Source organism: Giraffa tippelskirchi, chromosome 4 (genome assembly GCF_054371585.1).
Source record: "Giraffa tippelskirchi isolate mGirTip1 chromosome 4, T2T-mGirTip1v1.2.pri, whole genome shotgun sequence".
In the NCBI taxonomy this organism is placed as follows: domain Eukaryota; kingdom Metazoa; phylum Chordata; class Mammalia; order Artiodactyla; family Giraffidae; genus Giraffa; species Giraffa tippelskirchi.
This window is the reverse complement of record NC_137278.1, coordinates 50,843,753-50,987,931: the sequence shown is the minus strand read 5'-3', so window position 1 is coordinate 50,987,931 and position 144,179 is coordinate 50,843,753.

Genomic DNA, 144,179 nt, shown 5'->3' with positions numbered 1-144,179 from the left:
CCCAGCGTTTCTCATGATGTACTCTGAATAGAAGTTAAATAAGCAGGGTGACAATATGCAGCCTTGACGTACTCCATTCCCTATTTAGCACCAGCCTATTGTTCTATGTCTAGTTCTAACTGTTGTTTCCTGATTTGCATACAGGTTTCTCAAGAGGCAGGTCAGGTGGTCTGGTATTTGCATCTCTTTCAGAATTTTCCAGTTTGTTGTGATCCACACAGTCAAAGGCTTTGGCATAGTCAATAAGGCAGAAATAGACGTTTTTCTGGAACTCTCTTGCTTTTTCAATGATCCGTCAGATGTTGGCAATTTGATCTCTGGTTCCACTGCCTTTTCTAAAACCAGCTGGAACATCTGGAAGTTCACGGTTCATGTATTACTGAAGCCTGGCTTGGAATATTTTGAGCATTCCTTTACTAGCGTGTGAGATGAGTGCAATTGTGTGGTAGTTTGAGCATTCTTTGGCATTGCCTTTCTTTGGGATCAGGATGAAAACTGACCTTTTCCAGTCTTGTGGCCACTTCTGTGTTTTCCAAATTTGCTGGCATATTGAGTGCAACACTTTCATAGCATCATCTTTGAGGATTTGAAATAGCTCAACTGGAATTCCATCACCTCCACTAGCTTTGTTCATAGTGATGCTTTCTAAGGCCCACTCGACTTCACACTTCAGGATGTCTGGCTTTGAGTGAGTGATGACACCATCGTGACTATCTGGGTCATGAAGGTCTTTTTTTGTACAGTTTTTCTGTGTATTTTTGCTACCTCTTCTTAATATCTTCTGCTTCTGTTAAGTCCATACCATTCCTGTCCTTTATCGAGCCCATCTTTGCATGAAATGTTCCCTTGGTATCTCTAATATTCTTGAAGAGATCTCCAGTCTTTCCCAATCTGTTGTTTTCCTCTATTTCTTTGCATTGATCGCTGAGGAAGGCTTCCTTTTCTCTCCTTGCTATTCTTTGGAAGTCTGCACTCAAATGGAAATATCTTTCCTTTTCTCCTGTGCTTTTTGCTTCTTTTCACAGCTATTTGTAAGGCCTCCTCAGACAGCCATTTTGCTTTTTTGCATTTATTTCCCATGGGGATCACCTTGATCCCTGTCTCCTGTACAATGTCATGAATCTCCATCCATAGTTCATCAGGCACTCTGTCTATCAGATCTAGTCCCTTAAATCTATTTCCCACTTCTGCTGTATAATCATAAGGGATTTGATTTAGGTCATACCTGAATGGTCTAGTGGCTTTCCCTATTTTCATCCATTTAAGTCTGAATTTGGCAATAAGAGTTCATGATCTGAGCCACTGTCAACTCCCTGTCTTGATTTTCCTGACTGTATAGAGCTTCTCCATCTTTGGCTGCAAAGAATATAATCAATCTGATTTTGTTGTCGACCATCTGGTGATGTCCATGTGTAGAGTTTTCTCTTGTGTTATTGGAAGAGGGTGTTTGCTATGACCAGTGTGTTCTCTTGGCAGAACGCTATTAGCCTTTGCCCTGCTTCATTCTGTACTCCAAGGACAAATTTACCTGTTATGCCAGGTGTCTCTTGACTTTCTACTTTTGCATTCCAGTCCCCTATAATGAAAAGGACATCTTTTTTGAGTGTTAGTTCTAGAAGGTCTTGTGGGTCTTCATAGAACCGTTCAACTTCAGCTTCTTCAGTGTTAACTTGTTGGGGCATAGACTTTGATTACCGTGATATTGAATAGTTTGCCTTGGAAACAGACAGAGATCATTCTGTCACTTTTAGATTGCATCCAACTACTACATTTTGGACTCTTGTTGACCATGATGGCTACTCCATTTCTTCTAAGGGATTCCTGCCCATAATAGTAGATATAATGGTCATCTGAGTTAAATTCTCCCATTTCAGTCCATTTTAGTTCACTGATTGCTAGAATGTCGACATTCACGTTTGCCATCTCCTGTTTGACCACTTCCAGTTTGCCTTGATTCACGGACTTAACATTCCAATTTCCTATGGAATGTTGCTCTTTGCAGCATCGGACCTTGCTTCTATCACCAGTCACATCCACAACTGGGTATTGTTTTGCTTTGGCTCCATCCCTTCATTCTTTCTGTAGTTATTTCTCCACTGATCTTCAGTAGCATATTGGGCACCTACTGACCTGGGGAATTCCTCTTTCAGTATCCTATCATTTTGCCTTTCCACACTGTTCATGGGATTCTCAAGGCAAGAATAATGAAGTGGTTTGCCATGCCCTTCTCCAGTGGACCACATTCTGTCAGACCTCTCCACCATGACCCGTCCATCTTGTGTGGCTCCACATGGCATGGCTTAGTTTCATAGAGTTTGACAAGGCTCTGGTGTGTGTGATCAGATTGGCTAGCTTTCTGTGATTATGGTTTCAGTGTGCCTGCCCTCTGATGCCCTCTCTCAACACCTACCGTGTTGGGTTTCTCTTACCTTGGACATGGGGTATCTCTTCACGGCTGCTCCAGCAAAGCACAGCCATTGTTCCTTACCTTGGACAAGGGGTATCTCCTCACAGTTGCCTCTCCTGACCTTGAACGTGGAGTAGCTCCTCTCGGCCCTCCTGCACCTGCCCAGCCGCTGCTCCTCGGACGTGGGGTTGCTCCTCTCGGCTGCTGCCCCTGACTTCGGATGTGGTTCCATCACTTCATGGCAAATAGAAGGTGGAAAGTGAAAGCAGTGACAGATTTTATTTTCTTGGGCTGCAAAATCACTTCAGATGGTGACTGCAGCCATGAAATTAAAAGTCATTTGCTCCTCGGAAAGAAAGCTGTGACAAACCTAGACAACCTATTAAAAAGCAAAGACATCACTTTGCTGACAAAGTTTTGTATAGTCAAAGTTATAGTTTTCCAGTAGTCTAGTACATATGTGAGAGTTGGACCACAAAGGAGGGTGAGCACAGAATAATTGATGCTTTTGAATTGTGGTACTGGAGAAGACTCTTAAGAGTCCCTTGGACTGTAAGGATATCAAATCAGTAAATCCTAAAGGAAACCAACCCTGAATATTCATTGAAAGGACTGATACTGAAGTGAAGCTCCAATTCTTTGGCCACCTGATGCAGAGAACTGACTCATTGGAAAAGACCCTGATGCTGGAAAAGACTGAAGGAAAAGAAGTGGGAGGCAGAAAATGAGTTGGTTAAATACCATTATTGACTCAATGTACATGAATTTGAGCTAACTCCAGGAGATTGTGGAAGACAGAGGAACCTGGCATGCTAAAGTCCTTGCGAAGTCAGACATGACTTAGCATTTAACAATAACAAAAAGAAAATTATACAAATGGACTTATTTAAAGAACATAAACAGTCACACAGACTTAGAAAATGAATTTTTGGTTACCAGGGGGAAGGATGGGTGGGACAGATAGTTAGGAGTTTAGGATTCAGAAATACACTGCTGTATTTAAAACATATAACCAACAAGGACCTACTATGTAGTACAGGGAACCCTGCTTAATATTATCTAGTAACCTAAAATGGGAAAATAATTTGAAGAAGAATAGGTACATGTAATGTATAACTGAATCACTTTGCTGTACTCCTGAAACTGACACAACATTGTTAATCAGCTGTACTCTAGTATAAAATAAAATGTTAAAAATTACTCATCTCATCCCAAAACATCCTAAAGGGCCATTCAGAATAATGTTTGTCTGCATATGTGGGATCATGGCCCACCAAGTTGACACTTAAAATTTACCAGCACAGGAGTTAAAAGACCTCACTTATCATTCATGAGCATAATTATTTGACAATTTACTTACACTGTGGAGAGTATTTTGCCTCTAAAATGAGGAAAGCAATACCTTTTTGACAGTACTGTTCTAAAGAAAAATGATGATAATAACTGTAAATGTCTTATTACAATATCTAGTTGATGTTAGCACTCAATAAATACTAGACTTATCATTTGCTAATAACTTTGTATGTCTGCCCTCTGCCTGATCGCACTTTTCTTAGAATTTTTTCTTGGATTTAAGCCTAGATCTCAGCCTCTCATGAGTCTTTGAGCTGTAGTGCTGCTCCTTTGCCTTTGCTGCAGAATGAAATGAATCTCCTGAGTATAACTATCAGATCCCTGCTTCCAGCTTTCCATCCTTAAATTAGCATATTCTTGTCCCTTAATTTGATATAAAGAGTCATCAAACTAGTTAGATATTTCCATGTTTGACTATAGCCTGGCTGATTCTAAAGCTAAAATTTCTGATTAAAACAAATAAAACTCACGTGATTGAGAATACAATAAATGATGATATTTCAGTTCGTAACTATTATGTGCTATTGCATGCCAAAAAGCAATGAGATACTTCACTGTGCTGTAGGTATCAATCTATACAGACAATTCAACAAGAAAAAATAATGACAAAAAAAAGAGTTGTAATTTGTCTATACCAAAAAGTTTAGAGTGACAATTATAGAACTGCATACCTATTTGGAAGTGGTTAATATTAATAATATGTGTACCCAAACTCTGAAGGATTGCAACGTTTGCAAACCACTTCTACATATGATAAAATTTAATAAAGTGACAGGTTTACAGGTTTTTAAATCTGAAAGCTCTAAAAGCTAGGCTCCCCCCCACCAACTTCTTTTTTAGAGTCTTTCTTGTAATATTGCCAGTTTAGATATTCAATTGACCTTGTAAGCAAGTGAAGCCCACATTTATACTTAAAATTCCAACCTCTGCTTTGACAAACATCCTACTAGTCTGCAGTGTACAATGAAAATGGCCTTACTGCTGTGAAAGTACATTAAGGACAAAGTAAGACCAAGTAAAGAGCTTCTTGATGAAAGTGAAAGAGGAGAGTGGAAAAGTTGGCTTAAAACTCAACATTCAGAAAGCTAAGATCATGGCATCTGGTCACATCACTTCATGGCAAATAGAGGGGAAACAGTGGAAACAGTGGCTGGCTTTATTTTTGGAAGCTCTAAAATCACTGCAGATGGTGATTGCAGCCATGAAATTAAAAGACGCTTACTCCTTGGAAGGAAAGTTATGACCAACCTAGATAGCATATTAAAAAACAGAGACATTACTTTGTCAACAAATGTCTGTCTAGTCAAGGCTATGGTTTTTCCAGTGGCCATGTATGGATGTAAGAGTTGGACTAAAGAAAGTTGTGTGTCAAAGTGTTGGAGAAGACTCTTGAAAGTCCCTTGGACTGCAAAGAGATCCAACCAGTCCATCCTAATGGAGATCAGTCCTGCGTGTTCATTGGAAAGACTGATGTTGAAGCTGAAACTCCAATTCTTTGGCCACCTGATGTGAAGAGCTGACTCATTGGGAAAAACCTTGATGTTGGGAAATATTGAAGGCAGGAGGAGAAGGGGACAGCAGAGGATGAGATTGTTGGATGGCATCACCGACTCAATGGACATGAGTTTGGGTAAACTCTGGGAGTTAGTGATGAACAGGCAGGCCTGGTGTGCTGTGGTCTGTGGGGTCACAAAGAGTCGGACACGACGGAGCGACTGAACTGAACTGAAGACCAATTCACTTAATATCTTAACACAAATCAAAATCTCCTCCTGAAGTATTGTGTTCTCATTAACCTTGCTTAGACTTTGGATCATTTTTAAATCATCCTTATTTTTAGTTTCCCATTGCCCCATCCCCATATATATTTAATTGGCTAAGATCTCTGTATCTGTTCTGACTCTTTCCCCTAAATCTATTATCAATTGTCACTGTCTTTGTCAAGCACATTTTTATTAAACTTTTTACTTTGTATTGGAGTATGGCTGATTAACAATGTTGTGATAGTTTCCGGTGAACAGTGTATACATCCATACTCCCATTCTCCTCCTAACTTCCCTCCCATCCACGTTGTCATATAACACAGAGCAGAGTTTCCCATGCCATATAGTATGTTCTTGTAGGTTATTCATTTTAAATATAACAGTGTGTACCTTGCCATCCCAAACTCCCTAACGATCCCATCCCCTCAACCTTTCCCCTCTCTTCCAGCTATAAATTCATTCTCTAAGTGTGTGAGTCTGTTTCTGTTCTGTAAGTAAGTTTGTTTGCATGCAATAAGCATAATTTTTGATGTTCATAATCTGAACTCCTAAAGCAGTGTTATCCCTATTACTCTGTTAATAACAAGGGGCTTTTCAAACAGATTAAACCCCTGACCTTACTCTGTATTCTTTGTTAATTCACCTGTGAACTCAAAAGTTGGATTTGGCCTTGGTTTTAGCAGAGGACCTAATCTGCTTTCTTTTAGCTTCGTGTGGCTTTTTTTGAACAGAGATCTTTAAATTATAGATTCATTTAGAGTGCTGTGAGCACACAATATGCCCTCAAATTGCAAGTCTATTTGTGTGGGTCATCAAGTACATTTATTAGCATTTATGTATCAATTATTTTTAATTAGTTCTTAGAACTTCTCCTTCACCAATAGCAAAGCTATTACCTGCAATTTGCAAGCAAAAGTGATCACAGATTCCCATGCCCCACACAATAGTGCCTGTCATTATCTAACCCAGAAAACCACGCACTATTTCCCCTTATTTTGGTCCTCTTTTCTCTTTATCTGTTAGCCTAACAACCTGTGGAAACCTTAACAATGCAGCAAAATTCTCCTAATTGCTACTTTCCATCCCATACTGATATCAAGTGAATTCTGACCTCCTCTATTCTTTGTTCTAGTTTATTTTTGTGGAAGTCAAACAACAAAGCACATTTTTGAAGAAACACTAAAAAGCAAAACCAAAACACCCTGACTTTGGAACTCACAGCAGCTTGTTATTTTAGCCAGAGAGGATCCACCTTCCAGATCATACAGTCTTTTCATTCAAGGCAATTTTCTGCATGCTTAGTTTAAAAGTGATCAAATTTTGAATGCCATTTTAATATTTTAAATGCATTAACAAATCATAAATACATTTCTTTGACAGAGCAGTTGATTCATGCCTGAGGCAGAAGATAGTATCACGAATTTATACTAGGAATAAACTAAATACAAAAACAAATGATTAAGTTGCTCTGCATAAAAGGGACTCCAGTTAACCTGTGAACCAATAACCACATTAACAACTGACTTGCTGAGCATGTAATTAGAAATTAAAAATCAACACTTAAATAAATGAATTATGAATCGAGTTAATTTATAAAAACTTTTTTAAGCTCAGTTAAGAGTAGTTTAAGTGAAGCAGCACAATCTATAGTCTATTTAAATAAGCTAGAATATCCAAATGTCTCTGAAATGAAATTGACTTTGATTTCTTTTTTATTATGGTACAAATTTGTACATGGTATCAAATGTTATTTCAGTGACTTTCAATCCATGTTCCTTTGGAGCAAACTTTGGCAGTAACTACAGAAAGTCTAAGAACACACAGCTAATAGTAATAACCAGGACTATCCTGGTTACATGAAAATTAAAATGAAATTAATATGCAAAACATCAAATATTTTACATTTTATGTTCCTTATTATTTACATTTTAAAACACATTAGCATATATAATTCATTCAATTTACAATAATGTCAGGAGGCTTACATGGTGACCATTATTGTGTGCTGGATACACAATTCCTCAAATATTTATGTGATTTCATCATGGTAAACAGATAATTAGTAGACAAGATAGTATTACAACCAAATTCCACTGATTCCTGTGCCATTACAATCACAGTTATTACAATAATGTATCATTTCCAGCAGCTAGGATTCCATTGTTAATTCAATCAATACATATATCAAGTGACTTTTTTGTACATTGAATTTTAAATGAAGGCAAGAATACTGAGAAATATTTGTCAGTGATCACAGAGAAACTGGAGCAGATGCTCACTAACAGAAATGGCAACCATGATCAACGGTTTCAATTAGAATAAAATGGAGATAAAAAAACAAGAAAGGAGGATAAGGATAGGGAATAAGAATTTACATAACACTTCACTCTGTTACGTAAACATAGTCTGTGCTATGTATACCTTGATTTATCTCAGTTTCCACTAGACTGATATGGTAAACGTCCTTACCACTAAATTTATAAGTGAGAAATGGGCTGAGATCATTTAAAAGAAGTTACTCAGGATCACACAGAATGGGAAGAGCAATGCTAGACTTGTAATCAGCTCTGCTTTGCATCAAAGCCATGCTCCGTTGATGTTTAAGAATGTGATAACAAAGAAATGTGCTCACTGGAGCAATCATCTATTTAATATTTAATAACCACAGAACTTTCAGAAGCAGATGACAGGAAGAACAGAAATGTTTTGTTCTTTTTTTGTATATATATTTAGAAGGAATTTAATACACATTGCTGTTGATTCACAAACTGGTCCCCATACATGAAGGGTATAAAGAGAGACCCAAGAAAGAGATGGACTACACCACATTGGTAGAGGGCAGGTTTAATGAGCAAGGGAACTTAACATAGGAAGTTTGTCATGGGTAGTTATAAGAGTAGTAGATCTCTGAACCTGCCATAATCTTAAAGTTTATATAGAGGTTTTCACTGGGTATATATAAAGCCACGTGTACATCCAGATGATCTCAACAAAACACATCTCAGTGCTGCATCCTTAAAAACATGTCCAGATGTGACAACAGTGGGCAGAATGTGTGTTCTAAGGGAGAGGATGAGGACTGCCTCCATTTTCCTGGGTTCAATTCTTGGGTTAACTGGTGGCCAAGTCCTTCCTTTCTATGATTTTCTCCACAATTACTAAGAATAGATTCATAAATTCTAGAAACATTTTTTGAGGTTCACAGTCATTCATTTAATCTTTCCTTCATCCTTTCTTTATTTGTTCAAAAATTATGTAATTTTTCTTGTTAAACATCAGACAAAAAAATAACTAAATTTCACCATTGAGTCCCTCCATATATAAGGCAATGTAGCAGGTGATTTACACAATACATTAGGTTATTAACTTTCACTAGAGCACTGCAAGTTACAGCTTACTATCACTGAGCCTCAAAAAGTTATCAGGATAAAGGAAATATAAATCAAGTCAGAAAGATTCTTACTTTTCCATCATGGAAGAAAAATATCAGGTGATCATCTTCTCCCTTAGAGTTCTTTGGATCTCAGACAGTATGGTACTAAAATATATGAGACTCAATGTTAGTCACAGCTACCACAATGTTAAACACACCGAAGCCAATTTGTCTTCATCTAATTCAACTATCCTAAGGATTCTGGGGAAAGAGTATAAAAAATATCCACCAAGTTACTGATATAGTTTTCCACAGAGAGAGACTTTGATAAGAATTACCTGTGGGTCATGTATAGACTCTGGCTTCCCTGGTGGCTCAGCAGTAAAGCATCCTTCTGCTACCTGGCCACCTGGGAAGCCCACAGCATTGCCCCTAGGTCAGAGTTAATTCACAGTGTCTCTTATACTGGGCAGAATGAACATTTGGCACATTCTATTTCTCCACTGCCTATAAGTAAATAACACTTCTGAGTGAGACTCTGATGACATTGTTCAACCTGATGCTGATGCCAATACATTATGCAATGCAATCTCTAAACCAGGCTCATTTTGTTTTTCTACTTCAGTCACCTGGTAATAGAAAATTCCCTATGAGGCTATCAGCATTCCAAGTTTGAAGAATTTTTAAAAACATTTCCTTGGGAATCACAATGCTTGCATCTCCAGTTTATATAAGAAAACCTTACCTGCTTGAGTGAGCATGCACTCTGGTAGACACACAGTTTCAATTAAAACTGAGCTAAAATGTACACTCTTTCCTGCTTCAAAAAACACTCTAAAATTCATGTTACACAATACCAGATTTTAGTGAATTGTTTTCATTCTTTTCAGAATTACTTTTCTCTGTGGAATATATTCTACATTTGACAGTTTGGGACACATTAGGATGCAAGTCTAATTATTTGATATAGTGGCAAGAAATGAGGGGTGTATTTAAGTACCAACTACTACGGCACTCAGGTGAGGGAATTGCAGCATCTTCAACAGAAAATGAGCAGAGAAAAGACAGTCAACATTTTTTTATAGGAGAAGAGAGTGGCAAGAGAGGATTTTCAGGCATCAAGGATCCTCCAGATCCTCCTAGATAAAACTATTTCAACATTTCAGAGAGCATGTTTTCCTCTATATTTGTTCAATATCACTTTATAAAAAGACCAGAAAAAGCTGAGAAGACAGCTGACTATGCAGTTTAGCAACCTGAGAAACAATTTTAAGCTTGATTTTGGGCCACTTATTGCCAGTTTAAGAAAGTAGATATTATTTCAATATAGTCACACATGAAACTCCTTGAATTTCAATGGCTTGAGGAGAGAATTCAAGGATTTGAGGTGAGCTATTTGTTTGCTTTGAATTACCCCACCCATCTATTCATGGCTACCCCATCTGTGGCCTCCAAATTCCTGCTTATCACAATAAACTGTAGTACAATTGTGTAGTGGTCAAGAGCAACTTTTGCCACAGAATAACTTACTACTTGTCTCTCTTTATGTGTGCCATGAACTGTGAAGCCCCATGCCAGATTAGAATATAATTATTTATTCTCCTATGAAAAAAACTGAGCACCAAAAAAATTGATGTTTTTGAACTGTGGTGTTGGAGAAGTGGAGAGTGTTGGACTCTCTTGAGAGTCCCTTGGATTGCAAAGAGATCATACCTGTCAATCATAAAGAAAATCAGTCCTGAATATTCATTGGAAGGACTGAAGCTCCAATATTTTGGCCACTTGATACAAAGAAGTGACTCATTGGATAAGACCCTGGTACTGGGCTAGATTGAAGGCTGGAGGAGAAAGGGATGACAGAGGATGAGATGTTTGGATGGCATCACTGACTTAATGGACTTGAGTTTGAGCAAGCTCTGGGAGTTGGTGATGGGCAAGGAAGCCTGGCATGCTGCAGTCCATGGGGTCGCAAAGAGTTAGACATGACTGAGCAACTGAACTGACTGATCCTCCTAATAATTTATTTCTTTGATGCTTCATTGACTAGATCTGGTCCTCTAGTTTAGTGTTCTTTATCAGTTAGAACGGGCTTCCCTGGTGGCTCAGAAAGTAAAGAATCTGCCTGCAGTACAGCAGACCCATGTTCAATCCCTGGGTCAGAAATATCCCCTGGAGAAGGGAATGGCTACCTGCTCCAGTATTCTTGCCTAGAGAATTCAATGGACAGAGAAGCCTGGCAGGCTACAGTGCAACAGAGTTGGACACAATTGAGTGACTAAGATCGTCTGACTCTAGCTACATAAGCAGAGGGCAATTATTTGAAGGAAAAACTAGAAATCAGACTTGGGAATTGGTAGTTATTAGTGCAGTTCAGATGTGCTTGTATCTCATATATTTGTGATACAAGAACAGTATCATGAGAATTTAGCTGCAAGAACTGTGTGAACTTTAAATATTTAGATACCTTTATTCATTTCCCTATGATTCATTTCTCAGGAAAAGAAGATTCAATTGTCTCACATTTGCTCTTTGTCTAGGGCAGGAGAAAGCTTTGCTACATAGAATCCTGTGGGGGAAAAGTGAAAGTATCAAAAGAATATCAGGGTGATATTAAAAAGTGGAAATATATGCTGAATATGCGGGTTACGTTAAGTTTAAATACTTGTGTTCTGGAATTCCATTTTCCTGCTCACCATTTTATGGGTCTAAATATAGCCACAAAACCTAAATAAGGTTCAAATGGTTTCACTCATCTGACACAGGTAGAGCTTCCATACTCACCTCTCACTGTTGTAAGATGCTCATGAGGTACAGGTTTTATGATCTTCGTCATAAAGTTATACAGCCTCAGAGGACAGAATCCATATTGCATTCAAGTCTTTTATCTCCACAGTGCTTTACCTGTGGTAGCAGCCTTATAAATATATGTGTTGCATCTAAGTGCATAAATAATAGTTTAAGCAGGTGACTGCATATGGCTTCTTATTTGGCATCTTTTTCCACAATATAGGAAATGTAGTTGTTGGATTACCTAAAGTATGATATTCAGGTAACAATATAATAATTGATTTCACATTCAGGACTTAAAAAAAATTAGAAAAACAAGACATTATTTTGAAAAGTAAGGAACAAAGTTCCTTTCTGTGATGATCACTTGAACTTTCTCACTTATGTCATTATTTATGTTTTCCCTTATTTTTTATTAATTGCCTTATTCAATGAAGCCTCTGTTCCATGCAAACATATGTGCATGCTAACTCTGTCAGAGATTCCAATTGCTTTCTGAAATGTTGGTCATAACCATAGAGTATATATCTCTTATGAGGTAGCAATAGATTGGATTTCTGAAACACAGTACCCCCCTCTTCCTTGAATAGAGGAGAAACAAAACTTTTTTTGTTTCCCTAGGAAGAGACAAGCACAGAGAAAGTTGTGCTGATATTTTGACTATTTGTGTTAGTTATAACGGTGTTTGTATTTGTCAAGAGTTACAATTGAAATGTTTTGAAGTTTGCACCCTCACTGTAATTTGAAAATAAATTTCTATTTTTTTTTTGTTTGCCAAGAGATGAGCCTGATATTTTCAAAAGTACAAAATATCTAGGTTTAAGGATTCAGTGTGCGAGTGCGTATAGGAATTGAGACTTCTCATTGCCTGTGAACCCTACAAAGCCAAGCCCTATGCACAGACATTGACAGTATCTATTTTGCTAAGAATTTCCTTATAGAGCTTCCAAGAAACAAATATCCCCTCCACAGTAAGAAATATTCAGCTCTAGACTGGCCTGCAGTCAAATTGGTGTGTATATTCTTCTTTATTCTCCCACATTGCAAAGGATCTCCTGAGGTACATAAGAAGAAGATTCCGATGGTCTCAAATGTGGTCTCAATTACTTTTCTTTAGTTGTCACTCAAAAATATTTATTCATGCATGAGTGAACACAGAATGTATGACAGGTTGAGAAGAAACAACATTTGCAACTATTTTCTATGTATATGAAATTAAGAATCCATCTTCCAGTGCAAAGGACATGGGTTTGATCCCTTGTCTGGGAATTAAGATCCCACATGCCCCAGGGAAACTAAAACTGTTCTTAGTTGCTCAGTTGTGTCCCAGCTCTTTGTGACCCACTGGACTGTAGCCTGCCAGGCTCCTCTGTCTGTGGGATTTTTCAGGCAAAAATATACTTGGCCAAAATACATTTCAGAAAATACTGGCATGGTTGCCATTTCCTTTTCCAGGGGATCTCGCTGACCCAGGCATCAAGCTCACATCTCCTGTGTCTTCTGTGAAGCAGGGGGATTCTATACCTGCTGAGCCATTGGGGAAGCCCATATATATGATAAAGCATAAATTTATACCTTAGAGATAATTAATATATAATTCTAAGTCAACTCAGTATAGCAGTTTGTGTATCTGGCGGTTCAATTTAGAGTTGTTCAGTTGATAGATTGTAGTTAAAATTCAGAATCATTAAATATTGATGCAAATTTATCTTAAATATCAACCCAAGGCATGTAGTCTGTGCTGAGAAGCCCAAGAGGGAGGTGGTGGCTCCTTGATGCAGGTAGCAGCAATTTCATGCATTCTCTGAAGCCTGTTAAAACTGTTGGCAGGTGCTAGCTAAGAGACAAGACTTAGATACTTCAATATCAATGTTTGTTAATGTAGGATATTTAATTATTTACCTTAAAGTGCTATTTTTTACATGCAATGTCTGTGGAAAATTAGTGAAGGGAGTACAAATGGAAAAGCATATGGTTGTTTGCAGAAATTGTGAGTGCCTTCCTTACACTGACTGTGCTAAAGACTCCTGCATGGGGAAGGAGGTGTCTGGTAGAAAAGCAGACTAGGTACCCCTTAGGAAATCAGAGGTAGTTGTGGTAGTGGAGCTTCCCCCAACCTTGGAAAGAAACACTTCCTCTAAGATTTTGGGGTGAAAAAACAAGGATGTCAAAAACCCCATGAAATGCTCAAGTGAGGAACTGCAATGTGAAAGCAAAGCTTATGAAAGTAAAACCCACAAGAGCAATACTCAGCAATAGGTATGGATTAAGAGATATAATTAATAAAATATGACTCATACACACTACTCTACATAAAATGGGCTTCCCACGTGGCACTAGTGGTAAAGAATCTGCCTGCCAATGTAGGAGAAGCAGGAAATGAAGGTTTGATCCCTGGGTCAGGAAAATCTTCTGGAGGAGAGTGTGACAACCCACTCCAGTATCCTTGCCTGGAGAATCCCATGGACAGAGGACCCTGGCAGGCTACAGTCCACTGAGTCGCAGAGTAGGACATGACTGAGTGACTGAGCACAGCACAACACATATATAAAATAGATAATTATTAATAATAAGGATCTACTGTATAGCACAAATAATTCTACTCAATACTCTGTAAAGGCCTGTATGGGAGAAGAATCTAAAAAAGAGTGGATATATGTATATGTAAAACTGATTCACTTTGCTGTACACTTGAAACACACAACATTGTAAATCAACTCTATTCTAATAAAGATATTCTTAAAAGATGCTAAACTAAAAAAAAATAAATAAAATAAATAAAAAAGAAACAAAGGACCTGATATCAGTCACAAAGTGAGAGAATTTTAGGACAAATTAGTGGCTTGACAATTTCCCAACAGAAAAAACAAAATTTCAGCAATGGAGAAAAACAGTTTGCTAGTTTATAGGGAATCTATTCTGGAATAAGTGTGGAATATATTTTTCTGAAACTCCAAGGAATAGATATCTTTGCACCTTCATGTATGTGAATGCACTTGCAGAGAAGATTTCCTTACTAGGCAGTCAAGGAAACACTCAGTCAGGGGCAAGATAAACAGCCAGTCAAGAAAGTGGAAAACATGCATGGAAAAATCTCTGTCAATTTTGGATCTTCCAATGCAAATGAAATGAAAGACCAAGTAGAGATGTAGACATTTAAAAAAAAAATTAAATATAATGAATAAGAAGGGAAGGAAAGAGAATGGCTGAAGAATAGAAAAGAAAGAACAAAATTAGAAACTCACAAATAATATCAAAATAGCCTAAAAAACAAAGGTGCAGGAGATAGGGTTTAAGGATGCAGGTGATGAAAACCCAAGCCCAATGGCTTGAAAATGAAGAAAAACTAGAGAAGGAGTCAGAACAGGTGTGTCTTGGTTGGAGATGGGTGTCCGAAAGAACAAACCCTTGCAAAGAGAAAAAAAAATTAGTGAAGAAAAAGAAATGAGATTTGGAAGTTGATGTATAAGATGGTTGGATGACATCACTGACTAAATGGATATGATTTTGAGCAGGATCCTGGAGTAGGTGATGACGGGGAAGCCTGACATGTCCATGGGGTTGTAAAGAGTCGGACACGACTGAATGACTGAACTGAAAAGAACTGAAAAGAATTTGGAAGTTGAAGTATATTCCAGGAGGAAAAAGATGCAGTTCCCATTGTGAAGTTGGAGAAATGAAAGATCAAGACTATGCTGTGAAGCTGTATTCAACTGAAAGGAAACTGCAGAAGCAGTTCTGAGACAGGCCCAGATAATGAAATAGCAATTGAAAAACTAAGGAAAGAGTTTGACCAAGGAACATCATAGACTTCATATCATATTCAACAAGAAAACCAGCAAAAACTCCACTTCAAACTATGAAAGGACAAAGCAGGTTTTTGAAATGAGTATTTTTTCTATTTCAAAAATAAATCCATTCTATTATTGATGTCTTTCACTCTTGTTTATAAAACATGTAATGAATTAGAACAACAATTATTTGCTTTTCAGTGCTGTATCTTTAAAATAAGAGAAATATTTTTGGCAGCACTCATGAAAAAATATAAATATACTATTTTCCAAAGAAACATGCATGTGCAAAAAAAAGAATAAAACAAAACAAAATATTAACTGGCCTGTTTTCTAGATGTAGGGTCAAGGTTTTGGATTTGAATACCTGCCCACTAGTTTGAGATCTCCATCATCTTTCTTGTGTAAATCACATCCAGAAATGAATTCTAGAGACTTTCAGAGTCAAGTTCTTTAAAATGGGGAGAGATAATGTATGGCAAAAACTATTACAATATTGTAAAGTAATTAGCCCCCAACTAAAATAAATAAATTTATAAAAAAAAAAAAATCTATTTACAGAGTTGTCTTAGTGCAAAATGTTTCTGTTATGTTTTTGTACAACTCCATTCTTTTTCAGCTTTTGTGCACCCACTTAATAAGCAACTTTTTAGTGACTTACCTGGTTTGTATTTGAAAGTATGCAACTAATTTTTATGGAATTTCTGGCAATCATATTTGGACTGATGCAATATTTAATTAAATTATGCAAATATAATATCTGACATACCTTCAGATGGTGACTGCAGCCATGAAGTTAAAAGACGTATACTCCTTGGAAGGAAAGTTATGACCAACCTAGATAGCATATTAAAAAGGAGAGACATTACTTTGCCAATAAAGGTCCATCTAGTTAAGGCTATGGTTTTTCCAGTGGTCATGTATGTATGTGAGAGTTGGACTATAAAGAAAGCTGAGGGCCGAAGAATTGATGCTTTTGAACTGTGGTGCTGAAGAAGACTCTTGAGGGTCCCTTGGACTGCAAGGAGATCCAACCAGTCCATACTAAAAGAAATCAGTCCTGGGTGTTCATTGGAAGGACTGATGTTGAAGCTGAAACTCCAATACTTTGGCTACCTGATGCGAAGAGCTGACTCATTGGTAAAGACCCTGATGCTGGGAAAGATTGAGGGCAGGAGGAGAAGGGGGTGACAGAGGATGAGATGGCTGGATGGCATCATCGACTCTATGGACATGGGTTTGGGTGAACTCAGGGAGTTGGTGATGGACAGGGAGGTCTAGGGCGTGCTGCGGTTCATAGGGGCGCAAAGAGTTGGACACAATTGAGCGACTGAACTGACCTGAACTGAACCTGGAATGAATAGGCTTGGAAATGACAAAATCTATCTTAATGAACATAATATTTGTGGGAACAAATATTCATAGGTTTTTAGAGAGCAATCTACCAACTGCATGTGTTTATCAAACTTTAGGCTAAGTTGATAAATTCCATAGTTGAATAGTAGAATGTTGATTAATCCTGGAAAATTCTAAGTGGGCTTTATTTAAAACAAATTGCTCAGTCATAATGGTCAGTCACAGGTATCTGATGACTGTTAATTATGTTGTTCATAACTGTATGTAGCTCACGTTTGAAGTATCTTCCACTGCACTGGCCTCTGAAGAATAGCATAATACACTTTCCCAAAATATACCACTTCACAAAGTTCATATTGAGCTAAAAGCATTTGAAAAACATCAAATATAGGAAGCACCTTTGAATCTTCTTTTTTTTTTCTTTTTCCCAGAAGATTGCTGTTCAGTCGCTCAGTTATATCTGACTCTTTGTGACTCCATGGAGTGCAGCATGCCAGGCTTCCCTGTCCTTCACTATTTCCCAAGGTTTGCTCAAATTCATGTCCACTGACTCAGTGATGCCATCCAGCCATCTCATCATCTGTCGTCCCCTAATCTTTCCCAGCATCAGGGTCTTTGCCAGTGAATCGGCTCTTCACATAAGGTAGCCAAAATATTGGAGCTTCAGCCTCAGGATCAGTCCTTCCAATGCATAAGCATTGACTGGCTTGATCTCCATGCTGTCCAAGGTAATCTCGAGTTTTCTCTAGCACCACAGTTCGAAAGCATGAATTCTTCAGTGCTCAGCCTTCTTTATGGTCCAACTCCCACATCCAAACATGAATACTGGAAAAAATCATAGCTTTGTCTATACAGATCTTTTTCAGCAAAGTGATTTTTCTGCATTTTAATACGCAGTCTGTCATAGCTTTTATTCCTGAAGATAGGAAGTAAAAATTTCCCCTATCAAAGATGCCCTCCTTATATCAGAAAAAAGAAACATTCTTTAGTAGAAGTCATAGACAAGAAAATTCTGTACAGTTATTAGTCAAATCATTCTTATCTTCCTTTATCTTCCTCACATAGTTTCATTACTTTTTCACATTAACTTCCCTTTGTTAAACATATATAGAAATGTTTAGATTTTATTACTTCTTTTGATCTTCTTTTCCTTATGAGGATCCCTATATCACATAACACATATAAATTTGTCTGCTTTTCCCTGGTAGCTTTAATTATACTTTCAATCTTCTATAATACCTATAATCTATAATATCTTCTTTTATCAGAGTTATCTTTATTTCTGTATTTTTTGCATACCTATCAATCTTGGAAGGGCTTCCCTGGTGATTCAGATGGTAAAGGATGTGGGAGACTCAGGTTCAATCCCTAGTTAGGAAGATTCCCTGGAGAAGGAAATGGAAATCCATGCTAGTATTCCTGTATGGAGAATTCCATGGATAGAGGAGCCTGGTGTGCTAAAGTCCATGGGGTCACAAAGAGTCAGATATGACTGAAAGACCAACACACACAAGCTTGTAAAGATCTAAGATATATGCTTTTACTCCTCATATTCTTTCTATTTAAAGTGTCTTTCTATTAATTCTTGCCGAATTTCATTACCTTCTTTCACTCTGTCCATCAACAACATTTTAATACACTTTGGCTAATCCAACCTCTTTCCGTTTATTTGGCCAAGGCATGTTATTTCCTATCAATGTGTTGAGAAAACTCATCTTAAGTCATTTTCTGTTATAGATGTCATTGAAGTGGGTGATACAAAATCCACCCAACATATTCAATGGATGAGCAATTAAATATTTATTTTAAGAAAAATCAGAAGTTTAATAGAAGGCAAGCATGAGAGGTTATCTTTGAGATATTTAGAGCAATAGTGTAAGAGCAAAGGTGAAAGACACAGGGGTAAAGTTTTCAGACTGGGATGTATAGTTTTCAAGGCACTGCCAAAGGATTATCCAAAAGGCATTCTTTTGCAGGAAGCATTACATGAGCATTGCTGTTCAGGTTCTAACTACAAACACAATCCTCTGCTTAAGGTGTGCATTAGAGGCCCTGAGCACATCCCAAACCTGTAAAAACTGGCCTTATTGCTGCAGTAAAAGCATACCCAGAGACTAAAATAATTTTAAGTTCAGTAAATATAGTAGATATATAACAATGATTTTCTTCACTATAGAAATAGGAAGACTAAAGATGCTGTAATTCAAGTCTATAAAAATCATAAAAAGAACCAGAGTCATGGGAGCTGGACGTGTTTCCTCACACACCAGAGCATTCAGGCTAGAAGCATTTTCCCCTTAAAAACTTGAAAGAGATCATTTCAAGGTAAATAAAACAAGTTCCACTGTACTGGAAAGTAAATTTATGAAAATTATTATCCTGAAAAGTAATGAGTGATAGAGACCAAAAATATAAATCACATTCTCAAGTCTGTTACTAAGACTACATGCATAAGTAACTTAAAAGTTTGCTCTTCTTCCTGCTCTCTCTCTTTCTTGCTCTCCTTCTCATCTCTCTGTCTCATTATATTTCCCTCACAGATAGCTTGTAATCAATATAAATCATTATTATTCTTACTGAGTCATACATAAACAGGAATTTGACTGTTAAAAAAAAAATCTCTCAATAGGACAAAAAATGGTTTAATGGAAAAGTAGAAAGACTGAACTACTTCTCAAGTTTTAAATATGTTCTCTGAAAATGTAGGAACATTGCACTATAATTAATAGAGCTAATGAGTCATTTCCAATATACATTAGTTGTGTGGTCTTATAAACCTTAGCTTGCTTATCTTCAAAATGGCAGAAAAACAAAAAATTTTCTCAAGTTATATTGGTTAAATATATGAGATGATAAACTACCTAACATACTTGTTACATGTTTATTACAGGAAAATATTTTGATAAATGATAACTGAATTGTTTTGATCAATATCACCACTGTATTATAATGTATATGATAAAAGGAAGTAAAATTAAGCTGAGTTTATGTTTGAAAATCCAGCTGATTTTGGCTTTCAACATACAGCAAGTACTACAAACTTTACTGTAGTTAGTAATGTCACATTTTGTACCATTTGTTCAGGTGGAATCAACTAGACCATCACAGAAAACTCAGGCAAATACTAAAAAAATATATGTATATGTAGACAAGAGTCAAACATATGTACATTTTTTTTTCCTAAATCAAATACCATTGTGCATTATATGCTAGCCTATATGACAGTAGAAATACCTCAGGAACTAAATAATAGTTATGGTACAAAAAATTTCAAAAAAAAAATTCTAAACATCACATTTCAGGGTCTTCTAAAGCAGGGGCTAGATCTCATTATCTATAACCTATATGGATACAGATAAAAATATAGAGCTATGTGGTAAGTTTTTTAGATAATATAATAAAGGCAGGCCATTAATTAAGCTTCCCTGATGACTCAGCAGTAAAGAATCTGCCTACAGTGCAGGAGATGCAGGGAATGTGGGTTGAATCCCAGGGTCAGGAAGATCCCCTGAAGGAGGAAGTAGCAACCCAATTCAATATTCTTGCCTGGAAAATTCCATGGACTGAGGAGCCTGGCGGGCTGCAGTCTGTGAGACTGCAAAGAGTTGGACACATCTGAGCAACTAAGTGTTGCCATTAACTAATTCTTTGGGTAATTTATAATCTTATGAAAAAAAAATAAGAATTTTAAGGAAATGAACAAATAATAGAAAAATTCATGCTTGTGTGTGTGTGTGTGTGTGTGTGTGTGTATATATATATGACTAGCTAGAATATATTATTTAAAATGTATGACAAGCCATTGAAACAATATTCCATCTGTATTTTAAAAATTTGCTAATTCACCTGATGAGTATGTGGGACATAAAGCTCTACTTCAACACTTGAAGCGAATAAGAGAAGAGCTCATTCATAGGCTGAGTTGAAGGTTTGACCAAGGTTACTATTTAAAATCCTAAAAGATAATGTTGTTAAAGTGCTGCACTCAATATGTCAGCAAATTTGGAAAACTCCACTGTGGCTACAGAACTTGAAAAGGTCAGTTTTCATTCCAATCCCAAAGAAAGGCAAGCCATGAAATTTTTTTAAAAAAATGCTTGCTCCCATGTGGTACTAGTGGTAAAGAACCTGCCTGCCATTGCAGGAGGCATTAGAGACTCAGGTTTGATCCCTAGGTTGGGAAGATCCCCTGGAGGTGAAAATGACAACCCACTCCAGTATTCTTGCCTGGAGAATCCCATGAACTGAGGAGACTGGTGGGCTACAGTTCACAGGTCACAAGAGTCGGACATAACTGAAGCAACTTAGCATGCATGTACGCATGCTCCATGGAAGAAAAGCTATGACAAATCTAGACAGCATATTAAAAAACAGAGACATCACTTTGTTGACAAAGGTCTGTACACTCAAAGGTATAGTTTTTCCAGCAGTCACGTACAGATGTGAGAGTTGAACCGTAAAGAAGGTTGAGTGCTGAAGAATTGAGGCTTTCAAGTTGTGGTGCTGGAGGAGACTCTTGAGAGTTCCTTGGACAGCAAAGAGATCAAAACCAGTGAATCCTAAAGGAAATTAGCCCTGAATATTCATTGGAAGGACTGATGCTGAAGCTGAAACTTCAATATTTTGGCCACCTGAAGTTAAGAGCCGACTCATTGAAAAAGACCCTGATACTGGGAAAAATTGAGAGCAGAAAGGGAAAGAGGTGACAGAGATGAGATAATTTTAATGACATCACTGACTCAATGGGCAAGAGTTTGAGCAAACTCCAGGAGATAATGAAGGACAGGGAAGACTGGTGTGTTACAGTCCATGGGGTCACAAAGAGTCAGACACGACTTAGCAACTGAACAACAACAATGTTTGTGAGCTGTTCTAATTACACCTACCTGATCCAGAAAATACATTTTCCATCACTCTCAACCATGACTCACAAGGCACCGAGTGGGTATACAGGAGGAAGAAATTTACTTATTTGTAACAACTTTCATGTACTAGTAGAATGAACTCCTGTTGGTTCATTAGCAGTACAGAGCAAAATCACTAGTTCAACTTTCTCAAGGGCTAAATTTCCAAGGAGCGTGACTCATCAATTTCACTTGAGAAACACTTATAAAGAATAATCAGTACCTGATTTCTCAGATCAATGGCTCCACAACAATGTGTCCTGTAATAGAGGAAGTATATAGGAGTTGTATGAAATTAAAATATTTTGTAAGAGCTTGAAATTGTACAAAATATCTGAGGTGGAGTCAGAGAAAAGAAGGAATAGACTTGATCTGTATTTTACCAATAAAAAAAATTGGTATTGGTGAATCAAGGAAGCAGATTTCAGAACAGTGTGAACATTTTTCAGGATATATTGAAGAGTCCTTCTTTCAGTGAAGTGTTACTTGATCATGGCAAAGCACTAGAGGAAGCTGAAACAGCAGTGACATATATATGGCACAAGCACTCCGTTCTTCTGCTCTGCAAACTATCAGTACAATTAGTTGATTATTATGCTTCTATTTTCCAGTTGGATTTAGATGAAGCAAAATTGTTTCTTAGTGCAGCATTATAGCAGTAAATAAAGTGGATTAAATTTGGCATGCAAAGTAAAATCTATCTGCTGTACTGGAACTAAGTGATCTCTGTCTCTTTAAATTTGAAGATTTATGAGTCAACATCCAGGATGTTTTTAAAAACATACAATGTATAACTTTTGTAATTCTAGTCCCCACCCTTCTGCAAATGAACTGTGAAACCCAGAGGGCTTCACTGTAAAGCTATTTCTCCCAAAGTGTCAAAATACTCAGAAGTATTTTCACATTCTTCTCAGCAGATTTTAATCATATGCCAGGATGCTAATAGGACAGAACTTTCTAAAATAAAATAAAATTTGATAAAGCATTACTCTGTGAGGAAAACATTTAGTGACCTGTAATATAATATAGATATAATTTTACTGGACTTGGCAAATGTAATACATGGGGACATGGAAAATTATGTTTTAACAAGTGTTATAAAAAAGCTATGTACTTATGAAAATCAGCTTACTGAAAGGAGGAGAACTAGAAGACAAAAAATATTTTATCTATTCCAAATCTACATTTTAATACATTAATATCATGCAGTGGGACTTCTCTGATGGTCCAGTGGCTAAGACTCTGAGTTCCCAATGCAGGGAGCCCAGGTTCAATCCCTGGTCAGGAAACTAGACCCTACATGCCGCAATTAAAGGGTTTGCATGCTGCAAGGAAGATCCAAGATCCTGCATGCCACAACTAAGACCTGGTGTAGCCACATAAATAAATATTTAAAAAATAATAAATAAATAATAAAAAGATTATATTGTTCTCAAAACATAAAAATTCAAATAATTGCCCTAGTAACATAGGATGATATTGATACATTAAAAAAATCATTTTTTTAAAACTTTAGAATGCATCATGACACTATTTTACTAGATAATGACAAAGCCATTAATCTTACAATTTTCATGATCAATGAAGCGTACTTTGATGTACATAGTTAAGTATTTCAGTTTGTGTTAATCACCTATTGTTGTATAGAAAATTATACCTGAATAAGCATTTTATTATCTCATAACTTCTGGGAACCACAAATTTCAGGTATCACTTAGCTGAGTCATCTGACTCAGGTCTCTGACAAGACTTCAATCAAGTGTCAACTGGGACTGTGATTTCATCTGATGGGCCAACTGGAGCAGTCTATTTTTGAGCTCACCCATGTGATTTTTGGCAAGATTCAATTCCTTGTGACCTGTTGAATTGATCCCCTGTTCCACACTGGGGCATCTCGTGGGTAGACCTCTCCACAGGTCACCCCACACCATATCAACTGGCTTGTCTCAGATTCAGTGAGAGAGAGAATAACAAATGAATTATAAAAGTATTTTATCAATAATGCTGGTTACTTAAGCAAAGTCTAACAAGGATCTCATACTTTTCATAGAATTATGGGAAAAAATTGGTATTAATTTTAAACTCTTAAACTCTACATTTGAAAAGACCTTGATGCTGGGAAAGATAGAAGGTGAGAGGAGAAGGGGACAACAGAGGATGAGATGGTTGGATGGCATCACCAACTCAATGGACATGGGTTTGGGTAAACTCGGGAGTTGGTGATGGACAGAGAGGCCTGGCATGCCGCAGTCCTTGGGGTCGCAAAGAGTCGGACACGACTGAGCGACTGAACTGAGCTGAACTGAACTAAAACTCTATTTGGTTTAAAAATCTAGTTTATTTATAAGAGCAATATCCAGTGTAAGAGTTCCAGTATAAAATAAGTAGAATTTGTGTTCTTGTGCATCTTGTTGCACTAATTGTATGCTACATTAAGGCATTTGCTCACCTGATTTTCTAATTTAGAAATGTATTACATTAGGGTTTCAATAAGGTTACAAGTTGTAAATGACCTTGAAAATAATGAAGTCAGACTTCAAGAACATTGAAATGCTTAAAAGATTATTCCTGCTGTGGAATTGATATAGTCGAGTACTTCAAGTAATAAACAACAACAACAAAACCCAAAACAAACACATTTTTGAAATTTTCTGCTTGAAAGTTGTAATTAAAGCACTGTTTACTATCATTTCTGATATTGCGGCTTCAAATACTAATCTAATTATTCTTCTACTTTAAAATGACTTTTTATATCTTCGGAAATTTTTTTTTTTTTTCCCTCTGTCAACTGTTGTTGATGATATGCAGACTATTGGAAAGAATACTGTCTTTGGAGACCAAAGGAATTTGGTTAACATCTAAAATTAACTGGTGTTATTTCCATGGATTTTAGCAAGTTGCTTAACCTTTTCAGTCCTACCTTTCTTTATAAATAAATGGGGTTAATAACATCTCACAGGAGAAATATGATCTTTAATGAGAAAATATATTTTAATGTTATAGAATTACTCATCTTATCTAGTGGTATCACTATGAATAAAGATCCTTTCCTTCATTTGACTATATGTTTATTAAAATACATTATCTGTGTATCTAAGTGTATCTGAATATCTAAGTAAACCAATGAGGACAAATATTCTATGATATTGCCTATATGTGGAATAAAAAAAATGATGCAAATAAACTTGTTTACAAAGCAGAAATAGATTCACTGACAGAGAAAAACAAATTTATGGTTACCAAAAAGAAAAGAGGAAGGAGGGATAAATTAGGAGTTTAGGGTAAAATATACACACTATTATATATAAACTAGATAATTAACCAGGACCGACTATATAGCAAAAGGAATGATACTCAATATCTTGTAATAACTTATAACGGAAGAGAATGTAAAAAAAGTATATATATATGTATAGATATAATCATTTTGCTATAATCTGAAATTAACACAATATTGTAAATCAACTACATTTTTTATTTATTTTTTTTTAAAGGAGTGAAGGAGCCAGGTGAATGGAAAATTCAAGAGGATAATGGGCAAGTCCCAGAAGTTCACTATTGTTTTAAAAGTAATAATGTACAAAGTGTCAGAGTTCAATATCCAGCAGTTATGGAAGGCCCTAGAATAAAAAGTGATTTTAATATATATTACAGTATATATTTGAGAAAAGAAATACTTTAATTTTCAGAAAATATAAGAAATTCATCTTATTTTGTTACTCAGTTAATTTATGTTTTTCAGTTAATTTATTTAAAAATATCTTTGACCTCTGTCATTTTGGGACCTATTTACTGATTTAAAAATGTTTGTAGTTATTTTATATTTCTTTTAAATAAATATGTTTCCAAAATGTTTGACAGTTCCTATTTTTTTTTCTAATTTTTTAAATTCTACCTGTATCAATCTTGACAATTCATCCTCTAAATAAAGGAAGAGGGTAAAAATAATAATTATCAAATGTCCTACATCTTGTAGTCTTTTAGTTGTAACATATGTTTTGTAACATTTTAGTCCCAGGTAGCACTAAGGGTAAAGAATCCTCTTGCCAATACAGGAAATGCATGAGACATGGCTTTGATCTCGGGGTGGTGAAGATCTCCTTGAGTAGGAAATGGCAACCCACTCCAAGATTCTTGCCTGGAAAACTTCATGGACAGAGAAGAATGGCAGGCTATAGTCCATGGCACCACAAAGAGTCAGACATGACTGAGTGACTGAGCAACATCAGCAGAGTAAATGTATAGTTTTAGAACAAGCACTAAATTTAAAGTCAGATGATGAACAATACAGTGAAACAGAGAAAAACAACAGAATAGGAAAGACTAGAGATCTCTCCAAGAAAAGTAGAGACACCAAGGAAATATTTCATGCAAAGATGTGCACAATAAATGACAGAAACAGCAAGGACCTAACAGAAGCTGAAGAGATTAAGAAGAGTTGACAAGAATGCAGAGAAGAACCGTACAAAACAGATCTAAATGAACCAGGTAACCATGATGGTGTGATCACTCACCTAGAGACATGGTGGCAGCAGACTGAGAAGGCAGTGGTGGCACAGGAAGTGGTTTTGCAGAGACGGTAGATGGAGGTGACTGCAGGGTGGGAGGCTGTGAAGCTTTCTGTTCCCTGCTCAGGGAGGCCAGGCTCACTAGGCCTGGACAATAATACAGAGGAGCCAGAGAAGGGAAAGTTGAGGGCCAAAGTTTAGGTGGTCATGGACCATGCAGGCAGTGGATCGACCCCAAGGAAGGTAAGAGCAGAGAATAGGTGGGGGAGCCTATCACTTCTGGGCATTCTCCAACATGGGCTCCAGGATCCCCTGGACCCTCTTCCTGGAGACTTCAGCAGGACCTCTGCCTCTGTCCCTGGGCAGCATGTTGACCAACATCCAACAGCCAGTGAAGGTTTACACACTCAATGAGGACCAGCAGTAGACAACCAAGGTGCCAGGCATGTCATCCAGCTATGTGGAGCAGCTGAAAGACATGTCCCTGCTGACAGGGCCTGAAAAAAATGTGGTTCATTGGAGAAGGGAATGTCAAACCACTTCAGTATTCTTTCCTTGAGAACCCCATAAAAAGGCAAAAAAATATGACATTGAAGGATGAGCCCCCCAGGTCATAGGTGTCCAATATTTTACTGGGGAAGAGTGGAGAAACAGTTCTAGAAAGAATGAAGAGGCTGCACCAGGGCGAAAATGATGCCCAGTTGTGGATGTCTCTGGTGGTGAAAGTAAAGTCTAATGCTGTAAAGAACAATATTGCATAGGAATCTGGAATGCTAAGTCCATGAATCAAGGTAAATTGGAAGTGGTCTAAAAGGAGATAGCAAGAGTGAACATCAATGTTTTAGGTATCAGTGAACTAAGATGGTTGGGAATGGTTGAATTTAGTCCAATAGTTGAATTTAGATGACTCGTTATATCTACTACATGGGCAAGAATCCCTTAGAAGAATTGGAGTAGCCTTCATAGTCAACAAAAGAGTCTGTAATGCAGTATTTGGATCCAATCTCATAAATAATGGAATAATGTCGGTTCATATCCGAGGCAAACCATTCAGCATCACAGCAATCCAAGTCTATGCCCAACCACTAATGCTGAATAAGTTGAACTTGAATGGTTCTATGAAGATCTACAAGACTTCCTAGAAGTAACACCAAAAACAGTGTCCTTTTCATCGTAGGGGACTGAAATACAAAAGTAGGAAGTCAAGCGATACCTGGAGTAACAGGCAAGTTTGGCCTTGGAGTACAAAATGAATCAGGGCAAAGGCTAACAGAGTTTTGCCAAGAGAATGCACTGGTCATAGCAAACACCCTCTTCCAACAACACAAGAGACAACATTACAAGCAGACATGATCAGATTGTCATTACCGAAATCAGACATACTGGAGTGTTAAATCAAGTGGGCTTTAGCAAGCGTTAGTACAAACAAAGCTAGTAGAGGTGATGGAATTCCACCTGACCTATTTCAAATCCTAAAAGATGATGTCATTAATGTGTTGCACTCAATATGCCAGCAAATTTGGAAGACTCAACAATGGCCACAGGACTGGAAAATTTTTCATCCCAATCCCAAAGAACTGCAATGCCAAAGAAGGTTCAAAGTGTTGGTTGCTCAGTCATGTCCAACTCTTTGCAACCCCATGGACAATTCCATAGTTGGCCAGGAATTACTCTGTCCATGGAATTCTATAGGCAAGAATACTGGAGTGGGTTGCCATTTCCTTCTCCAAAGAAAGTTCAAACTACCAGACATTTGTGATCTTTTCACATGCTAGCAGGATAATGCTCAAAATCTTTCAAACTCATCTTTCAAGCTACTCTTATCAGTGCATGAACTGAAAATTCCAGATGTACAAGTTGGGTTAAGAAAAGGCAGAGGAACCAGAGATCGAATTGCCAAAATCCATTGGATCATATATAAAGCAAAAGAATTGCAGAAAAATATCTACTTCTGTTTCATTGTATGTTAAATAAAGCCTTTGACTGTGTGGGTCACAACAAGCTGTGGAAAAATCTTAAAGAGATGGGAATATCAGACCACTTTACCTGTCTCCTGAGAAATTTGTATGGGGGTCAAAAAGCAACTGTTATGCCCTGACATGGAACAAAAGACTGGTTCAAAATTAGGAAAAGAGTATGTCAAGGCTGTATATTGTCACCCTGTTTATTTAACATATGCAAAGTATAGCATGAGAAATGCCAGGCTGGGTGTACTACAAGCTGGAATCAAGACTGCGAGGAGAAATATCAACAATCTCAGATATGCAGATGGCATTAGCACTAACCTAATGGCAGAAGGTAAAGAGGAACTAGACTGCCTCTTGATGAAGGTGAAAGAGTAGAGTGAAAAAGTTGGCTTAAATTCAACATTAAGAAACTAAGATCATGGCATCTGGTCCCATCACTTCATGGCAAATAGATGGGGAAAAAATGGAAACAGTGGCAGATGTTATTTTCTTGGCCTCCAAAATCACTGTAGACAGTGAATGCAGGCATGAAGTTAAAAGACACTTGATCCTTGGTAGAAAAGCCATGACCAACCTAGACAGTATATTAAAAAGCAGACACATCACTTCCCTGAAAAGGTCCATATATTGTTTTTCCAGTTGTCATGTATGGATGTGAGAATTGGACCATAAAGGAGGCTGATCACCAAAGAATCGATGCCTTCAAACTATTGTGCTGAAGAAGACTCTTGAGAGTCCCTTGGACAGCAAGGAGATCAAACCAGTAAATCCCAAAGGAAATCAACCCTGTATATACATTGGAAGGACTGATGCTGAAGCTGAAGCTCCAATATTCTGGCCAAATAATGCAAAGAACTAATTGGAAAAGACCCTAATGCTGGGAAAGATTGAGGGCAGGAGGAGAAGGGGTTGTAGAGTATTAGAGAATTGGATGGCATCATCGAAGTGGACATGAATTTGAGCAAACTTCAGGAGATAGTATAGGACAGGGAAGCCTGGAAAGCTACAATCTATGAAGTCTCAAAGAGTCAGACACGCCTTAGCAACTAAACAACAACAAGAGCATGTAGATTCTAACCCAAGGTCTATAACTAACTAAATGAAGAATTTGCACATGCAGATTTAGTTATTCTGTCTAGGTTCTATTCATTTATGTTTGTTAAAAATTGGAAGCAAACACAATAATAGGATTGGAGAGCCTTAAATGGGCACTGCTAGAGTTCTTACTAATTAGTAAATGAAATTATTGCACTCTAATCTATATGTACTAGATAGGTGAAAGAAACAAAGGTGTTTCTGTCCTAGTGAGGAACTGTGGGATGAATGCTTTCATAGGTGGCTAAATGTTAGAATTGCACTGTAAGAAACTTGATATACTGAACGTATCATATTCAATATGACTTTAGATTGAATATTAAAATAGTTTATTACTAGAAAGTATTTACTGTGAAATAATGCAACAGCTACTACTGCTGAGTTTGCTACATGTATGTTCACATGAAGAAGTATTCAAATGATTAAAGCATTTGAAATAATTTTCAGAAGTGATACCACAAATTAGTGAGATATATAAAATGTATTATCTGTGGTGTCTCTACTTGTAATATGGAATGTATTTTTCTTACAAGTTAATATGTCAGCAAACTTCATCACATGCAGTGTTGCTATTTCACTCAGTGTAAAGCTGAATATTCCTTTTTAAAACTATGTGCTATGTATTTACATATATATCTATTTTTCTATCCATTTATCTTCTTATAGTAGATAAGAGATTTTGGTAAGAAATATAGTGGTGGTACAGGCCTCCACTGAAACATGAAAACCTCCCACATCATCTTAAAGAATAAAGAAAAAAAAAAACCTTAATTTTTCATATGGTAGGCAATTTTCTAAAACAATCTCAATGATGCACATTCTTGTACAGCCCTCTCTAGTAATTTGCTTCTAATAAATAGAAAGTTGTAAGAGTAATAGGCCTCCTTTTTCAAGTTTAGGCAGAAATAACCTTGACTTCTTTCTTGTACTCCAGCTCTTCTTTCATTCTCTACATTTCTCTCTCTCATCACCATCATTAACACCATCTTGCTTTCTCACTCTGATGAAGAAAACTTCCATGTTGTGAATTCCCCAATGGAGAGATTTATGTGACAAGAAACTGAGGGGAGTCTATGGCTGAAATCATTGATAATTCATGGCCCTAATTTGATGGCTCAAGAGGAATGGGAGCAAGCAAAACACTATGCATGTGAACTTGGAACTGACTTCTTCCCCCAATCTAGCTTTCAGATGAGATGGCAGCTCCAAAAGAATTGTGAGAGCATGAAGTCTTGTAAGAATTGTATCTATCCAATCCAGTTAAACCATACCAAGATTCCTAACCCACAAATACTGTGAGATAACAAATGTTTTGAGCAGCTACTTTGTCATAATTTACTTGGCAATAGTACATAACAAATACATTCCCCTAATGAATTGACATCTGATGTAAAAAGCTATATTATACTTTTATAAATTATTCTATGACAATTTTTCCTTTTTTCTTATTATGACTAGAGTGTACTGACAACAGAGAAAATATAGGCTTGAATATTCAGTTTTCACATATACATACATATATGCACACATAAACACACACATATACATATGTATGTAGATATATATATATATATATATGCAGTCACTGCACACAACTCCTGAAATATTAATGAATTGAATTTTAAAAGTAAATGTTCAGTTTGAAGATGTAAATGTCTGTGAAATGTCTCTTCTATTGATATAGCAAAGCAACTGAGATTTTGAGTTCTAAGAGGAAATGAGATGACTCACCTACTAGGTTAATACTTGGCTCCTCTTATTCAAATTTTCATCTCATATGATATGAAAAATTTTCAAATTTAGCCCGAGGCTTTTCATAGTTTTGCCTCAGCTCTTCATAGTTCCTTTTATAGTTTTTTTTTTTAATTACTTTTTTACTTTTATTGACTAAAAAGTTGCAAGTTTCTGAAAGTCTTATGGTTGAATTATCCATTTATATCTGCTTAAAATACTTACCATTGATTAGAAAAGAAGGCTGATAGGGTTTGAATCTTTCCAACCAAGTGATGAATATAATATAATCTAAGTATCAGATGAAGTGAAATGACTGCATTCTGTATCCTAATTCAGGTAAATGTTTAGGTAAGTAATTTAAAGATGCTAAATAGGAGTTTCCTGAGAAGGAAGAAAACTTCCAATTAGCTCACTCTGAAAAGGTCAGCTTTGGAAATGACAGTCAGCATCTTTGTCTTTGGGACTGAGTGAAAATTAGTCAAATGTCACCATATAATTGTATCCTTAGCTAGTACACAAAACTGACAGTTACTCGAGTATGATAATTTTCATATGTGCAATAGCATTCCATATGCAACTAGGAAACACTTTCTGTCACATGGGCAGAACTCTATAAGAAAAAAATGCAAAAGAATAGCAAGGAGAGGTAAGAAACCCCTCCTCAGCAATCAGTGCAAAGAAATAGAGGACAATAATAGAATGGGCAAATTAGAGATACCAAGGGAACATTTCATGCAAAGATGGGATCGATAAAGGACAGAAATGGTATGGACCTAACAGAAGCAGAAGATATTAAGAAGAAGTGGCAAGAATACACAGAAGAACTATACTAAAAGGAACTTCATGACCCAGATAATCACAACGATGTGAGCACTCACCTAGAGCCAGACATCCTGGAATGTGAAGTCAATGTGGGCCTTAGGAAGAATCAGTATGAACAAAGCTAGTGGAGGTGATGACATTCCAGTTGAGCTATTTCAAATCCTAAAAAGATGATGCTGTGAAAGTGCTGCACTCAATAGGCCAGCAAATTTGGAAAATTCAGCAGTCACCACAGGACAGGAAAAGATTGATTTTCATTCCAATCTCAAAGAAAGGCAATGCCAAAGAATGCTCAAACAACCACATAACTGCACTCATCTCACAGGCTAATAAAGTAATGCTCAAAATTCCCCAAACCATGCTTCAGCAATATGTAAGCTGTGAACTTCCAGATGTTCAAGCTGGTTTTAGAGAAGGCAGAAGAACCAGAGATCAAATTGCCAGTGCCTGCTGGATCATCGAAAAAACAAAAGAGTTCCAGAAAAACATCTATTTCTGTTTTATTGACTATGCCAAAGCCTTTGAATGTGTGGATCACAATAAACTGTGGAAAATTCTGAAAGAGATGGGAATACCAGACCACATGACCTGTCTCTTGAGAAACCTGTATGCAGGTCAGGAAGCAATAGTTAGAACTGGACTGGAACAACAGACTGGTTCCAAATAGGAAAAGGAGTACATCAAGGCTGTATGTTGTCACCCTGTTTATTTAACTTATATGCAGAGTACATTATGAGAAACGCTGGGCTGGAAGAAGCAGAAGCTGGAATCAAGATTGCCAGGAGAAATATCAATAACCTCAGATATGCAGATGACATCACCCTTATGGCAGAAAGTGAAGAAGAACTAAAGAGCCTCTTGATGAACGTGAAAGAGGAGAGTGAAAAAGTTGGCTTAAAGCTCAACGTTCAGAAAACTAAGATCATGGCATCTGGTCCTATCACTTCATGGCAAATAGATGGGGAAACATTGGAAACAGTGGTTGACTTTATTTTTCTGGGCTCCAAAAGCACTGCAGATGGTGACTGTTGCCATGAAATTAAAAGACGCTTTCTCCTTGAAAAGAAAGTTATGACCAACCTAGATAACATATTAAAAAGCAGAGACATTACTTTGCCAACAAAGGTCCGTCTAGCCAAACCTATGGTTTTTCCAGTAGTCATGTATGGATGTGAGAGTTGGACTATAAAGAAAGCTGAGCACCAAAAAATTGATGTTTTTGAGCTGTGGTGTTTGAGAAGACTCTTTGGAATCATTTGGATTTCAAGGAGATCTAACATGTCCATCCTATAGGAGATCAGTCCTGGGTGTTCATTGGAAGGACTGATGTTGAAGCTGAAAATCCAATACTTTGGCCACCTGTTGTGAAGAGCTAACTCATTTGAAAAGACCCTGATGCTGGGAAAGATTGAGGGCAGGAGGAGAAGGGGACAACAGAAGATGAGATTGTTGGACGGCATCCCTGACTCAATGGACATGGGTTTGGGTAAACTCCAGGAGCTGGTGATGGACAGGGAGGCCTGGCATGCTGTGGTTCATGGAGGGGCAAAGAGTCGGATACGACTGAGCGACTGAACTGAACTGAAAAAGAACATTAGCATTAATCAAACAGGTTGTGTAAAAGAACATTGAAAACACCAAGCTATTAATATATTCATTATCAGCTCATGACTAACTTAGAAGAAGCCAAACTTTATGCCAAAGATTAGGATAAAAGAAAAATAATGATACAACTGAAATATATTTAGAATGCCATTCTAAATATCAGCAATCAGTGGGGAAATTATTTCGTACAAGTGAATTTTCAATAACGTGTGTAGTAAATTTATGTCTTTGGAGAACTGGCAAGCATACTTTATTATTTGATCTTGGTAATGATGTCATGGGTAAAGTAAGGTTGGACTTTTGAAATTTGCCATTTTTAAAAGTGAAGGGGAAAAAAAAATCCCAGAGAAGTGTAAGAATTGTTGAAGTTAATGCAGCTAGAATTATTGTAGCCCTGGTTTTTACAAACAGTCTGATTCTAGCTTCTTTGTTTCTAATTTAATTTTTTAAATTATTTTTTATTACAAGCAGACATTGTATGTGTGAGTGTTTTTGTATATGAACACATCCAATAACTTTGCTCACATGATTTTATTATTTTGCTGTCCATAATAAGATTCTTCCATATGATTTTTATTATTTTGTTAGTTTGTTGTTGTTGTTTGTTTTGTCTCTTTTGGAGGGGGATAAAAGTAATTGTCTATATAAATTACACTGACTTACTTGAGTAGGTATGAATAAATACCTCTCTGGGCAATGATTCAAGTAAGTATAATACTTTTGCCTGAAGCCCAGATACTTTTAACTTGAAACCCATGTCAAAAAGATAGTCTCATTAAGGAAGATATAAAACTGATTATCTCACTCACTGATAAAAAAGTTTCTTTTGTTTTAACTCCAATAAATTTATAAGAACTAACCATCCTAAAGCAATAATTTTAAAGAGAGTTTTAGAAACATGGAATTAGAAAATGTGATCTGTGATGATTTTATTTTATTGATTTTTATTGGAAGTAGTTTCATCAAACTCAGAATATCTTTAAGCAATGCACACAGTACAACTGAAAATTAGCTGACATGTCTGGTTTGAAAGAACTAGAGGAAAACTATTTAGTAAGTATAAAAATAGCAACTCATCATCAATGATGTGTGATGAAAGTGTCCAATGAGACTAATGAGTTAGAAATAAAATATATGTTGTTTCAGAAAAATAAAGTTCATGACAGTTTGAGTCATATCTTGTGTATAAATGCCAGAAGCCCTGATGAGACTCTACCTGTGTTCATGGGCAGTGTGTGTCTAGGGAGAGAGTAGCAGTGAAACACACATTCAGTTCAGTTCAGTTCAGTCGCTCAGTCATGTCCGACTCTTTGTGACCCCATGAACTGCAGCACGCCAGGCCTCCCTGTACATCACCAATTCCTGGAGTTTACCCAAACTCATGCCCATTGAGTCAGTGATGCTATCCAACCATCTCAACCTCCGTCGTCCCCTTCTCCTCCTGCCCTCAATCTTTCCCAGCATCAGAGTCTTTTCAAATGAGTCAGCTCTTCGCATCAGGTGGATTAAGTATTGAAGTTTCAGCTTCAACATCAGTCCTTCCAATGAACACCCAGGACTGATCTCCTTTATGATGGACTGGTTGGATATCCTTGCAGTCCAAGGGACTTTCAAGAGTCTTCTCCAACACCACAGTTCAAACACATCAATTCTTCATCACTCAGCTTTCTTTATAGTCCAACTCGCATTCCATACATGACTACTGGAAAAACCATAGCCTTGACTAGACGTACCTTTGTTGGCAAGGTAATGTCTCTGCTTTTTAATATGCTATCTGTCTTACCATATATAAAATAGACAACCTGTGGGAATTTGTTCTGTGACTCAGGGAGCTCAAACCAGTGCTCTATGACAACCTAGAGGGGTGAGATGGGGTGGGAGGTGGGAGGTAGAATCAAGAGGCAGGGGACATGTATATACCTATGGCTGATTCATGTTGATGTATGGCAGAAACCAAGACGATACTGTAAAGAAATTATCCTTCAATTTCAAATTAATAAATTTCAAAAAAAAAAATTGAAGATTAAAAAAAAAAAGAAACGTGATGTTATTGACTAAATATTTGTGTGTCCCCAAATCCATATGTTACGTTCTAACATTCAATGTGATGGTATTTCGGAGCGGGGGTTTTTGAGAGGTGATTAGGTCATGAAGACAGCCATCACAAATGAGATTTGTGCCTTATAAAAGGGCACTAGAGAACTTCCTCATCAACTTCATTCATCTGAACACAGAGACAGATGGCCATCTATGAACCAGGAAGGGAGCTCTCATCAGATACCAAATCTTCCAACACTGTGATCTTGAATTTCCTAGTTTCCACAATTATGAGAAATAAATTTCTGTTGTTCATAAGCCACCCAGTCTATGGCATTCTGTTGCTGCTGCTGCTGCCAAGTCGCTCCAGTCGTGTCCGACTCTGTGCGACCCCATAGACGGCAGCTCACCAGGCTCTGCCGTCCCTGGGATTCTCCAGGCAAGAATACTGGAATGGGTTGCCATTTCCTTCTCCAGTGCATGAAAGGGAGAAGTGAAAGTGAAGTCGCTCAGTCCTGTCTGACTCTTAGCAACCCCATGGACTGTAGCCTACCAGGCTCCTTCGTCCATGGGATTTTCCAGGCAAGAGTACTGGAGTGGGGTGCCATTGCCTTCTCTGATGGCATTCTGTTAGGGCAGCCTAAATGTACTAAGACACTTGACAAAGATAAAATGTGCTGGTACTGGTGTTGATGGTACATTTATATGTAAATGTTTGAGTTGAGAAGTTGAACAGAGTTCTGTTATTCAAGACTAGACTATTAGGGCCAAACTTGTGAATTACATGGCATTAGAAAAAGTGATGCAAAGCACCAAGAACAAATTTACTTAAAATTGCTTTCTTAGATAGAATCTCAGTTGCCTTTTTCACTGAAACATAGGGAAACACTTTTATGTATGTCATCTTTTTTGAATTACTTGCATTTTTTCATCACTCCTCAAATGGGGGCAAGAAAACGCAGAGAACAAATGGCTTTTCTAGGGGGGGAAAGAGCCATATCTAAGACCAGAAATACCCTTCAAACTGCTCTGAGGAAATGCTAATAATTATTCCCCTAGGAAATAGGGAACTTTGTGTCTACATATGAGTGAAATCAGCATAATGCCAGTTCATTTGAAGGAAAGAGAAAAGATTTGGCAGCTACAAAGATTGATGCCTGGTTAAACAAGTCATTAGATGGTTGGGTCATGTTTTGAAAAATAGATTTTGCTCCCCCTCCCCTGATTAATGCACAAGTCAAGGTAGAAATTTTGTTCGTAAGTCATTCTGAAAGACAGAGTGTTCACATAACTAAAAATTTTATTGAGGGGAAAGACATTTGTGCAACCATATAATGATATCTTTTTTATTGGTCTATCATTAAAGAATTATATCTTATTCAGTATTGCAAATCATTCCCATAAACATTGTAATGGGAGTGAAATGTTGTTTGGCCATAGAGGAGCTCTCCAGTAATATTAATATTAAATTTATTTAATGTGTTCTGTGCAATCATCTGCATTGCAAAAAAGATCTTTTGCTAAGTTAAAAGTATTGTTAAAGGAACACAAACATAATAATGAGGCAGAATTATAATGCACTGCTAATAAAGGCCACATAGGACTATGTTTTAAAAGTAAATTAAATTAGGCTTAAACAAATGATAAATATTTTTGGAAAAGAAGCACAGCTACTCTATTCAGTCTAAAAATGAAAGATTTGTCATCTGAAAGACATGATTTGGAGAGGAAAAGACAGATAAAAGAGTTAAGGAAAAAATTAATCTAGCTAATGGCTCTCTTGAAAAGTTAGAAGTAGGAAGAAGAACCTTGAAGTTGATATTGTCTTTAATTCATGGTCACTGAAGCAATGGGAATCATAGAACTAATGTAGCCTCACAGATACTTAGGATTCTGCCAGGCCATGTTCAATACTAATTAAAGTTCTTACATTAACAGGGTCACAGTGCTAAGACAGACTTTAGTTTCAAGGAAGACAAGGATCAAGCATTTCTAGATGAGTATTTGAAGACTGGGCTTCTGAAAATCTGCAAATGTTACTTCTTATAAATATACAAGAAACAGAGGTAAATGTCTCCCTCTTTGCTTCATTTCTACTCTCAGTGGCTTCCCATTGCTTTCCCTGTTCATCTTAACACCAGAAATTTGGAGGAGTGGCAAAATATGAATAAAGAAATAGTCTAACTTAAAAGGTCAGATTATCTTTTGGAAACATAATTTCATGAGATAAATAGATGAGGAGAGAATTCTGAGCTGCTGACTGGGAAGAGGTTGTTCTTTTCAAAACTGATGAATTTGATAGACTCTGGACTCCAGTTCCTGCTTTGTATCTGAGGTTTCCAAAATAGTTCTAAAAATTACAGAAAAAGGGAAATGTAACATTGAATGGAAACATAGTCTTCTCTTTTCTTTGCTTAGTAGAAGGTAATATCAACTGGTGTAGCCATTCAATTCATGTTTGTCAAAAGGTTAGTAGAGATAAGTTCAAGATGTGATTTTAGGAATAAAAAGATTTTGTCTAAAGATTAACCAAAACCTGACACTAGTTCTAGTTCCATTGTAATTGTTTTTTTAGGGCAAAAACGAGATGATTAACAGTTATTTTCTGAGGATGCAAGTAAGCATATTAATATATACTAATTGATTATGCTTCATTAACATGTTGTCATTCTTGAATTAAGCTGATTGGCTAATAAATTATTTAGATTATATAAGATGCAAAGGAAATCTAAAGAGAATAGGCATTAGAGAGCTAAAATCTGGCTTCAGTAGTTTGAAAGAATGATTCAGAAAATGTTCAGGATACCTGAAGATAAGGAACAATCAAAATCAAGAAGAGAGTATTGGACAAAAGGCTAATGAAGTACAAAACAGTCTTAATCAGTACAACAACTTAGTATTTAATTTTATCTGGTTTGAATATCTTATATTAGGATCCCTTAAGAAGATGGGATAGGTAATAAAATACTCAATTACATGGTTTTGAATTTATGAGCATAAAAAAAGGATAGTGGAGGAGTTATAAATTTAAGAACTTTGTTCATATATATACATTTTTTATAGAGTGTTCTGTATCATATAAGTATGATTCACTGGTAATTTCTGAAAATAAAAGACTGTGCAAAGCTGGATTTGTAAGACTTCCCAGTGCAAAAATCCCTGCACAATCTGCTGAAGAGAAAATATATGTTCTTCAAGTAAAAGCCTCCAGGAAAGAAAAATCCTGACATCCAAGAGTGATCTAGTTATTTGGAAAACTTGATTATTAGAACTGTCTTTGCTATAGCAAACTGATATCTTTTTTTTATTTTTTTATTTTTTTAATGTATGTAACCTTTGGGCACCAGAACTCTGGGGCCATGTAGATAAAAACGTAAGTTTTCTTCCAAGTAATAGAATTTAGATAACATAAAAATAACTTTCCCCATGAATCTTCTTCAATCAATGAAAGCTCTTTTATTTTGTTTTGTTTTGTTGTATATTAGCACTGATCCATTTTTTATGTTGACTACTCTACCTGGACACATTTCTGTTTATCAGTGTCACAGTTTAAAACATGATGCCTAGATTCAGTCTATAGGAATCATTTCAAGATGGTCGTGCCTGGAAAAGCCTGAACTTACTTTCTCTCATTAACATAACTAATATACAGTGACTAGTGACATATGAATCAGTTCTGTCGGACAGGGACTTGGAAACTAGAGGAATACCTGCTCTACAACAAAGGAACAACATGGAGATGAGTTTTAACATGCACTTACAAAAGGAGCATATATCAAGAATGAATCAAGTGATGAGACAACTAGCGATTCTAGAGACAACCAAGATCTAGGGTAGGTCTGAAGGAAAAGGATCATCCTTTAAACATGGCCACTCCTTCAAGACCAAGAGAATTAACAGTTTCCCCTAAAACACAGAAATGAACACAGAGAGACTCACAAAATGAGGAAACAAAATAATATTTCAAAACAGAAGAACAAGACAAAATTCACAGATTTTAATGATATGGAAATAAGTAATCTACCTGATAGGGAGTCTAAAATAATGGTCATAAATATGTTCACAAAACTCAAGTGAAGAGTGCATGAATGTAGGAAGTACTTCAACAACAAGATAGAAATCATAAGAGTGAACCATTCAGAGCTGAAGAATTCAATAACTGAAAAGAAAAATATGCTAGAGCAAATCAACAACACTTTAGATGATATAGAAGAACAAATCAGGGATCTTGAAGACGGGATATTGTAAATCACTGAATCAGAGTAGCCAGAGGGAAAATAAAAATTTTAATGAGAATAATTAGAGAGACCTCTCTAACAACAAGCATTCTATAGACTTATAGAAGTCACAGAAGAAAAAACAGAGAGAGGCAGAATATTTATATGAGGAAATAATGACAGAAAAATTCCCTAACCTGGGGAAGAAAAAAAGACATCCAGATCATGGAATTAAACACTTTCAAGCAATATGAACCCAGAGAAGCACACATCAAAACACATTATAATTAAAATATCAAAAGTTAAAGTATTTTAAAAGCAGCAAGAGAAAAATACTTTATGTACTTAAGTGAACCCCCTATAAGACTACCAGCAAATTTCTTAGCAGAAATTTTGCAGGCCAGAAGGGAGTGGAATGATGTTTTCAAAGTGCTGAAGGAAAATGAGAAAGAGAATGCTTAAATCAAGAACACACTCTCTGGGAGAGTTATCACTCAGAACTGAAGGTGAAATAAACCAATTCCCAGACAAGCAAAGACCAAAGATCTTCATCATCACTAAACCAGCCTGTCAAGAAATGTTAAAGGAACTTGTTTAGGAGAAAAAAAGGCCATTGCTATAAGTTAGAAAATATATCAAAGAAAAAAAAATTCACTGCTAAAAGCAAATACATACCAAAGGAAGTAGAATAATGGTTTATAAAGTTAGGATGATGGTGTAAAAAATAAATGTAGCAAACAGTAAAAGTATAGTATTTTAAAATGTGTTTGAACTTAAGTGAGGGTCAACTTAAAATACACTGTTCTATACATAGTTATATATGAACGTCATAGTAACCACAAAACAAAAGCCTATAATAGATACACAATAAGTAAAGGAAATCAAACCTAAAGTGAAGAGACTAAAAGGGAAAAGATATAAACAAAGAACCACAAAAATAACCAGAATAAGATTAACAAAACACAGTAAGTCAAAAATCATTTTAAATGAAATGGATTAAAGTTCAAATCAAAAGACATAGGATGACTTAATGGATAAAAAGTAAAACAAAATCCATCTATATGCTTTTCATAGGAGACTCACTTTAGATCTAAAGACTCACGCAGGCTGAAAGCAAAAAGGATGCAAAAAAGCTACTTCGTGCAAATGGAAGCAAAAAGAAAGCTGAGGTGATAATACTTATATTAGATAAAATAGACTTTAAGACAAAGATTGTAACACAAAGGAAGGCATCACATAATGATAAAAGGGTTAATCCAACAAGAAGATGGAATATAAATACTTATATAACCAAATAGAACACCTAAATATATAAATAAATATTAACAGAAATCAAAAGATAACATTATAATAACAGTATTAAGAGGAGCCATATTATGATTGCATTAAGTCAAGTCATATTATGCAATATCTCATATTATGAATAGAGAAATCTTTATTTTTTCCATTAAATGTATACTTAGATGGCCCAGTCATCATTCGAAGTTGCCTAGATCCTTCTGGATTCTACATACCATCCAAGCTATTAACAAGCTCTTTTACCTTTCTCTTACCCAAAGATTAGGCAGATTGAATTAGCAGGTTGAGGCTTTGAACTCTGACATCTGAAATTAAATTAAATATTAATATGTTACAAATTACGTAACCTGAGCTTTTGTGATTCAACTTCTTTGTGAAATGAGGCAAGATTGGCCTGGGTGTTTAAATTTTTTGCCTTAGCACTCTCATTTGCATCACACTAGTCCAGGTTCTAATTTTCTCTAATTGCAAGCTAACCCAATCTAGATCAGTGAAAATAAAGTGTGAAACCTTCTCTTAGACAATTTGAAGTGAAGCTCTAGACTACCTAAATGAGTAGGACATCAGCCAAGAGATAATGACCCTACTTCTGTCAAAACAAACAGTAGCCCTTAGAATTAAGCCAGCACAGTGGAAACAGAACATGAATAAGGACTCCCTAGAAACATGTGTTAAGCCCCTAGGTATAGTTGTATAAAGTGATTTTAATGCCTTATTCATTTGTTTTTCTAGATAACATTGGCCAATAAATTCTATTTGCTATCTTAACCAATTAAATTTCCTCCACTAGCAACCAAGATTCTCCTCTGTGGTTCATTTCACCCACTAAATTACCAGAAACTAGAATATGCTATCCCTTTCTTAGAACTCTGCTTTCTCTTTATAAATATTACTTGTTTAAGAAATATATTTTAGATCTTGCAAGTACATATATTCATACATGTACGTTGAAAACTATTAATAAGCATGCTCCTATGGAAACAACATGCAAGTTAAGAATTGGAATCTTATCAATTCCTTTATGGAATCTTCTCCACTGTATCTTATTCCTTTTGTCAAATAAACATGTTTTTTTGTTAAATTAAGTAATATATTTTTATCCCTAAAAATATATTATTTACTTTTATTGACTAATTTATAGATAAATGTTCTAGGGTTTTGAGCTAAAATAGACATATAATAAAATTTACCCATGTTAAAGTATGGTTCTGAGTTTAAACAAATCAACAGTTATATCACAATGATCACAATCAAAATTTAGAATAATCTATCACCCCTAACATATTTCTTCAAAACTTCTGGAGTAAACACAGCATGCACTCAGTCCTTTGCAAACACAAACTGCTCACTACCACTGTAGTTTAACATTTTATACACTTTCACATAAAGAGAATTATATCATATTAAATTTTGAGTCTGGTTTATTTCATAAAGCATAAAGATATGGCATTCATCCCTGTTCAACACTGTAGTTTGTAATGAGTCTTGGAATTAGGTAATGTGAGTATTTCAATGACTTTCTAATTGTTTTTTGCCAAAGTTGTATTGTAGTTGTATTAATTTGGAAATTTCATATAAATTTTAGAATCATGTGATCTATTTCCATTAATTACAATATTTTGGCACTTTGAGGTTACTTTAAAAATATATATATATTTGAGAGAATTGATTTCTTAACAATATTGATTTATCCCAGTCATGAGCCTGATTTATCTCTCCATTTATTTGTCGCTTCTTTGATTATGTTCAACAGTATTTTGTAGTTATTAGAATACTGAACTTTCATATATTTTGCCAAACTTATGCTTATGGATTTTTGGGTATTTAGTTCTAATGATAATGGCTCTATTCATGATAATTGTGCTTTATGTTTATTAATCTATTAATTTCTATTTATTACAAATATACAGAAATACAATTAAATCTCATATTTAATTGTATGTTGAAAACTGTGTTCTTGCAGTACTCCTTGGTAGTTCTAATCTATGTTTTGTAGATATCAATATTTGGGGGCATTTCTTATAATACAATTATGCTATATTCAAATAGAGACTTTTTTCTGATATTTTATATCTGTTAAAAACTTGGGAGCTTCTCTGGTGGTCTAGTTGTTAAGAATCCACCTGCCAATGTAGAGCACATGGATTCGAATCTTGATCCAGGATGATCGCACATGCTGCGGGGCAATGAAGCCCATGCCCTGCAACTGTTAAGCCAGTGCTCTAGAGCCTGTGGTCTGCAACTACTGAGCCCAAGTGCTGAAACTACTGAAGCCCGTGGTGCCTAGAGCCCATAAAAGAAGCCACTAGGATGAGAAGCCCATGCACCACGATAAAGAGTACCTCTTACTCACCACAACATGAGAAAGACTTGCAAGGCCAAAAACAATAAACAAATAAAGTTTTAAAAATTTGAAAAGGAAAGTGGTAACTACGTGAAGTGGATATAATTTACTTCATTGTGGTGATTATTTCTTAACATATACACACATCAAAATATCAAGTTGTACAACTTATATATAATTGTTGTCAATTAAATCTCACCGAAACTAGAAAAGAGAAAACTGCTTCAGGATTTACATACTAAATATAATGGAACAAAATAACAAACAGATGTATGAACACAAACATACATTATCTGGGTTTTTTAGTTTAAGAAGAAAAATATAACATTAATACAGAGGGTGAAAAAATAGGGAAAACAGACTGACACATAAGCATTCACCTAATTAAAATAAATATGAAAATGTTTTGCTGCAAGGTAAGAATACACTTTTCAGAAATGTGTATGTGTCAATATAGAAAGAAGTGTTGATCTTGAACATAAATATCTAACTTCATACAATCTAAAAATTCTAGACATGTATGCAGGTCAGGAAGCAACAGTTAGAAGTGAACATGGAACAACAGACTGGTTACAAATAGGAAAAGGAGTATGTCAAGACTGTATAGTGTCATCTTCTAATTTAACTTATATGCAGAGTACATCATGAGAAACGCTGGGTTGGAGGAAGCACAAGCTGTAATCAAGATTTCCGGGAGAAATATCAATAACTTCAGATATGCAGATGATACCGCCCTTATGGCAGAAAGCGAAGAAGAACTAAAGAGCCTCTTGATGAAAGTGAAAGAGGAGAGTAAAAAAGTTGGCTTAGAGCTCAACATTCAGAAAACTAAGATCATGGCATCCAGTCTCATCATTTCATGACAAATAGATGGGGAAATAGGGGAAACAGTGGAAACAGTGTCTGACTGTATTTTTTGGGACTCCTAAATCACAGCAGATGGTGACTGCAGCCATGAAATTAAAAGACACTTACTCCTTGGAAGGAAAGTTATAACCAACCTAGACAGCATATTAAAAAGCAGAGACATTACTTTGCCAAGAAAGGTCCATCTAGTCAAGGCTATGGTTTTTCCAGTGGTCACGTGTGGATGTGAGAATTGGACTCTAAAGAAAGCTGAGTACCGAAGAGTTGATGCATTTGAACTGTGGTGTTGGAGAAGACTCTTGAGAGTCCCTTGGACTGCAAGATGAGCCAACCAGTCCGTCCTAAAGGAGATCAGTCCTGGGTGTTCATTGGAAGGACTGATGTTGAAGCTGAAACTCCAATACTTTAGCCACCTGATGCGAAGAGCTGACTTATTTGAAAAGATCCTGATTCTGGGAAAGAGTGAGGGCAGGAGGAAAATGGGACGACAGAGAATGAGATGGTTGGATGGCATCACTGACTCAATGGACATGGGTTTGGGTGGACTCCCGGAGTTGGTGATAGACAGGGAGGACTGGCATGCTGTGGTTCATGGAGTTGCAGAATCGGACACCACTGAGTGACTGAAATGAACTGAACTGAGTAGGTTGAAATATAATATGTAAAAATGACTCAATATAAAATAAAATTTTTAAAGCTTTTTTTTTATAATTATCTTAATAAACTTAGACTAAGAAATGGTTCTTTAAGTAGGACAATCAGTAAGGAAACTATAGAATTGTACATGGAGAAAACCAAATTGCCTTATCAGACATCATCAAAATTAAGAATATCTCTTTCATTAAGGAAATCATTGAGACTACAAAAAGCCAACAGAGTGGAAAAGATATTTGCAAAATATACCTGAAAATCAATACATCTTATAAAAGGAAAGTCACAAATCAGAAAACATATAGACCAAAGATTTAAGTTATTCACACACACACACACACATAATTTGGCACAAGATGAATTCTCATTTTTGTATGTTTATATATTTTTCCAACAAGTATTTGCACTATTACACTTTTATTTGACCTAAAATATAATTACTTCCTCTGTGTATAATGTATCTATTCTAAAATAAAGTTTTATTTTGCCTTCTTTTCCCACTTCAGTTTTAGGTCTATACTATCTTCTTAAAGTGACCTGTGGAGATTTCCTCACTCTCTGCTTTGGAATACAATGCAAAGTATGGAATATTTGTTCCTTTAACATTTGTTGAGTGTTTGCATGTGTGCTAAGTCACTTCAGTTGTGTTCTACTCTTTGCAACCCTATGGACTGTAGTCAGCTTGACTCCTCTGTCCATGGGATTTCCCAGACAAGAATACTGGACTGGGCTGCCATGCCTTTAAAGGGGATTTTCCTGACCCAGGGATCAGACACACATCTCTTATGTCTCCTACATTGTCAGGTGTGTTCTTTACTGCTAGTACCACATGAGAAGCCTATAAATAAAGCCAGTTAGGTTTTTTTTTTTAAGAATAATTTTCCTCTTTGCTTAGTCTTTATTAATTATGAAACAACTTATATTTTCTATTTTTTTCTTCCACCACAGATCAATTTTTTTACCTGAGTTGTTCCTAAATTTTTCTCACTATTATTTATCTTCTTTACTTTATGTAATTAGTGATTCTTTCTCATATTTATGTGTTTATAACTGTGGATACATACCTTCTCTTCACACTCCTCTTCTTTCCTCAGTCTTTCCAAAGATTTGTCAATAAATTAGTCTTTCAAATGTAACTTTAATTTTATTCATCTATTTCTCTTCAGTATATTTCTATTTTTTATTTAATTAAATTAGAATGTATCATTTTATTTCTCTTTGAATTTTAAAAATTTATTTTAGGCCAAATTACCTCATTAATTTTCATCATTTTTTAAAGATATATTCATTTAAGTCTTTGAATATCTTTCTTATTATACCCAAAAAATTTTGCTTTACATTATTTAGTTCTATTCCAAATATTTTGATGTGCAGTAGTTTAATCACCATCCAGTTATGAATGTTTTCTAATTTCTGCTATAATATTATATGCAGGTATGTGTGTATATATATATACACACATACATATACTATAATATGTATCTACATATACAATGGCAACCGACTCCAGTACTCTTGCCTGGAGAATCCTGTGGACAGAGGAGCCAGGTAGGCTGCAGGCCATGGGGTCACTAAGGGTCGGATATGACTGAGCGACTTCACTTTCACTTTTCACTTTCATGCACTGGAGGAGGAAATGGCAACCCACTCCAGTGTTCTTGCCTGGAGAATCCCGGGGACGGGGGAGCCTGGTGGGCTGCCGTCTATGGGGTCGCACAGAGTCGGAAACGACTGAAGCGACTTAGCAGCAGCAGCAGCATACAGACATATGGGCTAACCAGGTGGTGCTAATAATAAAGAACCCACCTGCCAGTGAAGGAGATATAAAAGATACAGTTTTGATACTTGGTCCAGGACAATACCCTGGAGGAGCGGACGGCAACCCACTCCAGTATTCTTGCCTGGAGAATCCCACGGGCAGAGGAACCTAGTGGGCTACAGTACATAAAGTTGCAAAGAGTCAAACTCAACTGAAGATAATTGGCATACACACACACACACACGTGTGTGTGTGTGTGTGTGTGTACATGGTGATGGTGGTTTAGTAGCTAAGGCATGTCTAACTCTGGAGATCTCATGGACTGTAGACCACCAGGCTACCCTGTCCATGGGATTTCCTAGGCAAGAATACTGGATTGGGTTGCCATTTCCTTCATATATATTTTTTTTCCCCCCAAAGCCATTTTAATGTAAGACATTAATTTTCAAGCACATGGGGATTTTTATGCTAAACATTTTCATTTCTAGTGTAGTGCATTGCAATCAGAATGCACACCAGGATCATTCATGATTCTGTCCCTGTACACACTCAATTTTATAAATGTTCTTGTGTTTGGAAGATTAAATTCTGCAGTTTCTGAGCTCATTGTTCTCTATATAGATATCTGGTTAAGTTTTCAAATTTGCTAAAATCTTCTATAACCCTTATTTAACATTAGCCAACTTTTTCTGTAAATTAACAAGAAAAGTGTCTTAAAGTTAAATGCCTAGTACATTGTGTTTCGCTTTCTATGTCTTGAGGGTAAATTATTATAGCAATGCTATTTTAGAACAACTATGTAGTCATGACTATTGCATTTTTATCAATAGGGTGATAATTAATGTTTTGTCTACCAGTTATACATGCCTTAAGTTCTATGTTTTGATGTTATTAATGTTGCTATACCAGCTCCTTCGGTTTGAATTTGGTAAGTAATTCATTTTCATTTTTGAAGTCAACCATTTAACTAACTTATGGTCCACCTGAGTCTCTTATTCATAGAAGAAATTGGATTATATATCTAATACATGAAGACACTTTTCCGTCTGAGGAATCTAATAAATTCTACTAATAAAAATAACTCTATACATGGACCTGTTTTTCACTTGTATTCCATCTATTTTATGTTTTTTTTTTCCTTAGATTTTTGTTTCCATTTGAATTAGTTATTCATTCTTTCTGTTTTTATTCCTCTACTAGTCTGGAACTTATACTCTTTGTTTCTATACTTTATCGTGTGTTCTTAACATTATAAATGGCACACGCTGTGTCAGTCTAAATTTCATCAGTTGATTTTTAGCTGCCCCCTAACAATGGTAATATTTCCGAAGTCTTCAACTTCATTATTTCACGTTAATAATTACATGTAAATATGTATGCATTTTAATTTTTTATTGAAACTTCACCAATGACTATAATTATTGTATGCAGTTAACATAAATTTATTTTACTTGTATATAAAGGAAATGCCAAAGAATGCTCAAACTACCACACAATAGCACTCATCTCACATGCTAGTAAAGTAATGCTCAAAATTCTCCAAGCCAGGCTTCAGCAATACGTGAACCGTGAACTTCCAGATGTTCAAGCTGGTTTTAGAAAAGGCAGAGGAACCAGAGATCAAATTGCCAATATCCGCTGGATCATCGAAAAGGCAAGAGAGTTCCAGAAAAACATCTATTTCTGCTTTATTGACTATGCCAAAGCCTTTGACTGTGTGGATCACAATAAACTGTGGAAAATTCTGAAAGAGATGGGAATACCAGACCACCTGACCTGCCTCTTGAGAAACCTGTATGCAGGTCAGGAAGCAACAGTTAGAACTGGACATGGAACAACAGACTGGTTCCAAATAGGAAAAGGAGTACGTCAAGGCTGTATATTTTCACCCTGCTTATCTAACTTATATGCAGAGTACATCATGAGAAACGCTGGGCTGGAAGAAATACAAGCTGGAATCAAGATTACCGGGAGAAATATCAATAATCTCAGATATGCAGATGACACCACCCTTATGGCAGAAAGTGAAGAAGAACTAAAGAGCCTCTTGATGAAGGTGAAAGAGAGTGAAAAAGTTGGCTTAAAGCTCAACGTTCAGAAAACTAAGATCATGGCATCTGGTCCTATCACTTCATGGCAAATAGATGGGGAAACAGTAGAAACAGTGTCAGACTTTATTTTTTGGGGCTCCAGAATCACTGCTGATGGTGACTGCAGCCATGAAATTAAAAGATGCTTACTCCTTGGAAGGAAAGTTATGACCAACCTAGATAGCATATTTAAAAGCAGAGACATTACTTTGCCAACAAAAGTCCGTCTAGTCAAGGCTATGGTTTTTCCAGTGGTCATGTATGGATGTGAGAGTTGGACAGTGAAGAAAGCTGAGCGCCGCAGAATGGATGCTTTTGAACTGTGGTGTTGGAGAAGACTCTTGAGAGTCCCTTGGACTGCAAGGAGATCCAATCAATCCATCCTAAAAGTGATCAATCCTGGGTGTTCATTGGAAGGTCTGATGTTGAAGCTGAAACTCCAATACTTTGGCCACCTCATGTGAAGAGTTGACTCATTGGAAAAGACCCTAATGCTGGGTAGGATTGAGGGCGGGAGGAGAAGGGGATGACAGAGGATGAGATTGGATGGCATCACCGACTCGATGGACATGGGTTTGGGTAGACTCTGGGAGTTGGTGATGGACAGAGAGGCCTGGCGTGCTGCAGTACATGGGGTTGGAAAGAGTCGGACACGACTGAGCAACTGAACTGAACTTAACTGATATATATATTCAATACATTTTACATTATCTTTTTTTCTTTCTTGCTACTCAAATCTTCCATTAACACAACATTTAACTTTTTCCTGAGAGGATACCTGAAGGTTGCATGCATGTCAATTTTTGATAGAGAATGTCTTTATATCACTTTGATTATGAAAGATGCTTTCACTGGTTATAATGACCTAGGCTGACAGTTATTCTCTCTCAGCACATTGACATTATCATATTTCTGTCTTCTGCAATCCATTGTGACAGAAAAGAAGTCATCTGTCAAGCTCTTACCCCTTTTAATGTAAGCTTTTAGATCTGACAGCTTATAAAATACATGCCTCATTTTTAATTTCCCTCATTATCACTACAGTGCAAATTTCATTTCCTTTATCATGCTTGTAAATTTTGTGAATCTTTGAATTTCTTAACTTTTTCATAAGTTATTTCATGTATGTCTCCTCAGTTCTAGATAGTCTCAGAATTATATTTTCCTCTATTTACTTTGGCATACTCTGGGGAAACAATGGAAACAGTGGCAGACTTTATTTTCTTGGGCTCCAAAATCACTGCAAATGGTGACTGCAGCCATGAAATTAAAAGACCCTTGTTCCTTGGAAGAAAAGTGGTGACCAACATAGACGTCATATTAAAAAGGAGAGACATTACTTTAACAAAAAAAGATCCATGTAGTCAAAGCTATGTTTTTTTCCAATAGTAATGTATGGATGTGAGAGTTGGACTATAAAGAAAGCTGAGTGTAGAAGAATTGTTGCTTTTGAACTGTGGTGTTGGAGAAGACTCTTGAGAGTCCCTTGGACTGCAAGGAGATCCAACTAGTCAATCCTAAAGCAAATCAATCCTGAGTATTCTTTGGAAGAACTGATGCTGAAGCTGAAACTCCAATACACTGGCCACCTGATGCAAAGAACCGACTCATTGGAAAAGACCCTGATGCTGGGAAAGATACTGAGGAGAAGGGGATAACAGTGGATGAGATGGTTGGATGGCATCACCAACGCAATGGACATAAGTTTGAGTAGGCTCCAGGAGTTGTTGGTGGACAGAGAGGCCTGGTGTGTTGCAGTCCATGGGGTTGCAAAGAGTCAAACATGACTGAGTAACTGAAATGAACAGAATGTAGTCTGCAATTCTAGTGGAAATGTAAGTCTTCGTCACTACTTTCTCTGTAACACTATTGTTATCTGATCGGGTTTCTAAAGGAAATTATTAGAACCTAAGTAACTTGAGTAGAGAAAACACTTATTATATATCTCTGTGTTACTTATAGTCCTGACCATGATAAAATGATATTTGGTGACTATTTTTGACACAATTCATCATTTTCGCTACACATAACTGACAATAGAAGCCAATATCAAAACAGACAAATAGCTATGTCAGTGATTTACATGAGGTTGAAACAGTGCTTTGAAGAATTTTCATGCTTTTTTATCTCTAATTTATTAAGATATTTTGTTATGGTAATAATTATTGAGAAATGCTATTGTCTAGAGACATTATAATATAAGAACTGTAAAATACTTGAAGGATATGCCCCTGAATGTGGATAAATAAAGTGAGACAGCCACTTGAGGTAAATACATATTTCTCTTTTAGAACCTACACTATGTCTTAACTGTGGTGGAAATTTCAAAAAATGATATAGGAAAACCAGAAATGAAAGTATTCTTTAAGGTGGGAAAGATAATGGGTTAAAATGGTCAATTGATAAATTCTAAGAGCATATTATCATAGATATAGTACTCTACTTGTTCTTGGTTAGATTTTTTGAAAGGTTAAAAATTAGAGGCAATTAAGAAACTTTGATTCCATTTCCCAGTTCTTTCTTGATTATTTGAATACCAAGGAAGAAGATTTAACTGTTCACAACAAGATATGCTTATCTTGAAATATTATTTGAGTAAAATTATCTTTGTAGCAGAATCCACAGGGAAATATATGTGTACCATGAGAAAACCACTAATCATAGGTGCTTAAAAAAATATTTACTAAGCTGACTGAGAATATACTTATAATAACTTGCATACATAGGTGACCAAAGGGGATATCTGCATTTTCACTCAATTTCCACCAGCATGCACAGCAACAGTACATGGTAATAATGTTACCTAACCTGAATTTAGGTCCATTGGCCAGAAATGTTGCTAAGCCAATCTTCCGACACCCCATCAGAGTGAAAGAAAGTGCAGTATTTATTGCAAGGCACTAGGAAAGGAGACAATATACAGCCTTGATGTACTTCTTTCCCTATTTGGAACCAGTCTGTTTTTCCATGTCCAGTTCTAACTGTCGCTTCTGGCCTGCATACAGATTTCTCAAGAGGCAGGTCAGATGGTCTGGTATTCCCATCTCTTTCAGAATTTTCCACAGTTTATTGTGATTGACACACTCAAAGGCTTTGGCATAGTCAATAAAGCAGAAATAGATGTTTTCCTGGAACTCTCTTGTTTTTTCTACGATGCAACGAATGTTGGAAATTTGGTCTCTGGTTCCTCTGCCTTTTCTAAAACTAGATTGAACATCTAGAAGTTCATGATTCACATACTGTTGAAGCCTGATTTGGATAATTTTGAGCACTGTTTTACTAGTGTGTGAGATGAGTGCAACTGTGCAGTAGTTTGAGCATTCTTTGGCATTGCCTTTCTTTGGGATTGGAATGAAAACCAATCTTTTCAAGTCCTGTGGCCACTGCTGAGTTTTCCAAATTTGCTGGCATATTGAGTGCATCTCTTTCAAAGCATCATCTTTGAGGATTTGAAAAGCTCAACTGGAATTCCATCCCCTCCACTAGCTTTGTTCATAGTGATTCTTCCTAAGGTCCACTTGACTTTGCTTTCCAGGATGTCTGGCTCTAGGTGAGTGATCACAAAATCGTGATTGTCTGGGTCGTGAAGATTTTTTTGTAGTGTTCTTCTGTGTATTCTTGCTACCTCTTCTTAATATCTTCTGCTTCTGTTAGGTCCCAACAATTTCTGTCTTTAATTGAGCCCATCTTTGCATGTTATGTTCCCTTGCTATTTCTAATTTTCTTGAGGAGATCTCTAGTCTTTCCCATTCTATTGTTTTCCTTTATTTCCTTGCACTGATCACTGAGGAAGGCTTTCTTATCTCTCCTTGCTGTTCTTTGGAACTCTGCATTCAAGTAGGTATATCTTTCTTTTTCTACTTTGCCTTTTGCTTCTCTTCTTTTTCAGCTGTTTGTAAGGCCTCCTCAAACAGCTTTTTTGCTTTTCTTTTTCTCGGGGATGATCTTGATCCCTGTCTGCTGTAAAATGTCACAAACCTCTGTCCATAGTTCATTAGGCAGACTGTCTATCAGATCTAATCCCTTGTATCTATTAGTCACTTCCACTTTATAATCATAAAAGATTTGATTTATGTCATACCTGAATGGTCTAATGGTTTTCCCTACTTTCTTCATATTAAGTCTCAATTTGGCAATAAGGAGTTCATGATCTGACCCACAGTCAGCTCCCAGTCTTGTTTTTGCTGACTTTGTGAATGTCTCCATCTTTGGCTGCAAAGAATATAATCAATCTGATTTTGCTATTGGCCATCTGGTGATGTCCATGTGTAGAGTCTTTTCTTGCGTTATTGGAAGGGGGTGTTTGCTATGATCAGCACATTCTCTTAGCGGAACTCTATTAGCCTTTGCCCTGCTTCATTCTGTACTCCAAGGCCAAATTTGCCTGTTACTCCAGGTGTTTCTTGACTTCCTGCTTTTGCATTCCAGTCCCCTACAATGAAAAGGACATCTTTTTTGTGTGTTAGTTCTAGAAGATCTTGTAGGTCTTCATAGAACCGTTCAACTTCAGCTTTTTAAACATTACTGGTCGGAGCACAGACTTGGATTACCGTGATATTGAATTATTTGCCTTTGAAATGAACAGAGATCATTCTATCATTTTTGAGATTGCATCCGATACCTCATTTCAGACTCTTCTGTTAATTACAATGGCTACTCCATTTCTTCTAAGGGATTCCTGCCCACAGTAGTAGACATAATGACCATCTGAGTTAAATTCACCCATTTCAGACCATCTTAGTTTGCTGATTCCTAAAATGTCGATGTTCACTCTTGCCATCTCCTGTTTGACCACTTCCAATTTGCCTTGATTCATGGCCCTAACATTCCAGGTTCCTATGCAATATTGCTCTTTACAGCATCAGATATTGTTTCTATCACCACTCACATCCACAACTGGGTGTTGTTTTTGCTTTGGCTCTGTCTCTTCCATCTTTCTGGAATTATTCTCCACTCATCTCCGGTAGCATATTGGGCACCTACAAACCTGCGGAGTTCATCTTTCAGTGTCTTATGTTTTTGCCTTTTCATACTGTTCATGGGGTTCTCAAGGCAAGAATACTGAAGTGGTTTGCCATTTCCTTCTGCTCAACATTCAGAAAACTAAGATCATGTCATCTGGTCCCATCACTTCATGGAAAATAGATTAGGAAACAATCAAAATAGTGAGAGATTTTATTTTGGGGGGCTCCAAAATCACTGCAGAAGGTGACTGCCACCATGAAATTAAAAGATGCTTACTTCTTGGAAGAAAAGTTATGACCAACCTAGACAGCATATTAAAAAGCCGAGACATTGCTTTGCCAACAAAGGTCTAGTCCAAGCTATGGTTTTTCCAATAGTCATGTATGGATGTGAGAGTTGGACTATAAAGTAAGTTGAGCACTGAAGAATTGATGCTTTTGAACTGTGGTGTTGGAGAAGACTCTTGAGAGTCCCTTGGACTTCGAGGAGATCCAACCAGTCCATCCTAAAGGAAATCAGTCCCGAATATGCATTGGAAGGATGGATGCTAAAGCTGAATTTCCAATACTTTGGCCACCTGATGGGAAGAACTAACTCATTTGAAAAGACTCTGATGCTGGGAAAGATTGAAGGTAGGAGGAGAAGGGGACAACAGAGGATGAGATTGTTGGATGGCATCACCGACTCAATGGATATGAGTTTGAGTCAACTTCTGGAGTTGGTGATGGACATGGAGTCCTGGCGTGCTGCAGTCCATCAGGTTGCAAAGAGTCGGACACCACTGAGCGACTGAACTGAACTATACTGAGGAAAGGAGAATTGGCAGCTACTACTCCAAAGGCCTGAAATCCCTGATGACTTCAAGTAAGGGATCACTAGAATTATGAATTGCATTGTCCCAGATAGGCTGATGGATATCTTTCTAACTGTTTTGTAATGAGGTAACAAAGTGATGTTTTGTCAGTCACCATCAACAAACTTCTGGTACCAGCTAATCTAGGGTGTTCGAGTTGTGATCAGCAGTGTTGATCTGGTGAGTTCTGGTTTCAGTAAAAGGAACTTAGGAATGTGTGTCAGACATTTTAATCTATCCCTTTCAAATAACAAGGATTTTCATGACTCTGCTATGTGGCTGTTGCTGCTGCTGCTGCTAGATCACTCCTGTAGTGTCTGACTCTGTGCGACCCCATAGACGGCAGCCCACCAGGCTCTGCCATCCCTGGGATGCTCCAATCAAGAATACTGGAGTGGGTTGCCATTTCCTTCTCCAGTGCATGAAAGGGAAAAGTGAAAGTGAAGTCGCTCAGTTGTGTCCAACTCTTAGCGACTTCATGGACTGTAGCCTACCAGGCTCCTCCGTCCATGGGGTTTTCCAGTATGAGTACTAGAGTGGGGTGCCATTGCCTTCTCCGGCTATGTGGCTGACATAGTCTAAATTGTTTCCAGTTTCATGTTTTAATAGTTATTTTTTTCCCTGCATTTTCACATATCCTAATACTAACCGTTAACTCTTGAGCTAGACTTTTGAGATTCAAGACAGGTCAGGGGAATAAAGCAGAAGTCTTTTACTTCAAAAAATGGGGACATAGGAGCTTGTATACCATTTCAGTAGTAGCTTACATAAAGTGAATTTGTCAATGTAGGAGTATAAAAAGAAGAAACATAGCTAGTTTTTTTTATAGATGGATATACTTAGAATTTTGGGCTTCTCTGGTGGCTCAGATGGTAAAGAATACACCTGCAATGCAGGGGACCTGGGTTTGATCCTTGAGTTGGGAATATCCCCTGGAGAAGGGAATGGCAATCCCTTCTTTGCTTGTCTGAATCTTTGCAACCAGATGGACTGTAGCCCTCCAGGCTCCTCTGTCCATGGAATTTTTCAGGCAAGAATACTGGAGTGGGTTGCCATTTCCTTCTTCAGGGGATCTTCCAAACCAAGTGATTGAACCTGGGTCTCCCACAATGCAGGCAGATTCTTTACCAACTGAGCCACCAGGGAAGTTCATAAACTTATTTTGTTTATTTTATTTACTTATCCATTTATTTTAATTTGAATTTTTAAATTATTGTTTTAATTTTTTATGGAGGTATAGTTGCTTCAGTTTCCCAGGTGGCTCAGTGGTAAAGATTCTGCCTGCAGTGAAGGAGAACTGGGCTTGATTCCTGGGTCTAGAAGATCCTCTGGAGAAGGAAATGACAACCTGTTCCATATTCTTGCCTGGGAAATCCCATGAACAGAGAAGCCTGGTGAGCTGCAAGCCATGGGATCTCAGAGAGTTGGACACGACTGAGCAATTAAACATGTTGCTTTACATGTTGTGTTAGTTTCTACTGTACAGCAAAGTGAATCAGTTATATATATATATATATGCGTATATCCCAACTTTTCTGGATTCCTTTCTCATTTAGGTCACCACAGAACATTAAGCAGAGTTCCCTGTGCTATACAATAGGTTCTCCTTTGATATTTTTATGGCAAAACTTAGTTAAGTATATTTGGTTGATTTTTATATTTATTTTATATTTTTTTATTAATTGAGAAAACAAATGTTGTGAACTTCCCTATGACTCAAGAGTTGGCTACCTTTTATCATTTTTTAACATTTTCATTTCAAAATTAATGCAAAAGTAGAAATATTATCAGGATGTGTTTTGTAATGAAATAAGAAGCTCTGGAAGTTTGATAATGTCTACCATTAATAAAAGATGAAATGACTTTGCTTTAGGAAGACTTAAATATTTGGAGTGAGCAACTGATATTACTAATCATCTTTCTATTTTCCCCCTGAATTTCTGTAACACTGACTTGATATTAGCCCTTCAGCATTCTCATATACTCCTTTTCTTCTACTTTTTTTTTCTTTTCTTAATGTTCAAATAAGGGGATAATGATGATAATAATTGCAAGTTAAAATTTATTGTCCTAATGAAATTCTTTTGAGTTTCCAGAGAAAGATGAGGGAAATTAATATTCAATATCTGCAATCTCATTTTCAATTCATAACAACTGTACTGAGTGTGATATTAATTTTCTCATTCTGTTCTCATAATACTGTGAATGGAGAGCTATTTTTATCCCCATTTTACAGAATAGAAAGTATATCTATAAGAGACAAGGAAAAAAGTAGAATTTGAATCCATTAGTGCCTGACTTTAAAAGTTAAGCTTTCATATATAGCATCTCACAAAAGACAAACATTTAAACAAAAGCAAACACAACAAAAGAAACAACTTTTGAATAATTAATAGAATGGTAATCTTCAACGAAGTAATAAAAGTAAATAAAGAAATCATGAATGAGTATCCGTTCAGTTCAGTCTCTCAGTCATGTCCTACTCTTTGTGACTCCATGAACCACAGCACGCCAGGCCTCCCTGTCCATCATCAGCTCCCCGAGTTTGCCCAAACTTATGTCCATTGAGTCAGTGATGCCATCTAACCATCTCATCCTTTGTCGTCCCCTTCTCCTCCTGTCTTCAATCTTTCCCAACATCAGGGTCTTTTCAAATGAGTCAGCTCTTCGCATCAGGTGGCCAAAGTGTTGGAATTTCAGCTTCAACATCAGTCTTTCCAATGAACACCCAGGACTGATTTCTTTTAGGATGGACTGGTTGGATCTCATTGCAGTCCAAGGGACTCTCAAGAGTCTTCTCCATATCACAGTTCAAAAGCATCGCTTCTTCGACACTCAGCTTTCTTTAAAGTCCAACTCTTACATCCATACATGACCACTGGAAAAACCATAGACTTGACTAGACGGATCTTTGTTGGCAAAGTAATGTCTCTGCTTTTTAATATGCTGGTTAATAGGTTGGTCATAACTATTCTTTCCTGGAAAATTCCAAGGACAAAGGAGCCTGGCAGGTTATAGTCCATGGGGGTGCAAACAGTTTGACATGACTTAGTGACTGAGCATGAAATTGTACATTAAAATTAAGTTCTTAAAGGTATTGCACTCAGGATAATCATTTGCATGCTTAGGTAATCAGGAAAATTTTCCTTCAAAATTTATTAAAAATGAACATGGATTAAATATTTATGTAGAGAAGCAAGTAGATACGTGATAGTTCAGTTCAGTTCAGTTCAGTCGCTCAGTCATGTCCGTCTCTTTGACCCCATGAAACGCATCATGCCAGGCCTCCCTGTCCATCACCAACTCCCAGAGTTTACCCAAACTCATATCCATTGAGTCAGTGATGACATCTAACCATCTCATCCTCCGTCATCCCCGTCTCCTCCTGCCTTCAATCTTTCCCAACATCAGGGTCTTTTCAAATGAGTCAGCTCTTTGCATCAGGTGGCCTGAATATTGGAGTTTCAGCTTCAACATCAGTCTTTCCAATGAACACCCAGGACTGATTTCCTTTAGGATGGACTGGTTGGATCTCCTTGCAGTCCAAGGACTCTCAAGAGTCTTCTCCAACACCACAAGTATATATACTAAAACCTTAACCTACATAATATGATTATAGGGATTCTCTGTTAAATTATTTAAAAATTTAGTATGATTGATAATCTTAACAAAAGGTTGAGAAAAACAACAACAACAACAAAAAAATTCTAGAATTTTACATTTTGTTCTTCTTTTGAAGCTCCTTTCAGCCACCACCAGTTTTATTGCAGTAGTGCTCATCATTCAGAAAGCATGGAAACCTAAATGGAAGACAATGTTATTAAATCACCAGCTAGAGAATCTTTAGCAATTACTGAAGCATCCATGTTATTAACACAAATTTAACTAGATGATCTTGATTGGTTTCCTCCTATGTTCCACACCTTAGGTCCATGTGCAAGAATAATCTCTCAGTCCACATATTTTAGAATTAAGAATCTGAGTCTATATTCTCATAATCAATGGCAACATTTAGAAAACTCAGTGGGTATGAGATCTAGTTGAAACAGTACATGCTTTGGAATTATGTGGACTACAATTTAAACCCCAGCTTTCAGATTTTTGTAGAAGAAAAATAGCATAGGTTCCTTAAGATTACATTAGCTAAAAGATGTGCTGCCTTATGATGCACTTCATACTCATTAAAGTTAATTACCTTTCTTCTTTAAATGTACCTATAAATAGCTAAGTAACTGGTACTATCAAATCAATGGAATTCACATTACATTCATTGGAAGCTGGGATTTAAATTCTAGTCCACATTGTTTCAATTATTTAAATTACTTATAATTTGCATAATTCTGAAATTTCCAAATTGAAAATATTTTAAAACATTACGAATTGTATACAATAGCATAGTTCATAAATTAATGATAGCAGGAATGGCTGAAGGTTGATGATATCAAACTCTGTACTGCTTAGCCAGTGAAGAAAATTCAGCACATACTTGAATTTTTGCTTTATCATCTCTAAAATATTTTCCAAAATTTTATAGCTCTTTTCCTTCAGTACATCTAATCCATCAGCAAAAATGTAGATTCTGGGTATTGAAAATGTACTTGAAACAAAAATTAGATATAAAATTTGAAGAAGAAACATGAAGCATTAAAATATGCTTAAATATTTTGTATCTTATGTGTAAAGCTGTTTAGATTAAAAAATACTAGTATACTCTGTTGCTAAATGAGAAATATATATTCCCTATTTCATTAAGTGTGGGTACTATGAATATAAGATCTATCCTAAATTATATAGTCATTTTAAGTTGCATTGTATAATATTTAACATTTTTGGAAAAGGAATATAATATTTTTAGAAGGTGTGGCTCAAAAAGAAACATACTCTATAAGCACAACTGGATCATTCACAACATGTTTGCCTGCACTTTGTTGGTCTCCTCCATCCTTTAGCCTATTTTCCTCACGAAGCACCTGATACATAAATTGTGTATAATTTCATTGCTTTATATATTTTTGTTTAAGATTTTACTTTTCATAGCTGTTTTAGATTTACAGCAAAACTGAGAAGAAGGTGCAAAATTTTTCTATATAGTCCCATCACCACACATGTTTAGCCTCCCTCAATATGGATATCCTTTTGAGTTAATCCATTAGAGCCCTTAACATATTCATTGTTGTTGTTTTCAATTACTGTTTTGATAATTCCAATATCCCTGTATGCCTCATTCTTATGTTTTCTCTGTGTCTTGGTATGTCTTATAATGCTTGATAGTGAAGCTGAATCTACCCTCCGTACCCTGACACCAAATTAAATCTCAGAGATAGAGTTTGGGTGAACATGAAAAGAATAGCTTTATTGGTTTGCCAGGCAAAGCAGACCACAGCAGGCTGAAGCCCTAAAGACTGTGTCCCCAACATGGAGTGGAGTTTCACTGTAATGGTTCAATGAGAGCATGCTCAGCTAGTGGACACTGATTGGTGGTGAGGTAAGTGGGAGTCAGTATCAGCAACATTTTGGTTTCAACCAGTCTGGGATCTAGCTGCTTGTGTGTGAGTGCTCAGCCACTCGGCCGTGTCTGAACTCTTTGCAACCCCATGGACTATAACCCACCAGCCTCCTCTTTTCATGGAAAATTTCAAGCAAGAATTCTGGAGTGGGTTGCCATGCCCTTCTCCATGGGATTTTCCCAGCCCAGAGATCAAACCTGCATCTCTTGTGTCTCCTGCACTGGCTGGGGGATTCCTTATCACTGAGCCACCTAGGAAGCCCCAGGTGATTATGAACAGTTTACTGCTAACTTCTCCCTCATAATGAGGATTTCAGTATCTGCAAAACAGCTCGAATATATTGTTATGTGTATCTCTTGAAGAGGGGCCAAAATTCTGTCTCAAGGCTGTACTATTGTTTCTCTTGACTGTTCCTCCCTTGTCTCCACATCCATTCCTTCCCTAATTAGCAACTGAATGAACTTGCTGTTGGATCTGGGAAGGTCACCAGGCTGAAAGAAGCCTATTTCCTATAATCAAAGAGATGGGGGACACAAGAAGGCCTCTGTGCCCAGGAGTCCTTTGGAGTCCTACTCCTAAAAACAGTTGCAACACCTAGTAAAAAGAATTGCTCTAGATAGGTCTTTAATGATGCATTGATAATGGACAGGTATGGAATTGGTATGAGGATTGGTATAATCATTGTACTACCATGATTGGGTCTCAGTCTTTTAATGAGCCCATACCTCTGGATTATTAACTTCAAAAAATTTCTCAGGCTTTTTCTCTCCCATTAGGTGGAACAAGATGGTTAGAACCAACTGGGATTTAGACTCCCCCAGGCCAGTAAGGCTCTGATAATACCCCTGCAGATTAAACTCTGACTTTTTTTTTTTTCTGAGAGAACACCTTGTTAATATGAATGTAATGCTTTGGCATATTGCAAAATTTTTCCTTTTATCGTCTGTCTGCTAGAAGTACATAGGGATTTTTCTTTGATACTTACCGTGGAAATATGGTTGAGTTCATGGAGGTCAGTTCAGTTCAGTTCAGTTGTTCAGTCTTCTCCAACTCCTTGCTACCCCATGGACTGCAGCACGTAAGGCCTCTCTGTCCATCACCAGTTCCTGGAGTTTACTAAAAAAAAAGCCCATTGAGTCGGTGATGTCATCCAACCATCTCATCCTCTGTCTTCCCCTTCTCCCCCCACCTTCAAACTTTCCCAGCAGCAGGGTCTGTTCAAATGAGTCAGTTCTTCCCATTAGGTGGCCAAAGTATTGGAGTTACAGCTTCAGCATCAGATCTTCCAATGAATATTCAGGACTGTTTTCCTTTAGGATGGACTGGTTGGATCTCCTTGCAGTCCAAACAACTCCAAAGAGTCTTCTCCAACAGCACAGTTCAAAAGCCTCAATTCTTCAAGCTCAGGTTTCTTTATAGTCCAACTCTGGCATCCATACATAACCACTGGAAAAAACAATAGCTTTGACTAGACGGACATTTGTTGGCAAAGTAATGTCTCTGCCTTTTAATGTGCTGTTTAGGTTGATCAAAACTTTTTTTCTAAGGAGCAAGTGTCTTTTAATTTCATGGCTGCAGTCACCATCTACAATGATTTTCATGCCCCCCAAAATAAAGTCTGTCACTTTTTCCACTGGTTCCGCATCTATTTTCCATGAAGTGATGGGACCAGATTCTATGATCTTAGCTTTCTGAATGTTGAGCTTTAAGCCAACTTTTTCACTCTTTCACTTTCATCAAGAGGCTCTTTAGTTCTTCTTCACTTTCTGCCATAAGGGTAGAGTCATCTGCATATCTGAGGTTATTGATATGTCTCCCAACAATTGTGATTCCAGCTTTTGCTTCATCCTGCCCAGTGTTTCTCATGATGTTGTCTGCATATAAGTTAAATAAGCAGGGTGACCTACTTCTTTTCCTATTTGGAACCAGTCTGTTGTTCCATGTCCAGTTCTAACTGTTGCTTCCTGACCTGCATACAGGTTTCTCAAGAGACAGGTCAGATGGTCTTGTATTCCCACCTCTTTCAGAATTTTCCACAGTTTATTGTGATCCACATAGTCAAAGGCTCTGGCATAATCAATAAAGCAGAAATAGATGTTTTTCTGGAACTTTCTTGCTTTTTCAATGATCCAGCAGATATTGGCAATTTGATCTCTGGTTCCTCTGCCTTTTCTAAAACAAGCTGGAACATCTGGAAGTTCACGGTTCATGTATTGCTGAAGCCTGGCTTGGAGAATTTTGAGCATTACTTTACTAGCATGTGAGATGAGTGCAATTGTGCAGTAGTTTGAGCATTCTTTGGCATTGCCTTTCTTGGGATTGGAATGAAAACTGACCTTTTCCAGTCCTGTGGCCACTGCTGAGTTTTCCAGATTTGCTGGCATATCGAGTGCAGCACTTTCACAGCATCATCTTTAAGGATTTGAAATAGTTCAACTGGAATTCCATCACCTCCACTATCTTTGTTCGTAGTGATGCTTTCTAAGGCCCACTTGACTTCACATTCCAGGATGTCTGACTCTAGGTGAGTGATCACACCATCGTGATTATCTGGGTCGTAAAGATCTTTTTTGTACAGTTCTTCTGTGTATTCTTGCCACCTCTTCTTAATATCTTCTGCTTCTGTTAGGCCTTGGCTGTCACCAACTCGCAAAGTTTACTCAAACTCATGTCCATTGATTGGTGATGCCATCCAACCATTTCATCCTCTCTCATCCCCTTCTCCTCTCACGTTCAATCTTTCCCGGCATTCAGATCTTTTCAAATGAGTCAATTCTTTGCATCACGTGGCAAAAGTTTGGAGTTTCATCTTCAGCATCAGTCCTTTCAATAAATATTGAGGACTGATTTCCTTTAGGATAGACTGGCTGGATCTCCTTGCAGTCCAAGCGACTCTCAAGAGTCTTCTCTAACACTGCAGTTCAAAAGCAACAATTCTTTGGCAATCAGCTTTCTTTATAGTCCAACTCTCACATCCATACATGACTATTGGAAATCCATAGCTTTGACTAGACAGACCTTTGTTGGCAAAGTAATGTCTCTGTTTTGTTTTTTTTTTAATATACTTCCTAGATTGGTCATAATTCTTCCAAAGAATAAGTGTCTTTTAATTTCATGGCTGCAGTCACCATCTGCAGTGATTTTGGAGCCCCAAAAAATAAAGTCTGTCAATTTTTCCACTGGTTCAGCATCTATTTTCCATGAAGTGATGGGACCTGATGCCATTCCATTATCTTAGTTTTCTGAATGTTGAGCTTTAAGCCAACTTTTCCACTCTCCTCTTCCACTTTCATTAAGAAGCTCTTCAGTTCTTCTTCACTTTCTGCCATAACGGTGGTGTCATCTGCATATCTGAGGTTATCAATATTTCTCTCAGTAATCTTGATTCCAGCTTTTGCTTCTTCCAGCCCAGCATTTCTCATAATGTACTCTGCATGTAAGTTAAATAAGCAAGGTGACAATTTACAGCCTTGACGTAGTCCTTTTCCTATTTGGAACCAGTCAGTTGTTCCATGTCCAGTTCTAACTGTTGCTTCTTGACCTGCATACAGATTTCTCAAGAGGCAGGTCAGGTGGTCTGGTTTCCCATCTCTTTAAATTTCTCCACAGTTTGTTGTGATCCAGATGGTCAGTGGCTTTAGCATAGTCAATAATGGGCAAGTAGGTGTTTTTCTGGAACCCTCTTGTTTTTTTCGATGATTCAGAGGATTTGGCAATTTGATCTCTTCTTCCTCTGCCTTTTTTAAATCCAACTTGGACATCTGGAAGTTCATGATTCACATACTGTTGAAGCCTGGCTTGGAGAGTTTTGATCATTATTTTGCTAGCATGTAAGTTGAGTGCAATCAGGTACCTTAGTGGTATGCTAATATAGCAGTCAGATTATTGCCATTTTCTCCTCCAGGGAATCTTCCTGACCCAGATTTTGAACTCTTGTCTCTTACATCTCCTTCATTGGCAGTCAGGTTCTTTATCACTAGCACCACCATTATAGATCTGAAAGATTATGTTCATAGGTAAATGTATTGAAATTAGACCCACACATATGGCTCAGATAATGAAAAATCAGCCTGCAATGCCAGAGAACCGGGTTCAATCCCTGGGTCAGGAAGATCTCCTGGAGAAGGAAGTGGCAATCTACTCCAGTATTCTTGCCTGGAGAATCCCATGTACAGAGGAACCTGGAGGGCTACAGTTCACGTGGTGGCAAACAGTCAGTCATGACTGAGCCACTTACACACTCGCACATAACAGCATGTAAGGACAGTTGCGTGTCTATGAGGTCAGCAAGTGAACATTGGCGTATGAGGTAAGTAAACCGACCAGATCGATGACAACAAGCAACTTTACATTTGAGTGTTTGACCTGGAGTATATTATATGAAGAATAGCAGACAATTGTATACTTGTATTCTGAAACTTGAATGGCATAAATGAACTGATTTTTCCTGATTTCAAGAAATATGTTAAAAATAAATGCAAGAAGACTTATATAAAGCATCTAAAAACTTTCTCCTAAATGATCCTGCAGTGTCAATTTTCTCTCATGTATATTGTCATATTTCTTTTGATCTTTTTATATATTTTATGTATTGTTTTTGAGTCAGCAGTGTCTTAATCCTCAGCTAAAGCCATCATTCACGAGACAGATTTGTGGCATATATTTTTCAAATGGTCTGGGTACAATTGTGTTTCTTTCCAAAGATTTCAATTTGATTTTTCATCCTATTTATTTTATTGTGATAAAAACACATAATATTAATTTGACTATCTTGTCATTTTTAAGTGTACATTTCAGTAGTGCTAAATGTACTCACATTGTATGTGTTTAGTTACTCAGTTGTGCCTGACTCTTTGTGATCCTTTGGCCTTTAGTCCACCAGGCTCCTCTGTCCATCAGATTTTCAGGCAAGAATACTGAAGTGGGTTGCCATTTCCTCCTCCAGGAGAGTCTTTCCAGCCCAGGGATCAAACCTGCATCTCCTGTTCTCCTGCACTGCAGATAGATTCTTTACACATGGAGCCATCAAGGATTCCCTGAATTATATTCATACTGTTTGCAACAAATCTATAGAACTTTATTATCTTGCAAAATTGAAACTTTATATTCACAAAAACAAATTCATCTTCCCCTAAGACCTTAGCTTTCTACTTTCGGTTTCTGATTTGGGGTACTTCAGATACATCACATGAATAGACTCATATAGCATTTGTCTTTTCATAACTGACATTGTGTTTAGTATAATGTCTTCAGGATTAATCTATGCTGCAACAACTGACATGATTTCCTTATTTTTTAAGGCTGAATGATATAAAATTTGACATTTAATATTCAGGTTACTTCCATCTCTTCCCTCTTATGAGTAATGCTGTAACAAACATGGTGGTTAAATATCTCTTCAAGATCCTGCTTTACATTCTTTTGGATATAAATCAGAGGCAGAATTGCCAGCTCATATGGTAGTTCTTCTCCTTCTCCTTCGAGAAGAAGAGGGCATCAGAAGATGAGAATGCTGGATGGCATCACCAATGCAATGAACATTAACTTGGGCAAACTCCAGGAGATGGTGAGGGACAGGGAGGCCTGGTGTGGTACAATCCATGGGATCCCAAAGTGTCAAACACTGTTGGGTGACTAAACAACAACAACATAGTAGTTCTATTTTAAATTTTTTGAATAATCTCCATACTGTTTTCCATAATGACTCCCCTATTTTGTACTCCCACCAGCAATGTTCACACTTTTTTCTATCCTAGTCAATTGTAACTGCTATATTTCCCTTCATATTTTCAAATTAGTGTACATCTATATATTTATATTTATGTTCTCCTTTTCAAAAGCATTAGGTTGAAATCACTCTGACAAAACTACACACCATTTGATTCCAAACATGTGACACCAGAAAAATATCTCTATGGAGACAGAAACATCATCGGTTGCTAGGGGTTGAGGGGCAGAGATAGATAGGCAGAGCACAGAGGATTTTAAGGGCAGTGAAAATAGAGTATGATACTATAATGGTAGATCCATGTTATTACACATGTATTCCAACCCATAACACATACAACTCCAAGACCAAACTCTTAAAGTAAATTTTAGACTTACAGTGAGAAAGATATGGCAGTGTAAATTCATCAAATATTACAAATATACCACTCTGTTTGGGATGTTGATAAGGGAGGAGGCTAAGCACGTGTGGATGAGACAACAGAGGATGAGATGGTTGGATGGCATTACCAACTCAATTGATATGAGTTTGAGCAAGCTCCAGGAGATAATGAAGGACAGGGAGGCCTGGTCTGCTGCAGTCCATAGGGTTGCAAAGAGTTGGGCATGATTGAGTGACTGAACAACAACAAAATGTGTGTGGGAGCAGGCAATTTATCAGAAATCTCTATGTCTTCCTCTCAATAGTGTTCTCAATGGAGACTAAAACTGCTCTGAAAAAAGTAAAGTTTTAAAAATTGCATTAAACTGCAATTAATTTCATTTTTAGTAAAAGTTTCAGTTTGTATGTCTCTAAATATGACTTCTATAAGATTTCATATTTCAATTAATAATATTATAATTTGTAACTAATTTTAAATTATAGTTTATATAAACCATAAGTCATAAGGATATTTTTAATTAACATTTCTAAGTGCTCACAATTGTTGTATTTTTTTATGGATTTGATCATTGCCTAGTTTGTTCACAGGTGACACACATAACTGAACTATTTTTGTCCATGACCTAACACAACCACATTTTGTAAAAGCTGCAAATAATCACAGCTCTGTTGAACACACTTGTGGAGAAAAATAACTATCAAAGCTACCCACTCCCTATCTTCATATTACACTGAAATGCATTTACCATATAATATCTGGAGATAAAAATGATGCAACAGCTCTTGTGATGTGGTGTGAGATAATTTATTGATTTAGTATTATCATGGATAGTGAAAGTTGGAAAGTGAATATAAAATATAATTACAGGTCATTAGACCTAATGTCTTCATATGCAGATGAGTAAACTTAGATTTGGGATCTATTAAACCATTTGTCTGGTGCCACATAGGAAATTAGTGGATAAGAGGAGGTGGGACTCCAACCCCTTTACCATCATTTAATGTCTTCTTTATGCTATCAAAAGGGAACTTTTTTTTTTTTTAATAAATTTATTTATTTTAGTTGGGGGCTAATTACTTTACAAGATTGTAATAGTTTTTGCCATACATTGACATGAATCAGCCATGGGTTTACATGTGTTCCCCTTCCTGGACCCCCCACCCACCTCCCTCCCCATCCCATCCCTCCGGGTCATCCCATTGCCCCGGCCCTGAGCCCTTGTCTCATGCATCGAACATGGAATGGTGTTCTGTTTCACATATGATAATATACATGTTTCAATGCTATTCTCCCAGAACGTCCCACCCTCACCTTCTCCCTCAGAGTCCATAAAATTGTTCTATGCATCTGTGTCTCTTATTCTGTCTCGCATATAGGGTTATCGTTACCATCTTTCAAATTCCATATATATATGCATTAGTACACTGTATTGTTGTTTTTCTTTCTGGCTTACAAAAGGGAACTTTAAAGATCACCTCATCATTGACCATGAAAATGAAATATAACCTAAAATAAAATATAATTTATGTTTCAAATTCAGAGTACAGAGATCCTTCAGGAAGCAGGTTCAGTATTATATATACACAAATTATGCAGTTTCTTTTGTGGTTTGAAAGAAATGGCATTAGAAAAGACTTTTGTATCTGCCAATATATCTATCTGATTTCCTGGCCACTGTTAACTTTATGACTCATAATTCATTCTTTGGCTTTAAACAGAGGCCTCCTTACTTCTAATATTTTTAAATGTAAGTGTTCCTGTAGCATATTAAAGGATTTAACCTTAACTTTCTTAACTGAGTTTTATCATATACTTTTTAGGAGAAAGTAAAAGGACCATGAAAGTGGGAAAATTTAAGTGAGACTTGATGATGAAACCTGCCGTTCACTTTAAATTGTCCACTGCAGAGGCTGTGTTCTGGAGTTAAGAAACTAGTGCAGATTTACAAGTGAAGTTTCTCATATGTTGTCCTTACTGGTGCTGTGTTGTAATCAGCATTTGATGTAAGTCTTCACGTTTCCCTCCACTGGAAATAACATTGGGCCCTCTGGAATTTTATAAAAAGAAAATTGTCTCTTTTGCTCACAGATAAGGAGTGCAAAGAGATATAAAATAAATCTTTAGAGGGCTTCTCTCTACTGTCTGAACATTCTTGTCTTCAAGCATCTGGTTGCAAAATAATACAGAGAGAAATTTATCTTTTATTTCACTACATACCATTCTTTATATATATATATATATATATGTATATATTTAATTGGTCAATCTTGTCCTTCTTGATCAATAAATTTTGATGTCTGACTTCTCAGAAATCAATATCTGTTTCTTCCATCTATTTTTTTCCTTAATGGCACTGAGAGGTTGATTGGTATAGCCAGTGCCGTGGGGTGAGAAATCTACTAAGTTCTAAGAAATCTTGTTGTTGCTTTTCAATCGCTAAGTCTTGTCTGATTCTTTGTGATCCCCTCACTAGGTTTCTCTGTCCTCCACTATCTCCCTGAGTTTGATCAAATTCTGCCCTTTGAGTTGGTGATATTCCTTAACCATCTCATCCTCTGCTGCCCTCTTCTTTTGCCTTCAATCTTTCCTAACATCAGGGTCTTTTACAATGAGTTGGAGCGTCACATCAGGTGGCCAGAGTATTGGAGCTTCAGCTTCAGCATCTGTTCTTCCAGTGAATATTCAGGGTTGATTTCTTTTAGGATTAACTGGCTTGATTTCCTTACAGTCCAAGGAACTCTCACGAGTCTTCTCCAGAACCACAATTTGAAAGTATCAGTTTCAGCACTCAATCGTTATGGTCCAACTCTCATGTCAGTACATGACTACTGGAAAAAGTATAGATTTGACATATCGACCTTTGTCAGCAAACTAATGTCTCTGCTTTTTAATATGCTGTCTAAATTTGTCATAGCTTTACTTCCAAAAGCAAGAGTCTTTTAATATCATAGCTGCAGTCACTGAGTGCAATGATTTTGGAGCCCAAGAAAATAAAATGTGTCACTGCTTCCACTTTTCCCCGCTTAGGTTAGTAGGAGTTTGAAGTACATCTTCTTGCTTCTGCAGCATTTTATATTCCATTATGCCTTAGTTTTTATTAGCTCTGAAGCGTTAATAGGCTTATTCTAAATAATCGAGTCTTAGGTTAGACTTAGTATTCTACGTTTTTAACATTTTTATGCTATTCTAAAGCAGGAACTTGAAGTTTGTTATACAGTGGTTCTTGAATCAGTCGCATATTAGGAATAACTGGAAATCTTTTAAAAATTACCTGTTAAATCTGAGGTGGGTCCCAGGCTTTGACAATTTTTCCAAATCTTCTATTGTTGTTGTTCAGTGGCTAAGTCATATCCAACTCTTTGCAATCCTATGGACTGCAGCATGCCAGACCGCCCCATCCCTCAGTTAAGTTCAGTTCAGTTCAGTCCTCTCTCGTGTCTGACTCTTTGTGACCCCGGGGACTGAAGCATGCCAGGCCTTCCCTGTCTGTCACCAACTCCCTGAGCTTGCTCAAACTCATGTCCATCGAATCAGTGATGCCATCCTACCGTCTCATACTCTGTTGTCCCCTTCTCCTCCTGCCTTCAATCTTTCCCAGTATCAGGGTCTTTACTAATGAGTCAGTTCTTCACATCAGGTGGCCGAAGTTTTGGAGTTTCAGCTTCAGCATCAGTCCTGATTTCCTTCAAGACTGATTTCCTTTAGGATGGACTGGTTGAATCTCTGCAGTCCAAGGGACTCTCAAGAATCTTCTCCAACAACACAGTTCAAAAGCATCAATTCTTTAGCACTCAGATTTCTTTATCCCTGTCCCTCACTATCTCCGAAAGTTTGTCCAAGTTCATGTTCACTGTGATGATGACCCAACCATTTCATCCTCTATCACCCTCTTCTTTTGCCTTCAATCTTTCCCAGCATCAGGGTCTTTTTCAATGAGTTGACTGCTCACATCAGGTGGCCAAAGTAGTAGATCTAATGGTCATCTGAATTAAATTAGCCTGTTCCCATTCATTTTAGTTCACTGAATCCTAAGATGTCAATGTTTACTCTTGCCATTTCCTGCTTGACCACATCCCATTTACTTTTATTCATGGACCTAACATTAGAGGTTCCTATGCAATATTGTTCTTTACAGCAACGGATTTTACTTTTACCACCATATATACCCATAACTGAGCATTCACTTCTGATTTGGCCCAGTCGCTTTGTTCTTTCTGGAACTATTAATAACTGCCCTCCACTCTTCCCTAGTAGTATATTGGACAGCTTCCAACCTGGAGGGGTCATCTTGTGTTGTATTTTTTTTTTTTTTTGCCTTTTTATACTGTTTATGTGGTTCTCATGGCCCATTGAGTAGTTTGCCATTTTCTCCTCCAGTGGACCATGTGTTGTCAGAACTCTCCACTATGACCTGTCTTGAATGGTATGGCTCATAGCTTCACTGAGTTACACAAGCAAGCCCCTTTGCCCGGACAAGGCAATGAGTGATCCACTAAAAGGGAGTAAAGCTCCTAAAGATATGCTACCTGGGTGTAAGGATGACAGTCATTAGTATTAGAATTTCAATCTTTCTCAAAACACAAGTCAGGCCTCAACCTTTACTAGCCTTTCCTTGATAAATCTCCTCTGTTTATTAGGTTCTTCACTTTTCTCCCACTGTCCTGATGATTCAAAATACTTTCTAGTCAGTGACTTTTTTTTTTTTATTAAGTCTTATATAACTTATCCTCAAAATGAAAGTCTCCAAGACCTATTTTTTAATTTCCCCAGGGCATTTAGATCATTACCCCCATTTTCCAAAGACCTCTGGACTTTGACCTTCTGATAATTAAAGGTGTTAACAGACACACCTTGATATATATAAGATGATCCCCTTCATTTTTGTTTATTTGTTTTAACAATAATCATACAGTATTGGCTTAAAAAAACATTGGGAGGGAGTACAGGTTTCAAAGAAAGTAATGCTATTTGTGGGCTGAAAGTTGAACCAGTTCAGGACTAGCCATGGGGTTTCTAACTATGATTTTTGGCATTATTTTCAGGAAATCTAGCTAGTTCTTTGCCAATGTTTAGGCCTATCAGTGTAACATCTAACTTTACCAGGTACAACATAATCTTATGTTAGAGCTCATTCCTTCTTTTTTTTTTTTTATTAGATTCTTTTTTTTTTTTAATAAATTTATTTATTTTAGTTGGGGGCTAATTACTTTACAATATTGTAGTGGTTTTTGCCATACATTGACATGAATCAGCCATGGGTTTACATGTGTTCCCCATCCTGAACCCCCCTCCCACCTCCCTCCTCATCCCATCCCTCTGGGTCATCCCATTGCCCCAGCCCTGAGCATTTGTCTCATGCATCAAACCTGGAATGGTGTTCTGTTTTACATATGATAATATACATATTTCAATGCTATTCTCTCAGAACGTCCCACCCTCACCTTCTCCCTCAGAGTCCATAAAACTGTTCTATGCATCTGTGTCTCTTATTCTGTCTCGCATATAGGGTTATCGTTACCATCTTTCAAATTCCATATATATGCATTAGTATACTGTATTGGTGTTTTTCTTTCTGGCTTACTTCATTTGTAGTTATTGCAAAAATATCCCACAGGCATATTCAATTAGTCCATATTTGCAGCAATATTTCAGGCAGCATGATGGAATCTCATTTTCCTTTAACATTATAAATATTTGTTGGTTTTTCCACATTGTTATTTCATTCTTCTCTTACTTTCATATTTTTTCACAAAAACATATATTGTGCTTATGTTAACCTGCATAAAACACACACATACACAGTATTTAAATTATTATGATTTATTAAAGTAAATTCCAGTTTCAAATCATTATTGTCAGTTGTACTGTTTCAGCTTGGGCTACTATAACAAAATGTAATAGTCTGGGTAGCTTAAACAATAGAACCATATTTTGTCTCAGTTCTGGAGGCTGAAGCCCTAAATGCAAATACAGTCACTTGGAAGTTAAGATGCCAACATATGAATTGAGGGTAGGGCATAATTCAGCCCATAGCAATTGTCAAGTAGGCCACTTGACATGGAAATAACCCTCCCTAACACTGATTCATGTGATAACAGTACAAAGTTATACAGACTTTTCATGTTACAAATATCAGTGATCTTATATTTGAATCCCATAAGAACACCACTGAGCCCTTGAGAAATGAAGAAATCAGGAGTAGGGGCAGAGTTCTGAGGGTACCAATGATCCTTGTTTCCTGCTTTATAACATAAAAATAGTGCTCAGTAACTCAGTGGTGTCTGACTCTTTGTGACCCCATGTATTGTAACCCACCAGGCACCTCTGTTCACAGAATTTTCCAGGCAAGAATACTGGAGTGGGTTGTCATTTTCTCCTTCGGGGAATCTTCTTGACCCAGGGATCAAACCTGCATTTCTTGATTGGAAAGCAAGATTTTCCCCACTAGCACCACCTAGAAGAATTTTCAAATAGCCCAACAGTCTCAAGAACTGAGAAAAAGATAGAGAAGGAGAAAAACTTAGGGTATTCACGAGCCTTGATTCACCCTTCTGTTTACAAGGCTTGACTTAGAGTACCAAAAAAAGCTGACTACTTTTCTTTATGTAGACCAAACTTTGGCAAACATTGTCAACATATTTTCTCCCGTAACTTAAAAGTTGGAGCTTCTGAGGTTTAGTATTGGATTCCCCTGATAGCTCAGCTGGTAAAGAATCCACCTGCAATGCAGGAGACCCCAGTTCAATTCTTGGGTCAGGAAGATCCCCTGGAGAAGGGATAGGCTATCCTCTCTGGGATTCTTGAACTTCCCTGGTTGGCTCAGATGGTAAAGAATCTGCCTGCATTGTGGGATACCTGTGTTCAATTCCTGGGTTGGGAAGAACGCCTGGAGAAGGGAACACCTACTCACACCAGTATTAAGGTTTTATATTAAGGTTTAACATTAAATCTTTAGCTTCATTTATTGGTTTAAAATTGAATTAATCTTTTAAAAATCTTGAAATATGTGTATGCATATATTATTAACTAAAATTAGGAATTACTTTATATTTGAAGTTTGTAGAAAGAGAAAAAAAATTGTGCTTAACTCAAACTTTCATGCTTGACTTTGATAAAGAGAATAATTTCAAGGTAGGATATGAAATTCACTCTTTCCTTTGCAATTTTGACCTAAATCAAATTGTTGAAATGTAACTTATTAGGAAATTGGCTTTGGAAAAGTGAGTTTTACTTTATGTTGCCTTGTAATACTAAGATGTACTTAGATAACTAATGTAGAGCGAGTAGAAAAAACTGAGAGGAGAAAAAACTTTCTAATATCTTTCTTTTATATCTGGTTGTCATGAAATTTATTACATATTGTTACATATTGGGAGGTTTAACAAATACACATTGAATTAATTTGTCTGAATTAGGGACAAACTGATTACATAAAGAGTGTCCATTTTACTTGAATATTTTTAGTAAATAGCAAAATGTATAAAATATAATTTCTTCTTTAAAGAAAATTGAAACACAAGACTATTTCAGGAGAAAAATAACAAACTATATCACAATATATTATTAATCAAGTGCAGTGAGAATTTTAACTTATGGAAGGCTTAACGGAAAATTAGTAGCTTTATATTACTATCAGATGACAAGGAGGATTTACATAGGAGAGTATGGAGTAATATAGGGGAAATAGAAAGACTAAAGCAAGCAATAAATAAATAGTTAAGAAATCAGGTTGCAGAGGGGGCTCACCCTGGTGTATAGCGAGACTAGATAAAATAAATAGAACCTAGTATGAGTTTTTGGTTATGTTTTTATTTATCAATCAGTATTCTGCATGGTCATTTTGTATAACTTCTACAAGTTGACTTGTGTGACCTTCATTGAAATTCCTGTGTCAGATAGATTTTGGCAGTTCTGCCCAGCTTATCACAAATATTTTTTCTGTATTTTTGGTCCCTTTTCTTAGGGTTTCTTGTTCTTTTGGTTTACAAACTGGATTTCTACTATTTCTTTACCTTTGTCTATTTACTTGGTCCAGGGGAAGACATTGGATCCAGATATGCTTCTAAAATTATAAACTGGGATTCAGAGAATAATTACCATCTCTATGTTGGTTAATATGAAGGATAGTTAAAATTCAGAAGTTTGGGGATAGTTATCTAATGTGGATAGAGAAGTATTAGAAAATTATTTTCTGATGGAGCAGACTGAAGTTGAGGTGAAAGGAAACACTAAAAGTTCAAAGAAATGGCCAGGTCTTGAAGGTTTTCCAGTCCATATTCTCTCTCCTGTCCTCCCTTCTTTTCTTCCATCTTTCCTTCTATCCATCCTTCTTTCCTCACTCCTCCCCTTCCTTCCTTCCTTCCCTTTTTCTCTCTTTCTTCCACTTCATTAGCTAATTTCAATAGTTTCTGTAACGTGGATCTAGAAGTAAATTATGGATGAGAATCCTGATGTTGTGGTATAATTCATTTTAGTAATACTGTGTTTCTCTTAATTATACCACTGTCAGCCAAAATCAAATATAATGTACTACGAATCATATAACATTCTAACTCAGTCAAATAGTGGAACTATAAGAACTAAGGAAAGTTAAGTACTCTAAAAAGTATAGAAAATCTATTTGATTGGGAATATTAAAAGATGCTTGCTTCTTGGAAGAAAAGCAATGACAAATGTATACAGTGTATTAAAAAACAGAGGCATCACTTTGCTGACAAAGGGTCATCTAGTCAAAGCTATGTTTTTTTCAGTAGTCATGTATGGATGCGAGAGTTGGACCATGAAGAAGGTTAAGCATCAACGAATTGATGCTTTGAATCATGGTGCTGGAGAAGACTCTTGAAACAGTGAGGAGATCAAACCAATCAATCCTAAAGGAAATCAACACTGAATATTCATTGGAAGGACTGATGCTGAAGCTGAACCTCCCATACTTTGGCCACCTGATGCAAAGAGCTGACTCACTGGAAAAGGCCCCCATGCTGGAAGTGAGTGAGGGCAGGAGGAGAAAGGGATAGCAGAGAATGAGATGGTTAGATGGCATCATAGACACAATGGACATGAGTTTGAGCAAATTCCGAAAGATAGTGAAGGAGAGGGAAGCCTGGTGTACTGCAGTCCATGGGGTAGCAAAGAGTCAGATACAACTTAGTAACTGAAAAACAACAACAAATCATTCTGGCCACACGTTGTGATTCATTGAAGTATCTAAAACAAAAAGTAAGGAAATTATGTTTTTTTAGTTGATTTAATTGATAATTAAATTTAATTGATTTAAAGTTTTTTGGTTTTTTTAAAATTTCTTTAAATTTTCAAGGTGAAATATCTTCAGTTCAGCATCTTCTAACTAGAATTTATATTGTTGGAATGCTGAGAAAAATCACATATGATTGTTAGAGAAAATTATTGTTATAATCCAAACTTTCCAAAGCCTAAATATGATTTATAAAAGAAGCAACAGTCCTCTGAGATTTTAAGAATTATCCTCATTTCTGAAATTAATTTTCATGTTTAGTTAAACCTCGCTGTCTGATAATGGCTGAGGCACTGATTAAAATGTAAAATGTCTGCAAGTTATTTGAAGCAAAGAATGGACCCTGTAAATGAATTTTAAATTATTTTGAAAGATAGGAGGTTAAAGATATTTTTCCTATTTTGGGTTGCTGTTACAGATTGTTGAGACTGCAGAGGAGATCTGTAAGTTTGAACAGGGACAAAAACAGTGGGAATAGTGAAGTGAAGGAAAGTATTCTCTTAGGCAAGTGTTAGCACAGGATGGCATTGATGACTTCTTCCAGAATGTAACTGGCTTTGTCAATATCTCTACAAAGTTTACACAGGCTCCAGAATTATTAGTAGAATTATTATAGGGAGGAGATGAGAAGAAGAAATAGTAGAAACCCTCTTAGGAAAGAGGAAACTGCATATGTGAGTACATATGAGATGCTCCAAAGCACCCTGAGAAATAGTTGTGTGTGAGGAGGGGAGAAGGTGGTGAGAGAAGTGAATAGCAGTGCAGTGTGAGCAAATTATAAAACTATTCAGACCATATTTTTAACCTCAGGTGGGTATACGACTTTGGAAGCCAGTTTGCTTTTAAAGCCAAGGATATTCTAGGTTAGTGATTTTTACATTGTCAGCATTCAAAATATATACCTTTTTTTTTTTCAGAAATAAAATAAGTGAATACTCTCAAACAGTTAATTGGTTTTACAAATTAAACATGGCAATGCCAAAATATGGATTAGGGAAATATATTGTGCTCTCTCTCTCTTTTTTTTTTTAATTTAACATCAAACAAATGCTTTTGTCTTAGTCTTTCAGAATGGATTCATTTATATAATTTTAAAACTTTGAAATTTGCATAGAATCTGAGTTTCACATTAATATACATATAAAATATATGTTATTTTTTTAATGAGCTACAGGGTCAGAAAAGTTGTCCATCTAGCTGCTTTGAAGTTTTCAAGAAAATTATTTTTCTGTTATGGATTAAAGTAGTCATTTTATGAAATAAAATAATTACAGAAACATTGAATTTTCAAAGATAATTTGTCTTTTTAAATAGATTTTTCCATTTATGACTATTTTGGAATATATTCCTAAATAATATCATTGTTTTAGGTCCAGTGAAAATATTCTTTTACATTTCAAACTGAAGTTTATTTCCTCAATGAGTTTTACTAAGGGCATTGAATTTTTCATTATTTTGATTCTATTTCAATGGCAAATTAAGATACAAAGTAGTATTTTTAGACTTGTTATTATTGTTTCCAAAATCAATATATTTTATGTAAAAATTGATCATCCAGAAATTAATGACAATTAGGTTTCTTTGTGGGAACTGCCTACATAACAGGTAGAAGCACAGATAAAATTGTAGAATTTTATCTCAACTATAAAGAAAACACATACAAAGGAATTTGATAATGTTGTTTCCACTTACGTTTTCCTTTGATGATGTATAAAATACTGTGGGTTGCCAAGTTAATTTTATTTTGTTGTTGTTGTTGTTGTTGTTTACTTTCTATATTGATCTATTGGAACATTAACTTCTGACCAAGATGGAGTAAAATTGACTAAATTTGAACACCTGCCTTACTAGTGAACCAGACAAAATATATGAGACAGAAGTTTTCAGACATTGGCCAAAATGTAGCACTGAAGAGGTCACCTGAAGAGAAAAGGAACAAATAAAATATCCCTATAAATATCCCAAATTATTACCACATTGTATATGTAAAGTTCATATTATGTATTCAGCCTTGTACTGAGGAAACAGAATTGAGAATTTGGGAAGGCAATTCGAAACTTCAGGTGGAGTGCAGGACAGGAGAGAACTGTGCAGAAAAATCTGAAAAATTGTATAAAGGTGACTGCAAGTCTGAAGCTGAGTACTGATCAGTTCAAGTACATTATGTATGCATGTGGAAAAAAAAAGTCAGCCAAGGCTGGAGAAAGACCATCAAAATAAAAGACCAATCAAACTCTCAGAGCTCAAATGGACCTACAAATAGTTTACATTGCTACCTGCAAAAATGTAAAAATCTTAAAATAGACTAAACAGTAGATAGAATATTTGGTAAGATTTTGCTTCAAAAGTGCGGAGAAATTAGTCAAAGACTAATAGCTGAGTGCGGCGGCTGCAGCGGCGCCCCGAGCCCGGCCTAGAGGAGCTACCCTGCGTCTGAGGTCAGGGGCGGCGGCCGAGAGGAACCGCCACCAGTCCGAGGTAAGGGGCAACGGCTGTGTTTTGTTGGAGCAGCCATGGAGAGAGACCCCACATACAAGGTAAGAGAAACCCAGGTAAGACGGTGGGCACTGAGAGAGGGTATCAGGGGGCAGACAGGCTGAAACTACAGTCATGGACAACTAGCCAATCTGATCACATGGACCACAGCCTTGTCTAACTCAATGAAACTAAGCCATGCTGTGCGGAGCCACCCAAGATGGTCGGGTCATGGTGGAGAGGTCTGAAAGAATGTGGTCTACTGGAGAAGGGAATGGCAAACCACTTCAGTAGTCTTGCCTTGAGAACCCCACAAACAGTATGAAAAACCAAAAAGATAGAACACTGAAAGATGAACTCCCCAGGTCAGTAGGTGCCCACTATGCTACTGGAGATCAGTGGAGAAATAACTACAGAAAGAATGAAGGAATGAAGCCAAAGCAAAAACAACACCCAGTTGTGAATGAGACTGGTGATAGAAGCGAGATTCGATGCTGTAAAGAGCAATATTGCATAGGAACTTGGAATGTTAGGTTCATGAATCAGGGCAAATTGGAAGTGGTCAAACAGGAGATGACAAGAGTGAACACTGACATTCTAGGAATCAGTGAACTAAGTGGGACTGGAATGGGTGGATTTAACTCAGATGACCATTATATCTGCTACTGTGGGCAGGAATCCCTTAGAAGAAATGGAGTAGCCATAAGAGTCAACAAAAGAGTCCGAAATGCAGTACTTGGATGCAGTCTCAAACATGACAGAATGATCGCTGTTCGTTTTCAAGGCAAACCATCCAATATCATGGTAACTCAAGTCTAGGCCCTGACCAGTAACGCCAAAGAAGCTGAAGTTGAACAGTTCCACAAAGACCTACAAGACCTTCTACAACTAACACCCAAAACAGATGTCCTTTTCATTATAGGAGACTGGAATGCAAAAGTAGGAACTCAAGAAACACATGGAATAACAGGCAAATTTGGCCTTGGAGTACAGAATGAAGCAGGGCAAAGGCTAATAGAGTTTTGCCAAGAGAACAAGCTGGTCACAGCAAACACCCTCTTCCAACAACACAAGAGAAGACTCTACACATGGACATCACCAGATGGTCGACAACAAAATCAGTTTGATTATATTGTTTGCAGTCAAAGATGGAGAAGCTCTATACAGTCAGCAAAAACAAGACCGGGAGCTGACAGGGACTCAGATCATGAACTCCTTATTGACAAATTCAGACTCAAATGTATGAAAATAGGGAAAGCCACTAGACCATTCAGGTATGACCTAAGTCAAATTCCTTGTAATTATACAGTGCAAGTCAGAAATAGATTAAAGGGACTAGATCTGATAGACAGAGTGCCTGATGAACTATGGATGGAGGTTCGTGACATTGTACACGAGACAGAGATCAAGGCCATCCCCATGGAAAATAGATGCAAAAAAGCAAAATGGCTGTCTGAGGAGGTGTTACAAATAGTTGGGAAAAGAAGAGAAGTGAAAAGCAAAGGAGAAAAGGAAAGATAATCCCATTTGAATGCAGAGTTCCAAAGAATAGCAAGGAGAGATAAGGAAGCCTTCCTCAGTGATCAATGCAAAGAAATAGAGGAAAACAACAGAATGGGAAAGACTAGAGATCTCTTCAAGAAAATTAGAGGTACCAAGGGAACATTTCATGCAAAGATGGGCTCAATAAAGGACATAAATGGTATGGACCTAACAGAAGCAGAAGATATTAAGAAGAGGTGGCAAGAATAAACAGAAGAACTCTACAAAAAAGATCTTCATGACCCAGACAATCATGAATTTGTGATCACTCATCTAGAGCCAGACATCCTGGAATGTGAAGTCAAGTGGGCCTTAGAAAGCATCACTATGAACAAAGCTAGTGGAGGTGCTGGAGTTCCAGATGAGCTATTCCAAATCCTGAAAGATGATGCTGTGAAAGTGCTGCACTCGATATGCTAGCAAATCTGGAAAACTCAGCAGTGGCCACAGGACTGGAAAAGGTCAGTTTTCATTCCAATCCCAAAGAAAGACAATGCCAAAAATGCTCAAACGATTGCACAATTGCACTCATCTCACATGCTAGTAAAGTAATGCTCAAAATTCTCCAAGCCAGGTTTCAGCAATACATGTACTGTGAACTTTCAGACGTTCAAGCTGGTTTTAGAAAAGGCAGAGGAACCAGAGATCAAATTGACAACATCCGATGGATCATCAAAAAACAAGAGAGTACCATAAAAACACCTATTTCTGCTTCATTGACTATGCCAAAGCCTTTGACTGTGTGGATCACAATAAACTGTGGAAAATTCTGAAAGAGATGGGAATACCAGACCATCTGACCTGTCTCTTGAGAAACCTCTATGCAGATCAGGAAGCAACAGTTAGAACTGGACATGGAAAAACAGACTGGTTCCAAATAGGAAAATGAGTACCTCAAGGCTGTATATTGTCACCCTGCTTATTTAACTTATATGAAGATTACATCATGAGAAATGCTGGGCTGGTGGAAGCACAAGCTGGAAACAAGATTGCCAGGAGAAATATCAATAACCTCAGATATGCGGATGACACCACCCTTATGGCAGAAAGTGAAGAAGAACTAAAGAGCCTCTTGATGAAAGTGAAAGTGGAGAGTGAAAAAGTTGGCTTAGAGCTCAACATTCAGAAAACTAAGATCATGGCATCCAGTCCCATCACTTCATGGCAGATAGATGGGGAAACAGTGGAAACAGTAACTGGCTTTATTTTAGGGGGCTCCAAAATCACTGCAGATGGTGACAGCAGCCATGAAATTAAAAGACACTTACTCTTTGGAAGAAAAATTATGACCAACCTAGATAGCATATTAAAAAGCAGAGACATTACTTTGTCAACAAATGTCTGTCTAGTCAAGGCTATGGTTTTTCCCGTGGTCATGTATGGAATGCGAGTTGGAGTATAAAGAAAGCTGATGGCTGAAAAATTGATGCTTTTGAACTGTGGTGTTGGAGAAGACTCTTGAGAGTCCCTTGGACTGCAGGGAGATCCAACCAGTCCATCCTAAAGGAGATCAGTCCTAGGTGTTCATTGGAAGGATTGATGTTGAAGCTGAAGCTCCAATACTTTGGCCACCTGATGTGAAGAGCTGACTCTTGGAAAAGATCCTGATGCTGGGAAAGATTGAAGGCAGGAGGAGAAGGGGACGACAGAGGATAAGATGGCTGGATGGCATCACCGACTCGATGGACATGGATTTGGGTGGACTCAGGGGGTTAGTAATGGATAGGGAGGCCTGGCGTGCTTCAGTTCATGGGATCGCAAAGAGTCGGACATGACTGAGCGACTGAACTGAACTGAACAGCTGCTGTGCTTATTCTGAAAATAAGCTTAAAAGTGAGACCAAAAAAATATCAAAACATTTCTAATGACTGTGTCTCACAACAAAGCTCAGGTTATTTATAGTAATATGCAAATATCTAACATAAAGCAAGATAAATTTAAAATTCATGTCATACCATGAAAAAAGTTTTTACACATACAAAAAGCAGGAAAATATGATTCATGATAAATAATAACAAAAAAAATCAACAGAAAGATACAGGCCCCAAAGTAACACAGATGTTAAAATTAATAGACAAGTACAGCAGTTGATATAAATATATTCCATATATTTCAGAATGTAGAGAAAATCATGAGCTTATTTAAGAGAGAAATGAAAAATGAAAAAGACAAAAATTGAAGATCTAGAAATGAAAAAGAGAAAACTCAGATGAAAAAGACCCTGCATGGAATTAACAAAAGAGTAGACATAGCTGAATACCGATTAGCAGGTTTGTAGTGATAGCAATTGAAACTATTCAAAATAAAACACATAGGAAAAAAATAAATAAATTGACAGTGTAGTAGTGAACGATGGAACAACTTCAAGTGGCCTAATGTACAGGTAATTGGAGATGTGAAAGAGAAAATGGGTGAGGAAAGGAGTCTTTGGGAAATGTTGACCCAAATTTTTCCAATCTAATGAATGTCAACTCGAAAACCCAAGACATTCAACAAACTAGACTTCAAACACAAGAAGCATGAAAAAAAAAACTGTATTAAGACACATGAAAATCAAATTACTTAAAATTCATGACATAGAGACAATCTTAAAAGCAGCTAGAAAACACACATTGCCTATAGAAGGATAAAAATAATGACAGTTGTAAACTTGTTATAAACAAATGTAAGTCGGAAGACAGTGTAGCAATATCTTTAGCATATTAGAAAGATAAAACTGTTAACTTAGAATTTTATACCTATCAAAAATATTTTTCAAATGAAAGGTGAATACAATAAACACTCTTGATGAAATACAACACCTGAAAGAATTGATTACTTCACTACAGGAATGTTAAAGATATTCCTTGATGCAGAAAGAGAATACTCAGTGGAAATCTGGATCTACACAAATGACTAAGAATAAGGCTTCCCTGGTGGTTCAGATGAAAAAAAATATCTGCATACAAAGCAAGAGATCGGTGTTCAATCCCTAGGTTGGGGAGATCCCCTGGAGAAGTGAATGGCAACCCATTCCATATTCTTGCCTGGAGAATCCCATGAACAGAGGAGCCTGGTGGATGACAGTCCATGGGATTGCAAAGAGTCAGACATGAATGAGTAACTTATACTTTCACTTTCAGAAATGGTTAAGCAGATGGATAAAGGAAACAAAGTAACATTTTTATTATTTCTAAAATATCTATTAAACTTAACTGATGGTGTTAAAAAATGAACAAACATTCAGAATGTTATGCATGCTGCATGTCTTGACTGGAATAGAAGGCATATAAGTGTTAAATGTTTCTCAAGTTTCACTGAAATGTAAACTAAATTCTGTACCATATATTTTCTGACTTATGTTTGAAAAATGATTGATGAGCAAACTATTCAGTTCAGTTCAGTCACTCAGTCATGTCCGACTCTTTGCAACCCCATGAATTGCAGCACACCAAGCCTCTCTGACCATCACCAGCTCCCGGAGTCTACCGAAACCCATGTCCATCGAGTCAGCGATGCCATCCAACCATCTCATCCTCTGTCGTCCCCTTCTCCTCCTGCCTCCAATCCTGCCCAGCATTAGGGTCTTTTCCAATGAGTCAACTCTTTGCATGAGGTGGCCAAAGTATTGGAGTTACAGCTTCAACATCAGTCCTTCCAATGAACATCCAGGATTGATCTCCTTTAGGATGGATTGATTGAATCTCCTTGCAGTCCAAGGGACTCTCAAGAGTCTTCTCCAACACCACAGTTCAAAAGCATCAATTCTGCGGTGCTCAGCTTTCTTCACCATCCAACTTTCACATCCATACATGACCACTGGAAAAAACATAGCCTTGACTAGACGGACATTTGTTGACAAAGTAATGTCTCTGCTTTTAAATATGCTATCTAGGTTGGTCATAACCTTCCTTCCAAGGAGTAAGCATCTTTTAATTTCATGGCTGCAATCACCATCAGCAGTGATTTTGGAGCCCCCAAAAATAAAATCTGACACTGTTTCCACTGTTTCCCCATCTATTTGCCATGAAGTGATGGGACTGGATGCCAAGATCTTAGTTTTCTGAACGTTGAGCTTTAAGCCAACTTTTTCACTCTCCTCTTTCACTTTCATCAAGAGGCTCTTTAGTTCTTCTTCACTTTCTGCCATAAGAGTGGTGTCATCCGCATATCTGAGGTTACTGATATTTCTCCTGGCAATCTTGATTCCAGCTTGTGTTTCTTCCAGCCCAGCATTTCTCATGATGTACTCTACATATAAGTTAAATAAGCAGGGTGACAATATACAGCCTTGATGTACTCCTTTTCCTATTTGGAACCAGTCTGTTTTTCCATGTCCAGTTCTAACTGTTGCTTCCTGACCTGCATAGAGGTTTCTCAAGAGACAGGTCAGATGCTCTGGTATTCCCATCTCTTTCAGAATTTTCCACAGTTTATTGTGATCCACACAGTCAACTATTAGGGATATTTAAGTCACATCTTTCATATATGTGCACCCTAGTTGTATTATTTTTATATGGTTAATTGTTTGAACCCCTCTCCTAATTTTGTTTCACAAAATGTTCTCTAGACAGTGAAAATCTTTCATTCCAGTTCCTAAAACATGCTAAGTTTAAAACAGGTGAATAATCAGTCAACAAATAAAGAAGCTGATGTCAACAGTATAGAGTGAAATTGAAAGTGAAAGTCACTCAGTAGTGTCTGACTCTTTGTGACCTCATGGACTATACAGTTCATGGAATTCTCCAGGCCAAAATACTGGAGTGAGTAGCCTTTCCCTTCTCCAGGAGATCTCCCTGACCCAGGGATCAAACACAGGTCTCCTGCATTACAGGTGGATTCTTTACCAGCTGAGTCACAAGGGAAGCCCAAAAGTACTGGAATGGGTAGCTTATCCCTTCCCCAGGGGATCTTCCCAACCCAGGAATGGAACCAGGGTCTCCTGTACTTCAGGTGGATTCTTTACCAGCTGAACTATCAGGGAAGCCCAACAACAGTATAGACTGACAAAATATGTTAGCGCCAATATTTTTTATTTTAAAGTCACTTATTTTGATTGGTTTAATTGACTGGCTCATCAGTACTTCCAATTAATTTGTTTTACCTTTAAAATAGAATCCAGGATTACCTGGTGTCTAAGTCAATGTATTTATTGTCTTGTCTCTAAAGTATACATGGTATGTGCAGTAAAAGCCAAGGAAGCAAGCCTCAATATGTACTAGTAAAGATTTATATAATATGAATGAAAGAATTTATCCTAAATAAAATGTTTCATGGAACAATGTTATATTGTTCAAGAAGATCTTTCCATGAGGGTTTCTTTGAAGAGTCTTTTAAAGAAATTTAGTGCCTTCTTTCCTGAAAACTGTTGATCCTTCAGAACTCTACCATCTGTGTAGACAAGTAACATGTTTTGCACTGTGCAAATATTTCAACCAATCCAAAAATAATTATTTAAATCCCATTATTTAAATGAATTTTTCCTAATAGAAGGAGCCATCTCTGGAATTTGATTCTAAGTATCTTAACTTTAAGGGCCAATTATTTTTATGGAAATTGTTGTATAGCCCATCAATGTCCTTGATATTGATGCTTTTAATTCCTGGATTTGTAAAGACATGGAATGGGGATTGCAATTTCTTTTAAGCAGATTCTAAATTATAACTTTTTTTTCAAAAATATAACATGATATATAGATGTCATGTTTAGCCTGTCCTCAAATTCTCTGAGACACAGAGCTTTATTACTAGAAACTGTCAGTTGAGTTATCCCTTAACTGTCAAATACACTGCTATTAAGGAACCTAGGCAACCATGTCCCTTTTGCCATATTCAGCATGTTGACATTTCCTTTTAAATCAGAGTGACAAGCCAAGTATAGATTTGGCAGTTATCTAAGGGATTTAATTAGTGGCAGCTGGATATACTGAAGTTGTATTAGTCAAGCTGAAAAAAAAAAAACAAAAAAAAACAAAAAAGGATTTCATTTCCTCCCTCTTTTTGAGAATCACCCTAGCTTTCACTTTGAGACTTTCCCCTTATCTGAAAATTACTCTTCCTGACTATTGCATATTATGAGCCTATTTAAATACTTCAATCAAGGAAGGGAATCACACTAATGTGGATTATTGCTACCAAATATGTTATTGCTCTATTCCTAAGACTATTTTTTTTCCCATGTGGCATCTGCTTTTTTCCCCCTTTATACTGCTACTGCTAAGTTGCTTCAGTATTGTCTGACTCTGTGAGACTCCACAGATGGCAGCCCACCAGGTTCCCCCGTCCCTGGGATTCTCCAGGCAAGAGTACTGGAATGGGTTGCCATTTCCTTCTCCAGTGCATGAAAGTGAAAAGTGAAAGTGAAGTGGCTCAGTCGTGTCTGACTCTTCTCAATCCCATGGACTGTAGCCTACCAGGCTCCTCTGTCCATGGGATTTTCCAGGCAAGAATGCTGGAGTGGGGCACCATCACCTTCTCTGCCCTTTATACTAGACCAGTGCTTTTAGATCACTGTGGTTTCTGGACCAACTGCATCAGCATCATCTGAGGAGTTCTTAGAAAAGCAGATATTCAGCCCAGCCACAGATCTAGTAAAATAAAAAATCTTTCAGTGAGGAACAGAAATCTGCATTTTAAAAAGTTTGATAACCACTCCTCTGCATATAATGTTGCTTTATCCTTTCATGGGAATCTACTTTTCAATTTCCTTCCTTTAACTTCAAGAAAATACCTTTTGCTTTCCCAAGCTTTAAAAGTACTCTTATTTTAATATGTAGCTTCAGGAAATAGCTGAAAATTTGCCTGATTTTCTCTATTTCAAATCTAAAATCCTCTTGGGTCATGCTCCTATTCCTGGAGTATACAACTGTGGCCAATGATTAGTGTTTTGCATTATAATCTTTCTCACTGCAGTCATGGGGATTATTGTAGGAGACAGGAAGAATAAAAGAAATGCAGGCCCCTGCAAGGGCCACAAAAGGAATTTATAATTATTGATAAACTGGGTGCTAAAGACATGAGACTCTTGGAACATGTTCAGAGGGGGTAGTTCATAATCTTGAAAACAAGGTAGGATCCTGGTGTCAGAAAACCAACCCCAGGCTGTTTCCTCAGAGTCACATGTTTTACATGTCTGGAGGAAAATCTATAGATAAGAATATTAGTCTTAGTTACTGATTTGTTATCCATTACTGTTTCTTCGTTACTTAGTGGTAACTGAGTTTGTTACCAACTTTGTAACAAACTTTGTTACACTTTGTTCTTTGGCCCTGAAGGCCACATGAGTTATAGCTTAACTCCCTGCATATTCTTTCCTTCACGGCTGAGAGTTTAATAAAGCGGGCCTGGATTCAGTCAGTTTCAGCACCTTCACCTTGGAGTGGTGTTGGTCCCCTGATCCTCACCTTTCACTGAACTCTTGTGTCTTATTTCTCATTCTCCCACCATATCTCACTTTCGGGAACCCTGCTTGTCAAGCTGGTTTCAACAGATTATGAGGGAGATGGGAAAAATATCAATTACTAAAAGAAAGTGGTAGCTGTGCACACAATCCCAGAGTGTCCAGCTCAACATTTATCAGATCTGGAATCCTTACACTCCTGGTAGGACTTTCACCTTCACCTACATCTTAAATGCCTTGTGAACAGCTTTCCATAGAACATTAGTGTTTCTCTAATATGTACTATGATACAGTTCTTAACTTTGGTGCTTGAAGGGCTAAATAAATCAGCAGTGGTTTCTCGACCTTTTTACTAATCTTAATTTGATCATGGGAGATTTACTCTCTCATATTTAAAGTCAAAATTATCCCCAGTGAATTGGAAAATTCTCTCTCCACCAAGGGTGACACATCACCATTAAGATCCACAAAGAAAGATACCACTCTATATCTTGTAGCCACTTCTTGCCAGAAACTTGAGAGTCTTCCCTTTAACAAAGTTAGAGAATATTTGACTTGGATGTGTCACAGATTTATTTCAGTTCAGTATTTCCATCCTCATTTAATATCCTAGATCTATAGTGTTTCCTCATATCTAGGATACAACTCAAGGAATTAGTTAGTGAATGAAACATGAAAGAAGTGGAGGTCAGTGGAAATCTTCTTGGATCCTGAGTGATGCTGAGATGTTTTCCTGATTCAATTGTTGATTTGCTGAGTCCAAACATGCTGAAATTTGTTGTTATGACACATCTCTTTGCTTATCATGATAACCATGATTGCCCACATATCTTATTATTTAATATAAATTTCTCATTCCTGTCTTCATCAGTTTTACTTTAGTTTCCTACTCCTAGGAATTCCTGACCAGAATTTTATTTTTATTTATTTATTTATTTTGATGGTGATGGATCTTCATTGCTTTGCTTGGGTTTTCTCTATTTGTGGAGCGTGGGGGCTATTCTCTACTTGTGGTGTTTGGGATTCTTATTGTGGTGGATTATCTTGCTGTGGAGCATGGGTTTTAGGGTGCAAGGGACTCAGTAGTTGTGACAATGGGCTCGGTAGTTGTGGCTCCTGGTCTCAAGATCAGGCTCAAAAGATGTTGTGCGTGGACTTTGTCGCTACATGGCATATGGGATCTTCCCAGATCAGGGATCGAAATCGTGTCTCCTGCATTGTCAGGTGGATTCTTTACCACTGAGAAAACCAGGAAAGGCTTCTACCAGAAATTTAGAGCTAAAAACATCTTTACTAGTCATTCCAGAAACTTCCTAAAATACTCTTCAAATCTTCTAAAGAAAGCATCAAATTACAGTTTATGACAAAGACACTTTAAATCTATTGTCTCAAAATTCTTGCCTTCCTCTATTCACATATATTGCATTATTATATCACACTTTTCCAACCCTAACTAAGGTCCTGCATTGAAAGAACTAGCTTAAACTGATATTAAAATCTCAGTAAATATTCTTACTTAAACTTTCTTTCTGAGACAATGCTAAGATTGTGACAAAATTATATTCTCTCTTACAGTGGTAAGCAGTAAACTCAAATTTGTCTTATCAACAAGTGATATCAGAGAGCTAGCATTTGAAAACCTATATAATGTATCAGAACTGCACATTTATGCGTACTCCAATCATAAGTATAAAGTAAACACAGTGCCTATAACTAGTGTGGTCCTAATTTGGAGACCTTTTCTGCTGACTAATGTGGCCTCACTTTAGTTCTACTTGAGGTTATAAAACCACTGAATCTCTATCATGATACCCATTCAGGCCCTAGCTAGAAGTTTGGGAATAGGTTCTCACCCACCTGGCTCCAGAACACAAATAAGCTAACTTCTCCTATGTGGATTGATCCGGTGGGGTGGAGGGCAATGAAGCAAATACAGAATTTGTTTCTTCCTTGTATAAATCTTCTGCCAGGGTTCCAGTATCCTAGGGTTCCCAATGAATTGATTTTTGAGAAACAATAGAAGAATGGGACATTGTTATTTAGCTTATATGCAGAGAACCTTATGGGAAATGTTGGGCTGGATGAAGCACAAGCTTGGATCAAGATTACCAGGAGAAATGTCAGTAGCCTCAGATATGCAGATGACAGCATCCTTATGGCAGAAGTGAAGAGGAACTAAAGAGTCTCTAGATGAAGGTGAAAGAGGAGAGTGAAAAAGCTGACTTCAAAATCAATATTCAAAAAACTAAGATCATGGCATCTGGTCCCATCACTTCATGACAAATGGAGGGGGAAACAATGAAAACAGTGAAAGACTTTATTTTCTTGGGCTCCAAAATTGCTGCAGATGGTGATTGCAGCCATGAAATTAAAAGATGCTTACTCCTTGGAAGAAGAGCTATGGCCAATCTAGACAGCATATTAAAAAGCAGAGATATTACTTTGCCAACAAAGGCCCATCTAGTCATAGCCTCTGCTTTGCAATCCTCTATTAATTTCCTCTGTAGGGATATAGACTCAAGCAAGTCCCATGATTTAGACCATAGGAGAGAAATCAGAATCATAAAGCAGTACTAAAACCTAACTAACATTCTTCAATTGGATATTTATCAGAAAGGCCTGATTCAGATTTGAGATGGAAGCTCAGTTAGTTATGTGTGTATGCCAAGTCTCTTCAGTCATATTCAACTCTGTAAGACACAGTGGACTATAGCCAGCCAGGCTCCTCTGTCCACGGGGATTCTCCAGGCAAGAATATTGGAGTCAGTTGCCATCCCCTTTCCTGGTGGCTCAGTTAGTTATAACTGATGTTGTCGTTGTTCAGTCATTCATTCGTGTCTGACTCTGCAGCCCCAGGGATGGTAACATGTCAGGCTTCCCTGTCTTTCACCATCTTCCAGGCAGAAAAATAGCCTTCTTCCCTATGATATTCAGGTCTCAGTCATAGGAAACTTACATTACCTTACATGGCAAAAAGGAATTGATTGAAGGTAAGTTTTTGGTTCTTGATCTGCCGACCTTAGCATTGGAAAATTATACTGAATTGATCTATGTGGCCCCAGTGTAATCACAAGGGTTCTAGAAAGCAGGAAAATGAATGCAAAAGAAAAGGTCAAAGTGATGCAATGTGAGAGTATCTTGACTTGGAGTTGTGGGCTTTGAGGATGGAGGAAGGAATATGGGCAGCCTCTAGATACTGCAAAAGACAAGAAGTCAAATTCTCCTCTAGAATGTACAGAAAAGAATACAGCCCTACCATCACCTTGATTTTAGGCACTGAGATCTGTGTTGGACTTCTAATTATTTGGAATTAAAATATAACCACAAAGTTTGTGAAAATCTGTCACAGAATCAATAGAAACTAACACACCAACTATATTGTCACTGACTCTTTGCTTGGAGAAGAAGAGACAAGTGGGGAGGGCTGCTGGTAAATGGGTGGACAGACGAGCCAAAGGCTTTCCCCCTATATCTCCCAAGACTGATTCAGGCACCTTCATTTTAATTACTGATATAATTTCCTCATGCCTCTATTATTAATTTATCACGTGCTATTATAACTGGAGATATATCTTGTTGCAATGAGATAATGAGTCATTTAAGGACCAACACTATTTTCCTAACTTGCATTTCCAGCATTCAGTATATATATACTGTATATATATATATATATATATACTGAATATATATATATATATTCACTTCAAGGAAGTTAGCACTACCTATGGGCCAAAGAGATCGAAATGCAATTAAAAGTTCCTAAAGTAATTACTTGCTAATATCACTGAGAAGAATCTAGGTTATGCTGCAGTCACATATGGCCTCAAATTCAGAGGCTCATTATAGCACATGATTCTTTCTCGGCCACATTATATGCTGCTAAGTCGCGTCAGTCGTGTCCGACTCTGTGTGACCCCATAGACGGCAGCCCACCAGGCTCCCCCGTCCCTGGGATTCTCCAGGCAAGAGTACTGGAGTGGGTTGCCATTTCTTTCTCCAGGGCATGAAAGCGAAAAGTGAAAGTGGAGTCGCTCAGTCGTGTCCGACTCAGTGACCCCATGGACTGCAGCCCGCCGGGCTCCTCTGTTCATGGGATTTTCCAGGCAAGAGTACTGGAGTGAGGTGCCATTGCCTTCTCCCTGGCCACATTACATGAGGAACATGAGTAAACTCTGACTCTACTCCACACACTCTCCTAGGTAAAGCCCAGGCTGATTGAACCAGCCTCTCCAACTGTATTACCCATCTCATGACCCACAGGAAATAATCATTATTACCCATGTACTCACTCTAAAAGCTCTTCCTTGATAATAATACACTTTCCCTTTGCTCACGTTTCATTATTCAGAGAAAAATCTTATGACCATACCTCTAGCCATTGGAGCAAGGAATTATAATAACTTCCTAAGAATATGTAGATAATATTTGTGAAAAACAGAAACACATGTGGACACACACACAAAATCCAGTGCTCTTATATTGCTGAGGATCAATTGAGCTCCAGTCCTGTTGATGAACAATGGAGAGAGTTCTTATTGGGATCACCCTACCAGCACTTCCCAGGGGAACTACAATATGGGCATCCATTTCTCAATCTAGTAAGGTGTTTTAATCTAATAAGCTTATTCATGTTTTGTTACTCCATAAATACTTAAAATAATTTTGAATACAAGATACAGGCTCAATAAATGATTCATTAGCATTTAATTAAATATTTTGAATGTTTTCCTGAAAAAAAAAAATTAAGCACCATAACACAAATCTCTCAAATACCTGTAAGTGCTTGACCAGAATATAACTCCACTTTGTCTTCATATGAAATAGGATGGGGAAAATATAAATAAAATAAAGTAGATATTTGTTTCACAGATGTCTTCTATACAAATACCTGCAAATCCACAGATACGTAAATTATGACTATAAACACAAAGTAACTAAGTGGAGGACAATAATTTTGAATAGGAGGATATGAAAAGACATAGTGATAACAATATCATATATATATACATCTATATGTATATATATGTGTATATATACATCTATATGTATATATATGTGTATATATATATATATATATATATATATACAGAATGGTTTGCCTTGGAAACAAACAGAGATAATTCTGTCATTTTTGAGATTGCACCCAAGTACTGCATTTTGGACTTTTGTTGACTCTGAGGGCTACTCCATTTCTTCTAAGGGATTCTTGCCCACAGTAGTAGATATTATAGTCATCTGAATTAAATTCACCCATTCCAGTCCATTTAGGTTCACTGATTCCTAAATGTCAATGTTCACTCTTGCCGTCTCCTGTTTGACCACTTTCAATTTACTTTGATTCATGGAACTAACATTTAAGGTTCTTATGCAATATTGTTCTTTACAACATGGGACTTTACTTCCATCATCAGTCACATCCACAACTGGGCATTGTTTTTGCTTCGGCTCTGTATCTTCATTCTTTCTGTAGGTATTTCTTTACTCCTCTCCAGTAGCATATTGGGCACCTAATGACCTGGGGAGTTCATCTTTCAGTATCATATCTTTTTGTCTTTTCATACAGTTCATGGAGTTCTCAGGACAGAAATTCTGAAGTGGTTTGTCTTTCCCTTCAAAGTGGACCACATTTTGTCAGAAATATCCACCATGACCCTAACCAAGAACTGCCAGATGTTCAAGTTGGATTTAGAAAAGCCAGAGGAACCAGAGATTAAATAGCCAATAGCTGTTGTATAATCAAAAAAGCAAGAGAGTTCCAGAAAAACATCTACTTCTGCTTTATTGACTACTCCAAAGCCTTTGAGTGTGTGGGTCACAACAAACCATGGAAAATTCTTAAAGAGATGGGAATACCAGACCACCATACCTGCCTCCTGAAAAATATGTATGCAGCTCAAGAAGCAATAGTTAGAACTGGACATGGAAAACAGACTGATTCAAAATTGGGAAAGGAGTACATCAAGGCTGTAAATTGTCACCCTGTTAATTTAACATATATGTAGAGTTCAGTCAGTTTAGTTCAGTCGCTCAGGCGTGTCCAACTCTGTCCCTCCATGGACTACAGCACGCCAGACCTCCCTGTCCATCACCAACTCCTGGAGCCTACTCAAACTCATGTCCATTGAGTGGTGATGCCATCCAACCATCTCATCCTTCACTGTCCCCTTCTCTTCCTGCTTTCAATCTTTCACAGCATCAGGGTCTTTTCCAGTTCTTCACATCAGGTGGCCAAAATATTGGAGTTTCAGCTTCAGCCTCAGTCCTTCCAATGAATATTCAGGACTGATTTTCTTTAGGATGGACTGTTTGGATCTCCTTGCTGTCCAAGGAACTCTCAAGAGTCTTCTCCAACACCACAGTTCAAAAGCATCAATTATACGGGGATCAACTTTTTTTATAATCCAACTCTCACATCCATACATGACTACTGGAAAAACCAGAGCTTTGACTAGATGGACCTTCATTGGCAAAGTAATACCTCTGCTTTTTAATATGCTGTCTAGATTGGTCATAACTCTTCATCCAAGGAGTAAGTGTCTTTTAATTTCATGGCTGCAGTCACCATTTGCAGTGATTTCAGAGCCCTCCCAAAAATAAAGTCTCTCACTGTTTCTACTGTTTCTTTATCTATTTGTCATGAAGTGATGGGACAAGATGCCATGATCTTAGTTTTCCAGAAGTCATGTAAAGATGTGAGAAATGTGTAGTGTAAGTGAAGTTTGCTCAGTCATGTCTGATTCTTTGTGGTTCCATGGAGTCTACTAGGCTCCTCAATTCACGGGATTTTCCAAGCAAGAATACTGGACTATGTTGTCATTTCCTTCTCCAGGGGATCTTCCCAATCCAAGGATCAAACCTAGGTGTCCCCCATCGTAGGCAGACGCTTTACCTTCTGAGCCACCAGGGGTGCCCTTCCCTGGGTGTGAAGAGTTGGATGTGAGATGTGAGATGGATGTGAGAATTGGAGTATAAAGAAAGCTGAGTGCTGAAACATTGATTCTTTTGAACTGTGGTATTGGAGAAGACTCTTGAGTCCCTTGGACTGCAAGCAGATCCAACCTGTAAATCCTAAAGGAAATTAGTCCTGAATATTCATTGAAAGGACTCATGCTGAAGCTGAAACTCCCAAAGAAAGGCAATGCCAAGAATGATCAAACTACCACACAATTGCCCTCATCTCACATGCTAGTAAAGTAATGCTTAAAATTCTCCAAGCCAGGCTTAAGCAATGTGTGAACTGTGAACTTTCAGATGTGCAAGCTGGTTTTAGAAAAGGCAGAGGAACCAGAGATTAAATTGCCAACATCTGCTGGATCATTAAAAAAATAAGAGAATTCCAAAAAAAACATTTATTTCTGCTTTATTGACTATACTATGCCAAAGCCTTTGACAGTGTGGATACAACAAACTGTGGAAAATTCTGAAAGAGATGGGAATACCAGACCACCTGACTTGCCTCTTGGGAAATCTGTATTCAGGTCAGGAAGCAACAGTTAGAACTGGACATGGAATAACAGACTGGTTCCAAATAAGAAAAGGAGTAGGTCAAGGCTGTATATTGTCACCCTACTTATTTAACTTTATGCCAAGTACATCATGAGAAGTGCTGGGCTGGAGGAAGCACAAGCTGGAATCAAGATTGCCAGGAGAAATATCAGTAACCTCAGATATGCAGATGACACCATCCTTATGGGAGAAAGTGAAGACGTACTAAAGAGCCTCTTGATGAAAGTGAAAGAGGAGAGTGAAAAAGTTGGCTTAAAAGTCAACATTCAGAAAACTACGATCATGGCATCTTGCCCCATCACTTCATGGCAAACAGATGGGGAAACACTGGAAACAGTGGCTGACTTTAATTTTCTGGGCTCCAAAATCACTGCAGATGATGATTGCAGCCATAAAATTAAAAGATTCTTACTCCTTGGAAGGAAAGTTATGACCAACCTAGACAGCATATTAAAAAGCAGAGATATTACTCTGTCAACAAAGGTCCATCTAGTCAAAGCTATGGTTTTTTCCTGTGGTCATGTATGGAATGCTAGTTGGACTATAAAGAAAGCTGATGGCTGAAGAATTGATGCTTTTGAACTGTGGTGTTGGAGAAGACTCTTGAGAGTCCCTTGGCCATCAAGGAGATCCAACCAGTCCATCCTAGAGGAGATCAATCCTGGATGTTCATTGGAAGGACCGATGTTGAAGCTGAAAATCCAATACTTTGGCCACCTGATGCGAAGAGCTGACTCATTGGGAAAGACCCTGATGCTGGGAAAGATTGAGGGCAGGAGGAGAAGGGGACAACAGAGGATGAGATGATTGGATGGCATCACCGACTCAGTGGACATGGATTTGGATGGACTCCAGGAGTTGGTGATGGACAGGGAGGCCTGGAGTGCTGCGGTTCATGGGATCACAGAGAGTGGGACACAACTGAGCGACTGAACTGAACTGAACTGAAATTGGCCCTAAGATCTCAAATATTTAGTTTTATGTAAAACCAAAAATTTAATAAAAATTTTACATTTAATAAATAATGAAAAAATATGTTGCCTTCCAATGTAATATATATAAATTCATTTATGCACATATTTAAATATATTTATTTGAAAGTTTACAGAACCTTGGGTCCAGTGTTGCTCGTGTGTAAAGGAATGGGAACCACAGTCTCTGGATCCTATGTTTTGTGGTATAGATGGCTTGGCAGGATAGTGAAGCAAAGGACCCTTTTCAGAAAGACATTTTTAAGTGTATATGATAAATTATGTAAATTATAGAGGAAAACTGTTTTATTTAACTATAGTTTGATCCATGTTAAGACTCACCACATGGATAGTTAAATGAGGGTTATTATAATTTTTGATCATTATCAGTGATCTTTAGTGCTCTATGCCCTATTAGAATGAGAAGACAACTAGTAATCGTTGTATAGTACACATGTATTTGTTCAAAGACGAAACAAAGGCAAAAATGTAAATTTCACTTCACAAAATACCAAGAGCAGCACATAACTAAATTGAACATTATGGTATCAAAAGTCATGATTAGGTAAGAATTATGGATCTTATTCCAAATGCTTCTGGGTAAACCTGACTTAATCATTTAATATATTATCTCTACCTCTCAAAGAGAGAAAGTAACATACACCCAACACTATTTCATGAATTGTTGTGAAGATAAAACCTACTAATACATGGAAAGAAACTTTGAAATATGTGTAACATTTAAAATGCAAGGTAGAATTTTATGAAATAAGCAATAAAGTATGAAATTAAAAAAATACACAAGGCCATCACGCCTGAAGCTATGTAACAGGATATAAATAGTAGAATAGCTCAAACAAACGGTGAAGAATATCATACAACATCAAGTTAATGTTTAATTCTCCAGTGCATGGTGTAGACATCTATGATAACTGGGGATTGAAGTTTAAGAAATCACTGTGGTCTGAGGTGGTAAAGAAATGCTAATTTAAATAGGGAATATTTTTGGAAGGAAGGAAGAATGTAAAGATGATGGAAGAAGCAAAGACAGGACAGAGGGAAAGAAGAAGGAAAGACTTTTAAAAATATCTCTGTCATAGGATTCTTAAGAAAATTAGCAATAACAAATCTAAAAATTTTGGCATATACTCAGCATTCAGTATGTGATAGCTATTATTATAAATTTACCTCAGGCAGACTTTACAAGAGGGCACCTTTACATTGTAACACTGGTCATGAAAAATACATGTCTATATAAGTTTTACAATAGAAGACTTAAAAACAGAATTCTTAAGTAGCAGTCATTTTGGTGCAAGTGCTTGATTTCTACTCTAACCAACTAAAGCCACAAAAATAATTTATTTAAAGAATCAAGAGTATCTGATGAAACTTAAGACACTACAAGAAACTATAGACATAGAAAAATCATCTGCAAAAATCACAAGGACTCAAGTTTTCTTGACAAAAAGCACCCACATCATAACTAGCAAATAATTAGAAATCTGACAGAGGACATACGTATATGCTATCCAGTTTGTAAAATATTCTAGTTGGCATTCACTGAGAATACATCTATATCCCTCATGAGATTAGTGTATTCCTGGTTTCAGAAATAAAAGCTACTATTTTTTTTTTCTCCTAATTTAGTCAAAAGGTCACTGCAAATCACACAAGCCAGAAAAAAGGTGGACACCAAACCAGAGGATTATGTATGCATACGCACACGTGTGCCTGTGTTTGCTTGTGTATATTTGTTTAGACTTACATAAAAGGACTTCCCTGATGGCTCACTGGTAAAGCATCTGGCTGTCGATGCAGGAGACTCAGGTTTGATCCCTGGGTCAGGAAGATCCCCTGGAGAACCCACTCCAGGGTTCTTGCCTAGAGAATCCTATGGACAGAGGAGCCTAGTGGGCTACAGTCCACGGGGTCGCAGAGTTGAACATGACTTAGCAACTGAACAACAATATTATGTAAAAATTTTGTGAAACATATAGAAAAAAAACATAATTCACACACACACATGCACATCCACCATACCTTAAAGAATTATGTCCTAAATCTCCCATTTATTAGAATCTAAAAATAGTCAGTGCTATCTCAATTGTGCCCTTATCAATGTATATCTGATTTGTTTTATTTTTCCAATCTTAAGAAGATGATACACAGCACTACACAAATTGATTTACAAAATCATTCTGTCTTATATATCTGTTTGAAAACAATATACTTGAAAATCATTCCTTTTAAGTCTGCTATTTCACATTATGGCTGTACTATACACTAACATATTCATATTGAATACATTTAGATTTTCTTCAGTTTATTTGCCACTGGATATTAAGTAAATTAGCACATACATACACATTACCAACATAAGTGGAGAAAAATCAGTTTGTTTATTCTCTTCAAGCATAAAGAATTTCAGTAAACATTTTACTCCATTTATTGTTCATTTATATTTCTTCTTCTGGGGTTAACCTGTTCATGTTCATAGGTATCATGGAATTCTCAAGTAGCATTGGAAAAGCTAGCACATGGGAGCTGTTTGTCAAGATGTAAAAAAAACAAAACAACATCAGTATGGGCTATCAAAAATGAAGGGTAGATTCATTATCAGCCAGCCAATCCTACCGCACACAACTGTACAAGATTTCTAAAACCGACCAGACTTGAACTTCAGTTGACCCTCAAACCAGCTTCTCTTTTCCTTTGTCCTCATAAATTGGTTAAGTTTAGACACTTATTTCATTTCGACTTAATGAAATGAGAAGAAAAAGTAGATTGAGTTAAATGGTCATGTAACTGAGTCAACAGTTTATAGACTACCACTGTTTTGCTTTGCTTTGGTAATATTGTTGTTTGGTTCCATAGAAAATGTGTCAACCATGCCGATGTGATGGAGAAATGACATTCCAGAATCACTGATGAAGAAAGCAAAAGTAATGAAAAAAAAATAGCAGACCTGTGAGACAAAGCTTTCTTCCTCACTTTTTGCTTTTTTTTTTTTTTTTTAATTTTTGGTTAAGAATGAGAAAAAAGGTGCTACTGTGAGTCATAGAAAAAAATGAAAAAGATGCCTAAACAATAAACAACATTCTATCATGTTTCCTAACATTGTGTTTCCGAACTTTTGTCTTAATCAATTATACAAGTTACCTATTTTGACTATCCAAATTCATTTGTGAGGAAAAACAAAGCAACTCTAAAGTCTTTGGTCACACCTCACATTATGAAGGACCCAATAATAGGCCAGGGTGGGAGGAGGGTGTTGTTAAATCTAATTGTCCCTACATTTTCTGTGTGAACCTTGCCAGAACACCCCAAAGGAAAACATCCTTGATGTAGATTGTCTCTTTTATCCTTATTTTCATTCTGTCTGACAACACAAATCACGGATCTTCCTCTTACATTCTGCAAATGTGTATTCGAACATCTGGTCCTTTCTCATGTCAACTACTTGGCTGAATGCCATCTATTGAGTGTTGTCATTGTCTCCCAGTATCGTAAATGCCCTTCCATTATCTGCAGCTGGGTCCCTTCCAGCCACTTTACATTAGCATTGTTTTGTTTATGGTCCTCTGAGGTTGATCACATGCTTACTAATTTCTCTATCAAGCAACCTTTCTGCCTGCTAAGCATACACACTACCATATGTAAAATAGATCCCCAATGGGAATTTGCTGTATGACTCAGGGAACTCAAACAGGTGCTTTGTAACAATCTAGAGGGGTTAGAAGGGGTGGGAGGGAGGCACAAGTGGGAGGGGACATACATATACCTATGGCTAAATCATGTTGATGTATAGCAGAAACCAACACAATGTTTCAAAGCAATTATCCTTCAATTAAAAATAAGTAAATTAAAAAAGATGTTAGAATATGAAAAAAAAGGTCACCCAACTTAAGGTTCCACAATATTCTAGTTTGAATAAAAATAAAAAAGTCTAAGATTAAAATATATTCAATTTAATTACATAGTCATTGATTTATTGATGATCATGTAAATGTCATTATTTACTCATGTAATTCCTTAAAGGATGAGACCATATGCTCATTGCAAGGTTATTTTCTCATTTCATTAAGATTTGATAAACAACCTTGATATAAAGTAATTCACTGCTCACATATTTTTATCCTTCCTTGGGAATATTCTCTGTTTAAGAACCATAGATTTACTATATGCAATATGATAGTAAATTTTTTAATAAATGTGATCCTGCTTCTTGAACAGCACTGAAATTGATGATAAATGACTTGTGCTAACATAAATATGAAGGCAGTAATATTGGGAAAGTGACTGCTTTGGTTTTCTGTCAAACCTTTAGATTGATGTTGGCATACACTAGACCTTTTCCTTCCTAACTTTACTTTTTAAGGGCATGAAAAAAAATCACTTAGCTTACTTCAAAAACTGTCATATATTTACTTTTGTTTAACTTTTTTTTTTGCTTCTACTTTGATCTCACATGTGTATCTTCTCTGCTTTGGCTATATATTATATATATTTTTAATGTCTTGATGAAACAATTGGTCACTTTTATTGACTCTAAATTTACCTTTCCCTTCTGCCTAAAATCATTTCATTCTTAACCTGGATTTTATCACTTTCTACTCTTGATAGATTCTTTCTGTTTATCCCATACAGTTAAAAGATTGTCCAGAAAATAGGACCACATTTTAATTCCAGGGTCACACACAGATGGAGCATCTTAAATAAACATCTCACCGTAGTGTTATCCCCTATAAGCTGGAAAAATGCCCTGACCCATCCTCAGAGGCAGGTATAAATGCAGGTGTCATATCCCAGCTAGATAGAGTTCGCTAGGTCCTTCCTGTCTATATAAAATAAGTAATCACAAGAATGTTGTTGTTCAGTTGCCCAGTGGTGTCTGACTCTTTCTTTGCAACCCCATGGACTTCAGAATGCCAGGCCTACCTGTCCCTCACCACCTCCTGGAATTTGCCCAAGTTCATTTTCATTGCATTGGTGATGCCATCTAGTCATCTTATCTTCTGATACTCTCATCAGTCAAGATTCATCTAAGCAGGTTTGGTGATTAGTGTATAATTGACAGTATAAGGTGATGAGTAAAAACATGGTCTCTAGACCCAGATTGTGCATGCTAAGTTGCTTCAGTCATGTCAAACTCCTTGCCACCCCATGGATTGTAGCCCACCAGGGTTCTCTGTCCATAGGATTCTCCAGGCAAGAATATTGCAGTGTTTGGCCATTCTCTTCTCCAGGGGATCTTCCTGACCCAGGGATTGAACTCGAGTCTCCTGCATTGCAGGCAGATTCTTTACCATATGAACCAGCTTTCAGCTCAGTCACTTAGTCGTGTCCGACTTTTTGCCACCCGACTTTTGCCATGCCGACTTTTGCCATGACTGCAGCACACCAGGCTTCCCTGTCCATCACCAACTCTCAGGGTTTATGCAAACTCATGTCCATTGAGTCAGTGATGCCATCCAACCATCTCATCCTCTGTCATCCCCTTCTCCTCCCACCTTCAATCTTTCCCAGAAAAAGGGTCTTTTCTAGTGAGTCAGTTCTTCACATCAGGTGGCCAAAATATTGGAGTTTCAGCTTTAGCATCAGTTCTTCCAATGAATATTCAGGACTGATTTCCTTTAGGATGGACTGGTTGGATCTCCTTGCAATCCAAGGGACTCTCAGGAGTCTTCTCCAACACCACAGTTCAAAAGCATCAATTCTTCAACGATCAGCTTTCTTTATAGTTCAACTCTCACATCCATACCTGACTACTGCAAAAACCAAAGCTTTGACTAAATGGACCTTTGTTGGCAAAGTAATGTCTCTCCTTTTTAATACGCTTTCTAGGTTGGTCATAACTCTTCTTCCAAGGAGTAAGCGTCTTTTAATTCATGGCTGCAGTCACCATCTGCAGTGATTTTAGAGCCCCCCAAAATGAAGTGTGTCACTGTTTCCCCATCTGTTTGCCATGAAATGATAGGACCAGATGCCATGATCTTAGTTTTCTGAATGTTGAGTTTTAAGCCAACTTTTTCAGTTTCCTCTTTCACTTTCATCAAGAGGCTCTTTAGTTCTTCTTTGCTTTCTGCCATGAGGGTGGTGTCATCTGCATATCTGAGGTTATCGATATTTCTCCTGGCAATTTTGATTCCAGCTTGTGCTTCATCAAGTCCAGCATTAGCCTAGTAAATAAAGCAGAAGTAGATGTTTTTCTGGAACTTTTTTAATGATCCAATGGATCTTGGCAATTCGATCTCTTGTTCCTCTGCCTTTTCTAAAACCAACTTGGTGCATGTGGATTGGGAACCAGATTGCCTGGGACCAAATTTCAGCTGGAACTAACCATGTGATATTGGATAAATCACTTAGATTCTTAATATCCTGGTAACAGTTTCTCTCTTAGCAATTGTAGTACTTAGTACTAATTAGCAATAGTAGTACTTATCCCATGATATTTTTATAAAATTAAACATGTGATATTAATATGCAGTGGAGTTTTCCTGGTGGCTCAGTGGTAAAGAAACCACCTTCCAATGCAGAAAATGGGTTTAATCCCCAGGTTGGGAAGATCTTCTGGAGGAGGAAAAAGCACCCTGCTTCAGTATTCTCACCTGGGAAATCCCATGACAGAGGAGCCTGACAGGCTACAGTCCATGGGGTCCCAAAAGAGTCAGACACAACTTAGCTACTAAGCGACAAAAAAAATAATAACACACAATACTATGTTAACAAATAGGATTTAACAAACAATGCACTTAGAACAATGCTTAGAATATAATGAATATCAGATGGTGGTAGAAGTAAAGAATCCACCTGCCAATGTAGGTCAGATTTAACAGATGCTGGTTCCAAACCTGGGTAGGGAATTTTTCCTGGAGGAGGAAATGGCAACCAGTTTTCTTGCCTGGAGAATTCCGTGGACATAGGAGCCTGGTGGGCTACAGTCCATGGCTACAGTCCACGATTGAGCGACTAACACAAACACACATTCAAATTTAGATACTATTATCTAAACTCATATGGCTGCTTTATAAATCTAAATTTGACTGTGATAGTGTTTTGCAAGTCTTGGGATGTTTATTCTTTAGAACCAAGTCAAACCACTTGCAGCTCAACATCTTATGGGCAATGGTTAAAAGTGCAGAACTCTGTACCCACTAGGTGTCTAAATTTTTCACAAGCACTTACAAATTTTGATGCACACTGGAGTTGGAAACCATGGACTATAAGTCAGGCAGGGTGAAGATGGTCTTGGATAGGATCAGATTTTATGTTTGTGGTATTTATTTGAATCTAAAGGTGCAAGCATGCCTGGTAAGTCACTTCAGCCCTGTCCAACTCTGCAAACCTGTGGACTGTAACCCGCCAGGTTTCTCTGTCCATGGGATTCAACAGACAAGAATACTGGAGTGGCTTGCCATGGCTTCCTCCAGCAGATCCTCCTGACCCAGAGATTGAACCCACATCTTCTGTGGCTCCTGCATTGCAAGCGGATTCTTTACCCCTGAGCCACCATGAAAGCCCCAACATAGTGGTAAAGAATCTGCCTGCTAATGCAGGAGACACAAAAGATGCAAGCTTGATTCCTGGGTTGAAAAGATCACCTGGAATAGGAAATGGCAACCCCATCCATTATTCTCGCCTGGAAAATTCCACGGATAGAGTAGCCTGGTAGGCTACAGCACATGGAATGGCAAAGAGTCGGACATGACTGAACACACACACACACACACACACACACACACACACACACACACACACACACATAATAGAAATTGAAGACTGCAAGACTTGTATCTGTGGTGCTTTTACGTAGGGTTCTTTCTCTTTATTGCAGATGTTTAATTAGATAGAAATTATACAGTGAGGATCATGAACACAGAACAATTTCTCCAATCTTTTTTTTTTTTTTCCCTTGTACTCAAGCTAAGAGAGTCTTCTCCAGCCTCCTAAAAGATTGACAGAAACTAATCTCTTCACTATATTCCTGATTTAAGTGAAAAGGGTTTAGCTCGTGAGATGATTCAATTCTTTCCAGTTATGGTTTAAGGTCAGCCATTCTCCAAATCTCTGGAACCCATATCATTCAGACTTTGAATGATAATATAGGAGATTAAAGAAAAACACCTAGCAACGTTTATTTAAAAATTTCCTCAGTAGTCTGAGGAGGCGAAGAGAAAATTTGGGACTGAAAAAAAAATGGTTTGCTTTTTACAACTTGATAGAAAAGAGTTAACAAGTGAAAAGCATGAAAATATTCTTGAGATAGTATTTTTAAATAATCTGTTTTATAAGCTAGTCTGCTTAGTTGAGACAAAGGATATTTCATTAAAAAACAGTTTGAATTAAGTCCAGGAAAGGATCACCTGGCAGCCTGAACTTTCAAAAGGTGTCTTAACATCATAGACTGTTTTCCCAGGAACAAATATTCAGCTTCACATGAGGAATCAATATTGCTGGAAATGTTATTTCCTCTAAACTATTAAAGTTATACTAGAACATGCATTTCATTATATTAAAACATTCCGAGGTGACTTCAGACCAGAATTCCAGATGAGCAATAGTCATAGAAAAGAAAGCCTGGGAAGGGTAGAAAGAAATCATGCTTTGAGAGCTGAACCATTGTTTCTTAGGGAATGAAATCTCTCTTAACTTTTCAAAAATTTACAACTGATGCTACACAGGCAAGAATTATAACTCTGATATCATTGATAAGCTGCCAACCCATGTTCAAAATCTAAATCAAGTAACTCAAAACTTCTTTGAGGAAAAGGTAAATTTTATTTCTTTGAAAGTAGAAGAAAGCAGTTAAAGTATGACACAGGAAAAAGATGAAATTGTCATTTGGGAAGAATTGAAAGAAAACAGCATTGATCACAAGTATGAGACATACATCTTAATTATGGCTATAACTATAACAAATTAAAAAAAAGACTACTTTTGGTAACAATTTATCTTTTCTTATTTGCCGACTTAGAAAGTTGCTCTAAATAATTAACTAATAAGAAGAGATCTGTTGGTTAGATGGATATTTTAAGGGAAAAATATGATACAGGTAATGGATCTTCATATGGTTATAAAATAGTTTTAATTATGATATTTCATTATAAGAAGGTGATATATGTATGTATGTATGTATATATATATATATATATATATATATCTTCTAATTTTACATGCCTTAGATAAGGGACTGATTGGAAAAAGTCTTAAGGATCTTCCTGGAAAGAAAGGACAAGAAGAGGAAGATGGCAATTCTGCCTAGTAATTCCCCCTTTGTTTCCAAGCATCAATACATTATAAGACTAAGGGATAGATTTAGGAAGGCATACATGCTATGCTTTGGGGGATGGAATGGGAGCCTGTGAAAGCACTGGGAATCCCAAGAAAACTGGGAGTTTTTGTGATCTCAATAGAAACAAATGTACCTTGGTGTTTTTTGTATGTTGGTCCATCAGTTCAGTTCATTAGCTCAGTCATGTCTGACTCTTTGTGACCCCATGGATTGCAGCATCCCAGGCCTCCCTGTCCATCACCAAATCCCAAAGTTTACCCAAACTCATGTCCATTGAGTCAGTGATTCCATCCAAACATCTCATCCTCCATTATTCCCTTCTCCCACCTTCAATCTTTCCCAGCATCAGGGTCTTTTCAAATGAGTCAGTTCTTCACAACAGGTGGCCTAAGTATTGGAGCTTCAGCTTCAGCATCAGTTCTTCCAATGAATATTCAGGGCTGATTTCCTTTAGGATGGACTGCCCTTCTTCAGCCCACATTGGTCTATAGATGGGCAGTAATATCAGTGACAGTAGAGAGCATGAATAGATTTTAAATATGATAATATCCTTCAAAGTCAATGTGGAATCCATGCCTATCAACTTTCATACATGTATAATCTCTAAGTTATTGATTATGCTTATCTAAGATAATCAGAAATTTCTAGAAGTTCTGGCAGAATATATATTATGATTATTTCAATAGAGAATTTAATTAAATGTTCTTAGAAAATATGCAAAAATAAATTGAATTGAATGAAAAACTGTCCTTCAAATAAAGATTTTAAAATTACTGTTTGGCTACAAGCAGTAGAACCAAGAGTTCAAGTGAAGACGTTTTAATTTTTCTTGTGTTACTATAACAAATAAGCACAAAATCAGTACCTTAAAACCACACCAATTTAACTTGAACTCAGTGTACAAAAAAAAAAAAAAAGAGATAATATGGACATATACCTTACATCTTTTAGAAAAACTAAATCACAGTGGACCACAGACCTAAATGTAAAATATAAAAACTATAAAAATCCTAGAAGGTAACACATAGGAGGAAAGTTAGATGACCTTGGGTATGGCAATGAGCTTTTTAATACAAACAAAAAGTATAATACATGAAACAAATAATTGACAAGTTGGACTTTTTAATTATTAAAAACTTTCTCTAGAAAAGACAATTTTGAAAAAATGAGAAAACATGCCACATACTGGGAGGAAATATTTGTAAAATACACATCTGATAAAAAATTGTTCTCCAAAATAGTCAAATGATTCCTAAATATCAAAAATAAGAAAAGAAACAACCCAATTAAAATGGTCCGTAAACTTTAACACATGTCTCATCAACAAAGATACATGTAACAAAAAAGCATGTAAAAATATACTCACATGAATTATTATCGGGGAAGTGCAAATTAAGCAACAATTAGATTCCAGTGCACACCTATTAAGATGGTCAAATCCAGAACACTGACAATACTAAATACTAGCAAGAATGTAAAGTTATCAGAACTCTCATCAATTGCTGGTGAAAGACAAAACAGTGCAGTCACTTTGGAAGAAAATAAGATTTTTTACAAAATTAAACATATTTTTACCATTCTATCTAACAATCAATTGTGCTCCTTGTCATTTACCCAAATGAGTTGAAAATGCATGTCCACACAAAAATATTATGTTGTTGTTGCTCAGTCACTAAGTCATGACTGACTCTTTGCAACCCCATGGACTGTAGCATGCCAGGCTCCTCTGTCCTCCACTATCTCCCAAAGTTTGCCCAAATTCATACCCATTGAATAGCTGATGGTATCTTGCCATCTCATCCTCTGCCACCCCTTCTGCTTTTGGCTTCAGTCTTTCCTAGCATCAGGGATTCTTTCCAATGAATCAAATGTTTATAGTAGCTTTATTAATAATTACCAAAATTTAGAAGTAACCACGATGTCTTTCTGTAGGTGAATGGATAAATAAATGGTGGAATATTATTTAGTACTAAAAGAAATGAGCTAGCAAGTCTCATGGCAGAAAGTGAAGAAGAGCCTCTTGATGACAGTGAAAGAAGAGAATGAAAAAGCTGGTTTAAAACTCAACATTCAAAAAACTAAAATCTTGGCATCTGATCTTGTCACTTCATGGCAAATAGATGGGGAAACAACAGAAACAATGACAGACTTTATTTTCTTGGGCTCCAAAATATCTGCAGATGGTGACTGCAGCCACGAAATTAAAAGATGCTTGGTCTTTGGAAGGAAAGTTATTACCAACCTAGGCAGCATATTAAAAAGCAGAGACATTGCTTTGCTGACAAAGGGCTGTCTAGTCACAACTATGGTCTTTCCAGTAGTCATGTATGGACGTGAGAGTTGGACCATAAATAAAGCTGAGTGTGAAGAACTGATGCTCTTGAACTGTGGTGTTAGAGAAGACTCTTGAGAGTCCCATGGACTGCAAGGAGATCCAGCCAGTCCATCCTAAAGATCAGTCCTGGGTGTTCATTGGAAGGAATGATGTTGAAGCTGAAACTCCAATACTTTGTCCACCTGATGCAAAGACTCATTGGAAAAGACCCTGATGCTGGGAAAGATTGAGGGCAGGAGGAGAAGGGGACGACAGAGGATGAGATTGTTGGATGGCATCACCAACTCAATGGACGTGAATTTGAATAAGCTCTGGGAGTTGGTGATGGACAGGGAGGCCTGTTGTGCTGCAGTCCATGGGGTCACAAAGAGTTGGACATGACTGAGTGACTGAACTGAACTGAGCGACTGAACAACATCAAGCCAGGATAGGATATGGAGGAAACTTAACTGCATATTTCTAAAGGAAGAAAAAGGCAATTGTAAAAGGCTACACATTTTATGATTTCTATTATACAACATTCTGGAAGAAGCAAAACTATGGAGACTGTAAAAAATAGGGGTTGTTGGGAGGGATGAATAGGTGGTATACAGAAAATTTTTAGAGAAAGGAAAACTATTTAGGGTGATGCTATAATGGTCAATACATTCCATTTTATATTTGCCCAAATCCATGTAATATACAACAACAATAATGAATTTTAATACTAACTATGGACTTTGTGTGATTATGATATGTCAGTGTAGGTTTATCATTTGTAATAAATGTGCCACTCTGGTGGGGGATTTTGATAATTGGGAAGATTATACATGGGTATATGCAAAGAATATATGGGAAGTCTCTTTTTTCCAATTTTGCTGTGTAAGTAAAATTGCTCTAAAAATAGTCTTTTAAGAAGTCATCTATTTTTCTATGTATTTCTATAGGTCAGAAATTTGAAATGAATTCCATGGGGCTATAATCAAGGTGTTTTCAAGGCTGGTTGCTTTTAGATATTCTAGGATGAATCTATTTCTTGACTTTTCTAGCTTCTCTTAGAGGGTTTACCCATTCATTGGATTGTGATTGAATCTCTCCAAACTCTACTTCATTCATCGCTCTAACTCTGACTCCTCCTGATTCATTTTGTAAGAATCCAATTATTACATTAGACCCACTAGCTGGCTGCAGTCCATGGGGTCACCAAGAGTTGGACATTACAACAACACTAGGATAGTACAGTATATTCTCCTCCAATTCAAGATCTTTAATTTAAACAAGTCTGCAAAGTTTCTCTTGCCATATAAAGTAACATTCACAGGTTGTAGAAATTAAGACACAAGCATCTTTGGGAACCCATTGCTCAGTCCACTACACTTAATCCTAAACAAACGCATCCAACGGATTGAGCTTCACCACATGTCTTCCCAAACTGATTCTCTACTTGTTTCCCAGAAAGCATCTTTTTTCATGGTCCTTAGAGTCCAAAATAAATCAGAAGGCATGCAGCAGAAATTATTGTAATTTCCGTAGTAGATGAAAAATATTGTGAAAATATATGCCACATATCATATTCCCAGATGAGAATGAGTGATAGCAGAAGGCTGCTTGGTTTTCAGGTTGTTCATTCATCAAGCCCAATTGTGATAAATAACTCTGTCCTCAAATGATATATTAGGCTTTACTGAGATCCACATACAAATAAGAGGAAAATAGAACCAACATCTAACTTCCCTATGGGAAGCATGGATAGGATGGCTTGAAATAGAGAGTATAGACTAACATTTATGATGGGAATAGATTAACCCTCTGAAATGACTGTTATGAGTCAACCATATGAGGAAATTAATTTAGACCATTTGTTTCTAATAGTTTTATAATGTTGTATTCTCATGTGTTCTACTTCTGATTTTAAAGTCTGAAATTGTTGTTTTAGAAATATTTTTCTAAGACTGGCTATTTACATTTTGTCAACATTTACTTTTCAACTTAGACTCATGAGTCTAATTCATCATTAAAAGTATAATTAAAAGCATAATTCTCTTAGATTTGACTGCTATAGGGAAATTATCTATGAGATATGGATTGCATCATCCAAGGAAGTTTTTTGACATTAAAATTAATATGTGAAAGCCATTAATAAATTGTAAATATCTGCATCAAAAATTAAATTATCTGAGATAAATTTTTAATTTAGAAAATGTATAAATGTTCTATATTCTTAATAAGTTAATATGAGATTCATCTTGCATTTGCTTCCAGCTTTAGGTCATTAAAAATTATCTTACCCAGCATGAATATGTTCTTTTTTAAGACAAAAAGAAACAATTTAATGAGAGTGCTCCTTGAGTTATAGTTGTGCTTCCATTATTAAATTAGAGATAGAAGATAAAATGAAAGTTTTGAAATATATATATTTTTTCTCTTTAAAAGATTCTACTGGCATTTTAACTTTATATTTCCCTTGTCAGCCCGGCTAATTACAGCAACATGCTGTACACTATCACATTAAACTGCCAGAAGCCGTGGCACGTTAGTCTTTTCAATAAGCTTTTGATTTTTGTCAAATGAACTCCCAGTGTTAAGGACCTATTAAAAATGTTTAGATTATCTATGTATGTACATATTCATAAATCAAACAAAGGAAAATTATGAATGGAGAAAGGGTTTAATTCATAGTCAACTATTTTTGATACTAATGTCATTTGAGTATGTTGATATTCTCAAACATAAAATGTATAAATGTTAGGAGGAAAGAGTATACAATAGATTTAATCATCATTTGACTTTTCCAAATCTATTAGCTATCGTTTTCTGGTAAGTTACAAATGGATGGTTGATTTGGGAAAATAAATCTTGGTTTGGAAATTAATACCAACTGTTAACTCAAGCACTGCCTTTCACTATGCAACACTAGGTGAGACTTCAAACATTTTTGACATGAGAGTCCTTTATATAAATGAGCTGTGTTGGATTATTTCATCTCTGTTGTCTCTTCCTTATCTCTAATATGTTGTAACTTTATTGTCGAGCATGACAAATTCTCACTCCCTTATATGCACACTAAAAGAGACATAAGATTATTTAAACTTTCAGTGGAGAGCATTTTTGAGTTAAGAAATTCTGACCAAAACAAGTACATATGCAACTTAACTTATGGTAGTTTTTGAGCTCCTACTAGTGCTATTTTAATTAGGACACAATGAATAAACCTTTATTGATTGAATGTAAATAACCTGTGATTTCATTAGAATGTAGGTTATAATCAGAGCACATGATTCCTATTTTTTTCTGTGTAATTTCTTCACTTCTATATTTACGGTTTTTTTATTTTCTGTTTTTGCAAAATAATGGCTAAAGTATTTAAAGACTGCAAACCATTTTAACCATCTCAATAAGGGGCTAAAATTAACCAAATGAAACTAAATAAGCAGTGTAAATTTTTGTATATTTAGATTCAAAGCACCATTATAGTTGTTGTTGATTCCTATGGGTTTTCCTACCAATCTCGACAGTCTCTCCCCCATTTCTTCCTTAAAGCTCTACTTCCTGATGTAATTTTAAATGCTTTTGTCCACTCTTTCAGTTGCGTGCATTCCTATTTTTTTCTCCCCAGCAGATGGAAACAGCACCACAGAGTTGATCATCTCTAGAAGCAGATATTCTTATAAACTAGACATTATATGGCACATTTTTTTCTGCCCAGGCCTGTCTATGTCTTTGCTCAGTTGACTAGGTAACACAGGCACATATACATTTTTGTTCTAAGGATAAATCTAGATCATCTTCAGTAGATACTATAAACTTTATATGTGAGTCCTCTGCCATCAGAACTAAATAAATTTACTTTCATTCATCTACGTCTACATTCATCTACATGCAACTTCATCTACATCAATAAACCGTCATTCCTGTGGTTTACAATATCACACCCAGTTACTTCTCCAACAGACTTAGTTTAGGGATCCAGTACAATTTAGCCTCAAAGTCTAACAATTAGCATCTTTGTTGTGATTTTCTGCTATAGATTATTAGTTTATGGAGCAAGAACATAAATAAAACTGGCTTTAAATGAAATATTAAAAAGGTAAAATTGTGTATATTGATATGTTTATGTGTTTATTAAAAAAAAAGAAATCATTCCAACAATGTATTTGAAATAGATGAAAACAAGTTATATACTTCTCAGTTTATCCTTTTCTCCATTTAAAGTCCCTAGTGTTGAGTGAGCACATCTTTAACTCTCTGAGGTGTGTCTCATACCCTATGTTATTTGGTTCCATCCCTAAGACCAACCCAAGTCCATCAGGACCTTTGGGTGAATAGTTCAGTCTATATGCCAGCATATACTTAAAGAATACCCATGATCTGTTCTCAGTTAAATTTCCTTTTGACCAAAGCCAGACCTCCTCTTTAATTTGCATTTCTCAACTATGCCTATAAACATGACTGAGTTCTCTTAAATTAAGTAGGACAGAAATAAATTAATCAAAAAGGCAAGATTTTATCCTTTTGTAGACTTGAATTTAATGTAATAAAATTAACAAATTAAGTTTCAGAATATGCTGAGAAAGCACACTGTGAATCCTGATTACTGTGATACCTAAATATTGGAGTTTGTATCATTTTTTTTTATGTATTAATATTTGTATGGTTGATACCAGAAGGGCTAATTGCTATTTGAGAAGCAAACAAAAAACATCAGCTTGGTTGACATTAGAGGAAATTTGAGACCCATAGTTCTTACCACTTTAAGATGTTTGCACTCTTATTCTGGGAACTCTGAGGCTGTTTGTCTATCGAGTGAATGGATGACCCATAGGTTGGATTCTCCAGGAAGTTGACTGTGAGATAAGATTAACATACCTGGGAAATAATAAGGAATGCCTTTGGGATCAACATTGATAAGGGGAAGGAAAGGAAGCAGAAATGGACAGGGGAAGAAGTTGCAATTAATGTAGTCTCTGAAGGTCTTAGAGTGCTCTTTGAATTGGGATTCCCTGGGCTTCCCAGGTGGCATTAGTGGTCAAGAACTTGTCTGCCAATGCAGGAGACATAATGAGACGTGGGTCCGATCCCTGGGTCAGGAAGATCCCCTGGAGGAGGTCGTGGAAACCCACTCCAGTATTATTGTTTGGAGATGCCCATAGACAGAGGAGCCTGGAGGGCTAAAGTCCATGGGGTCACAAAGAGTCAGACATGACTGAAGTGACATAGCATGCATGCATACAGAGTTTTCATGAGTTGGAGCAAGAGGCCTGGACTTAACATCTCCATATCAACCAGATATTTGATGCAGGCTGCCCAAAAAAGTGGTTTGACCTTGCAAGGGGCAGGGCACTTCATCTGAGGCAATTCAGAAGAGGCTGAATAGTTAAGGACTGACAACTAGCAGTCAGTCCATCAACTAGAGGAACAAGTCTTTCCACTTGAAGGAGGTCTAGAAAGCACATGATAGCGTGGACTACAGATACACTGGCAAAACAAGTTGAGAAAGTCTGGAAGACTCAGTGCAGTTCCTCTGATCCATCATTAAAGTCTAAAATTCTTCCATTAAGTATTATCCTCTCACTGTTTCTCTTTTGAAATATAACTGTCTACATCAAACACATTAAACCACTTGTATTTATGAACTAAATGCATCTGTTTCGTCACTCTGTAAAGAATGTGCTCTTAATGGGCATCTTTTTGAAAGGAACTATTAAAATTCGGGCAAAGATGGAGGGGGTAATGTCCAAGTTGCTAGGTGTAAAAGAGTCCTTTAAAATAGATATTTACATAGCTGTCTGTAACTAAAACAATGAGCAAATCTTGGGTAAATTACTCAGAATTAATCATAGGATATGTGTAATATAAGAGATTCAAAAATAGTCTTCATAAATACCATCATTTGATGCTTGTGTAAATAAAATTTCCATCATTTGCATCTTATCTGTACTTTAAAATACCATTATCAGAGAAAGTACAGTGCATATTTAGATAACTGATTCATTCATCTAACCATCCATCCATTAAACAATGTTTTCTGAGAACCTTTTATATGCTTCCACCTGTACTAAAAGCTTGGGACACAAACTTATTAGTCACTAGAACAAGTAGTTTACTGTTCAGCAATGGAGAAAAACAAATAAAATATAAAACAAACAGGGATGACAGTAGAGATGTGCACAAATTTTAGTGGTGACTAGAAGAAAGCTTTGTGGGAAAGCAGAAAGATTGGCACTGGAAATGAATCTTTAATAATGTGCAGATTTTCTTTTTTTTTTTCCCACAGAAAACAAAAGAGTGTTCGAAAAAAATGATACAGGTTGTAAAAGAACCCTCTCTCTTCCACCTAAGTTATAACTGTTCCTTAAAAGTTTGTTTTCACATTAAGCATATTAAAGTATTATCTGTTTCTTAGTGTTCCTACACATGAGACAAAATACAGTCCTAAGGGTGCATTTTAGTAGAAATCTCCATGAAGAATAGTTGGGAGGATTCCTACAAAATGACAGCACTTTGAATTTATTGAAAGCTATTATATAGAATCCTTCTCAGTTATATTTAATTCACCACTCACACCACCAAGCCTCAGTTTCCTCATCTCAAAAGTGAGATTTGTTTGAGTGAAGAGAGTGGTTCCTTTGAAATTCAATATTTTGTGAATTCACTTGAAATCCACCTAAGAGACATCTTATATTTTCCTTTTCATCATAAAGTCTGCATCTTTGGCCTTTACGAATTACTCCAAGCCAACAGTATAACTTGAATAATGCAAAATCATTGATCAAAAAGTTCTCTAGGATATATTTAGGTACATGTCATTTGCGCAAAAGACAAACACAACTATTTTAAAACTGAAGTTACTTGGTGAAGACTACAAAAACAGTCTAAATTTATATCCAGTGGTCCTATTCTTTACTTTTATTTTCCATTTGGTGCAATGGCATTTTTTTGTTATTGAATTTCATTGCAATTATGTCCCCCCAAATTTTTCTTTGCATTTATAAAAATGATGAAAAGAGTAAATTTTATATATCAACATCCTCCATAATTCACTTAATGACCTATAGAAAGAAGGAAGGAAGAAAGAAATAAGGAAGGAAGGAAGAGCAAATAGACAACGTGAGTTTAGTCAACATTGAAGAAATCACTTCTGGACATTTGGATAAGCTCACCCTCACATACCTTAGACTTTGCCATAAGATATTTTGAAATATTTAAGCATGATTCAACAGAATACTTTTATCAACACATCCTTTTACTATGTCCTAAGTTTAGCCACTAATTCATATATTTGAAAGCTGCTAATGAATTTGTTGCAGCTACACATTAATACTAGAATTAATAATTTGAATCATTCTTGCATTTTGGATGGAAAAACCTCTCTATAAACTGACAGGTTTTAAGCAAAATTGCAACATTTATGGATATTTTGGTTTATTTTCAATAAATTTACAGCCAGTAGAACTCAGAGACTTAATACATGTGTACCATTTTGATTTGTAATAGGCTGATTGTTTAATTAGACAATAGTGTAGCTGCTAATATGATCTTTTAATTCAATTAAGTTTCTCATGATTCATTGTTAAATATCTTAAAGGTAAAGGAGAAACACTAAGAAAAACTTTAGGTTGAATTGAAATGACAATGGAGATGTGGAGATTCACAGAAGGACAAAAATTTTTCACCTGCTAGGCAAATATCTTTGAAAGAGTTATCAGTTCTTGATTAGGCAACATCACTGCAAAAAATCTATTCCTATTTGCTCAGTTGTAACAACACAAGCACTCTGTTTTAATTCTCATGTTTAACATTTGCAATTTTTAAGCCAATTTCAATTATGTTGACCCTTCCTATGCACACATCATTCAAGCTTAAATCACAAAAATGTGTACTTTTTTCTGAGCATTCAAGAGCTCTACCAGTAAAGTTAGAAACCCTGTGATCTGTCTTCAAATCCACACCTTTAGACTGTGCTAAAATTGATTCAGAATGCATGGGATTATTTTAAGAACCGTGCATTATTTAATGTGGCAAAACAATCGAGGTTTTTAGCCATTTGCTGTTTCAAATCAAGGAATAGCTATTAATGTATCCTCACAGATTATTTATTTCCTATAAGGAAAAAGTAGTAAGCATACTGGAGAAGGCAATGGTATCCCACTCCAGTACTCTTGCCTGGAAAATCCCATGGACGGAGGAGCCTGGTAGGCTGCAGTCCACGGGGTCGCAAAGAGTCGGACATGACTGAGCGACTTCACTTTCACTTTTCACTTTCATGCATTGGAGAAGGAAATGGCAACCCACTCCAGTATTCTTTCCTGGAGAATCCCAGAGACGGGGGAGCCTGGTGGGATGCCGTCTATTGGGGTCGCACAGAGTCGGACACGCCTGAAGTGACTTAGCAGCAGCAGCAGTTAAGTATACATTACAGAAGAATGTAACATTTGACCTTGAGCGCATGCGTGCTAAGTCACTTCAGTCTTGTCCGATTCTGCGACGTATGGACTGTAGCCCTCCGTATCCTCTGTCTATGGAATTCTCCAGGCAAGAATATGGAAGTGGGTGGCCATTTCCTCCTCCAGGGAATCTTCCCAACCCAGAAATCCAACATCTGTCTCCTGCTTGACAGGTGGGTTCTTTACCACTATCGCCACCAGGGAAACCCAAGCTTTTGACCAGGTGATCAAAATTAACATCTCCAGTGAGGGACAGATGTTCATCATGTGTCCTTAGAGGAAAAACCCTAAGAAAGATATAGTCTCATTTACATAATATTCAGACTGCGAATGTACAACTGGAGTCTGCTCATGAGGAAACATAAAATAAAAATGAGGAACATTCTTCTGGTAATAATAATATTAATAGTAATAATAATGTAGTATGTCTTTCAAATTATCAGTACATTAAAGGATAAAAAGTGAAAAAGACTGAACAGACATGAGAATTAAATTCAATATTTTGCCTTTGACTAGATTCTGTACTGGAGAGTAAACAACAATAAACTATAGGGTTACTTTTTTTAAATGAATAAGGAGAGTAAACTAGATAAAATATTAGATGATTTTAAAATTTACTGAGTGATAACTGCTTTGTGATTATGTAAGAGAATAGTATCCTTATTTATAATAAATGTATATGAAGATGTTCATTGGTTAATGGACATGATCTATGCAATTCCTCTAAGTTTTTTAAGAAAAATACACACATACACACATACATCCCATGAAAGAGAGAGAGAAGGAGATAGATGGAGAATGAGAGAGAAATGTAAAAGCAAATGGGGCAAAATGTTAGCAATAGGAAAGCTTGGGTAAAACATATCAGTGTTCTTTGTACTATTCTTATTCTTGCATATTTCTGTAATTTAAAAATAATTTTAATAAAAATCTTAAAAAATTGAAAACTGAAAGCAAAACATATTTTTTTGAAAAATGCACATATAGTACTTTGCTGATTTTCAAAATAATTAATTAAAAGAAAAAAAGAACAATGAATTGTAGGAATGGAGCTCAGAATTATGAAACAAGTTGCTCTATGTATTTGATGTCACCATTCAATAAGTATCTAATGTCAAATATAATGATTATACTTTCCTCATCAGCATCCCCACCCCAATAAACCTGTTGAATAGCCATTATTAACTGTCACTGATGAAGAAGATGAGGCATGGGAAGTTTACCTAACTAACTTTTACAACTACGTAGAGTTGCCGACCAAAGTTTAAAGGCAGAAATACAGATTGTATTCATTATATTTCCATTATACCAAAACTGCTATTTATCTGGTCCACATTTTCACTGTACAAATAAGAAACGTAAAGTCTTAAAGATATTAAATGACTTTACTCACAAACATGACTCACTGTTGGGCTAGACTGCTACTGTGACTGATCATTTTAACTGATCATGGATAGAAAAACAGTGTAAGTGAGGTTGACCAAGATACCCAATACCATCTGAATGGCCAAGGCAAACTGACTCAGTTACAATGGGAAACTAGCTAAAATATATGTGCCTGAGATTATCATTAAACACCCTTGATTCTTTTAACATTTATTAATTCATGATTTATATATTTTAGAATGATTTTTCTTAATTAAATTATAGCTGCTGCTGCTGCTGCTAAGTCGCTTCAGTCGTGTCCAACTCTACGCGACCCCATAGACGGCAGCCCATCAGGCTCCTTAGTCTCTGGGATTCTCCAGGCAAAAACATTGGACTGGGTTGCCATTTCCTTCTCCAGTGCATGAAAGTGAAAAGTGAAAGTGAAGTCACTCAGTCATGTCTGACTCTTCGCGACCCCATGGGCTGCAGCCTACCAGGCTCCTCCGTCCATGGCATATGTACATAAAAGTGGGCAACTCATAAGTTTAAATCTCCTTTATTTTTTTATAAAGTGAGCAACACTGAACACCGTTTTCCAGATCAAAGAACAGATGAAAGAATAGAACACAAGCAGCACCCTAGAAGCCCCCAGTTTCTCCCTCTCATAGAAGGGAACTTCTACTGTGACCTCAGTCACTGAAATTACTTTGGCCTGTCTTGGAACATTTTATAATTATGTCATGAAACAAACTTTTGTGTCTGTCTCCTTTTATGTAACATTTGTGTGATGTAATCAGGTTTCTATTGAAGTAATTTATTCATTTTCATTATTGTGTAGTATTTCTTTGTGACTATGCTGCTGCTGCTGCTGCTAAGTTGCTTCAGTCATGTCTGACTCTGTGTGATCCCATAGACGGCAGCCCACCAGATTCTGCCGTCCCTGGGATTCTCCAGGCAGGAACACTGGAGTGGGTTGCCATTTCCTTCTCCAATGCGTGAAAGTGGAAAGTGAAAGTGAAGTTGCTCAGTCGTGTCCGACTCTTCTCAACCTCATGGACTGCAGCCCACCAGGCTCCTCCATCCATGGGATTCTCCAGGCAAAAGAACTGGAGTGGGTTGCCATTGCCTTCTCCCTTTGTGACTGTACTACCACATAATTGTTGACTTTACTGTCGATGAATACTTGGAAAATTATGAGTAATACTGATCTGTATATCCTTGTACTGGAGAAGGAAATGGCAACCCACTCCAGCATTCTTGCTTGGAAAATCCCATGTATAGACAAGCCTGGAGGCTACACTTCATGGGAGTCACAAAGAGTTGGACATAACTGAGTGAGCGCTTCCTTGTATATGCTTTTTGTAAACAAAAACATGCATTTCTGTTACAATTATGCCTAGGACAAGCTTAGCTGAGATATTATTAAGATTTAATAGATATTGCCCAACAACTTTCCAAAGGCATGTGTCAATCCATACTCCTTAATGTAGTATAAGGAGAGTTCCAGTTATTCCAAATTCTTGCCATTGCTGACTGTTAAAATTGTCTCTGTTCTTAATTTTATTTTAATTATTTGATAGATATATAGTAGAGTCACATTATGATTTTATTCAAAGTCTTCTAATGCCTCTTCACATATTAATTGGTTGTTTGGCTATCCTGCTCATGGAGTGCCTGTTCCTGTTTTTATCCATATATTATTTAATCTTTTTCTTATTGAGTAACAAGAGTAGGACTCATATTATGTATCAGAATCTTTCCTAGTTATATGTATTGCAAATATCTTCTATTGTATGGTTTTCCCTTTCTCTCTCTTAATGACATATTTTGATGAGCACAGTAATGAATTAAATCCAATATATCCATATTTCCATTATGGCTACTGAATTTGTGTCCTATTGAGTTCCAAAGATCATGGAATCTCCCCCTGTTTTTTTTTTTTTTTTCCCTAGAGTTGTTCCTCTTTACCTTTTAGGTCTACAGATCAAATGACTTGGGGACTGGGCTTCACAATGATTTCACAATGACTTCTACTGAATTTGGTAAGCTTCCCAGGTGGCTCAGAGGTTAAAATGTCTGCCTCCAATGCACGAGACCTGGGTTCGATCCCTGGGTTCGATCCCTGGGTCAGGAAGATCCCTTGGAGAAGGAAATGGCAACCCACTCCAGTATTCTTGCCTAGAGAATCCCATGGATGGAGGAGCCTGGTAGGCTACAGTCCGCGGGGTCGCAAAGAGTCAGACATGACTGAGTGACTTCACTTTCTACTGAATTTACTGTTAGAACCCCATCTGATTTCTCCTCTGAATTAATTTTCTCTATTAATATACCTCTATGCAGCTTGGGTCATAGCACAGCCCAGGTCAAACTTATCAAACTTTTGTTAGAAAATATGAATCTTTGGAAAATGACACCTAACTGTCTACGTGTGGAGTACTGAGGGAAAATGTTCCAGCATCTGGGTTGGGGTAATATTTCCTCCAGAAAAAATTTAAACTTTGTACATAGGGTTAGTTTGAGCCAATCAGTAAAAATATGCATAAAAGCTGAATAATAAGGTCAGAAGGCGGTTTGCCACAATAAGATTATAAATTCAAGAAATGCAGACTATTTGAAGGGAGCACTTCAGGCCCTCTTATGATTTTTGTGTAGAGTTTAATTTGACATAGTTATTTTTCATCCAAGCATGGGTGTTACTCTGATATGGTTGATTAAGCTTGTAATCAGACAAATTGTCCGGCTGAAATGGACACTTGTTGTCCTCTTCTCTTTATTGAAAAATTTGCAGTCTGTTCATTTACTTCCCACTTACACAGCATGCCTTCATCTAATAATTAATAATGTCAGTTTAAAATGTTGCTTTCTTAATCTGATTAACATTATTACATTGCTCCCTTCTTATTCAAATAACCCAAGCTCTTTATGCATGGACACATCATCTATTTATCTTTTGGTTTAATATATAGTCCCCATAGACTTCAAGTTCATAATTAGAAAGAGTTTTAAATGAAAGTAACAGCATGAGTATAGCATACCACTTCTGCTCCTCTAATCTCAAAGCAAGATTTTTTTTTTTTACCTTTTTAACCACTTGAGTTATTTTTCTAGGTGGTCTCTACAGTAAATATTTCACATCCTTGGAGGACATTTTACTGCTTCCTGATAGCCAAGTCAAACTCACAATCACATTAATTCTTTAGGGTGGAGTATCATTAAATATCTACAACCCAATTTTCATTGCAAATTGTTTAAACCAATGAGATTTTTCTGGAGATACTAAAATGCCAAGGTATAAAGTAGAGTGAGGCCTGTATCAAAGTGTACTTTGAACTTAACCTAAGTACCTTGAACTGAAACCTAAGCTATCAAAAGATTTCTACCTTTGTCAGCATGACAGGCTTCCCTGGAGGCTCAGAGGGCTTCTCTGATGGGTCAGATGATAAAGAATCTACCTACAATCGAACCTGAAGGAGACCTCGGTTCTATCTGTGGGTCTGGAAGATCCCCCGGAGAAGGAAATGGCAACCTACTCCAGTATTCTTGCCTGGAGAATCCCAAGGACAGAGGAGTCAGGTGAGCTACAGTCCATGGGGTCCCAAAGAGTCAAATACAATGGGCGACTAACCCTGGGGTTATTTAGTTAGTTTATTTAGCAAATACTATGTAGCACACAGTAGCCAGGTTTTCACTAGGCATTGTGCAAATTAACTAATTTTCCTAACACACCTATGAGGTAGCTACTTTATGATTCACACTTCACAAATAAGAAAAGGGAAGTGATATGAAGTTAAATAATCAAGTCACTTGCCCAGGATTGCACACCTGGAAAATAGTATTCCACCAGAGAGTCTGCCTCCATAGTTCATGCGCTTAAACTGCTCTACTGATTTTAAAGAGATCTATATTGAAGATTAAATGACTTACACTCCAAACAGACTTGATCCTTTCCAGACTTGAAACTTTGATGCCAGTTCTCATATGGAGGGGTTCATTTTTGTTTCAACAGTTTTATCCCTGCCTTGCTCCTTATTTGAATTTTCTGACCTGTTTTACATAATGTTCTAGAAATGAAGTCTTACACTATTTTATTTTGTTTTCCTTTTTTCTACTGTATTCTAGAGAGAATGAAATCTTGTCCTTGGTCTCTGACTGTGTCTGGTATGTCTGAGGTCCTGCTTCCTGGTATCAAACCTCATTGATGAAGTTTTTGCACCTATATGGGGCCTAAGCATACCCTTTTTTTTCCGCTGCATTTTCAGGACACCTAAATCTGTGACTTTCTGTGCTACATTCAGTCTAACTCTTTACCTGGGATATTGCCAACTATCTGCCACTTGTATGAACAATATCCATTTAGACATTATCCTCTGTCTAGCTAAGCAAACTTCTTTTTTTTAAAAAAACATTTTTTGGAGCATAGTTAATAACATTGTTGTGTTAGTTTCTACCGTACAATAAAGTGAAGTTGTTATACATATACATGTATCCAGGTTTCCGTGAGGGCTTAGTGGTAAAGAATACGCCTTCCAATCTGCCAAGAGACATGGTATTGATACCTGAGTCTGGAAGATCCCCTGGAGAAGGAAATGGTAACCCACTGCAGTATTCTTGTCTAGGAAATTCCATGGACAGAGGATCCTGGTGGATTATATTCCATGAGATCACAGTTGGACGCAACTTGGTGACTAAACAACAACAATGTATATATCCACGCTTTATAAATTATTTTCCCATATAGGTCATTACAGAGTATTGAGTAGAGTTCCTAGTGCTATACAGTAGGTCTTTATTAGTTATCTATTTTATATATAATATAATACTGTGTATAAGTCAGTTCCCATCTCTGTTTATCTCTCCCCTATTTCCCCACTGATACCCATCACCAACTCAATGGACATGAGTTTGAGTAAACTCTGGGAGTTGGCGATGGACAGGGAGGCCTGGCATGCTGCAGTCCATGGGGTTGCAGAGTCAGGGACGACTGAGTGACTGAACTGAACTGAACCATAAGTTTGTCTAGGGGGGTTTCTCTTTAGCAGGTAGGTAGACCAAATACATTGTTGAGTATTAAGGAGAAGTGAATAAGAGATTTTTTAATTCAAATGTTTGACTTACTATTGAGCGAATGCCCTTTGCTTAGGTCTTTGATCTAAATTATCATAACATTGCCTTCTCCATTTATAAAATCCATATAAAAGTCTATGTGTATGAACTGAAATTCTCTTCCAGTGTTTGGCATGTGATTTTACCATTTCTGGGTTTGTCAACTCCAGATTCCTTCCAGCATCTGAAATAAAATCTATAATAAACATCTTGTTAGGAATGATGTTGGCATCTCAGTTTTTGGCTGTGATACTGAAATTAAAGTACATTATCAAAGGGTAGCTTGTTTATGCACTTTATGGCCATCTTCTCTTTACTGTAAGAATTTAGGGAATTACTGTTAGAGTAAAACCGAAAACAACTATGTGGAATTGAAACAATAAAATGTGGTTCTGTTCCAAGGAGGAAATTTTAAATTGTCTATTTCCATGACAGAAACATTTCATATAATTTAAAACTAGGAATATTTGGAAGAATCTGAAAAATGTATAACCAGTATGACTTATATCTAGTAATTCTTTAACAAATATTTGATTATCTTTTAAGTATAGCATGGGCTTCCCTGGTGGCTCAGAGAGTAAAATGTCTGCCTACAATGCGAGAGACCTGAGTTTGATCCCTGTATCAGAAAGATCCCCTGTAGAAGGAAACGGCAACCCACTCCAGTATTCTTGCCTGGAGAATCCCGTGGACAGAGGAGCCTGGTAGACTACAGTCCATGGGGTCCCAAAGAGTCAGACATGACTGAATGACTTCACCTTCCTTCCTTCTAAGTACAGCATAAGCTATTTGGGGTATACTGTTTTGAAAAAAAAAAAAACAAAATGGATTTTTCTTTCTTTCTTGCAACTTGTAGTCTAATGAGCAAGCAGATACTTAAAATAAGTAAATCAATGAAGGTGTGAACAATTGTCATCACTACTATCATGGACAAGGTTGGGAAGATCCCCTGGAGAAGGGAAAGTCTACCCACTCCAGTATTGTGGCCTGGAGAATTCCACGGGCTGTGTAGTCCATGGGGTCACATACAGTAGGACATGACAGAGGGACTTTCACTTTCACTTTTATCATGGACAAAAACAGGATACTAAATTAAGATGGTTTCTGTTTGGACAGGCTGATCAGGAAAAGTGTCCAGGAATGCCATATTTAAACTCCAAAGTAGGAAAGGGAAAGATCAAACCATTCAAAGGGATAAGAGGAAGAGCAATTAGGTCTTCCTCTTACTTAACAACATTTGGTACAATCTTATGTCTCCTATTTCACAAACCATTTTTCAATTTGGCTTCTGGGACAGCACACACTCTTGGTCTTCTTCCTAACATATTGATTACTTCTTATTGAACTGTTTAACTGGTTTCTCCTCTTTTCAACATCCAAATATTGGAGTGTCTACAAATAGGTCACTGGTATTCTTCTCTATCTATACTCATTTTCTATATCTTATCATCTATAAAAATATCATTAACTGCCCTCTATTTTCTTTGGGGATTCCCTGGTGTCTTGGTGGTAAAGAATCTGTCTGCCATTGCAGGAGACATAGGTTCAATCCCTGTGTTGAAAAGATCCCCTGGAGAAGGAAATGACAAAACACTTCAGTAATCTTACCTGGGAAACCCCATAGACATAGGAGACCGGCAGGCTACAGTCCACAGGGTCACAAAGAGTCAGAAACAACTTAGAAACTAAACAACAACAGCAGAAATTTTCTTTTGACTCCCAAATTTGTAACTTTACTTGAAGCTGTCCATTTGACCTCTAGACTCTTCAGTTCAGTTCAGTTCAGTTGCTCAGTCATGTCCGACTCTTTGCGGCCCCATGAACCACAGCACACCAGGCCTTCCTGTCTATCACCAACTCTCGGAGTTTACCCAAACTCATGTTCACTGAGTCGGTGATGCTATCCAAGCATCTCATCCTCTGTCATCCACTTTTCCTCCTGCCCTCAATCTTTCCCAATATCAGGGTCTTTTCAAATGAGTCAGCTCTTCGCATCAGGTGGCCAAAGTATTGGAGTGTAACCTTCAACATCAGTCCTTCAAATGAACAACTAGGAATGATCTCCTTTAGGATGGACTGGTTGGATCTCCTTGATGGCCAAGGGACTCTCAAGAGTCTTCTCCAACATTGCAGTTCAAATGCATTAATTCTTCTGTGCTCAGCCTTCTTTATAGCCCAAATCTCATATCCATACATGACTACTGGAGAAACCATAGCCTTGACTAGATGGATTTTGTTGACAAAGTAATGTCTCTACTTTTTAATCTGCTCTCTAGGTTGGTCATAACTTTCCTTCCAAGGAGTAAGCATCTTTTAATTTCATGGCTGCAATCACCATCTGCAGTGATTTTGGAGCCCAGAAAAATAAAGTCAGCCACTATTTCCACTGTTTCCCCATCTATTTCCCATGAAGTGAGGGACCAGATGCCAAGATCTTAGTTTTCTGAATGTTGAGCTTTAAGCCACCTTTTTCACTCATTTCTTTCACTTTCATCAAGAGGCTTTATAGTTCTTCTTCACTTTCTGCCATAAGGGTGGTGTCATCAGCATATCTGAGGTTATTGATATTTCTCCCAGCAATCTTGATTCTGGCTCGTGCTTCTTCCAGCCCAGTATTTCTCATGATGTACTTCTGCATATAAGTTAAATAAGCAGGGTGATGATATACAGTCTTGACATACTCCTTTTCCTTTTTGGAACCAGTCTGTTGTTCCATGTCCAGGTATTACTGTTGCTTCCTGACCTGAACAGGTTTCTCAAGAGGCAGGTCAGGTGGTCTGGTATTCCCATCTCTTGAACAATTTTCCACAGTTTATTGTGATCCACACAGTCAAAGGCTTTGGCATAGTCAATAAAGCAGAAATAGATGTTTTTCTGGAACTCTGTTGCTTTTTTGATGATCCAGCAGGCGTTGGCAATTTGATCTCTGGTTCCTCTGCCTTTTCTAAAACCAGCTTGGACATCTGGAAGTTCACAATTCACATATTGCTGAAGCCTGGGTTGGAGAATGTTGAGCATTACTTTACTAGCGTGTGAGATGAGTGCAATTGTGCAGTAGTTTGAGCATTCTTTGGCATTGCCTTTCTTTGGGATTGGAATGAAAACTGACCTTTTCCAGTCCTGTGGCCACTGCTGAGTTTTCCAAATTTGCTGACATATTGAGTGCAGTACTTTCACAGCATCATCTTGCTGTGATTTGAAATAGCTCAACTGGAATCTCATCACCTCCACTAGCTTTGATCATAGTGATGCTTTCTAAGGCCCACTCGACTTCACATTCCAGGATGTCTGGCTCTAGATGAGTGATCACACCACTGTGATTATCTGCGTCGTGAAGATCTTTTTTGTACAGTTCTTCTGTGTATTCTTGTCACCTCTTCTTCATATCTTATGCTTCTGTTAGGTCCATACCATTTCTGTCCTTAATTGTGCCCATCTTTGCATGAAATGTTCCCTTGGTATCTCTAATTTTCTTGAAGATATCTCTAGTCTTTCCCACTTTATCATTTTCCTCTATTTCTTTGCATTGATCGTTGGGGAAGTCTTCCTTATCTCTCCTTGTTATTCTTTGGAACTCTGCATTCAAATGGGTATATCTTTCCTTTTCTTCTTTGCTTTTTGCTTCTCTTCTTTTCACAGCTATTTGTAAGGCCTCCTCAGATAGCCATTTTGTTTTTTTTTCCAATTCTTTTCCATGGGAATGGTCTTGATCCCTGTCTCCTGTACATGTCACGAGACTCTTTAAAGGACCTGCTATCTCCATATCTCCCCTTGGAAAACATCTCAAATTTAACGTCCTGAGATGATCAATAAAAATGAGTGAATATTTAAACTTACAACCACAAAAATATATTTTAAAACTATGGCACACAATTCCACGCCTATTTTAATGGTAAGCTGTTTTTAAAATGTGTAATGAAATTGTTAAAGAGGTGGTGCAAGGGGAACTTTATAGACTGGTGCTGACACTTGAAAGATACTTTGGTAGTTTTATTAGACCACCAGGTGCTCTTCTTAGTACATGCTAAAGAACGGTACCTTTTATGTATTAAATGCAAGGAGCATATCATCAGATATATTCCTTGAAGTATGTTACTGGAGTTGTTGTAAATCCAGAAGAAATGTAATTTTAGAAGAATGTAAATCCGGGAGAAATAATGCCCCAAATTCCTATGGTATCTTGTAAAACAGAATAATATGTAGTAGTCAAAATGATTCTACTAGAGCCATACATGTCAAAATGTAACCATATTGCTATGCTTAGACGCTCAGTTGTGTCTAACTCTTTGTGACTCCATGGACTGCAGTACAGCAGGCTTCTCTGTCCATGGGGTTTTTCCAGGCAAGAATACTAGAGTGGGTTGCCATGCCAACCACCAGAGGATCTTTCCAACCCTGGGATGGAAACCAGGTGTCCTGCATTGCATATTAAATCACCAGAAATCAAATTTTATAATAATAAATACAGTAGGGAAAAACAGAAATATATACATATAATTTTTAAGTCTGAAAGACTACATTTGTTCATACATGAATAAGTCACAAATATTAAAATCTGTATGGAAATGTGAATATAAATTTCAGTAAAATAGGTAAGTCTGAGAAAGAAAGGGTAAATAAAAATAGGATCATGTATATGGTAAACAGTTGGCTGTAACCTTATCTGAAAAATGTATTATGAAATAAAATGAAGGAAATATGAAAGGAACATGATTTGATGAATACAATGCAATTCACTACAGTTATTCTTATGAATTTCCACACATTGGTAATCTCTTTTAAAAACTCAATATATTCAAATAAGACACTTTATGGCCTCACTACCTGAATCTTTCACTAATAAGTGTCACTACATTCACTCTGTCCTTTAGATCAAGACATAACAATCATTAACTCCTCTTACCTGTATATAATATGAATATAGTCCATTAGTAGAACCTATCATGGGGTCACAAATGTCGGACAAGACAGAGCAACTAAGTGCATCATCTCTACATTGGGATACTCATTTCTGCAACTTTGGTTTAAGCTTCCTTTCTCTCTCATCTCAATTTCTGTACAACAAGCAACTTCTCTATTTCCACAATTCCCCCTACAGTTAGTTCTTCCTACAGGGTTTACAGTGAAATTTTAAAAATATGAATTAGATCACAATGCTTCTTTATAATAAAATTTCCACTACCTTTTCATCACATTCCAAATATGATCAAAGTCTTTACACAGCACGTAAGTCTGACCAAGACATCTCAACATTCCTCTCAGCTTGACTAAACTTTAGCATCATTGAACTTGGAAATGGGGTAGGTAAATTCTATTTTTGTATATAGATCATTCTTATTTCTTCTCTTCTTCTCCACAAAATACTAGCTCTGAACCTTATGTTAATATATTATATCACCCACTACCCCTGGATGTTGCTATTAGTAATAACAAGCAAGTCATTTATTTTAATTTATTGAAAATTATATCATTTGGTTCACCAAGACTAGCATCTTGGTTAATTCTTGGAAGCTTCTAATCACACATAGGTGATCCTTCCTATGTTTATGCCTCTAGTATTTGAGCTTATCTCTTCCAATAATCATATCCTCCACACAATTTCAGGCCTAGGCTATACTTGTCATTATCAATTCTAACAATGAATTCATCATCTTAATATATGTGTTATATTCTGTGGTTAGCATCTTTTTTTTTTTTTACCATCCTCCACTTAGGATCTAGATTCAAACAATCCATAAAAACTTATGCATGATTTTCCTAGTCCCTGACATCCTTGATATCTTATGTTTCTTCCTTTATTGGCTCAAAAATCCATGATAAATCGTATTAATCACTCTATTGCCTACACCTTGAGCATTTTTCCTTCTCAATTCAACTTCTTGCCAAAACCACATTCCTGATTAAACCAATGAAGTTTTATACTCAACTCTTGTACCCAGAAAGTTTCATAGGCATGGGGAAAAAATAGAATCATATTGACTTGTCTCACTTTAGTTCAAGACCACAAGTCACAAATGGTGCTTTAATGTTGCTAGGTATTCATACTGTAGGAACTCAATCCATTCACTCTCCCATCTACATATACATATGTTGCATATAGGTGTTGTTGACTTGACAAAAGGTTCAAGATAAACTGTTAAATGAAGAAAACCTAGCACAAAACCGATCATACTTGATGGGGTGCCATTTTTTATTTATAAGAAATAAAGTTATCTTGCCTTTTGCTCTTGAGTTTCATTTTGTTTAAAATGTGAACAAAGATAAGTTGATAGTATGTACATGCAGCTGTGTGTATTTAATAAGTACTCAAATATGCCAAACTGCTGATAATAAAATAGAGAGCTAAAGAAAGTTACACAAAGATTATTGCTTTTAGAAATTGAATGACCTGAGAGAAATAAAAAGTTCAGTAGAATATTACCAATTATTTATTTAAAAGATACATAAACCCTACATGGGAGTATTTATTTGCTAAGTATCAGCTTACATCTCTTAGATACTATGAAAACACTCCAGTTAATAGCATCATACGTCTCTGCTCTACCTTCTACAATGAAACGTGTTCCTGCTGACTAGGATTAGAAATTTTTGATAGAGTTAATTATGTTAATGTTACTCTCATCCACAAAAAGAGGATAAAAAAGACACCTTCCGGCAATGAACTCTTACCTGTCTTCTTGACTTTAAGTCCCCCAAATTTCTTTGAATATCTCTAGATCAATAAATCCTGGATATGTGTCAAAATTTGTGAATGTGTTCATGTCCAGTAGGGAGGAATATTTTTCTTTTAAAATTTTATCAAAAATTTTCACTGACTGTCTTTATCATGTTTCCTTTTTCCTCTCCATCTTCTCTATAGATTCCCAGCATTTTAAAAACACTAATGATTTTGTATTGTTTTCTTCAGAGAAATTGATCCTGTAGCTTTACATACACACTAAAACATTTGAGTCTTAATATTATGTTTTAGAAATATTTGCATTTTGAAAAGCTACAGACTAAAAATTCTGAAATGAGGAGGAATTCTTGAAACTTTAGTTATTTAGAAACAAAGCTTTCTTTCAAACATAAGTTAGTGATCTGAGCAGTTTACTTCTTGATATAAACAAGAGAGTATAAAACTTAGATTTTTGGTAAGTCAGAAATTATTTTTTTATTTATTTTTAATTGAAGAATGTGAAGTAAAATCACTCAGTCGTGACCGATTCTTTGTGACCCCATGGACTCTACAGTCTGTGGTATTCTTCAGGCCAGAATACTGGAGTGGGTAGGCTTTCCCTTCTCCAGGGGATCTTCCTAACCTAGGGATCAAACCCAGGTTTCCCTCAGTGCACGTGGATTCTTTACCAGCTGAGCCACAAGGGAAGCCCATAGTTGCCTTAAAATATTTTGTTGATTTTTGCCATAATCAACATGAATCAGCCATAGGTATACGTATGTCAACTTCCTTTAGAAACCCCCTCCCATCTCCTACCCTATCCCACCTCTCTAAATTTTCGCAGAGCACTGAGTTTGAACTCCCTGTGTCATACAGCAAATTCTGTTTATCTGTTTTACATATGGTAATGCATATGTTTCTATGCTACTCTTTCAACTTGTCCCACTCTTTCCTTCCCACACTGCATCCACAAGTCTGTTTTCTATGTCTATCTCCATTGCTGCCCTGAATACAGGTTCATCAATACCATCTTTCAAGATTTCATAGATATGCTTTAATATATGATATTTAATTACTCTTCATCTAATGCTTTTTCTTTTTTGTTAATTCCATTGTAGAATAAGCAAAGTCAAAGGCATTACATCTTGTTTGTGAATAGTCAACAATTTGAACCACGTGAACTTGAAATATTCACACATCATCTTTAGGATATATTCCATTTGGAATCTGATTCTTACTTCTTCTAATATTATATCTCAAGTTGAAATTTCATTGTTAAAGCAGGAAAAATCTCAGGCAAACAGGGACCATCCCAGGTAAACTAGGACAAATTGGTAACCTTAATTCTGAGCTTAGAATTTTATGTCTGAACACATGGTTAGCCTATAGGATGTAAAGGCCTAACAAAGACATAATTTAAAAAAGAGAACAAAAATGCAGGGAATTCCACTCTAAGCTAATGACACAGAGCCCAACAAAGGGTGTTCTTAGATGGTCTTGCTCTGGAGTCACCTTGTTCCACACAAAGTTTTTCTCAGAAGTTTGGGAATTGTTTTCCATATCCCTAATTGCTTGCTCCACATTTTTCTTTGAGGATTTACACCAAACCTTGCTGAATCTGTTTATACTTTAATTCTGCATATCTGTCAATAATGACAGTAATGCAAATAATACCAATATCGGCATGACAAAATAAACAAAGTCAAGAGCGTAAGATTTGCAGACACACAGCCAAAAGTGGTTGGTGTTGTTGAGTTGTTAAGCCATGTCCGACTCTTTGCAGCTACATGGACTGCAGCATGCCAGGCTTCCTTGTCCTTTACTACCTCCCAGAGTTTGCTCAAATTCATGTCCACTGAGTCAATGATGCTATCTAACAATGTCATCCTCTGCTGCCTGGGACAGCCCTTTTGTAGTTTATGGTTCTTGACAAGAGACTCCATTTAACTAAAATTTAGTTCCTTCACCTTGTAATGCATTTTAAGTTCCTAAAATATAAAGTGTATGTGTGCCTGCCCAGTCATGTCCAACTCTTTGCAGCACCTTGGACTGTCGTCTGCCAGGCTTTTCTGTCTGTGGAATTTTCCAGCTAAAATTGCTGGAGGGGGTTGTCATTTTCTATTCCAGGGGATATTCTCAACCCTGGAATGAACATACATTTCCTGTGTCTCCTTCACTGACAGGTGGATTCTTTACCACTGTGCCACCTGGGAAGCCCCAAACACAAAGGGTTCTTAGTAAATAGCAATTTTTATTGCAAATTGGGTTTTATTGTGTAAATTAAGAACTTAAAAATTTAGTGACACAAAATTATATATTTACGGCTTCAAGATATGCACATAACAATTAATTATATCAAACTTAATGAGGAATCAGGCTTTGCCACTTTAATATAAAAAGACTTAGGCCTCAAAGGTCTACAGCTATGACAAAGTGGCAGACTTGTCATCTATAAGCTTTATGAAGTAGCTATCCTTGAAGAGTTTTGTGTAATTACCTGGGTCAAACATTTCCAGGGCCATGAACTTGCTTTAAAAAATTATGAGTCACCTGTGCAAAAGTGATTCCAGATGGTAGATAACATTGGAAGAAATATTTCCCCAACTGTAAGTCTTTCACTCTTACCCTCTTTTTACTTATTTTATATATGTTCTTCTCTGTAATTCCTCTAATTTGACCCATGGATTGATCTGCTTCCCTGATTTTCAAACTTTCTACCTCACTTAATTCATTTCCCCTCCTGTCCCAGTATTGCTTTGACAACATGATAATGAATTGCCCTAGTGAGAGCTAAATGCCTCCATTTCTGCCTCATCTCTCTCTTTCTAGCTCTCTCGCTCTCTCACACACACACACACATCTTTTAGTGTCCTTACTGATAACACAGGACAAGATTGGCATGGTCCCCAAGCTAATCAGTGACAAAGTTACTCTGATGCTTGTTTCATTTCAGCTTTTTTAATGACATTGTATAGATGCATATCTTATTGTTATATTCTCACTTCACTGTTTTATGGCAATCTACTCCAATAAGAATGTATATCACATTTGGACTGCTATTAAAGGTAGTATCTATAATATTAAGTCACTGCATTGTTAGTTACTTCTTTACTCCTATAAATGTTAATGGCATTGAAGATTCTACATTGTATAGGCTACAGTTACTTTGAAAGACAATTTATAATCATGATCTTTCATGATCAAAAACACTAAAACTTTGTGTGATATCTTTACAACTTAAAATATGAATTATTTTATAATCAATTTTAATCACAGAAGAAGAAACTCATCATGCTCACTTTGTGACCTGCAATCCTCATAATGAAGAAGTTCCTAACACTGTGCTGAAGCAACTGATTCATTGCCAATAGGATGCTCTTAGTTGTTGAAAAGAATGTGTTGCAGAAGAAGTGCAATGGTCTGCTCTTCAACTGATTCTTCAATTTTGCTTTTGAAAATAATTCACTTTTGGTGCTGAGGTGTTTTGTGTGGCAGAGTCCTCGATTGCTCACTTAAAAGGCACTCTTAGCCAATTTAGCCTTGAGCACTTTTCAATAATTCATAATTCCTTAAATTCTCAAATCCCTTGCCTACATATAGAAGGGTAATTTTGACTGTGACTATGTTAAGATCACATGTTTCTTTATTACAAGATAACAATTTTCAAATCACCAACCTTCTTTGTCTCTCATAATTATCTATTAAAAATTAGGTTTATTAATGATTTGGAACAATCATTTCACAAATAATATTTACTTGTTTCAACTTATTGTTATAATAATCTGTAAAGTATCTTTCTTTTCTTAAGAAATGTGGCCATTACATAACAATTGCCATTACTTAAATAGAGCCATATCTATACAGCAAACAGTTTAGGGATGAATGAATGAGAAAGGAAAGTGAAAAATTATTGCATCAAAATTCAGTTATGTAAAATATATCCGTGAAACTCTTAGGGTAAAATAATGAGAAGCAAGGCTGTTGCTTACCCATTCTCTCCTGTTTAGGATGTCTTCCTAAAACCATAATAGAGCTAATAAAAATGTCAACATTTTGATTTTATACTGCAAGTTCATGGGCTTTCTGAATCTTGGACTCCTTCGGATTAACTCAAAAGTCTCTCAATAAGCTATACATAAGACAATCTCACAGTATATCAGAAAAAAAAATATTTTTATCTGTTCTACTTTTCTTTGTAAATTTGTGTGAAATTTTGTGTGAAAATTCTGTGAAATTTGTAGTTGTTTTAGTGCAACCTTAATGTATGTAACAGAGATAATTTTTTTCAAAATATTCTGCTATAATCAAATATGGATTATTATGTAATCAATAAAAACAGTGAGTTAGATTTTTACTACTTAAATTTTAGTGTCATGCCTGAGCCCCAAAAAATGTTTTCTATTATTTCATATTGTGGAAATGGTTAATAAAAAATCTGACATGGAGAATCATGTTTGACCTCTGGAGTGTGTAGGATGTGGGAGGTGAAAGGGCAACAGAGTGAAAGAGGAATGGGATCACTAATGAATAAAAATTACGAAATAAAGGGGTGCTTGAAATAAAAACATCATGCATACGATGAACTTATCCATGCAAAGTTATCCACTGAGTTCAGTTCAGTTCAGTCACTCAGTCGTGTCTGACTCTTTGCAACCCCATGAAGCGCAGCACGCCAGGCCTCCCTGTCCATTACCAACTCCTGCAGTTTACCCAAACCCATGTACATCGAGTCGGTGATGCCATCCAACCATCTCATCCTCTGTCGTCCCCTTCTCCTCCTGCCCCCAATCCTTCCCAGCATTAAGGTCTTTTCCAATGAGTCAACTCTTCGCATCAGGTGGCCAAAGTATTGGAGTTTCAGCTTCAACATCAGTCCTTCCAATGGACAACCAGGACTGATCTCCTTTAGGATGGGCTGGTTGGATCTCCTTGCAGTCCAAGGGACTCTCAAGAGTCTTCTCCAACACCACAGTTCAAAAGCATCAATTCTTCAGTGCTCAGCTTTCTTCACCGTCCAACTCTCACATTCATACATGACCACTGGGAAGACCGTAGTCTTGACTAGATGGGCCTTTTTGGCAAAGTAATGTCTCTGCTTTTCAATATGCTATCTAGGTTGGCCATAACCTTCCTTCCAAGGAGTAAGTGTCTTTTAATTTCATGGCTGCAATCACCATCTGCAGTGATTTTGGAGCCCAAAAAAATAAAGTTGGACACTGTATCCACTGTCTCCCCATCTCTTTGCCATGAAGTGATGGGACCAGATGCCATGATCTTGGTTTTCTGAACGTTGAGCTTTAAGCCAACTTTTTCACTCTCCTCTTTCACTTTGCTCAAGAGCCTCTTTAGTTCTTCTTCACTTTCTGCCATAAGGGTAATGTCATCTGCATATCTGAGGTTATTGATATTTCTCCCGGCAATCTTGATTCCAGCTTGTGTTTCTTCCAGCCCAGCGTTTCTCATGATGTACTCTGCATATAAGTTAAATAAGCAGGGTGATAATATACAGCCTTGATGTGCTCCTTTTCCTATTTGGAACCAGTCTGTTGTTCCAGTCCAGTTCTAACTATTGCTTCCTGACCTGCATACAGGTTTCTCAAGAGACAAGTCAGGTGGTCTGTTATTCCCATCTCTTTCAGAATTTTCCACAGTTTATTGTGATCCACACATTCAAAGGCTTTGGCATAGTCAATAAAACAGAAATAGATGTTTTTCTGGAACTCTTTTGTTTTTTCGATGATCCAGCAAGCATTGGCATTGTGATCTCTGGTTCCTCTGCCTTTTCTAAAACCAGATTGAACATCTGGAAGTTCACAGTTCATGTATTGTTGAAGCCTGGCTTGGAGAATTTTGAGCATTACTTTACTAGCATGTGAGATGAGTGCAACTGTGTGAGACTGTGGCTCAGTTCATGAACTCCTTATTGCCAAATTCAGACTTGAAGAAAGCAGGGAAAACCTCTAGTCCATTCAGGTATGACCTAAATCAAATCCCTTATGATTATACAGTGGAAGAGACAAATAGTTTTAAGAGACTAGATCTGATAGACAGAGTGCCTGATGAACTATGGACAGAGGTTTGTGACATTATACAGGAGACAGGGATCAAGAACATCCCCATGGAAAAGAAATGCAAAATAGCAAAATGGCTGTCTGAGGAGGTCTTACAAATAGCTGGGAAAAGAAGAGAAGTGAAAAGCAAAGGAGAAAAGGAAAGATATTCCCATCTGAATGCAGAGTTCCAAAGAAGAGCAAGGAGAGATAAGAAAGCCTTCCTCAGTGATCAATACAAAGAAATAGAGGAAAACAACAGAATGGGAAAGACTAAAGATCTCTTCAAGAAAATTAGAGATACTAAGGGAACATTTCATGCAAAAATGGGCTCAATAAAGCACAGAAATGGTATGGACCTAACAGAAGCAGAAGATATTAAGAAGAGGTGGCAAGAATACACAGAAGAACTGTACAAAAAATATCTTCACGACCCAGATAATGACTATGGTGTGATCACTCACCTAGAGCCAGACATCCTGGAATGTGAAGTCAAGTGGGCCTTAGAAAGCATCACGACGAACAAAGCTAGTGGAGGTGATGGAATTCCAGTTGAGCTATTTCAATTCGTGAAAGATGATGCTGTGAAAGTGCTGCACTCAATATGCCAGCAAATCTGGAAAACACAGGAGTGGCCACAGGACTGGAAAAGGTCAGTTTTCGTTACAATCTCAAAGAAAGGCAATGCCAAAGTTATCCATTAGGCTATCTATTTATTAGTCTACATTAGCATTAAAGAAGGAATACATTTATTCCCTTTTTTTTTCCTGCATTGCCTTTAACTTTTACAATGATTAACTCACATCATTACATAATCAGGAAAAATTAACTATTTTAATTTTACAAAAATACGACTTCAATGACAAAACTTTTTAAAAATTACTTGATCATGTCTCATTCAATTAATTATTAAATGAGGAAATATAACTATTTAGAATTGGAAACTCTTTGTCAAAATCTGAGGGTCAGACTCATGATCATCTTTTATTGTTTTTGTTTATGAGAAAGAAATGGTGAGTGTACCTCAGGATAAAGGGCAAGATATTTCCATTTAACTTCTCTCCTCTTAAAGAACTACTTAAATTGATATTTGATGTTCTGAGCAATCTGTATGGCTGTGTAGCTCTTTGTATTAAATTTGTATACATTTTTCTTTGTACATTAAGATAAAGAGAACTGAATAATGTGGCCAAATCCAAGGAGATGATTTAGTTCTTTCACATTTGTAAGTTTTCTCTGTCCGTGGCTGGAGTGTAAATTACTGAAAATAGTAAACAGGTCTCACACAGCACCTCAGGAAAATGCCTTTTTCAAGACCACAAAGAGCAGTCTGAAGAGTAAGTCCATCTTTTCAGAAGTCTCCTAGAGGACCAAAGAAGGGATTAGTCAGAAGGATAATGAGTAAGCAAAAATGTCAAGACAGCTACTGCAATTTTCCTTGGAAGAAAGACCATGACAAACATAGACAGTGTATTAAAAAGAAGAGACATCACTTTGCCAGCAAAGGTCCATATAGTCAAAGCTTTCGTTTTTTCAGTACTCATGTACTGATGTGAGAGTTGGGCCATAAAGAAGTCTGAGCAATGAAGAATTGATGCTTTCAAACTGAGGTGATGGAGAAGACTCTTGAGAGTCCCTTAGACAGCAAGGAGATCAAACCAGTCAATCCTAAAAGAAATCAACCCTGAATACTCATTGAAAGGACTGATACTGAAGCTGAAGCTCCAATACTTTGGCCACCTGATGCAAAGTGCTGACTCATTTGAAAAGACCCTGATGCTGGGAAAGATTGAGGGTAGGAGGAGAAGGGTGTGACTGAGGATGACATGGTTGGATGGGGTCACTGACTCAGTGGACATGAGTTTGAGAAAATTCCAGGAGATAATGAAGGAGAAGGAAGCCTGGCATGCTGCAGTTCATGGGGTTGCAAAGAGTTGGACAAGACTTAGCAACTAAACAACAACAAAATCAAGTCATAACTTTTCTTTTCTTAATGATGAGAAGTCATTTTCCCTTAAAGCAAGAATGATCATATTTCTTCTCAGTCTTGGTGCCTGATATTGGGCCAAGTTTGTGATAGATATTAAATACACATATATCGTATGAAATTATTTAGCTGAATAATGCTTTCTTTCTGCGAGTTCTGTAATTTTAAAGTATACATGGGTTTTTGTTTCCAAATATTTTGTAAATTCTCATCAGTTTGATCACTGTGTTTGAATCAGATATGTATAATACACAGCAAAATTGTGTGTTGGTAAATGAATATGAAGATTTTTTTAATTTATTTTTTATTATTATTACTTTTTAATAAATTTATCTATTTTAGGGGGACTAATTACTTTACAATATTGTAGTGGTTTTTGCCATACATTGACATGAATCAGCCATGGGTTTACATGTGTTCCCCATCCTGGACCCCCCTCCCACCTCCCTCCCCATCCCATCCCTCTGGGTCATGCCATTGCCCCAGCCCTGAGCATTTGTCTCATGCATCAAACATGGAATGGTGTTCTGTTTCACATATGATAATATACATGTTTCAATGCTATTCTCTCAGAGCGTCCCACCTTTACCTTCTCCCTCAGAGTCCATAAGACTGTTCTATGCATCTGTGTCTCTTATTCTTTGAATGAAACACATAGGCATGTCACTGTCTTCCATCATCAATAAGATATATTTAGTATATTGTGAGCCACTAGCACAATAATTTTTAATATCTTTGAGAAATTTAAACAAATGAAACTTTTGATATTAAAGCATGACAGAATATATTAACATAATCCCAAAATATGCCACTCTGGCATATTGAGTACTTTGAGTTAAAGTTGCATAACAAGCAGTAGGAGCATGGCTTCTATCCCTGGGTTGAAAAGATTCCTTGGAGAAGGAAATGGCAACCCACTTCACTGTTCTTGCCTGGGAAATTCTATGGACAGAGGAGCATGACAGTCTAGAATCCACAGGATTGCAGAAGAGTTAGACATGACATAGCAACTAAACAACAAAAAATAGCAAATAGTAAATAGAAGAAAAACACTCTGACCTTTCTTCTTTTCTTAAAAGGAGGAGATGAAATTCCCATGTGAAAGATGCCCTTTCTGTACTAGAAGGAAAGTAACATTCTTATCATTAAGAATAAGAAATTGAGATGGAGAGAATTCTGTGCAAATAGCCCTTGGTAAAATAATTTGTGTCTTCGTTTAGCTACCTCTTATAATTTAGCTACTTTCCACAATTGCTGATCTTTGCAGGTTCATTGTTTCTTGGAGTCTTCATTTCCTTTTGAGGACTCTTGTGTCATGAAAAACTTACTTAAATATTTGTGCTTCCTTGTTAATCTGTTATGTCAGTTTAATTCTCAGACTCAGTTGAAAAACCCAAAGAGTGTGGAGGTAAAAATTTGCCTCCCCTACAATATCAAATGGAAATTGTAATAACTTGTATTTAAATCCATCTACTTAGTTCTGGAAAATGTCTTATGAAATAGGTGTGCCAATCTTCTACTTTTGAAAATAAATGGAGACATACTAATTCACTAGCATTTGTGTTATCTAAATAATTTTGTGCAGAAGGAGCAACATCTGTTCTCAATGTCAATCAATTCTCTTTTCTGAGGCTTTAATGAAGATGTTAAAAAACACCGGACTTCACAACAACCCTAATTCGGCCTCATATTCTTTGACATTTTATCATAGTGATTGATTTCTTCATTGCCCTCCAGTATTTTTTGAAAGTGTGGCAAATTCTTTTCTTCTCTTCTATAATATATTCCAAACTAAGTCCTTTCAAATTAACTTGTAGAAATCAAATTTCATGGAACACATTTACTAAAGGTCATATAAATGAAATGTTCTAGAATTTCTTCTTCAATAATTTGTATTTCTATTGTGAAGAACTGGGTTAGAATGATTTCTGCCTAAAACATACATGTGGCATAGCTCTCACACTTACATCTTTAGCTAGGCTCTATTTTACTACATTTCAGATATATCAAAAGTTAACTTCTAAATGTCATATCATCTGAATTTTATGCAAATTTCCCTTATATTTACTTCATCACCTGTGATACCCATAATGCATGCATTTTTTCTTCAAATAGATTTGGAAACTTGCCTAATAAATATTTTCATTTAAAATGGAAAAAAGCAGGTCATCCCCAAAGTAGGTCAAATTTAATAAACCTGTCACGTTGCAGTTGGAGGGCATTGTTTGTTTGTTTTGGATTCATTTGCCCTAATAACCCCAGAGCAATGTACCCAGTGCCCAAAGTTAAGGATGATTGTCATTTATTGGATGGCCCTATCTATCTAGTTTCTAGGACTTGAAGGAAGATTAAAGCAACCTCATTAAATGTGTCAACTCCTTGCATTAAAACAATAATAATAATCTGAAGGCCAACATTAGGTACTATGTGTAAAATACATATTATATGGAAGGGAAAGTTCTTAGAGGGATTTAAGCACCCTCTGTTTAATTTATTTTCCCTACTCATTAATGCATGAGGTATTAATAACTTACTGGAGTCTAATACTCAGTTCTATAAGCATTCAGAAAGTCCTCAGTGTGATGAAACCAGGTTTTTTTTCAGAAGCAAGATATTCATTCTGGATATGAAAATCAAGGACACTGGCGATTTTGAGGAAAGGTAGACTTGAGTTAGAGAATTGTTCAGGCTGTCTTAGGCAGCAGAAGACAGTTGAACTTCAATAGACAAATAACACAGACTTGGAGGTGGAGGGTAGGTGGTTACTCTGTAGTTTTCCCTAAGATTGATCAGAGCTTGTTCTATAAAGAATAAAAGAGAGGCCAAATAGAGCATCAGAAGATGCAGTAAGATGCCTGTAAAAAATACAGATTTTAATATCAAAGGACATAAATTGATCCCCCAATTTACCAGTTAATATTGGTTATGACACTTAGTCATTCTGAGTTTTACTTCCTCAAAAGAAAAATGGAGCAAAATATAATTTACAAGGTGAGAATGAAGATTAAATTGGACAGTGCACATGAAAGTTCCCTGTATTAAATGCTAGTTCATTATAACAAATGTAAATGGTCATTATAATTATATTTTACTGAAAGAAAACATAATTAAAGAAGAAAACATAATTAATGTTTTGAAGATTTAGAATTAACCTCCTCTTGAAAGACCTTGATAGATATATGGATGAATAGAGAGATGTATATATTCATTTTTTCTCCATTCAAATATAAACTATATGACAGCTTAAAGACTACCTTTGAGATTTACATACAATTTTATTTAACCTCTTTTTTATATCTTTGTCAGAAGTCCAAATCTTCTCCTTGGATTTCTGCAAATCCTCAGAAGCTTACATTCTCTTTTCTTGTTGACCTCCCATTCACAGTTGAGTTTGTTTTTTTTTTTTTTTTTTTGGTTGTGCTGGGTCTTTATTGTTGCACCTGGGCTCGCTCTAGTTGCAGTGCGCAGGCTTCTCGTTGTAGCAGCTTCTCTTGCTGCAGAGCACAGGTTCCAGAGTGTGTGGGCTCAGTACTTGTGGTGCATGGGCTTAGTTGCTCCACGGCATGTGGGATTTTCCTGGACCAGGGATCGAACCTGTGTCCTCTGCATCAGCAGGTAGACTCTTAACCACTGGACCAACAGGGAAGTCCCCACAGTTGAGTTTTACATCTAAAGCCTTGGCGGAGATTTGGACCATAATCCCTCAAAAACTCCCACTTAACAAGGTATGTGTATGTTAAACTGTATTTAAACACTACTTTCAAAGTTTAATATTAGATGTATGTGTCCTTCAAAATCTTTTAATCACTCCCAGGGTGGTAGTTTTTTTTGACAAATATTTTTTTCTAGAAAACTTCAACTCATCACTGCTCAAACATGTTACTTGAGTCCCTTCTCTCTCCCTTGAAGCTCTAACTCAATATTCATGTTAACTTATGAGTTGCTTCTATATTTTGTCCTTCAATCCAAACCATGCCTTTGGATTTCATGTTTTCCATTGAAAGTGGTCTGTCAGCATTTTTTGAGGAAAAAAAAAAGAAGTTGCATCAGGAAATGTTATATGAGTCCCTGGAGGCTGAGGACATCTTAGTTTGTCCTGAATATAAATAGCCTTTATATAACTTCATTACTCAAATATTTGTGAAGCATGCGGTCTACTCACAAGACTGATAATACTCATTTTACCTCTTCTTTTAACAGATTTGTTAATTTTTGAGAAGTAAAATATTGATCATGCTATTTTTCACTATATCCTGCTTATTTGCTTTGAATATTCCCAATATTCAAAGTCACCTCCAAAGATAAAGATGTGTGTCCTTTCTATAGTTAGTCAAAAGAACGGGTCTTACTTATTGTATAAAATCCCCAAACAAGTTCTTCAAAGATGTTAAAAGTAAGTTCAACATTTTCTTGTAGCAATAAATTAGAACCATTTTATACAAATAAGCATTTGTTTAGTGTGTTTATTGTCCAAAGTTAATTTTATAATCTATGGTCATCATTCATTTATGAAAAACTTTTTCATGAAATTCTTTCATCAGTATATATTTGTTGTCTTGCATCTTGCTTTTCTTTTGCTAAAATTATTTTGTTGTGTTCTGCAACTCTTTCTGCATCTATATTTATAAGGTTGATATATGTCATGACTTTGCTTTTTTAGTATATTAATATCATAACTTGATCTACTTTACCTATCTCTATATTTATATGTTTGCTATAAACTGAGTACAAACATTAAATCCCTATCACAACCTTTAATAATAAGTTGGCGTGCATGCATGTATTCTCAGTTGCTTCAGTTGTGTCTGACTCTTTGCACACCCATGGACCGCAGCCCACCAGGTTCCTCTGTCCATGGAATTTTCCTGGAGAGAGTACTAGAGTGGGTTGTCATGCCCTTCTCCAGGGGATCTTCCAGACCCAGGGATTGAATCTGGGTCCCTTGCATTGCAAATGGTTTCTTTACTGCTAGGCCACTAGGGAAGCCCAGTATGTAGGTGTGTTTATACATATATATTTATATGATAGTACTGCTATGTGTTTGAAAGTATGTTTCATACATATTCACTTGAATTAACACCCTTCTTTGTAACTTAATGTAATTAGCAAAAAGAATCCTATCTCAAATCCTGCCTCAATCACTCAACAGCAGTATAAATTTTGACAATTCGCATAACTTGCCAAAGCTCAAATATCATAATAACTGCACTTGGGAATTTGGGGTTATGGTGCTGCTTTTGCTTATTACAAGTCAGTTCCCTTTGTACTCTTTCTTATCCATCTTTTTTACTTTCTTTTTAGACTTTCTTTTTTTAATCAATTCTTCAACCTTTGTTAATTTTCTCAAGTCCCATTCCCTCTATAAAGCTTCCCTTGATCACCCAAAATATTTACCTTCTGAAAAATGTCTGCTGGAACTTGGATTCTTCCCAGTTCTTGATTTTAAAGTGAATTTAATTTCTTCATTTAGTCATATGTGTGCATTCTTTCCTAACGTTAAGATTTTATGCTCACGAAAGTCAGAAAAATATTTGAGTAGGGCTTATCAAAGATGTCTTTATATAATTCTCCCTATGTCAAGGGAAACATGTTGCATATTGGAAATACTCAGTAATTTTTATCATCGTTGTTTGTATTTACTTTGAAAATATGCCATGATGGCATCAGACGGTGTTGCACAATTGGTCTCATTAATAGTGCCCGTTTATTGCATCTGTTTCATTCTCACATGTATATGGGCCTTTTCCTATACCTGAGACAGCTTTACAAACATATTTGATTTTGTTCATCACACTACCTTGAGAAAGTTAAATACATTTCCTTATGCATTGAGAATATATTCTCCAAAACTAAAACATCAGCTTAATATACTAGTTGAGCTTCCCAAGGAGAGCTAGTAATAAAAAATCCACCTGTCAATGCAGGAAACATGAGAGATGCGGGTTCACTGCCTGGGTTGGGAAGATCCCCTGGAATAGGTAATGGCAAACCACTGTAGTATGCAGAGTCCCAAGGACAGAGGAGCCATGAGGGCTACAGTCCAAAGAGTCACAAAGAGTTGGACATGACTGAGCATCTGAGCAGTGTATACTAGTTAAATAATAGTCATGATTTTAGTGAATGTTGAAATATTGTACAATCTCTTGAAATTATGAGTGTCTGACCACAATTTAACTGTAAAATCTCTAATAAACTTTTTCTTGGGTTATATTTCCATATAAAAGATACATATGAGAATTAAAATTATTAATTCAACAGTTCTCTTACACAAAGGTATGACAGAATTACTATTTCCAAAAAGGAACTTGTCAAACTTGAACTATTAACTTTGAATACTTAAATGGGACAGTTTTCCTGTGCAAGTAAAAGACTGGTAAATTATAATCATTAATAGTATAAGTTGTCTTGATTACCTAATATTTCCTCCCCACTCATTTATTTTTTATTTTTTATTTTTTTTATAAATTTATTTATTTTAGTTGGGGGCTAATTACTTTACAATATTGTAATAGTTTTTGCCATACATTGACATGAATCAGCCATGGGTTTACATGTGTTCCCCTTCCCGGACCCCCCACCCACCTCCCTCCCCATCCCATCCTTCTGGATCATCCCATTGCCCCGGCCCTGAGCCCTTGTCACATGCATCGAACATGGAATGGTGCTCTGTTTCACATATGACAATACACATGTCTCAATGCCATTCTCCCAGAACGTCCCACCCTCACCTTCTCCCTCAGAGTCCATAAAATTGTTCCATGCATCTGTGTCTCTTATTCTGTCTCGCATATAGGGTTATCGTTACCATCTTTCAAATTCCATATATATGCATTAGTATACTGTATTGTTGTTTTTCTTTCTGGCTTACTTCACTCTGTATAATGGGCTCCAGTTTCATCCATCTCAGTAGAACCGATTCAAATGTATTTTTTTTAATGGCTGAGTAATATTCCATTGTGTATATGTACCACAGCTTCCTTATCCATTCGTCTGCTGATGGACATCTAGGTTGCTTCCATGTCCTGGCTATTGTAAACAGTGCTGCGATGAACATTGGGGTACACGCGTCTCTTTCAATTCTGGTTTCCTCGGTGTATATGCCCAGCAGTGGGATTGCTGGGTCATATGGCAGTTCTATTCCCAGTTTTTTAAGGAATCTCCACACTGTTCTCCATAGTGGCTGTACTAGTTTGCATTCCCACCAACAGTGTAAGAGGGTTCCCTTTTCTCCACACCCTCTCCAGCATTTATTGCTTGTAGACTTTTGGATAGCAGCCATTCTGACTGGTGTGAAATGATACCTCATTGTGGTACAATAATAGCAATAATAAAATGAGTGAATTAAAATAAAATAATAGTATTATTTTAAATTGACACCAGCTGAAATTCGCTAAAGCACAACTTGAATTATGTTCGAAATTTATGGGGAATGGCATGCTTTTCAAATAAACAATCAATAACTAACCCTTAGAGTTAGTTATTTCCAAATTTATTTGTGTATTTCCTTTATAAACTTAATTCCTTATCTTAATTCAAGCCAAATAATCTGCTCTGAATACTCACAACATTCAGTGACCTTTTTTCCCCCTATTTTAAACCACAGAGTGTTCTGTTTTTGTTAGGTCTGCATGAGTCATCTCCTTTATTAAATAGTGGTTCCTCAGAGCTTATATTA